At 43.8% G+C, this 144,179-nt stretch overlaps 1 protein-coding gene across 1 annotated transcript; it reads left to right on the forward strand.

Moving 5' to 3' along the window:
- Positions 1-9,186: 9,186 nt before the first annotated feature.
- Positions 9,187-70,611, forward strand: GDA (guanine deaminase). Its single transcript, XM_088464043.1, has 14 exons — positions 9,187-9,294; positions 16,983-17,071; positions 31,525-31,696; positions 34,014-34,101; positions 40,617-40,722; positions 46,242-46,269; positions 47,352-47,459; positions 53,676-53,783; positions 56,639-56,736; positions 60,370-60,437; positions 60,868-61,113; positions 63,197-63,315; positions 67,599-67,626; positions 70,396-70,611. The coding sequence occupies exons 1-14, from the start codon at positions 9,187-9,189 to the stop codon at positions 70,464-70,466; spliced, it is 1,437 nt and encodes a 478-aa protein (XP_088320169.1). The 3' UTR covers positions 70,467-70,611.
- The last annotated feature ends 73,568 nt before the right edge of the window (positions 70,612-144,179 follow it).

Consider the following 144,179-nt stretch of genomic DNA (forward strand, 5'->3'; position numbering starts at 1 on the left):
TACAAGATTGTTGTAGTATATCTGGAAGATATAATATTTTTTTCTTCTGACATTCAAAGTCATTGGTGCCATGTGAAAGAAGTGCTTCAAAGACTTCATCAAAATCAATTATATTGCAAAATGGAGAAATGCACCTTTGAAACCACATCCATGCCATTCTTGGAACATATTAAATCTGTTACTAGTTTGGCCATGGATCCTGAGAAAGTACATGCCATTCTGAATTGGCCACAGCCATCTACTCTACGAGCAATACAAAGTTTCTTGGGTTTTGCTAATTACAACCAAAAATTTATTCGTGGATACTCCACGGTCGATGCTCCTATCACAGCATTAACAAAAAAAGGGGCTAAACCTGCTAAATGCCCTGAAGAGGCTCAATTTGCCTGTTTGAGGATAGGAGCTTTTATTTCAGCTCCTATCCTCAAACAGCCTAAGATTGACAATCCTTTTCTTTTGGAGGTAGATGCATCATCTGTAGGAGTAGGAGCACTTCTTTCACAGAAATCCTCTGATCACCTATAGCATCTTTGTGGATTTTTTTCTCTCAAATTCTTTCCTGCTGAAAGAAATTATGCCATCGGTTACCAAGAACTGCTTGCCTTAAAATTCGCTTTAGAAGAGTGGAAACATCTTTTAGAAGTAGCTCGGTACCCAGTGACTGTTCTTACTGACCACAAACATCTATTGTATTTGAAGTCAGTGCAATGTATGAATCCTCGGCAGGACATATGGGCACTGTTTTTTTCTTGTTTTGACTTACGAGTCACATTCCGTCTAGGAAATGAAAACTGTAAGGCTGATGCTCTATCACGGTCTATGTTGGAGGAAGAATCTTCCGAATCTACAGAGCCACAGCCCATTCTCAATCCTATGAGTATTGCAATCAGTAAACTAGAGGATACTCCTCCTTTAGGAAAAACTTTTGTGGCTGAGAATCTGAGGAAAAAGTTGTTACATTGTGCTCATTGCTCAAAGTTTGCTTGACATGTTAGGGTACGTAAAACCTACTCTTTTATTCTAGAAGTTATTGGTGACCCTCACTTCTTGAAGATGTTCAACAATCGTATCAGCTTGTGCCATATGCGCTGAACATAGAAGCCCTAGACTGGGTTCAGCTGGGGAACTTCTGCCTCTACCAGTGCCTTACAAACCTTGGACTCATGTCTCTAAGGATTTTATTACTGATCTACCTAGCTCTGATGGTTTCACTACTATTTGGGTGCTAGTGAATATATTTTCTAAAATAGCACATTTTATTCCACTTCATGGTCTTCTATCTGCTCCAGTTCTTGCACAGGTGTTTGACAAAGAGATTTTCTACATGGATGTCCTGAGTATATCGTGTCAGAAAGAGGTGTGCAATTTGTGGCCAAATTCTGGCGGTCAAAGTCTTCAAGTCAAAACAATTTCTCATCTGCAAACAGTTTAATGGGCAAATGGAGAGAATTAATCAGGATTTAGAGACTTTTCTGTGAATGTTTATTTCTTCTTCACAGGATGACTGGGTCCAATTGCTACCTTGGGCTGAATTTGACCATAATCAACACTATCAAGAATCTTAATTTTCTACTACGTTTTACACAGTTTTTGGTCTGCATCATAGAGTACCATTATTCACACCACTTCCAGCAGATACAGTTCCTGCCTCAGGACAATTTGTCTGAAATTTTGCGGATAATTGACATCGTGTGAGAGAGGCTTTACTCAAATCTTCCAAACGTTACAAGATTCAAACTGATAAGAAGTGCAGTATCATTCCCAGCATGAAAGTTGGGGATAAGGTCTGGTTATCTACATGTAATCTCCATCTAATAGTAACCACCATGAAGTTTGCACCTAGATTCATTGGTCCATTTCTCATCATTCAAGTCATCAATCCTGTTTCCTACAAACTACATTTACCTGCATACCTCAAAACACCAAATTCATTTCATGTCTCTCTACTCAAGCTTTTAACTGTAAATTGATTTTATTCTCCAAGATCAAATTTTACTGCAGTTCAGATGGAACAAGGTGAAGAGTATGAGGTAAAAGAGATTGTTGATTCCCGTTTCAGGAAAAATAATACTATAAAATGATACTATTTGGTGGATTGGAAAGGATATGGACCAGAGGAAAGGCCTTGGATTAAAGCTTCTGACGTTCTTGCACCAGATCTGATCAAAACGTTTCACTTCAAATATCCTGCTAAGCCCTTTCCTAAGTGTCTGGTGGCTCCTCGTGAAAGGGGGGGAACTGTCATGCATCGGAGTCTTAGCATCAGACATTCCTTTAGTTCAATAAATAACTTACAGATATAACCCAATATCTATAGATCAGGTGCAAAGTAACAATTAGTTATTTAATTGATTGGTTAATTTAGTGTGATCTACAAAGCAGCTCCCAAAATAAATGTTATTTTTTTAAATAAAATGTAATTATACATTTATGCAACATACACTACACAATTTAAAAACATTGAAACCAATTAATATGGTATAGCAACAAATGTCCACTCCAATTTGGTACTCCAGTCTAATGGACCACTTTAAATGCAGACACAGCAGGTAATCCAATCCATAAGGCACAAAAAAAAATGTTCAATATACCCGAATGTTGGTAACAGCTTAATCTCCCCACCGCACAAGCACCTTACCGTCTATGAAAGTTCAGTCCTCAGCTCCAGCCAGAGTTGTACGGTAAGAGGGCTTAGTCTCAGTGCGTTACACTCCCCAGTGATGTATATGCAGCTAGCCAGCATAGTGGAAGCGCAACGTCCGTGGGAGCAACACGTAATAGGCTGGTAGTATGCTGGAAGAAGCAGTTCAGATAAATATGTCCAGGTTTGCAATAATGTTATCAGAACCACTGCTGTCGCTGGAGTAGTTGATTTGGAGGGATACAAGCCTGCAGAGAAATTCTTTAGTTCCTGTGATATGATCGGGGTAGGGGGTCCCTCTCCTGGGGTAGATGGACACCTCTTTACACACAGCAGCCAGGAAACAGCACTCCAGTCGTGGGTTTTCATGCAAGCTGGTCGGCACCTGTTTTTATTGTGCAACACCAATAGTCAAATAAACCAAACATAAAATAAATCCTAGCCCGGCCGGGCACTGACTAGACAGGTAATTTCCTCTCTACAAGTGGCAAGGCCTACTGCCTCACCACAAACACAGCACTTTCAACAGGTCCCAGTGTCTCTGAACAAACCTCAGTGTCTGTTCTCCCCAGGGTATGTGAGACACTGCATCAAAACTCTTACACAGCTATATTGAGCCACTTCCAGGTGTAATTCCTAATTAGCCTGCTCTCAGGTTGAAAGGCCTAACACCTGAAACGGCCCTGTGGTTTAAGCCCTCCCTTCTCTCTCACATCCACACCCCCAGGACCCATTCTCCGGCTTTTACCAAAAGCCGACGCTCAGTTCTGTTTCTAAAACAGACTTTTCCTGGGGGTTAAAATACATATTACACTAATCTGGGACACATATACACGCCATCCCTAACTACTCCAGTGCTTCTATCACATATTACCCCCCTTTGTTTCAACTTGTGGGCGGAACAACTGCAGCCCCCAAACAATGGACACGTGAGAAAGCATCTGCATTGGCCAGCTGGCTTCCTGGCCTGTGTTCTACTGTGAACTTGAAATTTTGTAATGCCAAGAACCAGCTTGTTATTAATCTGTGGCTTTATTAAACCTCTGCCAATGGTGTAACCAAGATACTTTACTTCTTCCATCCCTACGCAACATTTCTTTGGGTTGGCTGTCAATCCTGCCCTATAGATGGAGTCCAACACTGCTTGTACTCTGGGAAAATGAGACTGCCAATCAGGACTATGAATGACTACATCACCTAGACAAGCAGCAGCATACCAACTATGGGGTCTTATAATTCTGTCTATCATCCTTTGGAAGGTAGCCGGTGCCCCACGTAACCCAAAGGGCAACATCTTGTATTGAAACAACCCTTCTGGTGTCGAAAAAGCTGTCTTTTCTTTGGCATTCTCAGTTAACGGCACTTGCCAATACTCTTTGGTTAAGTCTAGAGTGGTTAAATACCTGGCTGTTCCTAGCTTTTCAATTAGTTCATCCACCCTTGGCATTGGGTAGGCATTGAACACACTGTTCAATTTTCGGAAATCGTTGCTGAAACATACACTCCCATCAGGCTTTGGAATAAGCACAATGGGACTTGACCACTCACTTTGCAATTTTTCAATTACACCCAGTTCCAACATTTTTTAAATTTCTTTAGACACTGATTCTCTTTGGGCTTCTGGTAACCTATAGGGCTTTAGGTTAATCTTAACCCCTGGGTCAGTGATTATGTCATGTGCCCGGTACACCTGAGAACAAAACCCTATTTCTGATAAGAAATTCCTTAACTTCCTGCTGTTGAATGGTCAACAGGCTTTTAGCTATTCTTACTTCAGGAAAAAAGGCCCTAGGTTTACTGGAGGGGTCGGGACGGCTGACAGAGCTGCTCTATCCTTCCAAGGCTTGATATGATTTACATGGAATAACTGTTCTGGCTTTCTTTTCCTAGGCTCAATGACAGTTTTATAGGGACCGGACTGCCCCTCCCATGTCTCTTTGGCAATGTCAGGTAATCCCCTTGGATGTCTTCCGTACAAAAAATCTTGGTGTACTGCCATGTGAGGATATGACAACGGACTATCAGGGTCTATGGATTTACCATCAATCACTTTTACATTTCCCCTGGCTTTTACCAGAGTAGGGTAATTTAACTGCTCCACGGCAAAGATCTATATTCTGACCTCAAGATCAGACAGACGATCAACTGGCTTAACAACACTTCCCACCTCAGTATTCTCTGGTTCACCAATCACGCTAGAAAAAGGGAACTTCTCAGACTCGGAAGAAACTTCCCCTGCTACTGCATCACCAACCTTCTCAAATGGTCGGGGTTATTTACTTCGGTAACAAATCTGCTTTCTCACAACTTCCAGAAGTGAGCAAAGTCTCCCCCCAACATTATATCATACCTCAAGCCATGCACCAAACCCACAGAGATTATAGCGGAACCACACTGTGTTTCTATTTTCACTTCCGCATTAACATAATACCGAGTATCCCCATGTATGCAGGTCACACCAACAGCTCTTCCCTTGCGCTTTAAGGGGTTCACCAGTTCAGCTTTCATAAGTGTAACCAGGCTGCCAGAATCTGTAACAGAGCCGCTGCTTGATTGCCTTCTACAGTAACCTTACACATTTGCTTATCTGTCTCAGTCTGTCGATCAGCAGTACAGGCAGGCTGTGCAAAGAAAGACATTCTGCGAGGGACATAAGTAGTATCACATTGCATAGGTTCAGAGGTGAGTGGACAATTAGCAGCAATATGGCCCAATTCACTACATTGAAAACATTGTATCATATTATTATCAAGTCTCTAATGGTGTAAGAACCTCCCTGGCCTGGCTGGCCTATCTCCAGGTTCCAAACCCACAGCCTTAAGTTCATTCCACCACCCAGCACCCTTCTCCTCTGGAACAGTCTTACCAGTAGTCACGGGAGATCGCCGTTGCACAATCGGGGCCCAGTGGGACACACTCAACAGTTCCTCAGCTACCATATACCTCTCAACCAGTTCAACCAACTGATCTGCTGTTTTATGGTCTGCATGGCTCACCCACTTGCTCAGAGTGGTAGGTAACGATCGCAGATACCGGTCCATCATGACTCCACGATCTGTGGTCCCGTCAGCGTCTCGGGCTGTACCCATTTTGTGGTTAGATGGATGAGGTCATGCATCTGGGAGCGTGGAGGCTTTTCCATTTGGAACTCCCAGCGGTGGACTCATTGGGTATGAACAAATGTGGTAACTCCCAAGCGAGTTAGGATCTCTCATTTTAGCTTTACATAGTCCTTTGCATCAGCAGGGCACAAATCATAGTAGGCCTTTTGTCATTCTCCAGACAGGAAGGGTGCCACAAGACTTGCCCACTGTTCTTTAGGCCAACTTCCTTTTTCAGCGGTTCTTTCAAAGGCCGTAAGATACGCTTCCACATCATCACTCTCGGTCATCTTTTGCAGAAAATGACTGGCACGTATGGAGCGAGTGTAGCTTGGAAGACCAGTGGAAGCATCTCCAGACCGGACTACTAGCTGTTTTACCATGTCTTTTAAGGCCTGGCGGGTTTCCTCTATGAAGACTTGTTGTTGCCTCAAGGCGGCCTCCATGGCGACTTGTTGTTGCCTCAGGGTTTCCTCTATGGCGACTTGCTGTTGCCTTTGGGCTTTCTGCTGAATTTTGTTAGTTTCCTGCTGAGTTTTGTTAGTTTCCTGCTGAGCTGCCGTAGCCTGCAGCAAGGCCTTAACAACGTCCTCCATGTTGTCTTTAGGTGTAGGTTTGTAGCAAAACCTGGCTTCTCTAAGCATCTGTTGATGCCACCTTCATGGACTTCACAGACTACGAGTTGATATCCAACAGAACAAATTGGTGTCTGTCACTTTAAATTTTAAATGTAGAACTTTTCTTTTTGCTGCAATTTTCATTGTGCGTTGCCCGCATTCTCCACCAATTGTGATATGATCAGGGTAGGGGGTCCCTCCTCTCCTGTGGTAGATGGACACCTCCTTACACACAGCAGCCAGGAAAAAGCACTCCAGTCATGGGTTTTTGTACAAGCTGGTCGGCACCTGTTTTTATTGTGCAACACCAATAGTCAAATAAACCAAACATAAAATAAATCCTAGCCCGGCTGGGCACTGACCAGACAGGTATTTTCCTCTCTACAAGTGGCAAGGCCACCACAAACACAGCACTTTCAACAGGTCCCAGTGTCTCTGAACAAACCTCAGTATCTATTCTCCCCAGGGTGTGTGAGACACGGCATCAAAACTCTTACACAGCTATATTGAGCCACTTCCAGATGTAATCCCTAATTAGTGCAATAAATTTTGCAATCAATAGAGGTTATGGTGGGTAGGCCCATAACCTTGGCCATTATTATGCTAAAAACCTCTATTGATTGCAACATTTTATTGCATTTATATATTATCATTCATTTGGAGTTGTGCACCTGAGATTTGTCTGTTTCTGTGCCTGCAATTAGTCTCATCAGGTAGCACCTCCCATTATATATATTCAGGGTGTGCAGTCCAGGAACCTTTCCTATATACTCCATTTAACCACTTGCCTGGCACAGTCGTATCAGATACGACCATACCAGGCTGGGCTTTCCCTGACATGGTCGTATCTGATACGACCAGTCATAAAAGCTCACTAGGCGGCTGCTGGAAGATGATCTTCTAGCAGCCGCCAATCTCAGAGGGACCTCCCGGTCCCTCTGCACTCTTACGTGTGCCCGGCGCCCGCACCTCCTTCACCTGGCGGCTGCAGAGAAGAAAGAGCAGCCACCGGGAATATAACAATCAACAGCGCGCTGTTGGCGCTGTCATCTCCCCCCTCCCGCCTCTTCAAGCGGCAGTCCGGTGGGACACGCCCGGCGGCTGCAGATGTCAGAGCAGCCACTGGGAAACAGTATACCAGCAGAGCGCCTTTGGCGCTGTCATCGTCCTCTACCCCCCGCCATGCAAGCACCGACAGCGCTGTGCTGGTATGTATTTTCCCGGCAGCTGCTCTAACCTCTGCAGCTGCCAGGAAAATAAAGAACAGCACAGTGCTGTCAGCGCTGCCATCTGCTACTTCCCCTGCCCTGCTGGCGGGGGCCCGGCAGAACCCACAGATGCAGATGTCAGAGCAGCCGCCGGAAGAATACATACCGGAGGCGCTGAGTTGGTCCTCCTCCCCCAGCCCTCAAGCGCCGACAGCGCTGTGCTGGTATGTATTTTCCCGGCAGCTGCTCTGACCTCTGCAGTGGCCGGGAAAATAAAGAACAGCACAGTGCTGTCATCTGCTACCGCCCTCTGCCCTGCAAGCCCGGCGGCACCCACACCCCCTGCAAGCTCCACCCCCCACAGTATACCCTGCCTCAACATATATATGTGTATATATATATATAGATATGTATATATATATACACACACACACATATATATATATCTATACTATATATATATAGCTACATATATATACACATATATATATATATATATGTGTATATGTATATATATATATGTATATATATATGTATGTGTATATGTGTGTATCTATATATCAGAAGTGGCTCTAGGCACGGGCAAGCCGGGCCATAGAGCCCAGAGCGCCACTGTATCCAGCGGGCGCAAGAAACGGATTTTACCAAAAGTCGACACTCAGATCTGTTTGTAAAACAGACTTTTCCTGGGGTTAAAATGCATATTACAGGAATCTGGGACACATATACGTGCCATCCCTAACTTCTCCTGTGCTCCTATCACACCCTTAACATGTTTCTCTGTTATATTGTGTAACGGTTTCCTCAGAAGGAATTCAGCCTTAATATTCAGCCTCTGGACCTCCCCGTGGTTACAATAGAAACCCCCGCAGCTGGCGTGGCTGAATCGAGTCATCATGACCCCCGACCCCTGCTTCACAATGCTGGTAATCTCGGGGCCGATCCTGTGAAACATGGGACCTTAGTAAATTTTCTAATTTCTTGTAGAAAAAGACAGGATTCTCTGTAAATTTATCTCTTACTTTTATAACAAATTATAGGATTTGATTTATGGAATTTCTTATCAATTTCCAGTATTTAAGGTAGAGCCATATGCTTCATTCTTGCTTTATAAAAGTTCATGAAAGGGAAGAATATCTGTCGTAAAAATTAAAAGACAATTTAAATAGTACATATTTCATGGATTTCACACATCACATTTTTCTATAATTTCACAAGCAATTCTGAAGGCTTATGTAAAGTACCAGAATTATTTATTGTGTAGGACCAAGCATTATATCATGTTTCACAGGTGCCAAATAACACTGGGAGAAAATAAGCTGGTGATTGAACTGTATGAATTAGTTTCTGATTGGTAATATTTTAGCTGAGCTGCCATGGCTAACACACACTGAGGAAGGTTCCTAAGTAGCTGGTAGTGATTTGAGAATAAAAGGGGAATCATAATGGACACTGTATGGAGATTTCATTGGTGCAGAGGTGGAAACTCAGCCTCCTCCTTATATGAGTGCTGATACAGCAAGGTTACTGTATTAATACGCAATAGACTGTTCTGCATGCTGCAGAGCTGTGCCTTTCCTGCATATACAGTACACACCTGCTGCTACATCTGAGCTGCTATGGCTACAGTGCAACATGTCTTCAGGGGCACTTTTGTACATTCAACTCACAGATGTCCCCTGCAGGTGCTAGAGAACCACATCCTGGGTACAGACAGTGCAGGGAAAGTAAGTTTACCTGTTATTGTCCTTGTTTATTCACCTAGATATGATATTCTCTATATTGTATGTACTATATTTGGAATTGTACATTTATTAAAATATTGATATTTGATCTATATATGATATGGAATGTGTATGCATATACTTATATACGATAATGTATTTTTATTATATACAACAATAAAAAATAACTGAGTCAAATTTTACATTTACAATTAAGTATTATCATGACTGAATAAAGAGATTTAATGCCGTGAGTGGGAATATTTAATTAACGTAATGAGGTTACGCTTCTGTTCATTTTGTGTGTGGTAAGTGTCACATTTGATTTCTTAAAGGAATGTTAACATTAGTTAAATGAAATGTGCAGCATTTAGGCAGTAGTGTACAATCCTGTTATATTTCATTCTTTATTGAGATGTCATTTGACATTGTGCATTGCGGGTACAGTCATATACTGAGCAATGTAAGCATTGTAGCACAATCTCTATTTTATTGAGCTCTATTTGGATTGTAAAAAACTAAATCTGTTACACATATAAATATTATACATAATGTGTAAGTGATTCAATTCAAAACTGTACAGTAGTGTCTAATATTAATGCTGTCCCCTGAAGGGGAAATTAGAGTGAACATATGTTACTGGATTATGTATAATTATCTGTATAATCAACATTTTAGCTGTTATAATTAAATTATTTCAGAAAAATATTAAAATGTTCCTAATGTATCTGCTGTGTCATACCTCATGTCTATTATATATGGCAAATTGTTATACTGTGGCAGTAGTATCAGGAGATTTATAGGATAAATGACATCTATAGTTATTATTGCATCATTAAAATGCATACATACAGCCTAAGATTATTTTTCCCATCTATGCTTTGGAACCTGCATTAAAAAGATATACACATCAATGCTTAATTTTAAGGAATGTTTAATGTACTTCTAAAATGACATGCAATGCACATGCAGGGTGGAGTACCCAGAAACCTCCACGACTAGCGTTCAGACCTTCTGGTCGCCGAGGTGCGGTGCCCGCACTGAACGGCGTTCACTGAACATCATTCAGTGCAGGACCCCGACCTATTTTTGAACATGCCGAACCTGACGACTGTCGTCAGATTGATGGGCATGTTCAGTAGATATTCGGGGTTGGCAAGGACCCAGCATGCACGCGCATCGCTGGTCCTTGCCGGCTATTCATTACACGTCTTTCTGTACGATGCGACTAAAACCTCCTGGTTTTGGTCGGATCGTGCAAAAAAAAGTCGTGTAATGGATAGGCCCCTTTAGACAGAGATGCCTCTGACATTCTAATGATGTATTGGGGGCAGAGCAGGCAAGCTCAATTGATGGGCTGCTACTCTCATCCAGGTATTATGTGAACCTTCAGATACATTCTCTGAGGTCTATTTACTAAGCCTTGAATGGCGATATAGTGAATGGAGATAAAGTACCAACCAGCCGCCTCCTCTTGTCATTTTTCAGACACAGCCTGTGACGGCATATAGGAGCTGATTGGCTGGTACTTTATCTCTGTTTACTTTATCTCCCATCCAAGGCTTAATAAATAGACCCCTCTGTATTTAAAGCACACATTCTCAGCATGCCATACCTAAGTACCCAGAAACCCACCTTGGTGGGACAATATTATTTCTAATGGGGGGCATCCACTAGACGATAAAGTTGAACGATTTAACGATAATGATAAAATCTTTCGATAATCGTTCAAACATCATTTGAACATCGTTTGCAAATCGTGCAGTACAGGTTGAGTCTCCCATATCCAAAATGCTTGGGACCAGGGGTATTTTGGATAACGGAATATTCCGTATTTTGGAATATTTGCATATCATAATGAAATATCTTGGGAATGGGACCCAAATATTCACACAGAATGTATGTATGTGTTATATACACCTTATACACACAGCCTGCAGGTAATTTTATACAATATTTTCAATAATTTTGTGGCTCAAGCAAAGTTTGTGTACATACATGAAATTCATTTATGTTTCATATACACCTTACACACACACAGCCTGAAGGTAATTTTATACAATATTTTTAATAATTTGTGCCTTAGACAAAGTTTGTGTACATTGAACCATCAAAAATCAAAGGTTTCATTATCTCAGTCATGCCACAATTATTCCGTATTTCGGAATATTTGGATATGGGAGACTCAACCTGTAATTGTTTCTAACGATGTACGATGCGCGCTCCCGCTGGTCGTTTGAACGTCTCCTCCATCGACTGAACATGCAGGTCAATTTCACTTGATTGCTTACAAATCATTTACACATCGTTCACGCTGAACGATCAAACGATGAACCACTGTCTGCCCACTATAGCTGAAAGCTCTCAATCACAGATTAAAACAACATAGTTTATTGTTAGATCTTTTGCAAATCGTTTGCAGATCTTTTGCAAATCTTTTGCAAATTGTTCAGAGTGGAAGATCATATTTCAAGGGAAACTTCAAGGGAAAATCGTTAAGAGGTTGGACAGGGATAAAATCGTCTAGTGAATGCCCCCCATAAGACAGAGAGGTCTCTGATATTCTTCTGCTGTATTGGAGGGAGGGGCTGCGAAGCAGACAGGCTCAGTTGATTGGCTCCTGCACCTATCCAAGGTAGGCCGTCAGTTACATTCACTGTACTTAATACACAGAATTCTCAGCATGCCATACCCAGGACTAGAACTCACCTCTTATACTGCAGTCAGACACCTAACACATGGAGCTATTTGCTTCCGCATAGTAAGCCTTGTAATTCTAACTATATGAAGCTAAGTGTAATTGTCAGATGAAACCTTTGCAGCTGAGCAGATCTATGTAGTGTGTGACTGCATGTGGTGTCACCAAGCGGCAAACATTACACACTCCCCTGTGTCAGGAGAGGCTGGGGGCTGCCCAGCAGCTCCTGGAGCGCTGGATAAGCCCCCAGTGTAATGTGAACGGGGAAGTGACTAATGATCAGGGCCGGCTCCAGGGGTCGGAGCACCCTGTGCCGGCTCTCTACAGTGCGCCCCAACATCGCGTGCGGGGTGTGTGGCCTAATTACCATAGGCCACACTCCCTGAGGCGGGTCAGCATGGCACGCCTCCAACATCAGGCTGGGGGAAGCCTCACAAGCTGGGCTTCCCCCAGCCCTCTCCCGTCACTGAATGTATGCCGTGCGCATGCGCACAGCATCCATTCAGACTCCAGGGCTCAGCACCGCCACACAGCTGCAGCGGTGCGGGTCCCCAACCTCCCGATTTGACCACCCATGGGCCACTTCGGGGTGCGCCCTCTATGGGTGGTGCCCCTGTTCGACCGCACTGGTCGAACATTCCTAGAGCCGGCCCTGCTCACGGTCATGGCCCCCCAAACTACACAGAACAGGGAGCTATCGCACGCGCCTTTGCGCAAGGGGTTCAAAGTGCCCACCAGTGACGCCATTGACTGTATGTAACTATAATGGGGATGTAGTTAGTGTTATTACAACCAGAGAATGCCAACATGTTAATAATGTTATTTAAATCATTTTAACAGTGTTAGCTTTAATACTTTAACCATGATCATCATGTTTAAAGTTATAATGCCTACACGGTTAAAATGTTGTAACTAGCATTACAACTGTGTTGCCACTATGTCGTAAGCTTTCTTCTGACATATTGACTATTGACAAAATAATCAATAATAAATCAAGATGTATCAGGAGGATTCAAGCTTCTAGAGAAGTAATCTACACAGAAAACTGTTACAGTTTGTTCTGTTCACAAAAACAGTTTTTCTGGGAGCAAAGTGCAATAAAACTTGAAGCTATTTCTACCTATTTTGTTATTCCAGGCAAATCATCAGTCCAAATTCTTCACACATTAATTAATGATTTCTAGGTGAAAAACTGTTACAGGAAAAGATGTTCATGTTTGTACCGGTCGCTTGACTGAGTCATATATATATATACTGTAGCCCATATATATAAGACTCTGGTAATACTTGTTCATTTGCTATTTACCAAGAAAAGCAGTCAACTATTACGTCATCTTTCCTTCTTTCCCATAGTAATTGTGGATTGTCACATTTACTATAGGAATCAACCTACAAGATAATGTATGGGATAATGGCATATATGTTCTTGACAATAGAATCAATGTTAAAGTCTTGGTATAAATAATTGCAGGCATAGTGGATGGACTTCAGTGCAAGGGGTCTCTTAATTCAAACACATTTTATTTTGTCTTACATTTGCCTAAGCTCACAGAGTATTCTCTGGGCCTATATAAAATGCTACTCTTGAGCGTACTTGCCTACTTTCCCGGAATATCTGGGAGACTCACAATTCTTGGTGACCTATCATGTTCTCCGGGAACTGGGAAAGCCAACAGTGTAGTTGGCTTGATTTTCATAATGGCGGTCCTACCCCCAAGTGCCACAAATTGCTTCATTGTACAGCTGGGAGGGGGACAGCAATGATGTAATTATTAGTGCCATGCTCTCCACATCTCCCACCTGGACCTCCTATGCCAGGGGTCACAGAGGGAACCAATTAAAAGTCAGCATAAACCATGGAATGCATGCTGTGTGAACACTGTGATTAATTAATTAGTAGTGATATGTTGAAAAATGGCAATAATAAATGCTGTGTTCAGCAGACTCATTTGACCAGCATTGATCAATTTAGAATATGGTATAGCCCTTGATTTGTCAAGGATAATATATCAACAGCCTAGCTGAGAGGGAGTTCTCTGTGCTTTCCTGTTCCTGTGAATTCGCTGTCTGCCAGTCTGCCTGTCAGCTCCTAGCTCCCACTGGACTACCCCGCTTCCTCCATCACCCTTGCCCATACCTGAGTGCCTGAGCCTGCTGACATCCTGCGCTTCAGTTCACTACCTGCAAACCTGGCTTGTTTATTTTCAGTTCACTATCTGCAAACCTGGCTTGATTATTTTCAGTTTCACTACCTGCACACCTGGACAGCTCTAATTGTTTCTACTTGGACATTAACCCTTTTGCTCCCACCACAGAACTCTTGTGCACATTTATATATTCCTGGACTTTTATTTACTGCCACATTATATGTCTACTCAAGCACTTATTAAAGATCCTAGTTTTATTTTCAAATCTGCTTCTGTGATCGCTCCTGCTACCACCCCGGGTCCACAAACAACCCAGAACATAACAAATAAACTGCAGAGTTGCTATGGAGATGATGGAAACACATGAAATAATGTGGGGTACACACTGGTGCGACGGACAGACTGACCAATTTTGATAAGCATGTGCACTTTCCAACCAGCCACACCATATGTCTGGCCAGGCGAACCAGCTGTAATTTTCATCGGTTCCTGTGGCCAGCATATGGGTCGGTCGGTTGCGTGTACACACAATCTGATGTGAACAACATATCTTTCTGATATATCGCATCCACCATGCTGCAAGGATATGAAATAAAAGAAAAATGAATACAAAAAAAGGTAAAGAATATTCTAAATTGGAAAAGTAAGCACTCTTTTATGAGGGGTTTGGTTATTGGGACGTAACTGGGAATATCGTAGGAAATGTAACTGGAAGATCTCTAAGTGCCTTTTTGATCATGGACCTCTTTTCTGTTCCTCTAAGTCAGGCAACACCATTATGCACTGGTTATAACATAGAATCTATTCATGTTATAGTATTCTAAAATATTGTCTCTGTAATGTAGGATTCTTGCAATTAAAGTTCATCAGGAAGCTCCTGTCACCATTATAGCAGACTGAAATGAGAACAGCTCCATGCAATATCATTTTATCACACAATTTCCGAGAAATTCGTTTGTGTTATTCCCTTCAACATTCTTAGGCTCCCACTCAAATCTGAGGTTGTTTTATCTCAGCCAAACCTCCATACATATAGTTTTTGCTATTAGAAAAAGACTGGAGAGGTTTGGATGACTACTTGATCTTTGATTGAGTTGTATTTTCCAGATTTAAATATGATGTACTCATCCATATGCACCCTTAATTTTTTTAAATCCTCGAGAACATTTTTTTGGTTAGCCTTGTCTTTGAAGAAGAAATTGCTTGAAGAGGACAGTCAAGTACAATATTTCTAGCTGCTGCTGAGTTGTAACTGGATTTTCCCATTGCTAATTTTTTATTTTATTTGAACAAGAAAAATAATGCCTTTCGGCCACCACCCCCTTTTGGTGTTTCAGATGTTCTGTTCAACTTAGAACAGCATAAGAAGATTTCCCACTTATATATTAATATTGTTGAGGGTGTAGTGGGCAACTCTAAGAAAAATGACAATTTTCACACAACAGTGAGATGAATCACATAGTCTCTGTGTTAGGTGCGTTGCTGTATATCAGCACCTTCACTCATGGTAGACTATATTAATTCATGTATACTATCTTTCTGCATTCTTTTCACACAATTGAATATACATTATCTGCTTGATAAAATATACATTTTAAATTAAAGGAAAATTAATGTAAGACCCCGCAAAGCTACTAAATACATCTATCAGTGCTCAACATTAACAAACAACATTCTTGTATATCCACACAGTGTATTTTCTATTTTATTACACTTATTAACATGGATACATATGGGAATGAAAATATAATGCAACTATGTAGGTATATGTATGTTTATATATGTAGGTTTATTTACATACTATAGACAACATACAGCAACAATTGGAGAATTTATTGCTACATACAGTATATCAAGTCAATTGTAACAATATATCATAGTTACTATAAAACAGCTGCATAACTCAGCAGAAAAACTAGTCATTAAATTCTAACTATTAACTAGCCTGTAAGATCTATATTTATTATTTAATTATTTTGCAGATCACCAAGGTTATATTGGTTATATAAACAGTTGCTACACTTTATTCACACTCACATTACCGCTGTGTATCTATTTATACTATAGAGGCACACCTGTACCATATCAGAGATATCTAAAGACGCACCAATCAATATTTCAGCTCATATGTGCACGCACATTAAGATGCACTGATGTACACCAGGGAAGGGCTTTGTAGCTGCAAGGCCATAACTAGGGTAGTGCGACCAGTGCCATGGCACAGGGCACCGCAGGGCAGGGGGTGCTGTTTGGTTCTGTTAATTTACCTGTTTATTATCATTCTCACTTGTAGCTTCCTCTTCTTTTATCCCCAGTATCTCCTGGCCTCCCCTATCTCTTCCCTGGCTCTTCCCCATGAGGCAATGTCCCTATTTAAAAAATGGGGGGGTGCCAATGTTCTCTCTGGCACAGGGCACCAAAAAGTCTAGTTACAGCTCTGTGTAGCTGCATTTACATAAAGTGCAGACAGGTGACCACCAATAGATGCAGCCACCTCTAAATCAGGCCCTATATGCTTTCTAACACAAAATTCACTGTGTGTATAGTGCAGTGTAGGATACTCTATTTACTGTATTTCAATATACTGCCCATTATTGTGTTCTAGATGCAACTAGCTGATATCAATATAAGGATAACTTGTTTTTAATATGTGTTACATGTTGTTTTGCACCGTTATTATATAACTTTACGTTTTGTATACTTAGCCGTGTTAAACGGTGGAGCTGCAGCCGCACGGTAGGTCCCACGGCTAACTGAATCCCCCCTTTATGTGCTGTGTCATGACAAATTATTTTCAGTGAATTTGCATTATGTACTTATGTCCTTATACAAATCTCATTTTCTAGATTCTGTTCTTTGAAGATGCTCAGAAACAAAAAAAGTTGGTTGAGAAGTGGGGATTTGATGAACGAAAGATTGAAGAACTTGGCAAAAAGTAAACATCTGTTTGTTAACAAAACCCTTTACTTGGCTATATTTGTTACAAATAATGGGTCTGATTCAGCAGTGATCGCAATTGCAACTACGTACGCAGATCAATCGATTGTTAGCCATTGCTCATGCACTGTACTGCGCGATCGTCGATCACGCATGCAGATAGGAATCCATAAGGGTGGTGACGGGGGCAGGGTCGGCAACAGAAATCACGGGGGCCCGATACACACTTTTATTTAGCTCCCCCCCGAGAGAGAGAGAGAGATACACTCGGGTGCAGGATGAATGATGCATGGTTATGAAGATTTTGCAAGGTTCATGTAACATGCGTTACTGTACTGTCCCTCCTCCATTACTTAGGAAAAATAATCCTTAATGCCCGAATATGACTGCCTCACCTCCATATTAGTCCTTTCAGAGAAAAGTGCTATATAATAACCTTCTTATTAGAACAGAGAATATCCCTTATGTTCCTGATCTGCTACTGATATTTCTCTGGGGAATGGATAATGAATCTACTATCTTTTAAAATATGTTTAGGCAACTGCCCTAAAACCTCAATTGGTGAATAACCATTTGCCCTCCAAGACCAGTGTCACAAAGCAAATACAGTACAATGTACCCTATCACATTACAATAAAGGAGGTAGAGGGAGAGAGAGAGAGAGAGAGAGAGAGAAATGAAAGAAAGAAAAAAAAACACCTTTCAGCCAGTCCTTGTGCAGGAGACGCTGTCTACTGCCTAGCCACGCACAGCCAGAGCCCTCGTGGACACAGGCCACCTCTCAACTAGTGTTTGCGCTGGGGCCGGTTACTAGAGTGTGACGTTAGGCCCCCGGCAACTGCAGTCTAGGAGAGGAGAAGAAGGTAAGAGAAGGGGAGGGGAGGGGAAAACAGTGGAGGAGACGAGAGGGGAGGAGGAGGGGAGGGTCACCTCCTCCTCCTTTGCTACGGCCCGCGGCACTGCGGCAGTGTACTGTATGAGTCAATCTAACTCAATACAATTAGGATTGTCTGTGGGGCCCCTCAGAGGCCCCAAGAACCTTGGAGCCCGGTACGGCTGTGCCCCTAGTCCCCCCCCCTGTCGCCGGGCCTGGACGGTGGAGTGGTTGCAGAACTGCAGACGTGCCTGTTCATTTGAATGCTGTTGCATGGGCGTGCGTAAATTAGCCACTGCGATTGCCTGCGCAGTTTGAGAGGCTTCTGCATGCTACAACACTTGCAATGTCTACAATTGGTCAGAGCTGCTGTAACTGTGCGTGATGAGCCGATGTGCTTTGATGTTGCCGATGTATATGCAGTATTACTGATGTGAGAAAGCAGTAGTGGGTGTCAGTGGTGTAACTAGGGCAGGGCGAGCGGGGTTCGTGCCCTGGGCGCCGTTGGACCAGCTGCGCGGGGGGGTGCCGCCGGCCACGGTACCGGCCCGCCCTAGATAGCCAGTGTAGCGCCGACCGCAATGAGAGACTTGCAGACCATTACTAGATGGGCCTTTCATGATTGGCAGATCTGTGTTTGCTGAAAATGAACTGCAAATCACTCAAAAGATCTGTAGTGTATGGGCGCAGATTGCTAGATTGGGAAATCCTAAAATCGGGCAATAAATCTTCAAATTGTTCAATTGTGGTTTTTAGATTGCTGATGTATGGGGGCTTTATGTGTGTGCTGACATCAGCAGACATTGAATTTATAAGTGCACACTCAGATTTTACCCTGCACGGAGAAATAATGTATTTTCACCTTTTGTATTGCATAATGGTTTTTCAAAGATCAAAGTTGGTCTTTTGTGTTGAGTTGCACCAAACTCAGGCACATTTCTGTGTCTGAGCAACAGGTTAGTTTGCTTACATGGTTAACCATTAATGGCCTAGCTTGTCCCTGACCATTAGTGTTCTGATGGCTCATTAAAACAAGAACATCCCTTTTCTCTGAGCATGACCAGTTGTAATATATATGTAGGTACCATTTAGAGTTTCTCGGCATGTTCAGTTATACAGTATTAATGTATGGAAGAAATTCCTGTTGAAGTAGCTCGGCTGCTGAATAGTAATATCCAGTGTTCTATTCTCTACTCCTGATTTGTTACTATCTCATCTCCTACTCTGTTGTGAGGACTTCTGACAGTCACATTCACTTATCAGTTCTTTACTAATTATCTCTACCTTGGACGTCTTGAATAGTTCTATAATTTCTTTGTGGTGACTTCCCTTTGTGTTCTCACAGGGATATATAGGATAAACATCCAATTGTACAAAGAAATGAATAAAATAACATACATAGGCCCTGATTCAGAGCCGGACGCTCTGACAGAGCGCTCGCTCTGAATCAGGGCCGTCCCTGCTCCTTTTTGGAGCGGCCTCCTGGCCGCTCGCATAGCTGTGGGTGACCACCCACAGCTATAGCGAGCGGCCAAAATGATGGTCGCGATGGTCAAGACCATCACGACCATCTGGCTTGCGACGAGACCCTGTGGTAGGGTCTCGCTGCCGCAAGCCCAGGAGTGCTTTTGGCTCTATCAGAGCCAAAAGCACTCCCACTGACATCACTAGTGATGTCAGTGGGGCCGGACCCAGACGGTAGGCGTTCCCATGGGAATGCCTCCGTCTGGGCAGCCATGCCCCCGGCACGCCCACCAAAGGGGGCGTGCTGTCAATCACCATCGACAGCATGTCCCCTTTGGTGCGAGACCCATAATGATGGCTTGGTCATCGTTATTCGAGTCTTGCGCAAGCGCACGACGGAGCCGACTCCGTCGTGCGCATGCACGCTTGGGCACCATCGACCCGCTTGCGAGCGGGTCAGAATCAGGCCCATAGTGCATAAATTTATTGACCCTCTTTGCTAGGGAAAGTGATGTGTGATTACAGAAATCCTCCCACTAAGAAAAAGGAGCAAAGTATCTAAACACTATTAAGTATTTTGGCAGGGTAAGGGTGCTGTCTCCTGGGGTAAACGGTTGCACTTGTCATGCAGCTGCTAAGTACTATTGCACCAGTCCAGGCCCTTGGTACAAGTAAACGTGCCCACACACATACCGATGTGCACACGATCAGCCGATGTGTACGATTTCCCTTGAAACTCTCCCCGGCAGCTCTGCGCACGATTTTCACACGATATGCACACAATTTGGTGTCCAATCTTCATACGATCTCTCCTGCAATCAGACTTTTCACCGTGTATTGTATCCTAGATTGTCAGATCTGCCCTACTGCAAGGCAGATCTGAAGATACGATGTGCGACCAGCAGGGACGCGCTTCGCATCATGATCGTGAGTGGGGACTCACGATTTACTCACGATTTTGGCATATTTTACGCGGTCTGTCGTTCCAATGCGTCGGAATCGGCCAGATCGGGTAAAATATCGCTATGTGTGTGGGCAGCTTTACTCCAGACAAGAGCCAGATTAAGGTGGGAAGGGGGATACAAGGGGTGAATACTCCTGGGCCCAGGCCCGGCGACAGGGAGAGACTAAGGGTACACCTGACCTGGGCCCTGAGGCTCAGAGGGCCCCGAAGTTTGGAGGGGTAAAATGGGTCTGCGGGGTCTAATTGTAATTTATAAACTGATGGGCGAGGAGCGCAAGTGGCCAGCAGCTGCCTGTCCTCTCTTCCCGATCACCTGTTACATCACATGGTCCGGGTGCATATGAATGATGTAGCAGTCATTACATTGCCGCTGGGTCCTTTGCCGCTTCTTCCTCTCAGCAGCCGAGATCCACCACAGAAAAGCAGACAGGCTGATGGTAAGCGGGATTTTCACATAGAACCTCCGGCCAGCATCAACAAGTAAGAGAGTGTCTCTCTCTCTCTCTCTCTCTCTCTCTCATAGTAGATTATAGGAGTACAATTTTTCACCGTTGTCAGTATTTTGTTTATTACATTTGCAGCTGTTTGACAGTTTATTTGGATTCAACTTGTTTGTGGCAGCAGTTTTCATTTATGATGCAGTGACCAGGTTTAACCTACTACCCCTGCTATGTTGCCCACTGGTGTAAGTTTATAATATCTGTATTCCTAGTCAAAGTTCCATCTTGTGACATCTTTGTGACTTAAAAATGACATGCATAACAAGTCTGTACTTTCCAACGCTGTGTGCAAATAATCCTTGTAACCATTTACCTTCCCTTCCTGTTCTGAAAAGTGCATAAGAACCTTGTTTGTAAGATTAACACCTGTATATATTTACAAAATAAAATGATATATTTTCTGCTCTGCTTTTAGAATATATATATATATATATATATATATAGAATTATATATATATATATATACGCACATGCACATACTCTCTCTCTCTCTTCCACCCCCCAGATGGCTGATAGATTATATATGTATATATCTTAATTGTGTTTTGGGGTTAATTGTATTTGACAGAGGAAAAGTTGCTTGGTCGGGGGGGACTCAGAGGTATTGTCACAATCCAGTGCAAGTGTTCCACTGTGGAGGATGGTGAGCCGGGGGGTTCAGATGATTAAGGAAAGGGACAGTAACTAAGTCTCCTAGTTGCGGCCAAACCCAGATTTGGCTAGACCTGCCCAGAGGCGCGGAGTCTAACTCACTTGGTGGTTTTCTCCAGTGACCCCTCCAATTGGGATTTAATTTTTGCCGCACCAAGTGAGCAGGTCGCGGCCCTCTGGACAGGTACCTGGGAATGGTAGAAGACCGAGACTATTTTAAATGCTAGAACACTGGAGATGAATGAATGCTTGAACTCTGGAGATGGATCTGAATGCTTGAACACGGGGGAAGAATCTGAATGCTAGAACACAGGCAGAGACTGGGAATAGTTAAATATCCAGGTGCTGATTTGCACAGAAAAACACAGAGAGATGTACGGCTGGGATCTTACTAGTGATTAGCAGGAAATCTGACACCTTGGTAGCACTACTGCAATAGAACTAGCAGAACATATACTGTGAGAGAGTTAAAGTCTCAGACTGAGGATTAGCATGGAAGCTACTACAAGAAATACTGGAACACTGTGAATAAGCTTAAGCAACACTCTGAAGGGAAATAACTCAGAGCAACACTGGTGAGTATCACAGTCACTGGAAGAGCGAAGTTGAACAGCAGTTTCCTGTTCCTGGAGTCAGACTAAAATACCCCTGGGTAGCTGGTCATTGGATCAGAGGATCAGCTGAGTGACCACAGGACTACAATTGGGAGAGACTAGTCAGGTGATATGGACCAACATGGCTGCGCCCATGCCGGCACCCCGGAAACCAGGACGCACGCACAGAAGCCCTAGCACACTCTGGGGAGAACACTCAGTTACCACTCAACTCCACTACCAGTGACTGGACACCTAAGCCCAAGGACGCCAGCACAGAGGTAAGTAGCGGCCAATCCCAGGCTGCATCCTGACAGGTATAAGTGTACCGGGCCCCAAGATTTCTGTTGCCGGCCCTGTCTGGGCCCCACCCTCTCAGGCCAGCCAGAGCTGCTCTGACCCAGCTCTGGCACTGCTGTATGGGGACAAGTCTGCTCATCTCCTGCCTCCACCACCAGCAGCAGTGCAGCTACAGGAGGCTCCAAAGTCTGCCCCTGCTGCAGGAGTGCAGGTACCTGTGCTGCTGATGTCTGGTCCAGGGGAAGAGACACACACATCAGGCTCAGCCAGAGGGCCTGTGCTTAAAAGAAGGGGAGGGCCCCCTTGTCTTAAGTGCCCCAGGTAGTACAAAATAAATAAAACATAAAAGTAAATCATGGCCTGTCCAGCTCTAACTAAACAAAATGACTCCTTCTAACAGAGTGGAAGGATCTATGGGCCTGATTCCGACCCGGTCGCAAGCGCTATGCGCTCGCAACCGGGTCGATGGTGGGCCAGTGCACATGCGCACAATGGCGCCAGCTCTGTCGTGCGCATGCGTGAGACCCGGATAGCGAGGGGCAATCCGTCGCTCCGGGTCTCGTACCAAAGGGGGCGTGCTGTCGATGTTGAGTGACAGCACGCCCCCTTTGGTGGGCAGGCCAGGGGAGTGGCTGCCCAAATGGAGGTGTTCCCATGTGAACGCCTCCGTTTGGGGGCGGCCCCACTGACATCACGAGTGATGTCAGTGGGAGAGATTTCGGCTCTGTGAGAGCCGAAATCTCTCTGGGGCTTGCGGAAACGAGACCCTACCACAAGGGTCTCGTCACAAGCCCGATGGTCGTGATGGTCTTGACCATCGCGACCATCTTCCTGGCCGCTCGCTATAGCTGTGGGTGGTCACCCACAGCTATGCGAGTGGTCAGGAGGCCGTTCTAAAAAAAAAGAACGGCCCTGATTCAGAGCGAGCGCTCTGTCAGCACTTACTTTCAGTAATCACAGAGTTTCTCAACAGTCCTCTGAGAGACTGACTACAGAGATTGACACACATCCTTTATCAGCCTCTCACAGGTGGTTTGGCAATCAAGGCTGCTAATCAGCTTCTGTCTACCAGACAGAAACTAAAAACTTGTGGCATATATATCTCCTCTTGATAACTTTTCCAGTATATGAAATAGAATCCTCCAATAAATTATATTTTCAGACATATAAGGAGAATGATACAAGTCTAGTGCAATGCCACCAATAAGCATTATAGTTATGTATTTGTAGATAAATTAAATACATAATTTTTGGGGGCAGTGGCCTGAGTGCTTAAGATGGCGGATGTTCTTTGCTGGAGTTCCACTTCGCCATCTTAATAGTCTGGTGCTGCCCCTCTACCTATCCAGAGAGACCCACTGTAATTTCACCCAGTGCCCGAGTGTGGAAGCTGTCTGCAGAACTTACCATCTGAGTATTGCCACATTCCTCCTCCAGGACCGGTGTTCCACTTGGGCCCACTGACACCATTTTGGTAGTCCCCGGCTGCTTCCTGAAGGGACCACTGGGCCTTCTATCACTGCCTGGGAAGCCGTTGAGAGTGGGAATACCCTGTTGAGCTTCTCCACTTGAGGACAGAGTTTCACTTGGTGTTGCCATTCTCTGTCCTCCAAAAGCCAGCTCTTCTACTGGGGTCTATTTCTGGTGTTGATGGGAGTACTCCTTGCTGGTGCTTGATTCGGTGAGCCAACTCAATTATATTGATTTTCCTGTTGTTATTGTATTGCTGATGGCTGCTTACACCACAAAAAGCCACTGTACTAACTGTGGGTCTGATTCAGAGCCGGACGCTATTTGCGGATGGTCATTCAGGAAAAGGGGGTGGCTATTCAAATGAACCGTTCGCTCTTTGCGGTCTGTTGACTCCTCCATGTCTGAACGAGCGAACAAAACATGCGGTCGTTTTTTGGAAAAATACGCCCCCTGGCCGCTCGCACCATAAGTCATGTCCGCTATTTAATAGATTAATCGAGTACATCGAACAGCGTATGAACTGCTCGCTATTCTTGTGGCTGGTTTTTCCTACCGCAATCTTGCGAGCAGTTCTGGCTATAAAATAACTAAGTGACGTGGTCGATGACGCTGCTGTTTTAATTATGCATACCCTAAAAACGCCCGTTTTGACCTTTAAGCACGCCTGCGTTCTGATTTCCACTCCCCGTTTTCAAGCACCTTCCCCTGTTACCACCCACATACGCCTCCTCCTGTCACTCAAAATAGCAGGCATTCGCTATATTGTGAAAAAACAATTTCTGGCCGCACTGACTGGTTCGCGCATGCGTATTACAATCCGTACGCATGCGCAGATGTGCTAACATCGCTCCGAACGAGCGAACGGCCGCTTATGAGCGGCTCTGAATGAGACCCTGTGACAGCTCATATGCTGTGAGAGGGATCAGCCTGCCAGGTTCCTACACATTTTACTGTCCAGGGGGGACCCTGCATCGCTTTACATCCCTGATCCACTACTACACTAATAGACCCCCTCCATACCTGGTGTCCACCCTTTTATTATAGTGGGAATGTAAACCCGGCTGACATGTCCTTCTTCTAACATTCCCTCCCTCTAGGTCTTGTTTTAGGGGCTGGCAGTGTGTACCTTGCTGCCTGGTCTTTGTTAAGCCACCATTATTGTCTGGAGCATAATTGCCTATTCTACTGCCTTTTCTGTGACCTTTGCAAGCCGATTTATCTCCTTTGTCAGTTCTGTTGTTCATGATGACCCCCAAGAAGGACTTAACAGAAGTCCGACAGCTCCTCTCTAGTTCTAATATACACCAATTTCTCCACCATGGAGACTCCCTCCACTTCGGAAAGCTCTAAGCCTCCAACTCCGGCGATGTGAAGGCATCCGATTCACAACCACATAAAGAAAAATCCCCTCCCTGTCTGGCGGCAGCTGAGGCCAGCAACTCTGGAATTCTCCAATTCTTAAAGAAGCTTCCATTAAGTCAGATTTTCAAGATAAGGATTTTCGCTTGGAGGAAATTTTGGTTCTTGCTTAGACCTCCCTCAATTTGCTGTCACCCATGTTACTGGACATGTTATGACCCTGGAGGATGGCACAGAGGGGAGAGGGTCTCCGCCACCTGGTGGACTACCAATCTGCTGATCTTCGTTCTGTTCAAATCCGTCACAATTACTTACGAGTAAGGGGACTCCTAGAGGATCTTCTACAGTAAGGCATTGTTATCTTAATAAAAATCTTCAATGAGATACTTTCTAACAAACTCAAAAAACAGAATTATCACAGGCTAATAAAGAAAGTGATTCTTTTTGGGTGTACTCTTTTTGCATAATATGTATACATATGTTAGGTTTTAGGTATTTAAAACAAATATTCTCTTTCACTTTTATGAAAAATAGGGGTTATACAGACTCAAAAAAGTAGTTAGTCTGCCCAACACAAAGATACAGAATGCTAAAAGCAAAATGCACCAATAAATTCCACTAATGATCCAGATTGTGTTCAACAGCGCCCACTGTGCGCAAGGGCGGGTTATAGGAGGGGTGTATGGGGCTGTCACATTGGGGCCCCCACACATTGCTCCTACCCAGCCCACCCTGCATCCTCCATGGCCTGCCCGCTCCAGGCAGTATTGTAGCTCTCTAACTACAAAAGCCCTCCCACCTACTTACTTTCTAGTCCAGTGTTTTTCCCTCGGCTAGGCTGGTTGTGATCCACACTCTTTGCTTGCCTTGCTCCCTGCTCTCCCATCCCAGGCTGCTGCTGCTGCTCCGTGAACAGCCGGTGACAGTGCCTCCTGCAGAAGGAAGATGGAGGTTGAGTACATGATCCTCACCAATTGCGACTGCCAGGGTCCTGACAGGTAATGCCTGGTTCTTGGTCCTCTCCTGTGTGTGGGCACGCTCTGCCCTCCCCTTTCCCATTACAATGACAGTTGTTGTGATGCGGGGCTCCAGTCCACAACCTGGCAATGCAAAGTGGCATCTGGCAGCCCAGAGACCACCCTCCTGCTGGCCACACTGCCACCCAAAGTACCACCTGTAGTATATCAATATCTGTATTATTAGTACTCATGCAGGGGGAAGGTCTTTGTCAATTTTATTAGTGGGGGCCACCACTACCCTTAATCAGGCCCTGACTGTGCACTTTGCCCACATGGCTTGCCCTCAGGTGCCCCTCTGAAATCACCATTGGATTTTATGGACTTCTGTACTGCCCATAATATCCAGGCATTGTCTTTTCTGGGATGGTCGATCTTCTCTTCCCAGTTGGATGGTCCTACCTGTATTTGCTGCTTTGATATTTCCACAAATGTCATAGATTTTGCCTTCCTTTCGAGCCCTCATTGGGCTTCACTTTATTATGTTCCTTACTGTTACTTAGATATTTTTGCTGCATTTGCTCATTTTATATGTTCAGTTTCATGTTATAATGTTGTGATGGATACTTTTCAGTTTTTTGATAAGTTTGGGTTGGTTTGGATGCAGGTGGAGTGGTGGGATACACGAGCCAGCCCCCCCCCCCCCACCTCTGGTGACAGCTATTTAATTTCTACATGATTATTTAGTTTTGTTATCTGCATTATATTTAATCTATCTTTGCTATGTTGTCTTTATTTCATTTACATTATTTTTTCTTTCTCTTTCTCCTCTTCCCTTTATGCCTATGTATGTGTCTGTTTGGTGCACCTATGGACCTTTACCCCACACTACAGCTGTCCCCGTGAATTCCTCCCTCCTTAATCTATGCCCTCCCCACATGAGAGTCTGAAAATCCTTACTGTCAAATCAAAGGGACTGAACACTCCTGAGAAGCGTTTTCAATCTCTGCGCCTTTTTCACTCTGTATGAGCTGATATGTGTTTTGTCCAGCAGATGCAGTTTTTGCTCTGACCCTAAATACTCCAACTTATATTATTCCTCAGTTTTCTACAGCAACAACAGTGTAGCTAAATCTGAGTATAGCTATCCTTTTTGCAGGCTGGCTGCCTTTTTCAGAGGTGACCACTATGCAGCTCGGTAGTGGCGGGGGCTTATGGTCAATTGCAAAATATTTTATGTTTTTACTGTGATTTCTTTATATGTCCCTAATGATGGTGAACCTTCTTTGTTCTCTCAAGTATTAGACAATATTGCCTCCCTGCAGTCTGATTCTGGGTGGGGACCTCAACTAGCTGATGGTCCCTCTCCTAGATACTTCTAAAGGCCTTTCATGCACTTCCTTTCATATTCACCATTGGGTAAGTTGCTTATTTTTTTGATCATCAGCTAATTGATCCGTGGGGCCTTGCCCATCCATTAGATTGGGACTACACATTCTTCTCTATTACCCATCAACATTATAGTTTACTTGATTATTTTTTTTTATCCCACATAGATTCCTTTCTCTAGTTCAGGCTTCCTCTACTGGTCCAACAACATGGTTATACCATTCTCCAGTGTATGTCTACATTGTGGTCCTCCATCTCCTCCTTGCAGTTGGTCTGGTGACTCAATGAACCTATTTTTTAGGACTCCATTTGCAAGGATGAATTGGTGGCAGCTTTGGAAGGTTTACTTACTCTCCTTCCATGCTACAGAGAGCCCCACTTTGGCTTGCTGAAAAAACAATTAGACACTTGCCCTCTATCTCCTCTTCAATCTTCCTACTTCTCTAATTCACAATTCACAACTCCCAGTTTCCTCCCGCCATTTCGGGCAGTTCCTTTTCTTCATGGAATGGGGGGGACGGGCACTGTGGGTCACTAAGTTGATGGTTCAGGGCTCACTTGGCTTCTCAACCATTTTAAGTGATTGCTTGGACCTGCCTGCCTCAGCATTCAGCATTATATTAACGCTTTACCCCAGTCCTAACCCTTGCATGAAAAACTCCATTCGAAACATGGTGTTCCCATTAAAATTCATATGCGCCACTCAGTCTGCTGAACTTACCAATTGTTGGGCTACCCATTTTCACTACATTTTGGCATTGAGATTGCCAGTTCTTTCTGGAGGACATCCAATGGGAAAAACTATTTAAATTCACCCATATCAGTTTCCATAGTGCATCAGTTATAGAAACCCACTTTCCAGATAGTACAGCTGCTTCATGGTATTACATTCTATGACTCCCTATGTACCTGAAGTCATGTAATCACTGCTTTTTGGCAGCAAGTTGTCTCTATTCCCAGGAATCTTTGTGGCCCAGTTGTTCCGACAGATTTCAGGTTTGGGCTATTAAGTTGTACATACATTTCCAGCTCTAAATGCAAGAAATCTTTGCTGAGACATCTGAATAATGCTGCCAAGGCAGTAATTATAAAGCACTGGAAATCTCCCAGCACTCCATATATCAGGACTGGTTTCATTGTATCAACTTGTACCTGGACATGGAGGTTATCATCCTTGAAGCCCAAGATAGATATCCTGAATTTATCTCCACCTGGTTTTATTGGATGTACTTTAAAGAGTCTCTAGAATACGTAGGCATCTTTTCCCCTCCATTTCCTCTCCTTTTACATATTCCTCGTTGCTTTTCATTTTCATTCTTACTTGCTGCTCATCTTCTACTATGTACTTAAATGGTAAATTGTTCTATTTTCTCAGGCATTGCGGAACACCTGTATGGTGTCATGCCTTGTATTTTATATGTGTTGGTACTCAATAAAATCTGATTGCAAAATAAATTAAATACATCATTTTAATGCTTACTGGCAGTGTTGCACTGAGTTCGTAATCCCTATAAAAATTTCTAGATGTAATTATCGCATTTCACATTCATATGAATGCATCTACTGGAAGCTCTCAGAGGACTTCGTGTAGAACCATACATTGCTGTAGATAGCTAAAATAAATGATGGTTTCATTCAGGATTATTAGTGGTCATCAGTAAAATGGATTGATGAGCCTGAAGGTGATCTCTGTAGGTCAGAATAGAAACATAGAATTTGACGGTAGATAAAAACCACTTGGCCCATCTAGTCTGCCCCTTTTCATGTATCCTTTAGGCAACTTCAACCCTATTTACTCCTTGCGTTTCTCTTAAGGATTTCTTATGCCTATCCCAAGCGTGTTTAAATTGTTCCACCGTTTTAGCTCCAACCACATCTGATGGGAGGCTATTCCACTTATCTACTACCCTTGCTGTGAAGTAATTTTTCCTCAAATTTCCTCTGAGCCTACCTCCCTCCAGTTTCAGGGCATGTCCTCGTGTTCTTGTACATCTCATTCTTTGAAGAATGCTTCCCTCCTGTACCTTGTTAAAACCCTTCATGTATTTGAAAGTTTCTATAATGTCCACCCTTTCCCTTCTCTGTTCCAAACTATACATATTAAGATCTTTTATTCTTTCTAGGTAAGTTCTGTGCTGTAGGCCATACACCATTTTAGTTGCCCATCTTTGTACCATCTCTAATGTGGCTATATCCTTCTGGAGATATGGCCTCCAGAACTGAACACAGTATTCTAGATGAGGCTGTACCAATGACCTATACAGTGGCATTATCACTTCTTTTTTCCTGCTACTGATTCCTCTCCCTATGCAACCAAGCATCTGACTTGCCTTCCTCATTGCATTGCTTGCCTACCTTCAAGTCATCTGAAATGGTGACTCCTAAATCCCTCTCCTCCTCTGTAATATCCAATATAGAGTCCTTGATACTATATTTAGCCTTTAGGTTATTGGGACCCAAGTGCATGATTTTACATTTTTTGATATTATACTGTAGTTTCCATGTTCTTGCCCATTCCTCTAGTCTACCCAAATCCTCAGAATAGCCTCTATAATATCAGTCCTGATAGTAGCAGGTGTGAGTTAGGACATATTCATTAATTATCGTGTTTTCTTATTGTTGTTTATTGTTGCCATAAGAAATTAAGGTTCACTGGGATGTATTCAAAAAGACATAATTAATGTGATCAGTTTACTTTCTGGTTCGGGGGCCAGGTGTGATACTGCACATGTGCGGTCATCACACCCTACAGAGCTAATTCCTAGTAAATTGTGTGATGTGTAGCCTAAAGACCAGGCCAGAGCCAGGGTTAACCTGCAGGATGCAGGGTTAAGCTGCTTTTGGACTTTTATTTTCAGACTAGCTGCACCTTATATAGAGAGGGCTCAAGAAGTGAGCTAGTTGCCCTGTTTGGGCTAGGTGTTTTGTTATTTTGTTTCCTGTCTGTGTTGAAAGTAAAGCACCATTCCATTGTTTTACCTGAAAGCTGTGTGTGGACCCTCATTAAAGCACCTAAACACTGCACCAAACCACTCTCTACCAAGCCAATTAACCCCAAGACATCACAATATATATATATATATATATATATATATATATATGTACATACATGGCTGATGCACCAAAACAGCTGTCGGGGCTGGGAGCTATCATTATGCCTGAAACTTTAGCTACATGGCTTTGATAAGAATTATGTTGATACAATACAGCATGATGGCATCATGTGTCTTTGAATAAATGTTTTGATTTTTTTTTTTTGCTACTTGGAAGGTGTGCTGGTTTGCTTCTATTTGCTGAGAAGCAATTAGGAGTGTGCTGCTACATATATACTGTATATACAGTATATAAATACATATATATATATATATATATATATATATAGTGTAAAGGCAAATATACAGCACTTTGAGTCCTTTAGGAGAAAAGCACTATATAAATAACATTATTATTATTATTATTATTATTATTATTATTATTATTATTATTATTATTATTATTATTATTATTATAGGCAAATAGCATTATTATATTTGGTTGCCCCAGTAACCCATGTTTATATTTCTTGTACAGCTGTAGCATGTTAAATACAATTGTACATTGTATCTTATTGTTGCATTGGTATTATATTGCAAGATTATATTGCAAGATTTCTTCATTTCACAAGATGTTCAAGCTCATGTAAATTATTTTCATCCACAATGACACATTTGAAAACTACTGGGTAAAGCTTAGACGGGTTCTGGTCAATTTATACATTAAAAGGGAGAAGTTAGATATTTGCAGTACACTTGTATAGTTTGTACATTTATAGAGTAAAAAAAGATGACAGTACTCATGTCAGACACTTTTATGAAAGATGATGTGTACATTGAATAACAATGGGATGTTCATTTTACTTTATTAATAAAAATTTTGTTTATGTTTTCAGTGAATTTATTATGCCAGGAATGGTCGATACTCACATCCACGCACCCCAGTACTCATTTATAGGATCTGGAATGGAAAGACCTCTTTTGGAATGGTTGAAACATACTACATTTCCAATAGAAGATACATACTCAGATGAGGAAATTGCTAGGAACTTGTACAGTGCAGTTGTGGTATGTACAAGTGATTGTACCAACACAATATAGTATTAAGGGGTTTATTTACTAAGCTATGTTAGGAGACAGGGTGGAAAGTGATAAGGTGCCAGCCAATCAGCTCCCAACTGTCATTTTTCAAACACAGCCTGTGAGATGAAAGTTGGGAGCTGATTGGCTGGCACCTTATCACTTTCTTAGAACTTTTCACTCTGCCTCCTAACACTGCTTAGTAAATAGACCCCTTAGTATTGTTACTAAGTAGAATTACCACTGATTTTGAAACAACCAAACTTTTGTGCATTCTGCAACAAAATACATGAGTGTATTCCACACAGTTATCCATTTGTTTTTACCTTTATGCACTGAATATTCAAAAAAATAAAAAAATAAATTAATGTGTTGCTTTGGACAGACCATCTAATATAGGGCCTGATACAGGGTTGTACAGTATTTGCATCACTGCTGCGTCAATGGACACAGCAGAGATGCAAAAAGTGCTAATGCTACAGGAGGCATCTGAAACCTAAAGACGCCCACTGCTGGCATTGCAGATTCAAGTTCTGCAACTGAAGATGCAGCATTGGATCAACATTAAGCATCCATAAGCCATCTGAGTAAGTCTAAGGTCACTCAGAATGGCTGCTGGAGCTCCTCTGTTGGGGCCAGGAAGTATGGGTCAAAAGACACAGACCCTTGCCTTGACAAGCCTTCAAAATGGGGGCGACATGCTCCTGTTTTGTAAAATGGTCGCCATTGCCACCCATGTCCCGCATCCAAATGACCACAGCATGTCAATCATGCTGCAGCTTAGGGAGCTCTGAGAGCGATCTAGCAGACACTGATCGGCACATGCACAGTACGGGATGTAGTCGGGATAGCTACAATCGGGATGACAGCTCTCGAAATCCCGGCATCAGAATCCCCACTTCCAGCCAGAAGACCGGGGACAGAATCCCAACAGTTGTGGAGATGCCAACGCCGAAATCCTGACAACCAGCATCTCGATCGGAAGTATAGTGGGCCCATTAGGTGTTAGCCGCAGGGGGGGACTAGGTTTAGGCACCATGGGGAGAGTTAGGCTATGAGGGAGGTCAGGGTTAGGCTACGCACAGGTGGGGTTAAGTTTAGGCACCACTGGGGGGAATGTAGGGTTAGACACTAAAGGGGGAGGGTTAGGTTCAGGCACCAAGGGGGGAGAGTTAGCTTTATGCACTAACAGGGAGGGTTAGAGTTAGGTTGCAGGGTAGGGAGGGTTAGGGATAGAGGGCTAAAATGAGAGGGTTAGGATACTTACCTAACCCCTGTCAGGATACCGAGCATCAGGATGCCGCTGTCTGTATTTGAAAGCTGGAATCCGACTGATGGTATTTCATACCCAACCTGCGCAGTACAGATCCTGCACTTGCGCCAGTAGGCCACCATCAGAGTTGTATGCAAACCATTGAGTTTGCGTACAACTCTGAATCAGTCCTCTAGGATCAGACCTCCTGTCCTAAAGTATGGAGGAAGCTGGTTTGGATGAGTCCATGATGCTTATAGAGTGCAATGTTAAATGCATTTTCTTGTGTGCATAGGCTCACAGAATAACCCATTTTTATTCCATGGGTTGCTGAATACATAAGGGTTGTTGTTCTGCTACTTAAGCTTGAATGTGTCTACATGGGGGGAAACAAGTCGAGGGCATTCTAACTTGTGCTAATTACAGTAATATCTTTGTTCAATGTTATGTAAAGCTTGAAAAAGACACAAATACATGGGCAGCCATATAACTTGCAGGTGGTCTGGGGCAGGTGCCATTGCAGCTGCGATCTCTCACGGATCCCAATTGTGAAAATATGCTAATAACTCACTCTCCGTCCACTGACAGCTCTCACATCCGCCACTCACGCACAAAACTGGAAACATCTAACACAGATCAGGCTGCCATCAGCCTTCTTAGTAAATCTCAGCTGTAGCAGACATAGCGGGTCTCCAAACATCCACAGGGCTCCCCTACTGAGGAGAAGGAAGCAGTGGCTAATTTATGGACACCCAGTATTTAAATGTTACCTACGCACCTGTGTTTTTGTAGCCACCCCCTCCCCCAAATGTTGACTACCTGTCACCCAATTTGCGAGTGAATTATCTGTGTGAGCGTATTCCCATTTCAATCGCTGCATGTGCGCAGTGCAGCTTACTTGCAAACTGGCAAACTATCTCTAAATCTGCATAAATATAGGCATTGCAAAGGAAATGTATACATGTGATGTCAGCTTATCCTCCATGAAAATTAACTTTGTGAAATGAACAAATGTTCATTATTTATTTACTTATGTGTGTATTTATTTTTCAGAAAAGAACACTGAGAAATGGCACAACGACTGCTTGCTATTTTGCTACCATTCATACTGATGCTTCCATTGTGTTGGCTGAGATGGCAAGTAAGAACATTGTGACTTTTGCATAAATTATTTGTAAAGTGTAAGTACGCTCAGTAAACATGATCATCATCCTATATTATAATTCATTTATAAATTGCATATAGATAAAAAACATATATGTAAATGTTCCTCTATGCTTTATGTAATGCTGACAACCTACAGTAGAAGCAGTATAGTCTGTTTGAAATAGGCCACTATAGAAAATGTGAAACCCTGTATGGGCGACATTATGTTCTTGGATTTCCTTGACAATCTTGCTAGTGGTATGGGAACATCTGCAAGCAAAGTTCTCATATTTGACTTTCCTGACTATTGGATTGCAGCGTGGCGGCCAGCATTGTCCTGGTTAGGTCAGAGGCATGACAGCACTGGTTAAAGGGAAAAGGGTTTTCTTTTCAGGCTATATAACAGAAAGGATTGCTACAACAAAGGTAAGGCAGCCCTGGCCACCTATATATTTGTCACTTATACTGCTGATTTAATCCAATACCTTATATTTTGGTGATTTTCTTTGTATATATCTAATCTAAATATTAAACAGGAACTTTCCTAGTTCTGTGGTGGTAGTAATACAGCTGGTTACATAGCTCACCATATAGTACAGTTCCATTATTTTGCCTTTTCTTCCCGGAATCCCTTCAACTTCTCTCCTGTCAGTTGAGGTATGATAATCCTTTCACAATATATGGGGATGGGGCTAAAGACGAGATATTTATATGCCATCATTGGGTGCAGGGAATAATATTATTGGTAGTACAGCCATGTTTGAAATCTTAAATGAGAGGTAACCATAATCAACTCCTATTTTTGCACAGTCTGCACAGATGATAACATAAACCTATGATTTGCATGTATATTCCCTTGGGGTAAGTACAATTTTTGAGGTTAGTTACTATTATCCATGAATGTTTAATTACCACAGCTCTATTAGGGAGTGTTTGCCATAGAAATAACACCATTTTGTGTGACTGTAGCCTGTTTTTATGAATAGACAAAATACCAAATATATTTCCAGATAGTAGTAGTAGGGAGGTCAAAAAAAAAATTGCTTACCAGACTATTAGTCAGTTATTACTATAAACCATTTAAGCTTGAAGTCCAGATCTTTATATGTACCCTCTAGCACACAGGTTCTCAAACTCGGTCCTCGGGACCCCACACAGTGCATGTTTTCCAGGTCTCTTCACAGAATCAAAAGTGAAATAATTATAACCACATGTGGATCTTTTAAAATGTGTCAGTGAATAATGAATAAACCTGTGCACCTACTGGGTGACCTGGAAAACGTGACCTGTGTAGGGTCCTGAGGACCAAGTTTGAGAACCACTGTTCTAGGATTTCAATACACAGACATATATGCTCTAGTGCAACAGCTTTATTGAAGAGAGTTGTATTCATTAGTCGGATTACTTAGGGCAAAGGGAAGATGATGCTATAGTTCTAATGAGGCAATGGCTGTTGTCCCGCTTAAATTATTTGTTAAAAAGATCTCAAGATTCAAAAACAAACCTGTAAAATAAAATAACCATATAAGAAAGCAGAAACACATTTTTCCATGTATGTCAAATACCTGGGGGAAGCACATAGAGCTATTATCGCTTACTTACATATAATGACAATTTATGTCACGTATAATGAGTGATTTTTATCCAAGCACATTTCTCCATTCTGCACTGGAGCTTACAATCTAATTTCCATACCACGGACTCAAACACAAATCAAGGCAGTTTATCCTAAATTCACGTATCCACTAGACGATATGCTTCATGAGCGATATCGTCTAGTGTTTCCCCTGCAGTGATGGTCTCAATGATATCGTTCAGTGATGTCACCCTCCCTCAGTTTGCCCTGCAAGTACGGGCAATGAAAGATGTCGTCAAGGTCCAGCGGGAGTGCGCATCGTTTGTCGTAGATGGCATACCCACTGGACGATATTGCGGACAATGAACGATAACAATATCGTTATCGTTCAAATCATCCAATTTATCGTGTAGTGGATAAGCGGCTTAACAGTGTATCTGAACCATGTGAGGAAACTGGAGCATTCATAGGAACTCAGCAAAAGTTGCTTAACAGTCAGTGCCGGACCGCTCGTTACGCTGACTACGCAGCTGCGTAGAACGCCAGCCAGCAGAGGGCACTGAGGGTGGCAGTCTCCAACGCCACAGTCCTTCCCGCACCCCCACCCCCCGCCGTCGCCGTCACACTCCTACTTCACTTTCCCCCCTGGCTGCCGCAGGAAGGCTTCATTTGCCAGGCGCCCGCTGAGATTTAATTACTATCGGGCGCCTGGCTCTTTCCCGCAGCGTCAGCTGGAGCTCACTACTGAGCTCCTGCTTCCGGCTCCCCCCCCCACGGGCACTATGGGAGAAACACCATAGTTCCAAGGAGCGGCGGACGCCGGAGCTCACACCTGAGCTCCGGCATCCGGCTCTTCCCACGGGCACTATGGGAGAGACATCATGACGTCTCTCCCATAGTTCCGATGACCGGCGGAGGGGCACATTTTACAGGGGCATTACTACTGGGGGCATATTTTACAGGGAGCATTAATACTGGGGTCACTCTTACAGGGGGCATTATTACTGGGGGCACTTTTTCAGGGGGCATTACTACTGGGGGCAATTTTACAGGGGGCATTACTACTGGGGGCAATTTTACAGGGGCATTACTATTGGGGCATTATTACAGGGGCATTACTACTGCGGGCACTGATACAGGGGGCATTACTGTTTGGGGCTATACTACAGAGGGCATTACTACTGGGGGCACTAATACAGGGAACATTACTTTTGGGGGTACTACTACTGGGGGCACTACTGCAGGGGGCATTACTAATGGGGGCATTGCAGAAGGGGCACCACTATGGGGGGGCACTGAATAAGGGGTACCACTGCTGTGGACATTATGTGTAAGGGGCACTACTGCTGTAGGCATTGTGTAAGGAGCACTATTACTGTGGGCATTGTATTAAGGGCACTACTACTGTGGCCATTGTGTATAAGGGGCACTGATGTGGGCATTGTGTATAAGGGGCACTATTGTGTGTCAGAATGCTCGTGATTATGGCTTTCCTGCCATTTGTTGGGTGCATGCACCTTGGGCATCTGCAAAGTCCGCCAGGGGGTGCCAAAATGTATCTTCGCTTGCCAAAAATATTAGGCTCGGGCCGGCCCTGTTAAGAGTTAACCACTTTATGAAAACTGATTTTTATCTGTCCTCTGGATTATTTGAACACAGAGCTCAATGTGCAGGGGCACCATTAGGGAGGTCTCGTGTTGCCCCAAAACCCCCCTTCTCCAGGTGTTGAAAACAATAGTTTTCCTTTACAATCAGGCAGAAGCTACGAGATGCAGTCAGCAGAGAGGAGTGGTGAGACTAGTTCAGGAAGCCACAGAACAGACCAATCGTGTGCTGAGTGTCTCCTCTATGTTACCATGGGCAGAACTATGGGAGACAATGGAGGTGCCTGCCACCAGACTCCGGCATTGAAGGTGCAACTCCTCCATTGCCCACAATATATTCACCCCACTTAGGGCTGTAACTATGTACCCGGAGTGTACCGTCACGGCCACCCAATACATGGCAACTCTACCCAGCACCTGAGAAGCTACCATACACTAGTGGAGAGCTCAGTGTCAGACCATCAGCTGTCTATCTACAGCCTGTCCCTACTCATTGGTGTCAGTGTGACACGTTTGGCGCCCCCCTCACCCACAACTCCCTGTCTCACTCCTCCATGGCATGCCTATATTTTGGTGCAACTGCGGGTGTATCTGCTTGCAAAATGCTACATTACAGTGTCAGTGGCTGTGATGGGGTGGGCACCCAATTATAACTTGCCTCCGGGCGTCTGGGATGAACTTACGCCACTGTACCCAGCAAACATTTTAGAGAGGAGGAGAGTTTGTAGGTGCCTGATCCACAGGTGACATTTGTTGAGCACTGTAAGAGTGTCTGTTTGACCTGTCTGTGTGGCTGTCTGACCTGTGATCCAGTCTTCTAGCATTGTCAGTGTTACTGTCCCTCAGTACTGCCTTTGCTTCTGCTGGTGAACACACTAGGTAAACAAAAAAATGTAAAACAACAGTATTTTAGCTGCAGTCTAGTCATGGCATTGACCACTTGGTGGATGCAGCAAAAACTACTTTCTCTATGGTACATGTATCTTCAGGGCCGTAACTAGGCTAGTGCGGCCTGTGCCATGGCACAGGGCACCGCAGGGCAGGGGGCGCTGTTCAGCTCTGTCAATTTTCCTGTTTATTATCATTCTCACTTGTAGCTTCCTCTTCTTTTATCCCAAACATCTCCTGGCCTCCCCTATCTCTTCCCTGGCCCTTCCCCATGAGGCCATGGCCCTTTATAAGGTGCACTATCTTAAGTCCCCATTTAAAAAATTGGGGGGGGGGGAGGTGGCACCAATGTTCTCTCTGGCACAGGACACCAAAAACCCTAGTTACGGCTCTGTGTATCTTGCTGCATAGTCAGGGCTGGATTAAGGGGGTGGGGGTGACAGGGGCGGTCATCCCTGGGCCCCCACACATGGAGGGGCCCCCACTAGCAGCGGTGCAGCCGGTGGCTTGCACCCGCCACTAGTGTCGCGGTCCACACTACACAGTGACAAACACAGCCGCCAAGCACACAGACTCTCATTGGCTGTTGCATCAACGGAGGGAGCCGGCTGGAGCTCACTCATTAGCTCCGCCTTCCGGCTCCCCCCTGATGGGAGAGACGTCATGATGCTGACGTCTCTCCCATAGTGCAAGAGAAGAGCCGAGACTTGAAGCGGATAGTGGTGGTCATATCAGCTGGAATTCAGGTGAGTTATTATTATTATTTTTTTTTTGTGTGTGTGTGTGTAAGGGCACTGCATAGGGGGGCCGCTACAGGGATCACTGTATAGGGGGGCCGCTTCATGGGGGCACTGGGGGGTGCTACTAGTGTCAATGCATAGGAGGGACTACTACTGGAGGGCAATGCATAGGGGGGGCAACTACTGGGGGCACTGTATAGGGGGGACTACTACTGGGGGCAATGCATGGGGGGACTACTACTAGGGGCACTATATAAGGGGCACTGCATAGGGTGGACCACTACTGGATCTGGGGGCACTATATAAGGGGTACTACCTGGGGCACTGTATAGGGGGACCACTACTGGGGGCATTATTTAAGGGGCACTGCATAGGAGGACCACTACTGGGGCACTGCATAAGGGGCATTACTACAGGGGGCACTGCATAGTGGGGACTACTCAGTGGGCACTGCATAGGGGGGACCATTACTGGGGACATTGCATAAGGGGTACTACTACATTGGGCATTGCAAGAGGCCTTACTACTAGGGACAGAGGTGAATAAAAAGGAAAAAAAAAATCCTAGGGTGACAAGAAACGGTGGTATATAGGTGCCCCCACAAGTTTGTTGCCCAGGGCCCCCACAGACCTTAATCCGGTCCTGTGCATACTTACTGCAGTACTGAACTTCCCTGAAACATACACTGTGTGGTGGCTGCAGGTAACTTTTCTGCAGATAGAATGTTATTTCATAGTATGGAAAAAACCCTGAACATTTTACCCTTTTATATATATTACTAATCTCACTAGATAAGACTGCGTGAATAAGCCATACTTTGGACTCAACCATATGTGTGTGAAACAATGTAACAAAAACAAGCATCTGTATTAGGCTGATGGCAACGGTTTTTCTTTACTGTGTTGATGACTTTTGGCTTGGGTGTGAACAACAGGTGACCCAGGCTCTTGTAGCAGGATGTATCTTAAACAGAGAAATCATACTTGCCGGGAGGCTCCCGAAAATAGGCAAATCTCCCAGAGCCCACTTACTGTACAAACCCCACCCACCAATAGCCTCCGATTTACTGAGCGAAAGTGAACGTTCCGAAGGATCGATGACGTGATTCACCCTTAATCACGTCATCCTGCTTTACAATGCCTGTGATCTCGGCACTGTATAAAGGGGCTGGCCCATGATGACGCATTTTGCGCAGTCAGATAGTCTGTAAGTATGAAATAAATGCTATGCACAGCACACTGCTCCATATACATGGCCGTAGAAAGCTGCCCAGGGCCCGCGTTGAAGGAGGTGTGGCCTATTTGTGGGAAGCATGGCCACATCCCCTCACAAAGCTACGGGACACTGTGAACCCCCCAGCCTGGTGCAAATCCAGGGGGGGTTGCGATCAGTGTGATCGCTCCCCCCCTCACAGACAGAGAAGGCTGCTTTTACTGCTGCTCAACAGCAGTGAGCAATCTCCCACTGCAGCCCAGCACACAGCAGCATGCGCTGGGCTGCTGACAGGTAGAAGGGAGGGGGGAGCAGTGTCGGACCCGGGCCCCCGCCTGGTCCCTCCACCAAGCCCAAGCCCGGGTAATCAGTACCCGCCCCTCCTCCCTCTTGGCACCCCTGACTATAAATATTGCTATGCTGTGGCCAGCACGTCTATATACTAATTTAATAATTCTAATAAGCTACTTCTTTTGTTTTTGTCCCACAGGTCAGTATGGTCAGAGAGCATTTATTGGGAAAGTTTGCATGGATAGGAATGATACATATCCAAAGTATGTTGAAAGTACTGAAGAATCTATCAGGGAAACTAAAAGGTTGGTTAAAAGTATTGCTTATTTCATAGCAAAATCTGTATTTTCAGATGCATAAAGTGAATTACTACTCCTCTCTGTGTATCAGAATCAGGTCTCATGTACAGTACACTGAAGTGTATAGCTGCCTAATTTGAAGGCCAATGTGTTCAATCTAAGCACAGTTTTTTGCGTGTATTAGCTGAAAACTGGCAGCAATGCTTATCAGTCTTCTTACAATAATTCAGTTGTCGACTGGCAATGCCACGGAATCTAGTCGACTGATGTCTACCAGTCTAAATGTAATGCATAAGGTATAGAAATGATGACCAGCACCACATCACTGTGAATCTTCTTTAAAGGGATGTTCAACATTCAGATAACATTGTTTAGCTTTCTAGTCTCATAAATTCTTTCCTTCTGTACTTTTCGCCTATTTAATTATATTGAATGTTTTTTATATTAAGCTCTGATATGAAACAAGCATCTCTCTGGATGATCACGTTATCTAATGCAGAGAGCACAACAGAGCAGCATTTTATCCCAGGATAATCAAAATACTTAATTGTTATTTATTATATAATTACAGATTGAGTCTCCCATATCCAAAATGCTTGGGACCAGGGGTATTTTGGATATCGGAATATTCCGAATTTTGGAATATTTGCATATCATAACGAAATGTCTTGGGAAAGGGACCCGAATATACACACAGAATGCATTTATGTTCTATATACACCTTATACACACAGCCTGCAGGTAAATTTATACAATATTTTTAATAATTTTGTTCATCAAAAAAAGTTTGTGTACATACTTAATTAATTTATGTTTCATATACACCCTATACACAAAGCCTGAAGATTATTTTATACTGTATTTTAATAATTTTGTGCTTTAAACAAAGTTTGTGTACGTTGAACCATCTGAAAGCAAAGGTTTCACTATATCAGTCATGCTAAAATTATTCCGTATTTCGGAATATTTGGATATGGGAGACTCAACTTGCATATAGCTGTAATGCGCAGAAGTAAGTCAATAAACTTAGTGAAAGTTGCAGGAGAGCATCTAAAGCTGGGTACACACCTAAACAATTGTTGACCAGTTTTTTCAATTCCCTACCTGTTCATATGAAATCTTAAGAGTGCATACACGCACCTTCCATCATGTTTTCTCGGAAGACAACAGGTTGCACCGAAAGATTTGGTTTTATGTGTAATTTAATTTTCATCAGATTCGATGGTACAATATCGGACAAAAAGTGAAGTGTGGGTCTCATTCAGACCCGCTCGCGAGCGCTGTATGCTCGCAAGCGGGTCGATGGTGCCCAAGTGCGCATGAGCACAACGGAGGGAGCTCCGTCGTGCGCGAGACCTGGCGAGTGACGGGGTCTCGCACCAAAGGGGGCGTGCTGTCGATGGTGATTGCCAGCACGCCCCCTTTGGTGGGCGTGCCGGGGGCGTGGCTGCCCGGACGGAGGCGTTCCCATGGGAACACCTTCCGTCTGGGTCCGGCCCCACTGACATCACTAGTGATGTCAGTGGGAGTGATTTTGGCTCTGATAGAGCCAAAATCATTCCAGGGCTTGCGGCAACGAGACCCTACCGCAAGGGTCTCGTCGCAAGCCCGATGGTCACGATGGTCTTGACCATCGCGACCATCATCATGGACGCTCGCATAAGCTGTGGGTGGTAACCCACAGCTATGCGAGCGTTCAAGAGGCCGCCCCAATTTTAGGTAGGACGGCCCTGATTCAGAGCGAGCGCTCTGGTCAGAGCGTCCGCCTCTGAATCAGGCCCAGTGTATGCAGAATGTCGACCATTCTGTCTGCTGCTTCTGCCCATACTCCCCTAGCAGCAGCGCCGTCTTTGTGTCTTTTCAGCATATATTTTAGGCAGATGAGTTTCCTGGATCACAAGTTAGATTGTAAAGGTGTGTATGCATGAATCGCCACTTTGAACGGGACTTCCGAACGTAGCTGTAATCTGAAGTAAAATCGCATCGAAGGTATGATTGTACAAGTCTATACCCAGCTTAAGTGTAAATTACAGACATCTGAAGATGGACAACCTTCTAAGGACCTGATTCAGAGCCGGACGCTATTTGCGGACGCTCGTTCAGAAAAAGGGGCTGGCTATTTAAATTGAGCGCTCGCTCTTTGCGGTCTGTTGACGCCTCTATGTCTGAGTGAGCGTCCGAAACATGCGCTCGCTATTTTGTAAAGACGCCCCTTGGCCGCTCGCATCATACGTCATCTCCGCTATTTATTTGATTAATCGAGTACATCGAAAGGCGTATGAACTGCTCGCTATTCTTGTGGTAGCATTTTCCTACCGCAATCATGCGAACAGTTCAGGACAAGTGACGTGGTCGATGACGCTGCTTTGTTAATTATGCACTCCCATTAAACGCCCGTTTTGACCGTTTGGCACGCCTGCGTTCGGATCTCCACTCACTGTTTTCAAGCACCTTCCCCTGTTACCACCCACAAACACCTCATCCTGTCACTCAAATTAGCAGGCATTCGTTATTTTGCGAGCACACGATTTTCGACCGCACTGACTAGTTGGCACATGCGCATTACGACCCATACGCATGCGCAGATGTGCGAACATCGCTCGGAGCGAACGAGCGCCCGCTTACGAGCGGCTCTGAATCAGGCCCTAATTTCTTTCAAGTTGTTTTTACTTTCATTTTATTATTTTTTATTACGTATAATAAATGTAAGAGATGTGGCTTACTGTGCACAGTAACCATATCAAATATAAAAAAATTTTTTAGCAGCCTTATGTAAACAGCATAATGGAAGCCAATAACTGATTTCAGTTCAATATATGAATAGAATGTGATGTTCTTAATTCCGTTCATAAAAACTATATTCATTCAATAATAATAAAAAACACTGCACAAACCCACAACATGACCAGAATTAGGGGATGATTCTAAGTTGGGAGCAAAGCAAAACAATGTAGTAAATTTGCACTTTGGCAAAGCCATGTTGCACTATAGTAGCAGGGGAGCCTCAGCCAAGAGTGAGAGGCCTGTTAGAGGTACTTTGGGTAGGAAGAGAGAAGTCTAACTGCTACTGCAGCGGCATCTCATCCCAGCCCAGCACGGACACTGCTGTGTGCTGGGCTAGGGAAAGAGGCTTCTGCAGCAGCAGTCATACCTCTCTCTGCGTGGAGGAGCAATCGCACTTGCCCCTCCCCCCTCAATCTGCAACCGACACTTCCCCTGTGCAGGTGGGCTCTTTGCCATATGTGGGATAATTGTAAAAGCAGTCAGTATTTACCTAGCATTTATGTAAAAATAACCCCCCACACACACACACGCAGAGTGCAAAGTTTCTTTAGTTTTTTTGCTTTGCTCCCAAATCAGAAAGATTGGTCCCTAGGGTGAAGGTTTTGGACAGTACATACAATACCCATGCTAGGTGAGTCAGAGAGGTTCACTGAAAGATCAAAAAAAGAACTTCACTTGACAACATGCCAGGGTATACATATTAATTATTTACAGTTTAGAGTGTCAAAAATATATTTGTACTTTTCTCATTAACTAAAAAAACCCCAAAAACATATATATAAAACATGGCTGCATTGCAATCAGCTATGATATATGCTGTAAAGTTAATTAACTAACTGCAACAATTCAATATATATATTGAAATGCATACAAAAAAATGTTGCTAAGAAAATAAAAGATGCATCTGTATATCTTAACTCTGCATGAGGCCCAAAATGTGGAAGTAAAATGAAAATGATTATATTTAGTAACTACACTATGTATACAAAAGTGATGAGACACTAACTGCAAATAGATCAACAAGACTTTATTGACAGAACTTTTGTAGGTCCATCACATGCAGTGATCACTGCAGACACCCTTCTTAGCTAACTGTCCACAAGTTCCTGGACAACAGTAGGCGCAGGGGCGTCTTAAGAGAGAAGGGGACCTGTGTGCATTCCACATGCCGGGCCCCCTCCTCTCTCCCCAGCCGCCGACTGACGAGGCTGGCCAGCCACTACAGAGTCAGTAGACTATGGGCACTACAGTGTGCCCAGAGTCTACTGCGCATGCGCAGAATGCCGGAAAAATGGCCACACCGGCCATTTTCCGGTGTTCTGTGCAAGGCTGACACCCGACGCGGGACCACGGACAGGAGAGTTTTAGATAATATGGGTGCAGGGTGTTCGGTTCGAGGCCCCTCTGGACCCGAGGGCCTGTGTCCACCGCACACCCTGCACCCATTATAGATACGCCCCTGAGCAGGTGGTACTGTGACCAACTGTGACACTGAAGAAGGTCGAGTCGGCCTAGAACGCACCTGTCGCTCCAATTCGTCCCAGAGGTTCTTAGTGGGGTTAAGATTTGGACTCTGAGCTGGCCAGTCCATCCGGGTTACCGAATTTTCTGTATAGCAGTCCAGCATCGCCCTGGACACATGACAGGTGGCATTGTCATCCTGATAAAAATATTCATTGTTTCCATAGAACTGCAAGTGCATGGGCCTCCCTACAAAGTGTTCTTGTCAAAACCGCCACATTAGTGGCCATTACGAATTCATGTGCAATGGAACATATGGTATGCATTTCACTTGCGTGGGAGTGTGCAATCACTTTTGTCTACACAGTGTATATATATTAGGGATTTGCAGGCTTGGATAGGTTCGAGTATGCATGCTGAGTTCGGATTTTTCCCTCCAAAAAAAGGAATTCAGAAAGAGGCAAAACGTCATCTTGCATGGACGAACATCATCATTCCTGGACAAAAGTCCAGGAATGATGATGTTCGTCCATGCAAGATGACGTTTTGCCTCTTTCTGAGTTCCGTTTTTTTGGAGGGAAAAATCCGAACTCAGCGTGCAAACTCGAACCTATCGGAGCCTGCACATCTCTAATATATATCAGACAAATAAGAAGCAATTATGGGCCTGATGAGTTGTATGCTATGCCAATGTTTTCGCAAATGCAGCAATTTTTTTGCCACATGCGCCTGAGTGTGACTCTGCACATGCGTCAAGGTACATTACAGTAGTCGCACACTGCAAGTCTTTAATTGCAGTGTGTTGACAGTCAGGGAGCATTTGAGGGAGGCAACGGGGAGTGTCAGCTAAAAACGCAGACATGTCTCTACCGGTTCGGGAGCATGTCACATCCTGCGTCTGCGATTCCGTATGCAGGAAACATGGCTCTGACATCTGTGTTATGGCGCCCATTCTGAGTGACCATAGATTTAGTTGAGGAGTCAATGTTTGCATGATCTGCGTCCAGATGTGTGCGCAGTTGCGAAAAGCTGCAATGACTTAGGTGGGTGTGTCAGTAAATGTCTCGTGGCATTAGCAAATTTTCGCATACACACAGCTGTGAAAATCCCACCTGTGGCAGCAATAGTGTACATCTCTGAATCAGACCCTATGCTCTAATTTGCATATAACAAATATCTGGAACTTTTTTCTTTTTTTGTAGACAATTTTACATTGTTATTACTCATGTTAATAAACACTTAAATTGCACATCTATATAGTGTGTTATATTATTTTCTAGGTTCATTGAAGTCCTGAAAAATAGAAAAGTGAGTATACAAATTAAAAAATATTGAAATATTCCCAAAAAAACAACAACTGATTTGCTTCAAGATTTGAGTAATTTACAATGGCGCTGCACCACTATGCTACCTATTTAAAGTACCCCAGCACACAACGCCATTATGCTATACTGCGATCCCCCTGTCCTGTAGTTACTTTACTTTTGTCTCTGAACTATGCATCACTTGACTTCTTCCTTTTCCACTCCTGTCTCCACTGACCAGCAGTGTCTCATAACAAAATACATTACGGCCACAACATTGCAGGGAGCAGGCTAATTAATGGGTGGAGACTGGGATCTGACAGGCAGCATTGCCATGAATTACATAATATCCACTATACTACTGGGAGCCAGCCAATGAATATGTGTGGACTGGGGTCTGACCGGCAGTGCTGCTGCCGAGAGCTGGCCAGGGAACGGGTGCAGACTGCACATGCGATCAGAGAGGCACAATTGTTAATGTTTGCTGTACTGTTGGGGCTTGCTATGTGTGGAGGCCCCTGAGCAACCACCCTGTTAACCCTGCCTATAATCTGGCCCTGGATACACCCATTATGTGCACAGAGTAAAGCTCATAAAATGTGTACTGATCTTGTGTAGAGACAGTGACCTGCACACTAGGGTGATTATGTTAGAGAGGACAGGGCTTCGTGTGATGGGGCACAGTCATGATTTCAGAAGGGCACTGATGGAAAGCAGGAAGTCACAGACTCATAATTAGATAACAGAAGGCTCAGGATCCTCTAACAGAGTGGTGACAGGAGGCTCCTTGTGTAGGAAGATTTTGGTGTCAGATGCACCTATTTATGAAATGAAGATTGTACATTTAGCATGTTATGAATTCTGAAAATATTTAAATAAAATTTAAGTGATTGTTCTAGTTTTCTCATATCCTTTCTACCCAGCCTGTATATGATACAAAGAGGAATGAGTTATAAAAATGATATTCTCTTACGGGAGATGCCTTGCTGTGTTCTGCTTTCTCATATACATTTCCTCTGTATAGATTAATAGATTGTCATGACATATGTAACCATCTTAATAATGAAACATTTGTAACTTTCTTAGTATGACAGAATAAAACCCATTGTAACTCCTCGGTTTGGTATATCCTGTACTGAAAACTTATTGAAGGAACTTGGCAAATTTGCTGATGCCCACCAGCTACATATCCAGGTATGCTATAAATATGATGGACTTAGTAGCCCAGTAGCGTCACTAGGGGGGGTTTTGCGGGCCGCCCTGCATAAAACCATCCGAAGGGGTGACGCCAAAATAGCAGAGCTGCTCTGGTATTTTGGTGTCACGCCCTCAGATGGTGTCACTGAGCAGAGCTGAAGAGGTGATACTTATCTGTGCTGGAGGAGGCTGGGAGCTTCCCAGCAGCTCAGGAATGCTGAGCAAGCCCCCCAGTGTGACGAGGACAGGGTAATGACACATCAATGGGCGTGGGCGTGACCTCACTGTCACAAGATCACTCCTCTAGGTGTCATCACACCCAGTGACTCTTCTGGATGGACCCTATGATATGGTATACTTATTTAAATAAATGCTTTCTGGGCCTGATTCAGACCCGCTCGTGAGCGCTGAGTGCTCGCAAGCGGGTCGATGTTGCCCAAGTGCACATGCGCACGACGTGAGCATGCGTGAGACCCGAATAACGACGGCCAAGCCGTCATTAAGGGTCTCGCACCAAAGGGGGTGTGCTGTCGATGGTGATTGACAGCACGCCCCCTTTGGTGGGCATGCCGGGGGAATGGCTGCCCAGACATAGGCGTTCCCATGGGAAAACCTACCGTCTGGGGCCGGCCCCACTGACATCACTAGTGATGTCAGTGGGAGTGCTTTTGGCTCTGATAGAGCCAAAAGCACTCCAGGGCTTGCGGCAGCGAGACCCTACCGCAAGGGTCTCGTCGCAAGCCCGATGGTAGCGATGGTCTTGACTATCGCGACCATCATTTTGGCCGCTCACTATAGCTGTGGGTGGTCACCAACAGCTATGCGAGCGGCCAGGAGGCCGCTCCAAAAAGTAGGAGGGACGGCCCTGATTCAGAGCGAGCGCTCTGTCAGAGCGTCCGGCTCTGAATCAGGGCCTCTGTTCACACTTCATTATCAGTTAATTACATTTTTATGGTCATAATTTTAATATTTAAGGGATACATTGTGACAATTGCATAAGGAGCCAATAAACATCAACACTCTAAGGGGTTGATTCAATTAATAGTGCATTACTTGCTAGATGACGAATTTACGGTACCTCCAGACTCACAGATTTTAGTTTGAACCCCATACGGCTGTGTACAAAAATCCACAAGTCTGGGGTGAGATGGGGCTGAGGGAGCCAGGAGTGGATTTATGGGGGGGTGATCAGGGCGATCTCCCTGATTGATGTTCCACTGTGGGAACTAGGAGGTGGGAGCTGCTGTAATGTGACTACAACTAGGGTTGGACAGAGGAAGCCTGGCATTGAGTGTTTGCTGGACCTCGATGGTTATACTGTGCGCATGTGCAGAAGTAGCTGGTGCTTCACTCATGCACACATAAGCTGAGCTGCGGACATCACTTCCGGGTTTCCACAACTGAATTTATACAGTCAGCCATCGGATGGGTATCGGAAGCAGCAGCCGAAGGCTAGCAAACATTGCAAACCTGCTATTCGATGGAAAAAGTACTTTGATCGAACCGGGAACATTGATGGTTGCTAACCATCGGTTTCCGATGTCCATCTCTAACTACAATGCAGCCTGTAAGGTATTAGGAAGGGGACACTATGGGGCCTATGTACTAAGCAGTGATAAGTGACAGAGTGAAAAGTGAAACGTCTGTGATAAGTGTCAGCCAATCATCTCCCAACTGTCATTTTTTCAAACACAGCCTGTGAGATGACAGTTGGGAGCTGATTGGCTGGCACTTATCACAGACTTATCACTTTTCACTGCTTAGTACATAGACCCATAAATTTGTGTGCCCCAAACTGTGTGAGTGTGTATGTTTGGTGTGAGTGTGACTCTGCATGTGAGAGTCTGCTGTGAGTGTGTCTCTGCATATCTGAGAGTCTGAGACTAGAGTAGGAATGAGCGGTTCGGATTCTGTGGAATCCGAACCGCTCCGAACATCGGGGATCCGAGTCCACCCGAACGCTGTTTGGGTGTTCCCCGCCTGACTCGGATCCTCGCGAGGATCCGAACGTCATCCTCCTGACGTCAGATTCTCGTGAGAGGATCCAACGTCAGGGCTCCACAAGTGTAGGGCAGACCGCAGTGAGAGCGGTCTGCCTTACACACCAGCGGTGGCTGTGTGTTTGTTATAGCAGCCAATGAGAGTCAGACAGACTCTCATTGGCTGCTGCATCCACGGAGGAAGCCGGCTGAAGCTCACCCATGAGCTCTGCCTTCCGGCTCCCCCCGCTGCGGACGTCAGCGGTCGTGGCAAGAGCGGGGATTCAGGTACTTTTTTTTTCTTTGTGTGTGTATGTGTAAGGGGCTGCTACTGGGGGCACAGTATAGGGGGGCCGCTACGGGGGGCAATGCAGCATGGGAGGGACTACTAAGGGGGCAATGCAGCATAAAAGGGATTACTAAGGGGGAAATGCAGCATAAGGGGGACTACTAAGGGGGAAATGCAGCATAAGGGGGACTACTAAGGGGGCAATGCAGCATAAGGGGGACTACTAAGGGGGCAATGCAGCATAAAAGGGACTACTAAGGGGGAAATGCAGCATAAAGGGGACTGCTATGGGGGCAATGCAACATAGGGGGGACTACTACTGGGCCCCAATGCAGTATAAAGGGGACTACTACTGGGGGCAATGCAGCATAATGGGGACTACTACTGGGTGCAATGCAACATAGTGGAGACTACTACTGGGGACAATGGAGCATAATGGGGATTACTACTGGGGGCAATGCAGCATAGGGGGGACTACTACTGGGGACAATGCAGCATAAGGGGGACTACTGCTGGGAGCAATGCAGCATAATGGGGACTACTACTGGGGGCAATGCAACATAGGAGGGACTACTAGTGGGGGCAATGCAGCATAAAGGGGACTACTACTGGGGGCAATGCAGCATAGGGGGATTACTATCGGGGGCAATGCAGCATAAGGGGGACTACTACTGGGGGCAATGCAGCATAAGGGGGACTATTACTGGGGGCAATGCGGCATATGGGGGACTACTACTGGGGGCACTGCTTAGGGGGGACCACTACTGGGGGCACTATATGGGGCACTACTGTGAGGTGGTCTAAATTGACTGTAAATTACTAGAAATTTATGTTATTGAGGTTAATAATACTCTAGGAACAAAGAAAAGCCCAAATTATGTGATTTTAGCTTTTTTTGACAATTTTTGTAAAAAAATCCAAAGCCAGTCACGGCATGTTTGGCAAATCCAAATCCAAAGCCGGACAATGAATAAGAGCCAAATCCAAATCCAGCAAAAATGGCCCGGCACACATCCCTAGTTGAGAGTGTGATTCTGCATGTGCGAGAGTCTGTGGCGCAGTGTTAGCCCCAGGTCTGCTAGCTCCCTGTGCAAGAAATCTTGGAGGGCACCATAGCCAACTATGGGCCTGATTCAGAGCTGAACGCTCTGACCAGACCGCTCGCTCTGAATCAGTGCCCTCCTACCTGAAAATGGAGCGGCCTCCTGGCCGCTCGCATAGCTGTGGGTGACCACCCACAGCATATGCGAGTGGTCAAAAAGATGGTCGCGATGGTCTTTGACCATCGCGACCATCGGGCTTGCGACGAGACCCTGCGATAGGGTCTCACTGCCGCAAGCCCAGGAGTGATTTTGGCTCTATCAGAGCCAAAATCACTCCCACTGACATCACTAGTGATGTCAGTGGGGCCGGCTTCAGACGGTAGGCGTTCCCATGGGAACACCTCAGTCTGGCAGCCACGCCCCAGCACGCCCACCAAAGGGGGCGTGCTGTCAATCAACATCGACAGCACGCCCCCTTTGGTGCGAGACCCGGAACGACGGAGAGCCTGTCGCTATCCGAGTCTCGCGCATACGCAGTGGGGCAAAATCGACCCACTTGCAAGCGTCCTTTGCTCGCGAGCGGGTCTGAATGACCTCCTATATCCATAATTAATACTTTTATTATTTTTAAAAATAACACACTATGGCTCCCATAGGGAAAAAATAAAACACAATGGTCCCAAACAGGAAAAAAACACACATTAGTTGCTCCAGCCCCCTACAGAGCACTGACCTGTCAGTAGCACTGCAGTGGAGAATAGCTCCCAGTCCCCCTCGCCCTCAGTCACAGGTGGCACTGACACCAGAAGCAGCCTCAGTAACTAAGTCGCTGCATGCAGAGCACTGTGTGGGTGGAACGATGTGCGGTTGCATAGATCACTGCCCGGGCCACATCTGAACCACCTAGAAAAGCCTAGTGCTGCTCCGGACCTGAAGTTAGGACTGGTGGTGCTATTGGCAGCTGGCGATGCGGTTGCCACCAGTCTTGATCAGTCCGGGGCCCTGTCAGCGGCAGGGCTGCACCCCTTTCGGTGTGGTGCCCGCGTTTGGCCACTTATTAGGAATGGCCCTTGAGCTTACCCTGCTACTGTGAGTGTGACTCTCCATGTGTGAGAGCTGGCTATGAGTGCCTGATTCAGCTTTGGGAATAGAGGGCCTGATTCAGAGGCACTCGCAAAAAGCGAGTGCTCGCTCTGAATCAGGGCGGGCGCAGGTTTTTTTAATTGCGGCCCCTTGGCCCCTCGCATAGCTGTGGGTTACCACCCACAGCTATTGCGAGTGGCCATGATGATGGTCGCGATGGTCAAGACCATCGCGACCATCGGGCTTGCGACAAGACCCTTGTGTTAGGGTCTCGTGGCCGCAAGCCCCAGAGAGCTTCTGGCTCTAATAGAGCCGGAAGCTCTCTCACTGACATCACTGGTGATGTCAGTGGGGCCGCCCACAAACGGCAGGTGTTCACATGGGAACGCCTCCGTTTGTGAAGCCACCCCCCGCCACGCCTACAAAACGGGGCGAGCTGTTGATCAACATCGACAGCCGCCCCTTTTGTAGTGAGTCCCGGAGCGAGCACTTTTTGCGCTCGCTCCGTGGCTTGTGCACGCCGCGCGTGCACACTGGGCCACCATCGACCCGCTTGCGAGCGGGTCTGAATCAGGCCCAGAGTGAGAAAAAGCATGTAACTGTGAACCAGGACAAACCATGGTGCAATGCAAGGGGTGCAAATACATACATTTTATTTTCCATGTAGGGTAAATACTGGCTGCTTTTGCATGTAGCCCACAAATATTGCACAGCTTTATTTTTAACTGCCATTTATATGTCAGTTTGGACACACCTCTCCCAAATCTAAATCTCTCTGCACATTTTACATCTGCCCCACCTGCAATGCAGCATGGTTTCACCAAGATGATCACTCTATTCCCAAAGCTGAATCAGGCCCTGAGTGCTGTATCTAGAGACAGATTAAGGTGCGGAAGTAGGTTCAGCAGAAGAAGAAGGTTCCTCCACTGCGTGTTGCAATGAAATGGCTTTAAAGGCACCCTTTGGCATGATGTAGCCAGGCCCCTGTTTTTGCCCTTTGCTCCCCTTCACTTAAAAACCTGTCTGTACAATTGGGTATAACAGATTTGGTAACTAGAAACTCTACAGAAGATATTAGAGTATATGTGTATTTTAATTATACTCCCATAGTATAGTTTGCAAGATAATATTTATATGACTGATTTGGAATGAAAGCAGTAAAGAAGCACTTGGAGATGTTTTGTTCAAAAAAGTTGGCTATGTCCTCATGACAGGAGATTTGTTAATTATAAGCTTGTCTGACTTATAATTATTCAGCAGAATAAAGCAGAATTCGAAATTAAATGTTGCTATTACCACCCAATAATTGTGTAACCTTTCTTTTCAGTTTAGATTTCTATAAAATGTCAAAAGCAGAGATGACATGTAAAATACATGACCACACTTTCAGCAGCAATAATGATAGAAAGAATGAATGAATGGTGACTGATTTGTATTCCACTATATAACCTAAAATGGCTGATCCAATAGCAAATTAAAATACTTGTACGTGGGCCATTTTGACCTGTTTGTATAGGAACTGAGCCCAATACTGTAGTTATTCTTAGTTGCAGCTCTAAAGTTTATGTATGTGGTTTATTAATGAGATCAATTATATTATTCTGTTGTTCACAGATTCAGTAGTGGTGGTGGTTTGGGGGGATGCAGCATACACATATAAACTACAGTACAGCATATGTAACCAATTATGAAAAACACACATACAAATACTCTGGAGCATAAATACTGTAGGCGTTATAAAGTGAAGATAATAACATGTCTGCTATTACAGACTCAGAATGTTTTTTGCTAATGACTATATTTCTAAATTTAATTTTAGAGCCACATCAGTGAGTCTCCTGCAGAAATTGAAGAGGTGTTAAGATTATTTCCTGGATACAAAAACTATACTGAAGTGTACAATAAAAATAAGCTTCTGACAAGCAAAGTGAGTTTTGATATTTTTCATTTTTCAAGTATTTAATTATTGGTTATTAATGAGGGCCTGATTCAGAGATAGACGGAATTGCAGAGCTGCACATAAGTGGCTGCGCAATTCTGTCCATCTCAAATACAAATGCAGCAGAAGGTGTCTTTAGGAAACAGACACCTCCATGGTGCATCTGCATGATCCCAGCACTGCGAACGAGATTGCAGCCTTGGATCACCATTGGAACAATCGTGACAATCAGTCACGATTGTTGTCTTTTCGGGCAGGCCGGAGTCTGACCGGGTCCTGTCGGCTTGCAAGGCCAGGAAGTCTGCGTCCATGGATGCAGACCCCGGCCTCAGCACCCCCAGAAAATAGGGATGACATGCCCCCATTACTGGGAATGCAGGCCGTCCCTGACCCCGCACCCCCCCCAAACGCTTTTATCTGTCAATCAGGCAGAGGCATGCGCAGAGTAAAAATACGTTGGAGATGTGCTCTAACCATCGGGCTAGCGAATATCTCTGAATCAGGCCCTGAGCTATCTTATCTAACTTTCAATATCCAGACGTCAACCTCCCCCTGACTCTTAACATAGTTCTGGGTTTGTTGATTACCGGTGAGCCTGTCAAGATAATTTTATTTTATTCCTTAGCTTGATGTGAGATGCACAATAACACAGCACTATTTTATGAGCATCACCAAATAGTCCATGGTAAGATGGTCTCCTCAACACTAGTATTACAAGGGTTTTCCAGATAAAAACTAAATATATTTTCCATCCAACCCTCCCTCATTTATGAAACCCAAACCTTATTTATTATTTGCTTATTTACAGCTACTTATCTTATGCAGATAGAGTGATGTGCGGAGAGTGCCCACCTCTAATCTTGCACTCAGCCTACATAGTCACAGATGTGACAGATCTATAGGCCAGAGATATCACACAGTACTCCTAGGGCCAACACTACCACTAGGCAAACTTGACACCAGGCTAGAAGGTGCACCGAAAACACTGAATGAGAGTCAGAAGAACACTTATTTAGGGGTAAATATATTAAGATGGGAGTTCTATTAAGAAGTGATGTTCCCCATAGCAACCAATCAGATTCTACTTCTCATTTATCTAGCACCTTCTAGAAGATAATACTTGGAATCTGATTGGTTGCTAATGGCAACATCACTTCTTAATAGAACTCCCATCTTAGTAAATGTACCCCTTAGGGGTCTATTTACTAAGCAGTGTTAGGAGACAGAGTGAAAAGTGATAAGGTGCCAGCCAATCAGCTCCCAACTGTCATTTTTCAAATAGAGCCTGTGAGATGGCAGTTGGGAGCTGACCTATTAGGCCTCCATTTAGTAATGAGTTTTATCACCAAAACAAGTGATAAATTTCACTGTGTATGATAACAGTTGACAGTTGGGAGCTGATTGGCTCAAGTAACATTATCATACACAGTGACATTTATCTCTTGTTTTGGTGGTAAAACTCGTTAGTAAATGAGGACCAGTGTCTTATCTTAGTGGTGCCCAGATGCTGAGCACTGGGCATTAAAATGGAGGATCAGCAGGTGCCAGCTTCTTACCTGTGAAGCTTGCTATTGCTGCTCCTCTATGTTTGTAGCAAGGATGGTCATTAATGGATGATGTTTCACAACCATGAATGCTTTCAATTCAATGGCATAACGGTAATGGTTACCAATACTGCTTGCTTAATGCCAAAGGCTGTATATAGTAACTATGTTTGGTGATGTTATACATCACAAGTAGAAACTCTAAGTCCACAGAATAACTCCTTTGCACAAGCACAAACTATTTCTCCTGGTTGTGCATGCGCATAACTGTACCATTAATGGCTCAGACCATTAAATGATTTTCCAATGATGGTTACATGTACCAATGATGGCAGAAAAATGTAAACAATTCGATATTGGTCTTCCGATATCTATCCCTAGTTTGTATTTGGCTGAGATTGTGGTGCTGCTCTATGATGTCACAGCCCAGTGCCACACTCCCAAAAGTAAAAAATACATCTCTGCTCCTATTTCACAGTATTTAGATGGTGGGATAACGCAGAGGTTGGGTGCACCAGCCTTGAGAACTCCGGTCTGTCTCACATACTGTGCTACTGTATATTTGATGTTACATTAAGCTGAAACTTAGCTCCATCATACATATACAGTACTAGTGATTACAGGATTATGGACAGATTCAATTAGCTGCCAGCAGCCTGTGAATTTTTCCATGAGCAGAATCTGCCTTCCGCGACCCTTTCCACAGCTAATTGAATAGTGTTAAACAAGCAGTATAATCTGGCATCTGCCATGTGGTGCAATGATCACACCTCTTATCTCATGCATGCTGCACTCACCTAAAGGTTTATGCAAGTGGTAGAGCTAATGTAGCACAATGTGTCATTTTTATTTCAGTTTGTCGAGCACCAAATGCGTTTCTTGCCTTATAGAAAGTCGTTTAATCTGTATGTGTCGTTTAATCTGTATGTGTATCACCGCCTCACAGTTTCTTCTGCCCTGCATCCATAATTCTGGGAATGTTGATAATGAATCCTTATATTACGCAATAGATATCAGACTTGTAATGATAAGTTTCCTGATTGGCAACATGAGGATAATAAGGGGTCTATTTACTAAGCAGTGTTAGGAGAGTGATCAGCTCCCAACTGTCATTTTTCAAACACAGCCTGTGAGATGGCAGTTGGGAGCTGATTGGCTGGCACCTTATCACTATCTTATCACTTTTCACTCTGTCTCCTAACACTGCTTAGTAAATAGACCCCATAGTTTGAAAACCACACTGGGTAATACTCACATGCATGTACTGGTTCAATCATTGTTGGTAAATCTGCATTTTAGACAGTAATGGCGCATGGCTGCTACCTCACAGACGAAGAGCTACACGTGTTTAAAGAAAAAGGAGCTGCAATATCTCATTGTCCTAATTCAAATATTTCGTAAGTTAATATTATAATGAGAATAAATGCTTCAAATGCACGTGAATAATATATAGTAAATATGTTTTATTTTTCATTATTTACTTAGTTTTGATCATGTAATGGTTAACCTGATATTATTATAAGTGTATAATTATTTTATATTTTTGTATGTTACATTTATCTATACTAATATAGCAAAAATGTTGTGTCTGTATGTTTGTTCCAAGTTGACGCAAAAACTACTGAACCGATTTTCATGAAAACTGCATCATTTTGTAGTGGAAACTCCTAGAAATAACCAGCACTTTGTTTCATCTCACTCTGGGCTCTATTTATTAATATTATTTTTACTAAAATAAAGTGAAAAAGGGTGTTTTCACACCCTTTTCACATTATTTTAGTATCACCTATAGTTATTACAGGGCAATTGAAGTAGAATTCATAAAATTCTACTCCAACCCCTAAATATCACTTATTTTTAGTAATCAGATCGCATTTCACATAATTGTAACTGAGAAATGTGATCCGACCAAAGTTACTAAAAATAAATTGTAAAAAACTATCAGGGAAAGCCCTGTGATAATAACGCCACCTGGAGGTGGCATTATCCAGGGTCTCCCCTGGTTACCGGCCTCCTGCCCTGCTCTAACAGGGAGAGCAGAGCCGAGGAGTCGTTCCCAGTAATCAGCTATATGGTCTAAACAGACCGCAAGCTGATTACTGTAAAAAAAAAATAATTATTTACCTGACTCCAGGGACATCTGGCATCCGGTGATTACTCCCCTCCGGTCAGCTGGTCTCCCATAGTGCACTGCTGCCCGGTCATCAGGTGATCGGGTCCCAGTGCAGTATAGGAGATCACCTGACTGGAGGCATGGAGAACATCACCAGAGGCCCGGAGCATGCAGGTAAGTGTAATCAAGGGAGGGTGGTCACGGGGGTCCGCGATCATGAGGGGCGGAGCTTAGCGCCGGGGGGTAGCAGCGGCGGCCAGTCGGCGCATGCGCGGACACTTAGTCACTGTATTTTTTGCAAAAATACCGTGATAAGGCTCCGAAGGGGATTCTCAGGGACAGAGCTTTATCGCAAGCTCTGTCCCTGCAAGTGATTTGTAGTAAATCCCTGTGATATTGCCTGAATTCGCAATACGAATTCAGTCGATAATATCACACTACAATCTGCATTCAATATGCAGATTGTAGTAAATAGAGCCCTCTGTCCCATTAAAGCTCAGCAATAACAAAAAGAAAATGAGCTGACATCATCAATGCAAGAGACGGGTGTGGCACCATGCGCGTGGTCGGCAAGGGGTGGGGGGAGAGGTGCTTTGGTCCACGTTCACTTGAATATTATAGGCTACATAGAAAGCTGTGCACAGGGCACACAGTGACTTGGTGTGAGTGGTGGGTGAAGGCACTGCTGCCAGCAGTCTATATAGTGCTGCTAATCACATGGACCACTCCCACGACAGGGCCTTTATGCAAAGCAATACAACTAGAACACCTCAAATGAAAAAAAAATTGGCATAAAGGTGTCTATCCACTAGACGATTAAAATGAGCGATTGAACGATAACGATATCGTTCGATAATCATTTGATAATCGTTTGAAAATTGTTTTAAAAATTGGTCTTTTAGACATCTATCATCGTGATAATGTCAGGTTCCGCATGTTTGCAGATGATTGATTGTGCCTACACAGAACGACTGCTCGTTCAGTGTAGGCACATCAAAGACTGACAAACGACTGCACAATTACAATGTCGTTATCGTGCAGCCTTTTGCCTGTCTGTCAGGGGTCAGGGAACTTTTTTACCTTTTACCCCAAAATATATTTAGATATGCTGACGTTACCCCCTTGATTTGAAAGGAAGGAAATCCTATAGTAGTGCCCCTATAGAATGCCACTGCAGTAGTGCCCCCATATTTATGCCCCTGTAGCAGTGCCCCCATATAATGCCCTGGTAGTAGTGCCCCCATAGCTATGCCCCTGTAGCAGTGCCCCCATAGTTATGCCCCTGTAGTAGTGCCCTCATAGTTATGCCCCTGTAGCAGTGCCCCCATAGTTATGCCCCTGTAGTAGTGCCCTCATAGTTATGCCCCTGTAGCAGTGCCCCCAGTTATGCCCCTGTAGCAGTGCCCTCATAGTTATACCCCTGTAGCAGTGCCCCCATAGTTATGCCCCTGTAGCAGTGCCCTCATAGTTATGCCCCTGTAGCAGTGCCACCATAGTTATGCCCCTGTAGCAGTGCCCTCATAGTTATGCCCATGTAGTAGTGCCCTCATAGTTATGCCTCTGTAGCAGTGCCCCCATAGTTATGCCCCTGTAGCATTGCCCCCATAGCTATGCTCCTGTAGCAGTGCCCCCATAGTTATGCCCCTGTAGCAGTGCCCCCATAGTTATGCCCCTGTAGCAGTGCCCCCATAGTTATGCCCCTGTATCAGTGCCCCCATTTATGCCCCTGTAGCAGTGCCCTCATAGTTATGCCCCTGTAGCAGTGCCCCCATAGTTATGCCCCTGTAGTAGTGCCCTCATAGTTATGCCCCTGTAGCACTGCCCCCATAGTTATACCCCTGTAGCAGTGCCCCCATAGTTATGCCCTTGTAGCAGTGCCCCCATTTATGCCCCTGTAGCAGTGCCCTCAATTATGCCCCTGTAGCAGTGCCCCCATAGTTATGCCCCTGTAGCAGTGCCCCCATTTATGCCCCTGTAGCAGTGCCCTCATAGTTATGCCCCTGTAGCAGTGCCCCCATAGTTATGCCCCTGTAGCAGAGCCTTCATAGTTATGCCCCTGTATCAGTGCCCCCATAGTTATGCTCCTGTAGTGCCGCTTGTACAAAAAAAAACACTTACCTTAATCCTCGCTCCTGCATTGGCCGCCGTCCTGTCCGCCCGGCTGCTCCTCGGAACTATGGGAGAGACGTCATGACGTCTCTCCCATAGTGCACATGGGGAGAACCAGAAGGTGAAGTTCAGAAGAGAACTCCAGCCTCTGGCTAACGCAGCGCTGCAGGGAAGGAGCCGGGTGCTCACTGGTAATAACATCTCAGCAGGCGTCCGGCTTAGAGCCTCCCTGCGGCGCCAGGCTGGAGGTCACTGGCGCCGGATGCAGCGGCGCAACCAGTTTACGTGCACCTCCATCCCTGCATCCATTACCCCCAGGAATGTCAGTTTTACCCCATATGGGGTAATTTACCACTGTTCCCCGACCACTGTTCTAGTGGATAGGCACCTTAAGGGATTTCATTGTTGGCGAAGCCACGGGCAACAGCTAGTTTATTATGTATTTTTATCTTTTGACATAACCTAAAGCTCAACATGCTGCATTGATCCTGTTACTTAATGAAGGGCAACACGGGTGAGTTAAATTATGGGAAAATAAACATTGTGTGTTAAAGATTTTGAACTATAAAAAAGGATAGTCCTGGGAAAATCAAGACACATGACAGCTCTAGGCTAAAACAAACAGCTGCTAGACAAAGCAGAAGCACAGATTATTTCAGCACAGTTACTTACTGCATGTCTAAGCCAACAAATAACCCATGCAATTTTCTATTAGTTAACAATAGCACAGTACAGTGGTAGGAAATTGTGAGAAAAAGACTTCTATAAATAACTAGGTTCATATATCCATTCTGTTAAATACTTGCAGACTGTGCAGTGGTCACCTTGATGTCCAAAATGTATTAAAGCTCAACATTAAGCTGGGACTCGGGACTGGTAAGTTATGTATATTATGTGATGTAGTGGAGGGGAGAGGGGTGGGAAATACTGCAGAGTTAAAACTGCATAAAACTAATAGGTAGATTCTGAAAATGGTGTTGCCGAAAGCAACGGAGTAGATTGTAGCTATCATTTCTCTAATGCATCCTAGGAAATTATGGAAGCTTTAGTAAATCTACCCCTAACTGTAAAGTGTTATGGTATATATGAAGAACAGTACTTGTAGCTAAGCATTCGTGAAATGTGTAAAAAAAGATGAAATTTGGTGAAGGAAACCTTGATGAAATTTTTAAATATTGCTGTTTGTAACAGTATTTCCCTAATTTTTTTAGACATATATGTTTAACTTTGTATCTGTTGATCTATAACTGTATGTTACTTCTTCTGGATATCTGTACAATACTAGTTTTGTTGAATGGATTCATAGATGTTGCTGGAGGATATTCCATATCCTTACTTGACGCTATCCGGAAAGCTATAGAAACTTCAAAAATTCTCTCCATGGAAAAAAAAAAAAGCCAGAGCAACAAAGTAGACACCAAAGAGGCTGGGAAAACGGCACAAAATAAAGAAAGCACTCATACTAAAAATGCCACAGTGGAAATGGATCCCAACGCTAAAGTATTAGGTTATAAGGATGCATTTCGGCTTGCAACTCTTGGAGGAAGTGAAGGTCAGTACACCTGAGCAGACCTAGTTGCCAAAACATGAAATTTTAATAACTTTAAGATAACTGAAATTTTATGAATCTCCAACATGGTTTGCACAATTATCATCTAGTAGTGGTAATTTTCCTTTATAATTCTCCTTAGCCAGCTCTTAGTGGTGACCAGTAACCTGAAAAACAAACTGTGGATTTTACTACAAAACAACGGCTATCACAAAAAAAAATCAGTTTTTCTAAGCTCCCAAACATTTTGTACATGTATTTCAGAATGTTACCATTCTGGATTATTGGACCCGTTCTACGAGCCCCTTCCATGCCTCTTCCAGATTGACAGGCAGAAGCATTTAAGGGGCGATGATGGTGCGGTGACGGCCGGCGTTACCAAAAATGGGGGCATGTCCACCCCATTTTCCGGGAGTGGCAAGGCCAGGTGCTGCGTCAACGGACGAGTCATCTGAGGCATGCAACTTTGCAATTCCATCCTAAACTGAATCACCCACATAATGCTTTATGGTTTATCAATTTGGCTTTACATAGTGTCCTGCATTTTTGTAGTGCTTTCCTGACCTTCTAAAAAGCATGCAATCCATTTAACTGTCCATTTAGGTTGATCATCATAACTTACTTATTTAAAAAATGGACTTGGTCTACAGAACTGGTTTTATGCATACTTGTCAACTTTTGGATTAGCACTGCGGTGGGGGTGTCCTAGGCATGACAGAATGAATGCATCTTCGTAGCCCTGCCCTCACTACAATGGCGCGATTACTAACACTGTGAAGCAGGGGATGGGGCCACGATGACACGATTCAACACAAATTGTGTCATCTGTAGTGTTTCCTTTTGACTATGGCCTTCTATACCTGCGGCTTTGTGTCTGTGACCGTAGCCTCGTTCAGTGACACACACTCCCATAATACGCCCATTAAACAGACCATGTTTGTGGGCACTACCAGCCATCTCCCATCACTTTTCCACAACATTTATCATACTGTGCATCTCTATCGCAACAGCAGCCTTTGTATGTACACTCTGTGAAATAACAACATAACCTATGGTTCTGAGGGAAACACACATGTAAGCTATAAAGTAACAAAAACATTCTAGTCCAGATTTCACTCAAATCAATGGTCTTTAAAAATTGTCTAGACAGTCAGTCCAGGATCTCTCGTGTAAACGTAGCATCTCATACCGATCCCCAAGTCCTGTGTTCTTTCAGTGATATTCATATTTATTTCCATCAGTTTTAAATATTTTGGATTATTATCATAATGGCAACCAAGCTGTCCTGCAATACAATACTACATCTCAGTTGGTACACTTTTGTGAATGTACTCAGCTTATCCACACTATAAGTGTAGTATGAAAATGGAAAAATGGAATACATCCATCTACAAATAAGGCCCAGTATTAGTCAGGTGTCACTTTAATGATGGACTAGTATATACAGGGGGGGGGGGGGGGGCAGGTGCTAATTAGTCAGGCCTGGGCTTGCAGGAGGGGCCTGGCGGGGGGCCATGTCCTGCACCGCTCCCCCCCCCTCTTACACCACAGCAGCCAAGCACGCTGCTGTGTGCTGGACTACACTGGGAGACTGCTCACGGCTGCTAAGATGCAGCCACAGCAGTTTCCTATGCCTGTGGGGGGAGCGATCAAGCTGATTGCGTCCCCACTGGTTATGCGCTGGGCTGTGGGGGCTCACTGTGCCCCCATCGCCAGCATGAAGTGGTGCTGCAAAACTTTTCTTTTTGTACCTAAGGGGGCGTGGCCACGCCTCCCGCGATTAGGCCATGCCCCCTTTTACCCAGGTCCAGTGCGGCTCTTGGCGGGCCTGAGTTTATATTCTCATTTTGTGTTGGGTGAAAGTAATCAAATACTCTTTGTACTGAGTCTGAGAGCATATTATTTATTGTGGTTTGATTAATTTTGTATAGTACTGCAATACTGCATTGTGGCTTACAGGCATATCTATGTGATACTTGTATATAATGGATTGAACTACATTGTGCAAAACAGCAATAAAGTAGTTATCTCTTTGTTTTGAAATTGTGAGAGATAAAATGCTATTTATCTTCATATTTCTTCATAGCTTTGAGTATTGATCACATAACTGGAAACTTTGAAGTTAACAAGGAATTTGATGCATTGCTAATCAACCCTGAAGCCAAAGACAGTCCGTTTGAAGTATTTTCTCATATCTCTAAAGAGGTACCATTGAAATATTAGCTATTATTCTTTCATTTGTGAATTGGGCTTCAATTGTATTTTTAAACACAACCAAAATACTCTTGTTTTGAACTTTACTTAAGCCATACCATCTATCATTTGTTGATCTAATAGAGCAGGAAGTCCACTACTGATGTCATCACTAGCGATGTCAGTAGGGCCGCCTACAAATGCCAGGCGTTCCTTAGGGAACACCTGCGTTTGTGCAGCCACCCCCCCTCCCCTCCTACAAAACGGGGCTAACTGTCACTCGCCATCGACAGCCACCCCGTCTTGTAGCGAGACCCGTAGCGACTGAGCTGCCGTCGATGGATGGGTCTCGCGCACACCGGAGGCGGCGCGTGCACAGTGGGGGACTATTTACCTGCTTGCGAGCGCTGTGCGCTTGCAAGCGGGTCTGAATCAGGCCCATAGACCATCGAATCAACTTTTGCCATAGATATCAATAAGCTCTGGAAATTTACTAGGGATTCATATTTGTTTTAACGGCCGAAATATAGTGCAAATCGGCCCAAAAGACACAAAAAAGAACCCAAATAGAAATCTCAAATAGTACACCTTTTTCCAGTCGAGTTTCACATCTTAACTGACACAGATGCATCCACAGATCAGGGAGATTCGTGATACATGCATCTGTGTGTAAAAAAATAAGCACAGAAGCACGGACGGATCAGTGAGGATCACAGTGTTGCTGTGTTTAAAAAAATTAAAACCTGTGTAAAAATATAAAAAAAAAAACATGGCCTCCTCCCCAAAAGAACAACCTGCACCAGGCTTTGGACACCCAGTACTGGTTATGCTAAATACAGGGGTCACTTAACTTGATCCGGTCCTGGTTCTGGAAATACATAGGGTTCCCCTGTAAATTCCAGAACCAGCACCAAACTTTTTCTAGGGGGGGGGGGGGGGGTAATGCCACAGCCAGGGGAACAATTTCACCCCAGTCAAAGCACTACCCCTGACTGCTAGTTGGCCCAGCCTGGGGATCCATGGGGAGCTGGAGACCCCCCAATAAAGGGGTCCCCCTCTCCAGGGCACCCCTGGCCTAGGATGATAGCCTGGGGCTATCCCCGCCACCCCTGGCCGATGGGTGCCAGGTTGATTATGTTGTGTGGTGCAATTGATAGTAGTAAATATATTGTCTTTTGCTGTGGAACTACAAGTCCCAGCAAGCCTCCTCCATATGCTGGTATTTGGAGAACCACAAATACCAGCATGCAAGGCATTAGGGGCCCGCTGGTACCTGTAGTTCCACAGTAAAAGAAATATAACTGTGACTGTAAAAGTTTAATAATACATACATGTACACTCACACTCACTATCTCACTTACTCACCTATGTATCCCTGAAGTCCATCAGGTCCACTTGTCCAGTAGAAATCCATAGGGTACCTGTAACAAAAAAATCATACTCACCTCCTCCTATGCATGGATCACATCCTCGCCTGTTAATAGTCCTTCATCAACGGATCACAGTAATCGAGTGGGACAGTTAGTAATCAGAAGCTGCTTCAGGTACCTTGGGCCATGGTCATGTAGAGCTTTGAAAGTTAGTAAGCCAAACTTGAAATTAATTCACCATCTGACAGGCAGCCAGAGAAGGGAGTAGCGAATGGGTGTTATGTGGCTGGAACAGGGCTGGTTGGTTAACAGCCTGGCAGCTGCGTTTTATACCATCTGCAAGCGGTGCAATTCTTTTGCTGGGAGACTAAGGTAGAGGACGTTGCAGTAGTCTAGGTGTGATAATATAAATACATGTATGACTTTAGGCAGATCTTCTGAGGGAATAAAGTGCTTGATTCTGGCTATGTTCCTCAGATGAAAGAATGAGGATTTGATTGTGGCTGATACCTGATGTCAAGCCACTATCCAGGACAACACCAAAATTCTGCACATGTTCAGTGTTTTGTAATGCTGATCCACCAAGAGTAAGTCCTGTTGGTTGGCTATGCTATAGCCCTGTCCTGTGACCTATCATAAGCACCTCTGTTTTATCAGGGTTCAGTCGCAGCCAACTGGCACTCATCCACTCCTGAAGCTCAGCTAGGCAGCCATTTAGGGTTGTTATGGGGTCCTTTGTACCTGGAGCAAAGGAGAGGTACAGTTGTGTATCATATACATAGCAGTGGTAGACCAGGCCATAATGTCTGATTATTTATCCCAATGGTAGCATGTATACTGCAAAAAGCATGGGAGATAGTATAGAACCCTGTGGGATACCAAATGGAAGTGGCACAGGTGATGAAGAGTTTACTCCAGAAGTAAATCTCTGTGACCTGCCGGTTAGAAATTATTTAAACCAGCTAAGGACTGCGCCATCCAGTCCACATAAATTTTCCAGGCGCTCAATTAGAATCCCGTGGTCAAATGCTCCTAAGAGATAAAGAAGGATTAAGATTGAACAATCACCTCTGTCTCTTGCCATCAGAAGATCATTAAGCACACATACCAGGGCTGTTTCAGTGCTATGTCTTCTCCTGAATCCTGACTGGAATGGATCATAAATATCATGGGTAGACAGGTGGGTTTATGTATTATTAAACTTTTACAGTCACAGTTATATTTCTTTTACTGTGGAACTACAGGTACCAGCGGGCCCCTGATGCCTCAAATGCTGGTACTTGTGGTTCTCCATGTACCAGCATGCGGGGGAGGCTTGCTGGGACCTGTAGTTCCACAACAAAAGACAATATTTTTACTACTATCAATTGCACCACACTACATAATCAACCCGCCACCCATCGGCCAGGGGTGCTGGGGATAGCCCCAGGCTATCATCCTAGGGCAGGGGTGCCCTGGAGAGGGGGAACCCTTTTTGGGGGGTTGCCCAGCTCCCCATGGATCCCCGGCCTGGGCTGACTAGCAGTCAGGGGTAATGGATTGGCTGGGGGACCCGGTGAAAGGGTTCCCCTGGCTGTGGTAAACTCCCCGCCCTGCTACAAAAAGTACAGTGCTGGTTCTTAATTTACAAGGGAACCCCACGCATTTTTTACCCCTGTATTTCCAGAATCAGTACCGGATCAGAGCCCAGTTCTGGTTAGGCTAAATACAGGAGACCCCTACGTCTTTTGTCCCGTTTTTTGGCAACCATGGCTGGTTCTGAATAGCCTAGTGCTGGTTGTGCTTAATACAGGTGATCCCTATGTCATTTGACCCTTGTAATTAGCACAACCAGTACTGGGTCTCCAAAGCCCGCTGCTGGTTGTTATTTTGTGGTGAGGGCCACACCGTTTCTTTTTAAATTTTACACAGGTTTTAATTTTTTTAAACACAGAAGCACAGATGGATCTCACTGATCAGTCCATGCTTCTGTTATTTTTTTGCACACAGATGCATGTATTCCGGATCTCCCTGATCTGTGCATGCATCTGTTCGTTCCAGTTAGCCAAAACCGAATGCTAAATAGAAATTAATAATACGAATGATATAGAACGATTTTACCATTGAACAACACGAATGACAGCAACTCAGCAGCTTAGTAAATTCAGTAACCTGGTCGAAAAATTAAACACATGAATATGGACGATGTCATCCGAGATTGATCTCAGATGACATAGACTGGAAATTGGCAGCTTAGTAAATTTACCCCTAAGTGTAAGTTTCCAGTTGTCCAGAAACCCCCACTATAGTAGAATCACCACCTTCACCTCAAGTATGCAGATGCCATAAATTTACATCAACCGGTTCTCCTGTTGTCCAGCTTTCCCAGTCTTGTCATAGGCCTGCAAGAAGAAGGCATGAGCTATACAGCCTATTACTGTTGTACACAGTCTCTTACATCTACTCTGGTGGCCCCACCATCCAAAGGTTACACCCTTCCTTCACACCACACATTGCTTATTATAATAAAGAAAGCAGTGCATGAATATTTAGTTTAAAGAGCATGAATCACACCACAGGTATTTGACTTACATGTTTTCCCCAGCCCAAATATATATTGTCCCTAAATCTCTATCTCTTCTTTGTGTTTGTTTCTCCAATATTGTTCGTGTACTTCTCTCCCTATTATATTTGTGTTAAATATTTATTTTTAAGTTTAAGAAATAGATTACATTTAAAAATATATATATATAAAAAGTTATTGTACACACCCATGTAGAAATCTTTCATTGATCCCTGCTTTGTAAATACATGTTCAAAATGGGGAGAGTCATATACAAGTACATTCGTATCTTTGCTTTTTCTGAGCAAGATAATTGAATGTACTTATAGTATTGAATTGATGTATACATCATTTATTCAGCATTGTTTTTGTTTTATTATTAGGAAATGATACAGAGGTTCCTTTATCTAGGTATGTATTACATCACTTTTGTATTAGCAATATAATAATGCATGTATCAGTTTACGTACAAGTTAGAAGCAATGTACACAATAGGTATGGGTTTAGTTCAGTTTTTCTAAGACACAGAAATAGGAATAGAGTAATAAGTAAGGAAAGACAAGCAGTAATAACAGTAAAAAAATGTATTTTGTAATCTGCTATAAGGAATGTGGTAAATGTTATACAGAGCTGGACCTGGAGACACACAACCTTTGCTGCCCTTTACCATTCATCACACACTGGCCATGCCTCTTGTACATGGACCATACCATAGTCTAGCTGGTCCTATCACAGAGCTGAACATGTTTCTAATTGCCTACAGCTATTTATCTTTTCCAAAATGTTTGACATATATGCTATGCAAGGATAAAGCCAGTAGGCACTCATATCCAACAGTAATATAATATTACATTGATAAATATGATAATGAGGATATTATTCAACTTCTTACATTTCCTTATTAATCCTGATGATGGTGATGAACATATCCTACCGGCACCATACTTGTTATATAAGTGAGTGAGGCAAGCAGTAGGGATAATATTACTGCCACTTTTTACCACCTACTGGCCTCGATTTACATTTTGTTTTACTTCAAAAGACCACACTGTTTTATCTTCTCGCATACTACACTCTACTACATGTCCATAGGGCTCATTAAGTTACTCTGACCACAAAGTTAAAAGAGCTGGGTTTCTGTTTCCGAAAGTGAGTACACTGTACTAGAACTAAAGAGCCGCTTTGGCATACAGACCAAGTGCAGCCACATACTATAGAGCATGTGAACGAATGACTGTATTCTACCAGTAACTTAAAGTATACATAATAAAAAAAAAAAATATGAATCCCAACTCCTGGCACTAATGCTGAAAATATGTAACATGGGTTCAGGCCTATGTGGCAGCACCCTGAGTCCGTGCCTGTAAATTATAGGGTAAAACTAAGATAGCATGACACTCTATAGTAATTCACACACTACTAGCCATCAGGGCACACAAGAATTTCCCAATCAGATAGGAATAATGACACATTGGTATTCAACATACAGAGCAGTTTTTTATCTACCATAATGTTGTCTATTTCAATACAAAAAAATGCTGAATGTGGTATTAGCTATCTAGAAGCAATTGCTGATTTGGTTACTGACAGGCAGGGCCGTAACTATGGCAGTGCGACCTGTGCCACCGCACAGGGCACCGCAGGGCAGGGGGTGCTGTTTGGGCCCGTCAATTTTCTGTTTATTATCATTCTCACTTATAGCTTCCTCTTCTTTTATCCCCAGCATCTCCTGGCCTCCCCTATCTCTTCCCTGGACCTTCCCCATGAGGCTATGGCCCTTTTTCAGATGTGCGTCTTATGTCCCTATTTGGAAAATAGGGGAGGGGGGCGCCAATGCTCTTTCTGACACAGGGCACCAAAAAGTCTAGTTGTGGCTCTGCTGACAGGGCTAGTAATATCTGCTTTATTTGGTTTATTGGTTCATCGAGCTGGTTCTATACAGAGGGCTGATCCTTGGGAGATGGCAATAAAGAGGTCCTGATTTAAAAATGCTTTCAATGTTGGGTCACCCCCTCACATTAAAATTTGTCTACTACAGAAAGTTACTTTCACCAAACATTTTTAAATAACTGGGTTTTGCTGGCTTAGAAAGTGACAACTGGGACCAAAAAACAGCTTTGGCATACAAATTACACCAGTCAATATTGACGCTTACTCTATATATCATATTTGTGGTATGTACACATACATAGCCGGCACTTTTTCTGTTTGCTTCCTTCTGTATTGTGGATTGGAATGAGTAATCAGGAACGGCTCAGTAATTATGAGACTTTCTGGCTATGTTCATTTTCTTAATTAATAAATAATTATGCTAACAGATCATGCCAAAACTGGGGCATGTTGAATGTTGTATAACCTAATTTCCCAACTGAGTATATTGATTGTGTCCAACCATTCTCCATGATCTCATGGTAATTGCAGAAACTGGATGTCCAGATATAAAATTATATTATTATTGAATGTGACCAGTAATAAACCTTAATACTATACAGTATACACAATAGAGGTTGTAGGGACATATATATTAGAATAACCATGTGCAGATATAATTATATTAAATGTACATATAAACACCGGTAACTACCTGTATCAATGGAACTTTACAAGGCCATATTTGTAGTCTGTTAACATTTGAACTAACCTCAGATTTTTGTGACCACATTATTTTACCTAGTTTTTTTTTTAATTGATAATAAGATTTGCAATTATTATTTGTTTTCTACTAACTCATGTGTTTATTATAAAGAAAACTTTTGAAGTGTGAGCTTGTTTTCAGCATTATGATTGAATTATTTTTCCAAAAGTTTCAACATTCTTGTAAGGTAAAGAGCTGACAGTAGTGGTTTCCTATAACGTCCTGCTATAAAAAAGTGGAAGGGAAGATCGTTTGAAAGCTCCGATTACAGGCCTTATAAACCCGTTCAATATGATTCTTGCTGAAATCTCCAGCTCACAAATTAAATTGTCAGAAATAATTTTTATATTGACTTAATTTTCCACAAGACAACATAAAAGTTAATAGTAAATTGTTTGCAAATCATTGATGTATTAATTGGGGAACATTAATTACAATTTTATTTTAAACTATAATGTCCTTATGATATGAAGTGGGAATTATTTTATCAATTATATTTATTATTTTTATAGTTAACTATCCACATAAATTTTTGTTTGTTGCAGGTGATGACAGGAACATCAAAGCTGTTTATGTGGCAGGAAGATGTGTGGTTCCCTTCCCTAATAATGCTTAGAATCTCATTGATTACTATTTCACTTCAATGTATTATGTGAGATATATTTGAGGATGTTTGTGTTTATAAGAAAATAAGTAGTTCCACATCAAAGTATATTCAGATACGCAATTAAGGGTACATGTTGAAAAGGGAGTAGTTTGAAATCTAGACTTTTATTATATATTTTAACTGAAATTTACACTTTGTGCTTAAAATAATTAATTACAGTTCAAGTAAATTAATTGCAATGAGATAATAAAGACAAATCATTTATTTAAATTTTTCAAATATGAGAAAGAAGTATACACTAGATATTTTTATATGTCTATATAGTTCTCCAAAGTTGCAGCATATTGAGTATTTTGCGCAAGTTTGCTTATATATACACAGTAGATAAAAATGTAACCTCGAGCCATATATATTGTGAAAAGAATGGGTCTCTTTATTTTGGGTGGGAACGAAATCATGTCTCTGAGTCAGTTTATGAACTAAAATTCAGTTGATTCTTAAATAATGCACTACTTTTAAATCCATTCCTATTTTTGAAAGTATGTTATTGATCGTACATATGTACAATAATATGATATGTTTGTTTTGTACATAATAATAATAAAATTTGGTAGATTCTTTGTTTAGTTGTTTGTATTAATCAATCAGATTACAAAAAAGTAGCAATTTAACTACCCACTCTAAATTACATGATTATTTATGGTTTGGCTATTGACCAAAAGGTTAAAGACCTCAGGGTTAATTAAACACTTGCTCCAACTAGAAGTCTATTTAACTTACTACTGTATAAGGATGGTCTGTATAGCCAAACATAGGAATAAAAAACATTTGGATTATTTTTACAGTGTATCTTTTTCAATTCACATGTATTTTATATACTTTAATAGCGTTCGAAAAGATCCAAATTAAACAGGAATTTTACAATGCATTTCTATATATTTTAAAATGTTTCACATTATAAAATTTATTTAAGTGATCAAACCCAGAAAATAAAGTTAAATAAAATAAATTAATGATTTGATTGAAGATTATTTTGCATTGCTACTTAATAATACTGATACTCTGTGTGCCATGAGGCCATGCCCTCTACCTCATGAGGCTGCGTGCCTGTGGCGCACAAGTATATCCGACTTTGGGGTTGAATGTTGGGGGCTGCTTGTGTTTTAGCCTGTAAAAAAAACGGGTTAAAAGTTTTTAAAAAAAAATTACATAGGGCCCCCCCTAAAGCTTAACCAGCCCCGGACTTTCCAGCCGTCCTGGTTCTTAAAATTACAGGGAACAAAATGTGTAGGGTTCCAGAGTAATTTAAGAACCAGCACCAGGCAGCAGGGCCAGACCTGGTTTTAAATATAGGGAGAAAAAAAATTGCGTGAGGTTCCCCTTATATTTAAAACCAGCTCTGGACCCTTCATAGCGGGGGACTGATGTCACAGCCAGGGGTGCCCTTTCACTGAGACCCCAGCCGCAACATCAGCCCCGACCGCTAGTCAGCCCAGGCCAGGGAGTTGGAGATCACCCCCAATAAAGGGGTCCCCCTCTCCAGGGCACCCCTGTCCTAGGCTGATAGCCCAGGGCTATCCCCGCCACCCCTGGGTGGTGGGTTGATAGTGTAGGTGTAGTGTTAAAAATAGATTTAACAACATTGTCGTTAAGAACTGCAGGTCCCAGCAAGCCTCCCCAGCATGCTGGTACTTGGAGAACCACAAGTACCAGCATGCGGGGCATTAAGGGGCCGCTGTTACGTGTAGTTCACCTTTAAAGAAATGTGTAAAAAACACAAGACACACACTCCGTGAAAATAAAGATTTATTACATCCATACATACACACATACTCACCTGCTCCCAGATGTTCACGTTCCGATCTCAACATAAAGTATCTTATAGAATTACCTGAAAAAAAGATCCAATACTCACCTTTTGTCCCACGATGTTCTCCGCAGTAATCCAATAAGGGCCCTGGACACACTCTAACAACACGCTACAGCATATTGTTACAGTACGATAATGACAGTTCAGGGTGAATGAGCTATCATTAGTACCGGGCCGCGAGCCAATCAGCGGCGGCTTAACATTAGTGGCCGCTCATTGGCTGTGACCCACGTGGAGGAGCCGCTCATTGGCTAAGTCCACGTGGGTCCCAGCCAATGAGCCCTGCTGCCTGGTGCTGGTTCTTAAATTACTGTGGAACCCTACACATTTTGTTCCCTGTAAATTTAAGAACCAGGCTGGCTGGCTGGCAAGTCCAGGGCTGGTTAGTCTTTTGGGGAGGGGCCCTATGTCATTTTTTTTTTTTACTTTTAAACTTTTTTTCTATTTACAGCCAGAAACATACATGGATCACAGTGATCTGTGTATGTTTCTGCCAAACTCGCAGATCACAGGCAGGTGATTTTTTTTCACGAGTTTTTACAGGAGAGTTTTCCCATCTCATGAGAGTTTAGAAACTCTCTGCTTGGTAAATTCCCGAATCCTATCTTCACTAGTGAAAAGGTTCTCAAGTTTTGCCGATGGTGAATTGAAGAGAGTTTGCTAACTCTCCAGTATTTTCCCACAGCAAACTCTCCCAAACTCGACTCTTAGTAATTTACCCTTAAGAGTGAAGTGGATATCCTGGTATGCTGAATAGTGGCTGAGAGGGATATCCAGTAATGCTGTGATGATGGCTGAAAGGAGAATCTGGTAATGCTGTGATGATGGCTGAAAGGGGAATCCGGTAATGCTGTGATGACGGCTGAAAGGAGAATCCGGTAATGCTGAGATGAGGGCTGCGCAGGAATGGGTTAACTCAGGAGACAGGTTCAGGCAGGAGTGGGTCTGGTGGAAGGTGCAGCCTGATCCCAGCGGAGTGCAAGGCAAGGCAGGGCGGTGCAGGCTTTGCAGGAAGCCGGAGGCTGAAAAGGAGCTAGGGCAAACACCGGAGCACAAGTTTAAGGTTCAGGAGTGCAGAGAACTCTCTCACAGCCGACACTGTGAAAACGTTGCACTGGTAACTACAGGGCGCTCCAAATACCCTTAAGTACCCAGTAACAGAGCGTGATAGGCCAAAGAGAGCAGGTGACCCACAGATGATTGGCCTACTATGTCACATGGCCAAAGACAACATGGTGGGGCCCAGACAGCCGTGACACGGAGATACCACTAGACTTACCCTTGCCAGGATGGCTCAATGCTGGCAGACCTCTGCGTACACGCAATCCCAGTCTCCACACGCCAACTCCCCCGCCAGAAGGACCGCACACAGAGCCCTCACCGGTAAGTACCGCAAACCTCCATGCCGCGAAACCTGGGTCGTGACAACTAGTTTCATCACTGATTGTATTACGTATTAATAGTGTAGCAATTTACAATATATTTGGCAAAGGATAAAAGATACGTACTGTGGATGAAGGCAAGTTGCATTAGTCAATCATTTAAGAAATTATTTGGTCCTGAAAAACTCACAGATCTTTGCTCTACAATAGTAAAACTATGACACTATCACAAATCACTATAATTTTATATTTCTTGTACACTTATCCTAAATAAACTTGACCATTCAGACAATTTAGCATCACCCGTCCCTATCATTTTAATAAATGGAGATGTTAAGATTCAGACTTGTGCCACTTAGTGCTTCTCCACGCGAGCATTGAAAAATAACATTAGTGAAAGAATTCACATAATCTTATACTTTGTCCTAACTTTTAACAGAGCTTTAAGTGTGTGTTCATTAATACATCTCAAACCTTTTTAGCATTGGATACTACTATGTAGTTAATGAGCACCAGTATTATGTTAATATATAAAAATATAATAACGTACATGAAACATTAAATGTCATGGTTGGGGTTGGGCACGGGTACCCGGCAGTCGGAATACTGCCAGTCACAATACAGACAGGAGCTTCCCGACAGAGTCCTAATACCTACAGGTAAGTACCCCTACCCTAAACCATCCCTCTAATCCTAACTCACCTTTCCCGCAGCCAAACCCTCCCTCTCGACAGCCTAACCCTAAACCTCCCCCGCAGCCTCACTAACCCTCTCCATAGTGCCTAACCCTAACCCCAAGACTTATACTTACCTTTGGGATACTGGCGGCCGGGATTGTGGAGCTGGTGCTACTTCAGTGGAATAGTTTGTGATAATCAGACAGTAATAGTTAGCAAACCTAAGATATATTTGCATTGCCTTGAGACTAGTTGGCTGAGGCCAATAAAAATTGCTTTCAATTTCTCTAGGTCCATCTGTAGACCTGATCTTAATACAATATAAGCTAGAAAATCTAGCTGTGTTTCTTCAAACAGATTTTTAAAAAAAATAAAAATAAATTAATTCCCTGTAAATGGGAGAGTACCCCAGCAACATGTTTCCTATAGAAAGATACACAAATCTTTTTAGAAAGTGATGATGTCATCCAAGTGACTGTCGCACATCAGGGCATGGTTCTCCGTTACTGGGTCCAGCAGTGTCACTTTACTGACGTGTGTTCCCGCTGGCCATCTGAAATCCCCGAGACCAGGGATCACTCATCCATAAATGTGAAGTACCTGCTGTTCTGCATCATGGGCGCTGCCATCTTGGACAGTATCACATGATCCAATATGACAAACCAGTCTCCAGCATTCACAGATCTGTATGTATATGTGTGTGTATATGTATATACAGTCAGGTGCATAAATATTGGGACATTGACAGAATTTTCATATTTTGGCCTCTATTCACCACCACAATGGCTTTGAAATTAAACAAACAAGATTTGCTTTAACTGCAGACTTTCAGATTTAATTTGAGGGTAATTACATCCAAATCAGGTGAACGGTGTAGGAATTACAACGGTTTCTATATGTGCCTCCCACTTTTTAAGGGGCCAAAAGTAATGGGACAAACTAAACAATCCTAAATCAAACTTTCACTTTTTAATACTTTGTTGCAAATCCTTTGCAGGCAATTACAGCCTGAAGTCTGGAACGCATAGACATCACCAGACGCTGGGTTTCATCCCTGGTGATGCTCTGCCAGGCCTCTACTGCAAATGTCTTCAGTTCCTGCTTGTTCTTGGGGCATTTTCCCTTCAGTTTTGTCTTCATCAAGTGAAATGCATGCTCAATCAGATTCAGGTCAGGGGATTGACTTGCCCATTGCATAACATTCCACTTTTTAGCCTTAAAAAACTCTTTTGGTTGCTTTTGCAGTATGCTTTGGGTCATTGTCCATCTGCACTGTGAAGCACCATCCAATGAGTTCTGAAGCATTTGACTGAATATGAGCATATAATATTGCCTGAAACACTTCAGAATTCATTCTGCTGCTTTTGTCAGCAGTCACATCATCAATAAATACAAGGGAACCAGTTTCATTGGCAGCCATACATGCCCACACCATGACACTACCACCACCATGCTTCTCTGATGAGGTGGTATGTTTTGGATCATGAGCAGTTCCTTTCCTTCTCCATACTCTTCTCTTCCCATCACTCTGGTACAGGTTGATCTTTGTCTCATCTGTCCATAGGATGTTGTTCCAGAACTGTAATGGCATTTTTAGATGTTGTTTGGCAAACTCTAATCTGGTCTTCCTGTTTTTGAGGCTCACCAATGGTTTACATCTTGTGGTGAACCCTCTATATTCACTCTTGTGAAGTCTTCTCTTGATTGTTGACTTTGACACCTATAAACCTACCTCCTGGAGAGTGTTCTTGATTTGGCCAACTGTTGTGAAGGGGTTTTTATTCACCAGGGAAATAATTCTTCTGTCATCCACCACAGTTGTTTTCCGTGGTTTTCCGGGTCTTTTGGTGTTGCTGAGCTCTCCGGTGCGTTCTTTCTTTTTAAGAATGTTTCAAACAGTTGATTTGGCCACACCTAATGTTTTTGCTATCTCTCTAATGGGTTTGTTTTGATTTTTCAGCCTAATGATGGCTTGCTTCACTGATAGTGACAGCTCTTTGGATCTCATATTGAGAGTCGACAGCAACTGATTCCAAATGCAAATGTCACACCTAGAATCAACTCCAGACCTTTTACCTGCTTAATTGATAATGAAATAACGAGGGAATAGTCCACACCTGTCCATGAAATAGCTTTTGAGTTGATAGTCCCATTACTTTTGGCCCCTTAAAAAGTGGGAGGCACATATAGAAACCGTTGTAATTCCTTTCCTACACCGTTCACCTGATTTGGATGTAATTACCCTCAAATTAAATCTGAAAGTCTGCAGTTAAAGCACATCTTGTTTGTTTCATTTCACAGCCATTGTGGTGGTAAATAGGGGCCAAAATATGAAAATTCTGTCAATGACCCAATATTTATGCACCAGATTGTATGTGTGTATATATATATATATGTGTGTGTGTATACTGTATATATATATACATATATATACACAGTATATATATATATATATATATATATATACACACATATAGATAATGTGTGTGTATATATATATATATATATATATATACATATTATCTATCTATCTAGATATATGCATTGAGCTATTGCTTAAATACTGACAAACTTGATAAGCTGGGCACATGTACAGAAATCACACTGGTATGAGATTTGTCTAAAGTCAAATGCAATAAAAATGCAAATATTACAGGAAAAAATTGCAAAGGCTATGGTTTATCGCATTTTCATTTATACCAACTCAACATTGATACATATTGAGAAAAAAAATTGAATTCAGAGATTAGATAAAAGGCTTTAAAAGTCTGAAATTTACAGGTCCCTTTTGCGAATAATGATACATATGCCCCGAGTAACATATTTCCAATAATAAATCAGTAGGTCCTGCACACACACTCACATTTGTATAGTGTAAGTATTTGTAACTGTAGCAGAGAATTTTATGTGACTTTTGCTCTCTGGACTCTAGAAGTAAAGAAATAAAAGGTGACTATTAGGTCAATGCCATTGATTTACCTGGGAGGTTAAACTTTAAAGACACAGGGCATAAAGGTGTGTATTTAGAAGATGAGTTTATGACTAAAATTTCCATGGGGCAATGTAAAAAGTGCTTCATTATCCTAATGTACAAAAAGAAAAAAAGTGATTAAACAGTATTATTACAATGGAATGTATAAGTACACATTATTATTAACAATGGGATGTATAAGTACACATTATTTTACAATGGGATGTATAAGTATACAAATTATTATTAACAATGGGATGTATAAGTGCACATTATTATAAACAATGGGATGTATAAGTAAGTACACATTATTATTACAATGGGATGTATAAGTACACATTATTATTACAATGGGATGTATAAGTAAGTACACATTATTATTACAATGGGATGTATAAGTATACATTATTATTACAATGGGATGTAGTTTAAATCCCGGCGGTTGGGATGCCGGCGCTCGCAACGTTGGCGCCGGAATCCCAACACCAGTCAGAATCCCAGTGCCAGCATCCCGATGGCAAGTAGTGGGGTTAGGGGGAGGGTTAGGGTTAGGGGTTAGATTTAGGCACAAAGAGGGAGGATTTGGTTTAGGCTGCAAGGAGGGTTAGGTTTAGTGGTAGGGTTAGGATATTTACCAATAGGTGTCAGTATCCTAACCCTGTCAGGATGCCAGTGTTGGAATCCTGAGCGCCGACATCCCATACCCAACCCTCAACAATAACTAATGACATTATAAGTGATTGTTATTTCACACAAATCACACTGTACAACACATTGACTGCACAAATAACATTTCCCATTGTTTTTTTTGTTGTTGTTGTTTAACTTCACATATACATTTAGATAGAGGGCTCTATAAAAATGTCCATCCTGACACCTTGTTTTATGTTCACTTACTTGTAGCTTAATGTTGCTCTGATTCACTAAACAGCTGCAGATGTCCCTGGTGAAGACTATAACATGGCTACTTCTTTCATGCTAATAACAAGAAATCCCTCACATTTCATTTCATCCTGATACTTTCTTTGGCAGGCAATACTGAATTAGCACCCTGATCAGCACCACGGACTAAGATCTAAAACTACATAAAAAGCTGTCTGTTGTCCATGAAAAGATTTGTAGTTTCCCGCCAAAATTAGATGAAGGGGAGACTTTCTCAACAAGCCCAAAACCAGAAACTTGGTTGAGTCCCAAAACAGGTGATGCATCTATTGCCATTCCTAAATATTCTTCATATATGAAAGACAGGTCAAAGGGAGGTGGATACATTTTATTTTATTTTATTTCCAGTGTTTCTTATATTTTGTTGCTTTAAATAATCCATCTAGAATGCAGCCATTTAGTGCACTATAGTGGTTAAAAAATACCCATAAAATCATTGTCACGTTTAGCATCCTGGAGCCCCCTACTTAGGGGCTGGAAGTTGTGGTCCCTGGTCAATGAAGGAGTCAGGAGCGAGGGTCCTGGATGTTTAGTCTCCTCGTCCACAAGCATCGGATGTTGGCGAGACCTGACCTAGGGTGCGGAGTCTAACCTGCCGGGAGGTGTTCACCAGTGACCCCTCCAAGCGGGATATGGGTTTCAGCTGCACCTGGCAAGCAGGTCGCGGTCCCCAGGTCAGGGATCCGATGCGAGTGGGAATAGAGAAAGAGACACCATTGTGGCCCATTGGAAATATAATCTCTGTACCACTAGTACGGAGAAGCACAATAGAGATGTTTCCTGAAGAGGTGCTGTGGCAGACCAGAGAAAGGAATATCCACTGAACAGTATGTTCTGCAGCTAACACTGGAGAATGAGGATATGCTGCCGACTGGAGGAGAAGGAGGATCTGTACTTGTACACCACTGTGCGTACTGAGTACACAGGCAAAAGGTATTCTGGTGCACTGCTGCACCAAAAGGTGGCACTTAGAGTTGTACACACACAAAGACAAGGATATGGCCCTTTGTAAAAAGCAAACAGGCAAAGATGTTCTATCACACTGCTTCCCAAGGATAAATCACTTTGTAAATAGCAAACAGGCAAAGATGTTCTATCACACTGCTGCACAAGGATATGGCACTTTGTAAATAATCACCAGGCTCAGTACATAGGAGATGTACAGAGCATATACTGGAAATACCACTGGGAAGAGTCTCTGGAAGATTCCATGTGAAGCCTGGACAAAGCAAACAGCAAACAGCATCGAAGTTGATCAGGAAATTTCCTGTTCACCTGGAGTCCTGTTTATACCCCCAGGCAGCTGTCCATTGGATGAGCAAGTCAGCTGAGAACTAACACAGCTCCACTGGATTATCGCACTTCTGCACATGCATCAAAAAATGCATGCGCGAACCAATCACTGCGTCCCGGAATCGTGCACTCATAGTACACAGACTGGATGCTACTTTGAGTGACAGAATGTTCCGTTTGTGGGTGATAACAGGGGAAGGTTCTTGTGAACGGGGAGTGGTGCTACGAACTCAGGCATGTCTGAGTGTCAAAACTGAGTTTTATGGGTGTGCATAATTAGCAAAGAAGCGTCATTGTACACGTCATTTGGTTGTATTTCAGCCTGCAGTGATCGCAGTGCTTGCGGCGGGGTAGGGTCTACCTCAAGCGCTGCATGCAGCTCCGATGGCTCTCGATGGTTCTGATTAATCATACACTTCCTGGAGATGACGTGTGTTAAGAGAGAAAAGTGGGTGTCTTTATACCAGCGTGGGTTCGCTCTGCCGTCACTCTCTAAGACATAGAGGACGTCCTTAAACCAGACAGTGCGATCGCGGAATTTGCGTACCCCGCCCCTTTTGGCTGCGAGAGAGTGCAGCTTAGTGACCGGTTCTGAATCGGGCCTTCAATTTGAGGAGAAACCTTAATGGAATCTACTGAAAATGGTATCTCATCATGATCAGGGTCATAATTAGAATCTGTATTATAATTTAACATCCAAATCGAACTCTTGTTTTTTGAATGAAGAATTTCCTGAGGTTCACTATTAGAAGTGGAAGCAGAGGATCCAGTGCATATCGTAGGCACCAAAGGACCAGAGGGGTGAAAAGAACTAAGATGAACATAATCCACCATTATGGGCATAATCTCATTCTTGATGTTTTGATCAGCCCGAGGTTGAATTTGCTTAGAACTGATGTGAGATGGAGACAAGGAAGTGACCTTCTCCTTAGATGCTTGTACATCCTTACTATGCAGATTCTTTGACGCTTTTTTATTCTAGGGCCGAGACGAAATGGAGGACTGAGAAATAGCTGAAATCTTGGTGGAATCAGTAGGATGTCAGGGAAGAATTTCCCTTCACTGTGGAGCATGTCCAAAGGTAGACTCATAGGAGCAAACCTTTTAACTACAGCTATACTGAAAGCCTCCAAACTCAGAAGTATAGCATCTCTGGATTCCATGAATGTTGTAGCCCCTATTAAAGCCTCTCCTCTGAAGCTTGTAAGAAGAAATTTGACAATGTTAGTAGGAGTGATACCACATGATGGCTCACCTTTAATAATGGTATCAAAATGCTTCAGTAATACAAAATATTGCATCAGATCTCCATCAAAGAGACCGAACACAGGAACATTGGATTTGTTCTGGGTCATGGCAACTTGTAATGCATGTTCAAGAGTGGGTAAACGGAAGTCTCTCACTGGGATAGATAGGTCACTTAGAACTTTCTCTTGAGGTGCCACACAGAACACCCCCTCCTGGGGCATGAAACTTGAAACTCCACTCTGAGGTGCCACTTCAGATAACTCCTCTTGGAATTAAAAAATTGAGATCCCCTCCTGGGGTATGAAACTAGAATCGAAGACCCATTCTTGGGGTGTGTAACTCAAAACTTACTTTTGGTGAGAGAGCCTTGAGAACCCCTTCTGGGGTATGAAACTTGAAATCCTCTTCTGGGATATAACAACAGAAAATATGAGATATGGTAAGAACTTACCTTTGTTATTTCAATTTCTACGAAGTCCATAGGGTTCCACAGGATACCTTGGGGTATAGGTGATGATGTCAGGCATCGGGCACCATAGAGTTACGTTTTCAGCCTCCCAGGATGCACTAGGGTCCCCATCCTATACCCCGCCCCCGAGCCAAGGCATCTCAGTTACGTACCAAGCCATAGGCCGGAGGAGGAGAAGGAAGAGAGAGAAAAAAGATCTGGAAACACACAAGAATCACATTCTCACAAGAGGGAGATGGAAAAACCGGTGACCAGAGCAAAGCCCATCTGCAGCACAGGTGTGACAGGGCGGGAGTCCTGTGGAACCCTATGGACTTCATAGAAATAGAGATAACAAAGGTAAGTTCTTACCATATCTCATATTTTCTACTTCAGGGTCCATAGGGTATCCACAGGATACCTTGGGGATGTCCCAAAGCAGTATCCTTCAAGGGTGGGGACGCTCCTATGCTGAAAGGAGAATCCGCCACCTGAAGGAAGCATCCTGAGAGGCAAAGGTGTCAGACGCATAATACCTCACAAAGGTATTCACAGAGGACCACGTGGCAGCCTTGCAGATCTGGACTGCAGAGGCACCACGTCTAGCTGCCCACAAAGGACCCACAGACCTAGTGGAATGAGCCCTCACAGAGGATGAAACCGGAAGGCCTTCAAGAAGATAAGCTTCTGAAATTGCCATATGGATCCAACCTGCCAAAGTTTGCTTTGAAGCAGGCCAACCCTTTTTTCGGAAGCCATAGAGGACAAACAAGGCGTCCGACTTCCTAAACGAAGAAGTGCGGTCAACATAAATCCTTAAGGCCCACACAACGTCCAAAGTGGCCTCACCCACTGAAAGGTCAGGTGAGTTAAAAGCCGGCACAACGATTTCCTCGTTGATATGAAAACGGGAAACAACTTTGGGAAGAAAATCAGGACGAGTGCCCAGCACCGCCCTGTTCCCATGAAAAATCAAGAAAGGGGGTCTACAAGAGAGAGCCCCTAAATCAGAAACACGTCTGGCCGAAGCGATGGCCAGAAGGAAAATTGTTTTAGCTGTCAGCCATTTAAGATCCACTGAGCTCAGTGGTTCAAACGGCGGTCCCTGGAGAGCCCTCAGGACCACAGCCAAATCCCAAGGCGCCACCGGTGGAACAAATGGCAGCTGAATTCGAAGAACACCTTGCATAAAGGTGTGCACATCAGGGATTGTAGAAATCCTATGATGGAACCAGACAGACAGGGCTGAAACCTGCACCTTCAAAGAAGCAAGGCGAAGCCCATGGTCTAGTCCCGCCTGTAGGAAGGCCAGCACTCTAGACAGACGGAACTCCCGAGGTGCATAACCTCTCGGTCGACACCACTGGAAGAATGTATGCAACACACGATGGTATATTCTTGCAGAAGACGGTTTCCGAGCTCTTAGCATAGTTCGTACTACAGAGCTGGAAAACCCCCTGGACCTTAACATGGCTGTCTCAACAGCCACGCCGTCAAAGACAGCCGAGTTAGGTCCGGGTGAAGACAAGGACCCTGTGACAGTAGGTCCGGTCGTAGCGGCAACCGCAGAGGAATGTCCACGGACAGACCCTGAAGGTCTGAGAACCAGTGCCGTCTGGGCCATGCGGGAGCTATCAACAGGAGCGTCCCTCCTTCCTGTTTGAATTTCCGGATTACCCATGGAAGAAGGGAAAACAGAGGAAAGAGATAAGCAAACCGGAACGTCCACTGGACGGACAGAGCATCCACCAGAGACGCCTTTTCGTCTCTTGTGCGAGACCCGTACACTGGCAACTTGTTGTTGTGCCGTGACACCATGAGGTAGATCTCTGGAAGACCCCACCTGTTCACCAGAAGTTGAAAGACGTCCTGGTGCAGAGACCATTCCCCCGGATGAACATCCTGGTGACTAAGAAAGTTGGCCTCCCAGTTGAGGACTCCCGGGATGAATACCGCTGATATGGCTGGAGATTGCGCTCCGCCCAGATCAGGATGCGGGACACCTCTACGAGTGCCGCCCAACTTCGGGTTCCTCCTTGCCGATTTATGTAGGCCACGGTGGTGGCGTTATCCGACTGGACCTGCACGGGATGACCCTGGAGAACCCGATGGGCCTGCTGGAGAGCATTGAAAACGGCGCGGAGTTCCAAGATGTTTATCGGAAGCTCCTTTTCTGCCTAAGTCCATCTGCCCTGGAACAAGCGTGGACCCCTGACCGCTCCCCAGCCCCAAAGACTGGCGTCCGTCGTCAATAGGACCCAGTTCGCCACCCAAAACGGACTACCCTTGTTGAGATGGGTCGTCTGCAACCACCAGGCTAGGGAGAGGCGAACCTCTGGAGTGAGCACCATCGTCTGGGACTTTAGACTCTGAAGCAGTCCATTCCATTTGGACAGGATCAATTGCTGCAGAGGTCTGGAGTGAAACTGGGTATATTCCACCATGTCGAATACGGACACCATGGAGCCCAGTAACCTCATTGCCGAGTAAAGAGACACACGGCGACTCTGCAGACAACTGCACACCCTCAACTGCAAGGCAGAGATCTTTTCCCCGTCACAAAGATCCTCTGCTGACTGGAGTCCAACCAGGCTCCGAGGTGCAGAATCCTCTGAGACGGGATCAGGGTGGACTTTTGCCAGTTTATTAACCAGCCGTGTCGTTGCAGCACTGCAATCGTCAGATCCAAATGGTGTAGAAGGAGCTCCGGAGATCCTGCTACCAAAAGAAGGTCGTCTAAGTACGTCAACATGCGGACTCACTGCAGCCACAGGGAAGCCGCCATGACCGCCATCACCTTGGTGAACACACGTGGTGCTGTCGCCAGGCCAAAAGGTAACGCCCGGAACTGGAAGTGATCGTTGCGGACTGCAAACCTGAGGAACTGTTGATGGCATGAAAGAATAGGGACATGCAGGTAAGCGTTCTGTATGTCCAACGACACCATGTAATCCCCAGGTTCCAGCACTAGAATGATGGACCGTAGGGTCTCCATCCGAAACCTTGGCACCCGCAAGGACTTGTTGAGTGCTTTGAGGTTGAGGATCAGACGGTACGACCCATTGGGTTTCTGCACCAAAAACAGATTGGAACAGAAACCCAGGCCCCTCTGGGAGAAAGGAACAGGCACTATAACGCCAGCCTGGAGCATAGTGTGCAAACCTTCCACAGTTCCATGGCTTTGTTCCGGTCTCATGGAAGACCCGTGGTGAAGAATCAGGATGGGGGTCTGTGCCGAAAAGAGAGGGCATACCCGTGAGAAACCACCTTGTGAACCCAACTGTCTGTCGTGGTTACCGACCAACACTGGGCTAACCGGAGCAGGCGGCCTCCCACTTTAGGATCCCCCAAAGGGAGGCCCAGACCGTCAGGCCGCAGGTATGTCATCGGACTTAGGGGCCGGACGTCTGGCACTCCAGGCCTGCTTCCGGGGCTTGGTCGATTTCTTGGGGCCAGCCTGTCGGGGCAAAGGACTGCGCTTTAGGCCTACCCTGGGCCCTGTAAGGCCGAAAGGACGACGTACCTGAACTGGAAGGAACTGCAGCAGACGGGAGACATGCCGATTTGGCTGCCGCCAGCGTGGCTACAATTTTGGACTAGATCCGGACTAAATAGGATTTCTCCATTAAATGGCAAAGCTTCCAAACCCTTTTTGGAATCAGCGTCCGCCTTCCAAGATTGCAACCATAAGGTGCGACGAGCTGCCACAGCTGCTGAAGAAACCCGAGAAGTCAGGGTACTGATATCTAAAGCCGCTTCGTTAATGTAAGTGGCCGAATCCTGGAGATTGCCTATCAACTCGGTCTGTTCAGCCGAACAGTCGGAATCGAAGGATGCCTCCAAACTATCAGCCCAGCGCTCCATAGCTCTGGCTACCCAACAAATGGCCATAGGCGGCCTGGCTGCCCCCCCCCCGCGAGGGAATAAACGGACTTCAGACAGATTTCCACCTTACGGTCCATGGCATCCTTTAAGGAGGACATGGAGGGCATGGGCAACTTGGCACTTCGGACTAGGCGTGTCACATGAGAATCCACCTGTGGTGGGGATTCCCACTTAGCAAAATAATTGTCCGCAAATGGATAAGCCACTGCTAAACGTTTTTGAGGCTGATACCGTCTGCCAGGATGTTTCCACACTTCCTCTAAGTGGTCCACCAATTGACCCGAAAGAGGAAACACTGTGGCATCACCCTTAACATCTTTGAAAAAGGCATATTTGGATTTTGATACCGGAGGTTCATCATCCTCAATAACTAAAGCTGTGCTGACTGCATGGATAAGGCCAGGTATATAAACCTTAGACTTAGCGTCCGACTCTTTAGTACGGAGAGGTTCTTGGTCCGACAGATCCAGAATCTCCCCATCATCGGTCGTCCCCTCGTCATCCTCATAAGGAGTGGACAGAGACGCCACCGGCCGCTTGTGAGGCCGCAACACAGACTCCCCTTGTAACAAGTCTGACAAATGCTGCACAGAACTTGTCAGAGAATTAACCCACGCAGGCTCCTGAGAAACCTGAGGAGGGGAAATAGGGAGACTGTGGGGTACCATCAATTGTCTCGGGAACCCCTGCATGGGTGACGACACCACTGACTGCTGGGACTATCCCATTTGCAGGAATGCAGGTTGCGGAGCTAACTGGCCCACTAGGGTTGTAAGCGCTTTAGCGAAACAAGCCCAGGGCGGTTCCTGTACCGGAGCCGTGACAGTAATTGGCCGTGTCAATAAAAAACACTGCCGACATAGCCCCTCCGCGCTACTCTCCCCCTCCGCTATAGGTACCTTACATGTAGTACACAGAAGCTGGAGAGGAAAATCACTTTCAGACATGATGGCAAGTATGTGACCCCTCTCACTGATATGCGTTAGTATAGTGAGAGAACCGCCCTGCATTCACTGCACCGCAAGGGCTTTAGAAGAAGAAGAGCAGGGACAGTGAAAAGGCTGACAGTAGAATGTGAAAGTACAGGCAGCAGACGCTAGCAGCAGTCACATACAATGCAAAGAAATCAATCCCTGCACTATCAGCGCTAATACTCAACTACGCAGACACAGGGCCTGGTAGGACTCAGCGCTGCATACACAGACCTGTTCCAATGGAGGAGAGGTATGTCGGGGGACCCAGACCACGATGCCACCGATCAGCAGCTTCCAGAAGCGTTCACCATGCTTCCATAAAGATGGCCACCGAGGAGCAGAGAGGAGGCCGGCCTGGGGGAGGAGCGCTGCCACAGGGCCAATCGGCAGGTGCACAGAGGGCTGTGTGCAACGGGGGATTTGCCGGCTGTGTACAGGGAAGGCGCGCTCCCCTGGCATGCAATTAACCCCTGGGATGCCGCAGCACTACCGCTCAGCTGCGGTTCGCTGTCCCAGGGGGTAGTGGAAGCGCAGGTCCAAAACCTGGCTCCATGCTGCCGCCAGTCCCCAGGGAACCCCCTGCCTAGGGACTCCGGACCCACTGTGGGACCCCGCTGCTTACCTGCTGTCCCCCTTAAATCCGGCCATGGTCCCAAACATCTGGGGTCACCGCTAGCTGTGACCCCAGAAGCCTACAAGCATACCCGGATCAGTACCGGCGTTCTGGTACCGGCGGGGGTGTGGGGAAGACAGCATGGACGTCAAGAATGACTGTCCATGCTGTACCTCCAGATGTGCAGCCACAGCTGCCTTGTAGAAACTTCAGGGGCTATCCTTAGCCCCCCTCTAAACAGGTGCATCCGACTCCAAGCTGGGCACCAATGAAACTGAGATGCCTTGGCTCGGGGGCGGGGTATAGGAGGGGGACCCTAGTGCATCCTGGGAGGCTGAAAACTTAACTCTATGGTGCCCGATGCCTGACATCATCACCTATACCCCAAGGTATCCTGTGGATACCCAATGGACCCTGAAGTAGAAAGCATTTTTTTGGATGAAAAACTTGACACCTCTTCCTGAGGTATGAAATTTGAAACACCCTCTTGGAAAGAGAGACTTGAGACCCCCTCCTGGGGTATCGGACTTGGAACCCCTTCCTGGGGTATAACACTTGAAAACCCCTCCTGAGGTATGAAACTTGAAATGGAGACCTCATTCTGGGGCATTAAACTTGAAATGAAGGCCCCCTCCTGGGGCGTGACACTCGAAATTAAGGACCCCTCCTGGCACATGAAACTCAAAATGAAGGCCCCCTTCTGGGGCCTGAAACTCAAAATGAAAACCCCATCCTGGGATGCGAGACTTGAAACCCCATCTTGGGGTGTGAGACTTGAAACAAAAACCCCCTCCTGGGGCGAAGAACTTGAGACCCCCTTCTGGGGTATGAGACTTGAAGCTGCCTGTAGAGGTAAACAACTTATGACCCCTCCTGTGGTGTGAAACTTGTTACCTACTCTTGAAATGATAAACTAGAGTTCCCCTCCTGGGGTATGAGACTTGAAACCCCTTCTTATGGTAGGGAATTTGAGATACCCTCCAGGGGTACAAAACTTGAAACTCCCTCTTGGGTCAAAAAACTTGAAAGCCTCTCTTGGAGTGTGAAACTTGAAACTCTCTCTTGAGGAGAGGGACTTGAACCTTCCTGTTTGGGGATGAAAACTTATGACCTCCTCCTGGGATACAGACTTAAAACCCCCTCTTGGGGCAAGAAACTTGAGGGCCCCTCCTGGGGTGTGGCACTAGGAACCTTCTCATAGAGCTTGATACTCAAATCGGTAGATATAAGATCTGAATGTTCTTCATGAACCTGAGCTGCTCTAAGAACCAACATATTGGTACCCCTCAGAGGTATCTGACAAGAGTCCAGGACTGTCTCCATAGCACTTAGTTCCCAATAGGTATAGAACACTCGGACAAATTTCCAGAAATTGGTAATACAGATGCCCCTGCTGAAGTTGGTTAAACATATTTTTTAGAAAGTGATGGTACCAACATCTCTCTGGCTATGGATGGTTTGGACATTTCCCTTTGGATCCCAGATCTGGGGTAAGAGCGTCCGGTCACGGGACCCCAGTCGAAATGTTGAACCTTCCTTAGCATGGTAGATCTTAACCCTTTGCTTGGAAATTGGAACTGCAGACGGTAAATGAGAGGAACTAGAGGTAGGAACACTGGGCCTGATTCAGAGCCGGACGCAAGTGGCCGTTCGCTCGTCCGCCGTACCAGCGAAAAAATTTAAATTGAAGCGCTCGCTCGTATGTTCACTTGTAGCTAACCTTCCGCCCCATATTCTCCCAACCCCTCCTCTAGCTAGCGAGCGTTCAAAATAGCGAACGTCCGTCTCCTCTTTGGTTGCATTGAGCGCTCGCACAAGTCAATTCCGGAAGTGGCCCTGTCAGTTTTCGATTGCCTGCTATTTCATTCTGCAAACATTCTTGAATCGATTACTGGCAATCACTATATTAATTACCTTAATTGTTATTCACATGTTTACAATCGTGGTTTTTTTTTCACTGTCAATAAACTTTATTCTTGTTAGTGTGTGTCATTTCTTCCACAGAATACGTACGGTTTGACCAAGGAGATGGTTTTTCGAAATTAATAGTTTGTTAGAATGCTGGTTTTGTTTTGCGGTTTTTTTTTATAGGCATATTTAAATACTTTAATTTTGATATTTAAATTAGCTTACGCATGCCACTGCATCAAGCCTATCATAACTCACATTATATTTGTGAGGGTGTAGGTCACATGACTCATACAATAACCAATAAAATTGTTCCTGTTAATTTACAAAGTACATTAGCCAATCAAATTTTTTCTAGGACCTTTATTAAAAGTGTTGTGTGTTAAAAAAATCATTGCCATCATGAGAGCCACCGCTTTTTGTCATCGTGAACTCCTGGTCCTCACTGAAGTGATGGACCAGAGAATCACAAATTTCCCGCGCCCCATCACTAACCTCCGCAAGTGGCTGGCCTACGCGGAGGTGCGGCGCCGCCTGCATTCGATCGGCTACTGCAGAAATATCGGCCAACTTGAAAGAAGGTGGTACGATCGGAGGCGCAGATCCCCACGCCTGCTGGCCCGTTTGCATCTTCAAATACTTCATAGTAAGTGTTTCTGTGTATGGTTATTTTTTTATTTGTGTTTTTGTATTCTCATACCTGCGTGTGCATGTTTACAGTATAGCCCTGTTTGTTTTGGGAATCTCAGACTTGCGTGTGCATGTTTACAGTATAGCCGTGTTTGTTTTTGGATTCTCATACTTGCGTGTGCATGATTACAGTATAGCCGTGTTTGTTTTTGGATTCTCATACAAGCGTTTGCATGTTTACAGTATAGCCCTGTTTGTTTTTGGATTCTCATACTTGCGTGTGCATGTTTACAGTATAGCCCTGTTTTTTTTATTTGGACATACTTGTGTGTGCTTGTTTACAGTATAGCCCTGTTTGTGTACAAATTTTTGGGTTAAAATCAAAAGACTAAAAGGCAAATTGTAATTACTCATGTTTGTCGCCATCATTTAGGGGCAGAGCGGAGACTCACACGGCGCAGACGGGTGTCTCGACCCCTATCCCCCACTCCCACCCAAACATCCTCTGCCCACTCTGCCCCAAATTCCCCCTCCACCCCAGACCTTGCCGCCCGTCAGTCCCCTCCCTCTCCTCACATTAACATCCCTCCAACTTCCCCCTCCACTCCAACCCCCCCTCTATTTTCCTCACCCTCCACTTTATCCCACATTACCCCTCCTCCTTCCCTCAGCCACTGGCCCACCTCTGATGAGGCGGAATTCGGGGCTCCAGGCCCAGTCATCAATGTTCCCGTTATGTTTACCTTTTAAACTATGGTTTTTGGTGATGTTTCTGTTATTTTGGTTGATGTTGTCCTTTTGCCTGTGCAGTTCAAAATAGTAAAGTAGTTCCAAAGTTTTTTAAATATATCTTTGTGAAACAATGTCAAGGATGTTTTTCCCCACACATATGACACATGTCCAAACACTGACACTTGTGTATTTCTTGTTTACGCTACAAACAAATGTCTTAGTTTTTTTTTTTTTTTTAATTTGTTTAATGATTTTCTTTAGTCTTTTTGGGACCTTATTTGTTTTAAAGCTTTTCTTTTTGCATTCCTTTTGTTTTGGACATGTTTTGGTAACTGTTTTATTTTTTTGGTATAGTCTGAAATTTTTTGGTTGGTTGTTATAATCTAAATGAAATAGTAATCCGCACATTTTTTAAACCCACAGAGGAACAGAGGCGTAACGAGGCCATTGCTGCAGGATTAATGGAGATACGGGGGCATGTCATTGCCATGCTGGTGGCAATGGACCATCTTTTGGCCATCCTGTGCCAATAATTTTTTTCACTTTACCCAAAAAAAACCCCTAAAGATAAAGTTTATTTTGATTTATTTAAGTCTCATTCCTTGTCTGTAAATCTTAGATTGTTGAACCTTACATAAGTCTACTATTTGTCCCTGAGTTTTTAAGTAATGTACATTTGTTTGAAGAAAGCTCAAATAAGTATGTAAACTTGCACATTAAGCACATAACAATACCAATAGGTTTGTAGAATTAACCTTCAAAAGAGATAATTTTTTTTGGGGGGTAATGTAAAAAGTAAAGCTACCTACTTAGGCCTAGAATGTACAACATACTGATTCAGCATAATACATTTGTTTTGTTTTTTGAGCAACAAAGCAGGGTACTATAGATTACAAATTAAGAAATTACAGTATTAGGCATTAAGCAACTTTGCATTTTTTGAAACAGGTTACACTTGGTTGTAATTGATGATGGAAATGGTTGGGTAACGTAAAAAATAATTTTAATGCACACAAATAATAAACACCAAGTGAATTGACACAATAAATTTCAACATTGCAAACACACACACAAAAGTCCATAAATCACCCAAACCCACAAAAAAAAAAAATCAGGCCAACATGAATCCACAAATGAGGAGAAGAAATCCTTGTTCCCGAAGTTATATCCAATGTGTCCACATCAAGTCATTTTTGTGGATCAGGTAGTATGCATGGATTTGTATGGTCATTTTAGGGAATAAAAAACAAAAACAAAACAAGTTAAAAGTGTACATTAAAATATTACATGTCTACATTGTGTCAATTAAATAAATTTGTTGAAATAATTACCTAAAAAATCTTGCAACAACTTGATCGCGTATGGCCCCCCACATACTGACCTCAAACCAACCTCGGGGGGGCCGTCCTCAGGCAAGGCATCCTCTGGCTGCATTGGGACACCACTCCTTATGGCGATGTTGTGAAAAATCCCACACAGGACCACAATTTTGGAAACCATAGCCGGCAAATACATGAGGTCACCACCAGAGCGGTGGAGGCATCTGAATCGGCCTTTTAAAAGGCCGATCCACCACCTGCCTGGTGGCTGTAAGTGCGGAATTATACTGACTTTGTGGCCCTGGTGTGGGAACCAAATAAGGAGTGAGCAGCCAGGGCATGCAAGGGTAACCACTGTCTCCTGTGAAAAAATATAAAAAAAATCAGGACCATTGTGTACCAAGCTTTGCATTGGTTTCAACAGAAGGTGTCAACTTACCCAGAAGCCACGCATCACCAGCTTGTAGGTTGTTTAATTTGTGCCAAATCCCTGATTGCCGGATGACGAAGGAATCATGTGCACTGTTAAGGTTGTAATGAAATACCTCTGTATTGCATCAAAATATTCATTTGGTAAAGTGATTTTATGTGAATGCATTAAACTGTTTTCAGCTAATTATCCTCAGTGACCACAAAAGCTTTGGAATGGGTTAACCAAATAATAAGAAGTGATTTCAGCCCTATATTGGACTATGAGTTATAAGGACACGTTGGAAGTATGAGATATGGAGATGGTAATAGAAACTTATCCTGAAACTTTATTGATTATGGAACCTGATGAAAAGGACTAAATGATCATGCCACCCAGAATCAAGATGGACAATGGACCTGTTGACTAGAGACTGTGATGAACTATAATGAACCACTTTATACCCCTTAAAGTGAAGACTTGACATTTTCCCTGTCACGTATACCAGTAACCTCCCCCTGGACTTGCCCTATCTGCCCACTCCCATGAACGCCCCTTGCTATCCCATCACCTCCCTGTTAGTCCCCCTGATAACGGATTAACAAATCATGTTTATGTAATATGATGTATTGCAATGTAATTATGTACGCCTTTCTCATTAATCATTGTTAGTGGAGTGCATAAAATGTATTGTTACCTAATGAAATATAGGATATCTCACTGATAACTCAATGTGCATGGTCCACGTCCGTACGCACAATCTTGTAACTGGTCCAGCTGAATAAATCTACCTTTGTTTCACTACAAGCTGTCTTGATGAATAATTGATATTATCAGCACTGCCTGGGAATTTGGCATTCAGGGACAGGATCTGGAGGGAGGCATCACATACGACCATTACATTCATCGAGTGAAAGTGCTTTCGGTTGCTAAATATAGCCTCTAGCCTTGCTGGAGGCTGAAGTGGTATGTGAGTGCCATCCACAACCCCTATGATGTGTGGGAAGCCAGCAATTTGGTAAAAATTAGCCTTCACCACATTAAGGGAACCCATATCCAATGGCATTTTAATAAAATGATGGAGGTGTTTAAAAAGTGCCTCCATCACTGCCCTCAGGATCCTTGAAAAGGAGGATTGGGATATTCCTGCCACTATTCCGACGGTGGTTTGAAAGGATCCTGAGGCACAGAAATGTAACACCGACATTAATTGCGTAAGTGGTGGTATTGCTGTAGGACTGTCAATTTGCCGTTCAAGATCACTCTCTATTAATGAGAGAGTGTCTATGATGATTTGTGGCGGAAGACGGTATTACCTTAACACCTCATCATCTGGCATTCCAAAAAGGGTGACACGTGTTCTATATATCTGGGGCCTTGCACACCTACGAGACGAAGTTGCACGCCTGGGACGAAGTTGAGGTTGGTCGGGTTCTGGAACCATGGGCAATATAATACGACCAACATCAACCTGAAATGTTAAGCTAGGTAGTTATTGTTTTAGACAAATGCGTTCAGAAAAATATACTTATCTTTTCAAAGCAAACCAAAGATTCTTACAGGCCTGGGTCATGTCATGTGAAAAGAAACCTACATTACAAAAGACGAAAATATTTTTTAGATTAATTTTAAAAACTAGGAATTAAGCCAAATCTAGTTGTGGAAAATTTAGAGAAGGGAACACACATTAGTTCACAAAATAGTACGCTACATATAGAGTTAAGACATGATTTTACACTGAAAAGAACACAGATTAGTTCGCAAAATAGTACGCTACATATAGAGTTAAGACATGATTTTACACTGAAAAGAACACACATTACTTAACGAAACATATGCTAAGACCAACACATCGAATTTGTTAATTCTTAAAACCAAAAACAATTACAAAAACAGACAAATATCCCAAAGTTAGAAAAGGTTACTTGGTCACTGCCAAAATAACTGAAAAAAAAAAAAACATTTAAAAAATAAAATGTAAACTATTTATTATTCAATTTTTAGGGGAATTGTGGAAATACTTACTCAAAAATATAACTAAAAAGAGTAAAAAAAAAATGCAAAAATGCTAACGTAAAGAAACAAAGTAAGAAAAAACCAAACGTCAAAAAAATACAAACTACTCCTTCCAGAAACCAGCAAAGAACTAACAAACCACTACACCGAAAAACCTCCAACAATCCAAAAATGCCACCTCGAATGGAGTCACAGCAAGCCATAAATAGGCTTTATTTTCCCGCTCAAATTAAGGACGGACAATAGGAGCGCACAAGGAATGATGCGGCCGAATAATGCTGACGTATGTCTAAAAACGTCACTGACGACCTAAATCAGTCTGCTACATTGCGAAAACACAATGAGTACAGAGCAGCAAAGTACTAGCCAAGAGGCGCCATGTAAGTATTTACAAAATTATGTGAAAATGCCTATGTTTAACATTACATTTGGAAAAATTAAACTTTTTAATATTTTCTGCCATTTTAAAAAAAGGTGTGGAGGATGCCATGGAAGAGGCTGCTGGGCCTAGTAGGCAAACTAGGGCCAAAAAGAAAAGACAGCCACAATTCACAAGGAAGGAGATGGAGGTTTTGGTGCAAATGTGCAATGACAACCTGGCACAGGCACCAAGGAATATGGGTGCAACCCAGAGATGGAAACTGTGGGACGACATAGCCAGTGCTGTCAATGGTGTGGGTGAGTTTGAACGTTCAACCCGGGAGGTGAAACGCCGTAACGTCAAAACTACATTTGATTGAAAAATGGTTACAGGTCCAAATACTGCAGTAATAATGCCTGCTTTTTAACCAACAGATGGAGCGACTTCAAATATCGGCTTAAACAAAAAATGGCTGATAGGGCTAGGCATGCAGGGGGAACAGGTGGGGGTCCCACCCCTGTGTCACTTGAGCTCACAGATTTGGAGGAGCTGGCCCAGGGGTGTGTGCAGGATGAGGAGGTGTTTGGCGTGTCGAACATGGATACCGACATGCCAGACTTTGCGGCTCCTCATGTTGCCCCAGGTAAATGTTGTAATGTTAACAACTCAGAAATGTGTTTAGTAAAATATCTAGATTATAATTTGACTCTTCTCTTTTTTTCACAGAGACACAGGCGGATGAGTCTGCTCCAGAGGTGAGCTTTGGCCGCAGAATTTCTTCTGGCTCTGCAGGGGAGGAAGCAGTAGATCCAGCTGGGGACCCTGTGGAAGACAGTCCAGGGCATTCCCCCTCGCAGGCAGTGGCCCTCCTCACTGATCTCAATTTTAAATTGGATCAGCACACCGAGATTCTGCTGAGGATGGACGCCAATCTGCTACGGGTGGCGGACGCCTTGGAGCAAAGTGCTGCGGCCAACATGACCATTGCTAAGGCCCTGGCAGAAAATACTGGGGCCAACGTGCGAATAGCAAATGCCCTGGAGCAGCTCGTTCGCCAGCACATGTTGGAGCCGGCATCCCTTCCTGCCGGAACATCAGGACCCTCTACCTCTGGCACAACAACAGCCAGCCCTCCAAATGTGCCTAGCCCTAGTCCAGAGGCCACAACATCTGCCTCTGGCCAGGCCAGCCAAAGAACTTCCCGGACCCGTTCCAGCTCCCTCCAACCCCCGGCCAAACGGCCTAAAAGGCAATTACAGCACTGGCTAATTTCCCCACAAGCCATCTCTGTGTTTGCCCCATATTCCTGCATGCCAAAAACCTCCCTCTCCTTTCTTGTGAATTGTTTTTAGTTGTTTTATTTGTGTTCAAATGCCACTTATTTTGTTGGTGTGTGGCCAAAATGATTTTAAAATTTTGGTCCCTGAAAAAAAATATGTTTTTACTTTAAAAAAAACTTTAAAAAAATATAAAAAAAAAATTAGTAAACTTTGGAACCAAATTTGCTAAATTCTATTGTTGATTTATTGACAAACTGGTTAAGGTAATCCCTCTAACAAACTTACAAACAATACAACGGAAATAGAAACATTTAAGATTTTGAAAAAAAAACAAGGGTTAAAAACAAATTGGTTTCTTGATCAAAAAATAAAAATGATAAAAACCAAACATGCGTACAATATTGTTGGCCTAAAAAATAAACACTTACAAATATGTAAAAAGCACACAAAAAACACAAACATTTGTTAGCTAATTGATTGTATGCCCCAGAAATTAGCAGTAGTTCACCTGCGTTCGGTTTTTAGCTACTAAAAAAGGTCTATTTGCTAAACACCTTACAAGCTGTTTAGCAATTAAAAGTTAATTGTTTTTGTTGCCTCACTTGATTAATCGCAACACCATCGATGTGTCCAGGGAAGTACGAAGAGACCATCATCACTGCGGTAGACTATACCAGACCACAAGCTGAGCGAGCAGTCTTAATGGAAATTGGATCACACAGTGACGTGTACAAAATAGCGTCCACATTGGACGTTCGCACAAGATAATACATGTACGCCCAAAAAACTCCTTGCCACGCCTGCGTTTTCTCATCTCCACCCCCGTTACCACCAATAAACGGAACATTCTTTCAATCAAATGACATAGGTCACTTCCTGTTCGCTGTGTATATGAGCGAACGAAAAATGACCGCAATGATCCGGCCGCACATGCGCAATGAGATCCGGACGCATGCGTGGTTTAAAACAATCGAATGCGTACGAGCGAGCGGCTGATAGTGTCCGGCTCTGAATGAGGTCCGCTGGTGCGCAGACCTTTGGTATCCGTATTAGGCTGGCGAATGGTACAGTCTTTTAAAAAATGGTTAGCGTTCCCACAATACAAACACAGAAAAAACACCCTACGCTGCTGGTGTTCAGCCTCGGTAAATTTAGGACATGGGAAACTCTGATGTTTTATTTTATTCTGCGCAGAGGAGGATTTAGAAGAATTAGAGGTAACACCAAGAAATACAGGAATAAATTGAAAAAATGTTGTGAGGGAATCTTGTACTTGTTCCAGTAATCGCTGGAAGGAAGTCAGATGTCCGGAGTTAAAGATACTAGACAACTGGAGGGGTTTAATGCTAGTAAATTGGTTTGATAGTGACTGAATACTTTGTGCCAGTTGTAACTGTGCTGCTTCCTGAATTTTTATACGGGAGGCAAGATCTTGAATAGCCTCAACACCCAGAGAACCCCCGACTTCCATATTTGGCCTGATGAAACTGTCACGTTTGGCGTCATGGATTCCCCTACTTAGGGGCTGGAAGTTGTGGTCCCGGGTAAATAAAGGAGTCAGGAGCGAGGGGTCTGGATGTTCAGTCTCCTCGTCCACAAGCATCGGATGTTGGCGAGACCTGACCTAGGGTGTGGAGTCTAACCTGCCGGGAGGTGTTCACCAGTGACCCCTCCAAGCAGGATATGGGTTTCAGCTGCACCTGGCAAGCAGGTCGCGGTCCCTTGGTCAGGGATCCAATGCGAGTGGGAATAGAGAAAGACACACCGTTTTGGCCCATTGGAAATGTAATCTCTGTACCACTAGTACAGAGAAGCACAATAGAGATGTTTCCTGAAGAGGTGCTGTGGCAGACCAGAGAAAGGAAATCCACTGAATAGTACATTCTGCAGCTAACACTGGAGAATGAGGATATGCTGCTGACTCGAGGAGAAGGAGGATCTGTACTTGTACACCACTGTGCGTACCGAGTACACAGGCAAAAAGTATTCTGGTGCACTGCTGCACCAAAAGGTGGCACTTGGAGTTGTACACACACAAAGACAAGGACATGGCATTTTTAAATGGCAACAGGCAAAGATGTTCTATCACACTGCTGCACAAGGATATGGCACTTTGTAAATAGCAAACAGGCAAAGATGTTCTATCACACTGCTGCACAAGGATATGGCACTTTGTAAATAGCAAACAGGCAAATATGTTCTATCACACTGCTGCAAAAGGATATGGCACTTTCTAAATAATCATGGAATAATTATGGATAACACAGCAGCAGCCCTTTATGAAGCCCCAGCCACTGTATGGACAACACAGCAGCAGCCTGCAGCCCCAGCCCCCGACAGGACAACACAGTGACACAGCAACACATGCACAGACAGAGCAGCACGTCTGTTCTGTACAATTTCCACAGCCGGAGTGAAACTGGCGCCAATCACCGGGACCTTTATACAATCCAAAACCCGCGAGAATCCGACAGCGAGAGGATGACGCATTTTGCCTCGGTTTCGGATCCGAGTTAGGCAGGAAAACCCAAGCCAGACTCGGATCTCAGCTCGGATACATGAAGTTCGGGGGGGTCTGGTTCCTGGAGAACCGGACCAGCTCATCTCTAATTTATACCATATATTTAAATATTTATCAAAATGAAAATTTTATAGATATTATTGTATTGAAGTAACCAAGCACCAAATATCTGGGCCTTTTAAAGGAGTAGCATCGCTGCTTTCTGTCTCCCAGTACGCTAAAATATCTATTTACAGCTCTGGCTACACTACCAGTGTAAGATATACTGTGTAGCTTACACTATAAGGGGTAAATTTACTAAAGTGAGAGTTTTTTTAGAACTGAGGGCCTGATTCAGAGCCGAACGCTCTGGCCAGAGCGCTCGCTCTGAATCAGTGCCCTCCTACCTGAAAATGGAGCGGACTCCTGGCCGCTTGCATAGCTGTGGGTGACCACCCACAGCATATGTGAGCGGCCAAAAAGATGCTCGCGATGGTCAAGACCATCATGACCATCGGGCTTGCAACGAGACCCTGTGGTAGGGTCTCGCTACCGCAAGCCCAGGAGTGATTTTGGCTTCATCAGAGCCAAAATCACTCCCACTGACATCATTACTGATGTCAGTGGGGCCGGCTTCAGACGGTAGGCGTTCCCATGGGAACGCCTCCATCTGGCAGCCACGCCCCCGGCATGCCCACCAAAGGGGGCATGCTGTCAGTCACCATAGACAGCACGCCCCCTTTGGTGCGAAACCCCGAGCGACGTATTCCTCGTCGCTCGCCGGGTCTCGCGCATGCGCACGACGGAGCTCCCTCCATCGTGTACATGCGCAGTGGGGCAACATCGACCCGCTTGCGAGCGTCCTTTGCTCGCGAGCGGGTCTGAATGACCCCCAGAGTTTTAAAAGTGATGTTGCCCATAGCAACCAATCATATTATACTTAACATTTAACTAGCACCTTCTAGAATCTGATTGTTTGCTATGGGCAACATCACTTTTAAAACTCACTTCTAAAACCTCTCACTTTAGTAAATTTACCCCTAAGAGTATCTTACAATTTATATAAATCATGTCATACACACTTTGCGCCGAAGGCAATGCCTGCGACTCTGCATACTTAGCAAATTGCATATTTTGTTAACACAATTCTCATTTACATGCTCTGTGTACTGCATATGTCACTGGCATGTTATGTGTACTGTGTGGTGGTCACTGGGATATTTTGTGTATTACATATTTGTCGCTTAGATGCTCTATGTACTGCATTGTCTTCACTTGGATGCTTTGTGCTGGGTGGGGATAGAAGGAGCTCTGTTTCACAAGAGTACAGACTCTTCTCGAAATCTCAGTAGCTTGGAGCTATTCCACGGGTGAGCCGCTGACAGGTGCCAATGGGTTGCCTGTCATAGAAGATGGGCAATGCACTACTGGGGGCAGGGCCACATGCAACAGATGACCTCACAGTCCCATTGGGAATATTCCTTCATAGTTAAACGGCCAATCTGCCCCTGCTTTGATGAACAGGGGAGAGATTAACTAATAGCAAATGCATATTTTGTTAACGCAATTGTCACCTATATTTTTGGTGTCATTTGCATTCAGCTTTAAAGTTAAGCAGGGACTTAGAAAGCTACCACAGGCATGGGTACTGAGGGTGGTGTGGAGGGAGGGCTGGGCTGTATTTGCCAGGAGTGCCAGATGGGCCTGTGCAACATCAAACCCTGGCCGAGAAGATCTGCTCTGCCGGGGATACTGAAAGACAAGGGCATGTCGTGAGGTGAGGACCCATTTTGCAGATGGGCATGGACCTTTGGCACGCACACAAGGGGACTGCCAGGGCTGCTTAGCAACCCCAGTCCATCTCTGTGTGGGGGCATGGACAAATCTGGGGGACACAAGGCCATATCCCCTCAAAACAAAAGTAATGGGCGTTGGCAGTTGCTCAGGGGGACATTTGTCCCCTTCAGCAGCTGACCGGGCCGGTCACTCCCTTCTCTCGGTGCCGTTCCTGAAGTTGGGCAGCTTACGGCTAGTTACTCTGCTGCATGACTGCTAGCAAAGTGGGGAATCTATAATGTATGATAAAAAGTAAACTAAGGGTTAGCATATAGCTTATTCACTTGCTTGGCATGGTCGCATCTGATGCGACAATGCCAGGCTGTGCTTTCCCTGACATGGTCGCATCAGAGGGAATCAGTCAGAAATACCCACTTGGCGGCTTCTAGAAGATAATCTAGCAGCCGCCAGTCTCAGAGAGACCTCCTGGCACCTCTGCATCTTTGGATCCTTCCCCTGTGTGTGTCTGCCTGATCACTGCGATCGGGCAGATGGAACCCCTGCCCGGTGGGGACATTTAAACACACAGCAAGCTGTCCCCAGTGTATTCCCAGTGGCTGGAGTAATCAAAGCAGCGGGCTGGCCCCAATGTATGCTCCTCACTGCAGCTGCTGGGGAAAGGTGAACACAGTAGATACTCGTCCCCCCCCCCAAATATGTCCTTATCACCTTATCATAGACAAATATGTTTTTGAAAATATAGCAGAGAAAAAACGATTTTTCATATTATCTTTTTTTTAAAAAGATTTTTATTATTTTATTCTGTATTTTCATTTAAATTTTGGTATTATTGAAAGCTAATTTCATCGATAATTTTGATTATGGCAATTGTGTATTGAGCAAGACTATTGATACGAGACCTCCAATTAGGGATGGTATACTATACAGTATACCAAGGATTTTCATCGACCATCGATGGTTTGCAAACATCGATGATTTCACGAACACACAGGAATGCTGCCACTCCATCTTCATTTACACTCCCCTGAGACTGGGATCGGCTGCTGTCTCATGCTGCAGCCAAATCGAACTCCACAAACTGCTGGATGCGACAAACCCACACACTTGAGTGAAGGAGACGCTGTGACTTTTTGTAGATCACTCTCATTTTTTAATTTCTGATTAAGTTTAACATGGTTTTAACTTAAAATGCGGTCACCATTTATTCTTTTTTCTTTTTTCTCTACCTGGACGTTATACTTCTGCTACTTGCAAACCCTGCCAGCTGTAACCTACACAGTGCGCCCCAGATGGCTGCCTGGGATGGTTCACTCTTGGGCAGGATGAACAAACACGTGGATCTATTAATTCAGTGCATTTCATATTTCAAATATTTCAGTCACCTGTAAATCTCATGCCCGAACTGCAGCACTGTTTGCTGTATTTACTATTCCCTGATTTGTAAAATGTACTTCCACCCCACTGTATGATATACTAGTGTGCTATACCTCCACTGTATGATATACTAGTGTGCTATACATCCACTGTATGCTATACTGGTGTGCTATACCTCCACTGTATGATATACTGGTGTGCTATACATCCACTGTATGATATACTGGTGTGCTATACATCCACTGTATGATATACTGGTGTGCTATACATCCACTGAAGTGCATCCTCCATGGGCAGGATGTACTTTACGTGGATCTATTCACAAAGGGTATATCATACTGCCACACATGTCACTTTTCCCATATATGCCTTGGGTCCTTGCATGGTTCATCACCCACAGTGCAACCTTCGTAGTGCGCCCACCATGGCTGCCTCACCTGGTACACTCCTGGATGGGATGAAATATGCATGGACCTGACTATTATGGTGGGACCCTAGTCCTAGCATAAGGATGCTGCAACCACCCATCATGTCTTCTAGGCGTAACCTATTCCACCCAGGGTAATCCTACATAGTGCGCCCAAGACGGCTGCCTTATTTGTTACATTTGTGGGTGGAATATATAACCCATGGAAGTTATTTCCCAAAATGTCTGCACCAAACCTGCAATATGCTTATTGTGCTCTCTAGGTTTCAGTTGATTTTAATTATCTTAGTGTGGTTTTCTATTTTTTTGTAACACCAAATCCTTGTACAATGTACCATGTTTTCTGATGTCTGTAAAGCGACTTTGAGTCCTATGGGAGAAAAGCGCTATTCAAATAAAATTATTATTATTATTATTATTATTATTATTATTATTATTATTATTATTATCTATGGCCAATGGCAAGTGGTTTTACCATTGCTGTCGGGCACCGATGCTACACGATCGATGACAGCCCTCAATGTTAAGGAAACATTGGCGGCTGCAGTCTGTGCAAAACTCAACCATCGATAGCTAAACTATCAATGCTTTGCTAATAATGGTCTAAGGGCCTGATTCAGAGCAGGACGCTATTTGCGCCTGCTCGTTCAGAAAAAGGGGCAGACTATTTAAATTGGGCGCTCACTCTTTGCGGTCTGTTGACGTCTCTATGTCTGAGCGAGCGAATGAAACATGCGCTCGCTATTTTGCAAAGACGCCCCCTGGCCGCTCGCATCCTACATCATCTCCGCTATTTATTTGATTATCGAGTACATCGAAAGGCATCTGAACTGCTCACAGTGCTTGTGGTAGGATTTTCCTACCGCAATCATGCGAACAATTCAGGCTAAGAACAACCAAGTGACGTGGTCGATGACGCTGCTTTGTTAATTATGCACACTCTTAAAATGCCCGTTTTGGCCGTTTGGCACGCCTGCGTTCGGATCACCACTCACCGTTTTCAAGCACCTTCCCCTGTTACCACCCACAAACGCCTCATCCTGTCACTCAAATTAGCAGGCACTCGCTATTTTGCGAGCGCTCGATTTCCGACCGCAATGACTGGTTGGCGCATGCGCATTACAACCCATACGCATGCGCAGATGTGCGAACATCGCTCGGAGCGAACGAGCGCCCGCTTACGAGCAGCTCTGAATCAGGCCCTAAAACCATAGGCCATCAATGGTAAAGCTGTTCATGGCCATCACTACAGTATACCATAAAAATGAATATTTTTATGGTATACTGTGTTTAAAAAAAAATCTATATTTTTTTTATAAAATCGTGTTGGATTAGTATTAAATAGATGTTCTTGGATGAATTCAGTCATAAAAAACAACACATTTCTGCGTGTTTTTTGGAAAACATATTAGCCAGTTTAGTGGTTAATGCCTCCTGAATAAGCTGAGCCTTAGCATGTGCATAGAGGCCCTGATTCAGAGCCGGACGCACTGACAGAGCGCTCGCTCTGAATCAGGGCCGTCCCTCGGAATTTAAGAGCGGCCTCCTGGCCGCTCGCATAGCTGTGGGTGACAACCCACAGCTATAGCGAGCAGCCAAAATGATGGTCGCGATGGTCAAGACCATCGTGACCATCGGGCTTGCGATGAGACCCTTGTGGTAGGGTCTCATCTGCCGCAAGCCCTGGAGTGCTTTTGGCTCTATCAGAGCCAAAAGCACTCCCACTGACATCACTAGTGATGTCAGTGGGGCCAGCCCCAGACGGTAGGCGTTCCCATGGGAACGCCTCCGTCTGGGCTGCCACGCCCCTGGCACGCCCACCAAAGGGGGCGTGCTGTCAATCACCATCGACAGCACGCCCCCTTTGGTGTGAGACCCATAATGACGGCTTGGCAGGGTCTGAATCAGGCCCAGAGCCCACACTGCTCTCTCCCAGATATCTGGATCATAAAAAAGAATAGCAAAATCCCGCACCTGCAAAGCTTTTCCTGCAGGTGCTATTCTATTAGGTGCGTGTTTTTTTAAAAACACGCAACAGGAGATCTTTTTACACGCACCTCCTGAGTAAGCGTGATTTTTCCTAAAATCATTGATTTTAGGTAAAATCACCGGTTCTTACTCTGACACCCCCGCGGCACCCCCCCGAGGACTAATTAAGCAATTGGAAGTATCCAATTAGCTTAATTAGTCCTTAATTGCTTACCTCCTGCAGCGCTGCCTTCTTCATCCTGCATCGGGAGCCAGCTCTTTTGCAGCAGTGGTAAGTATGTCAGGGTGTGTGGTGTATGTAAGTGTGTATGTAAGGGTGTGTGGTGTATGTAAGAACTACATCTCCCAGCAGCCCTTGCCCCTCCCACCAGCCCCTGGAGCCTCCCAGGAGCCCCTGGGACTCCCAGCAGCCCCCTCTCCAGTAAGAAGAGAGAGGGGAGGCCACTGGGAGCCGCGGAGGCCACTGGAGAGCCCCGGACAGGTAAGTGAAGATTTTATTTTTATTTTTTTAAATTACGCGGTGCGGGGTTTCTAGAACTGAAAACCCTGCAACCGGTATTTTTGGAATTGAATACCGCGGGTATCAGAGCGCGCATACCCGTGGTATCTCTAAATTGGGTGCAAGGTTTTTACCTCTCTAAACCTCGCGCCCAATTGTATATGTCCCTTGGTGTCACAGTTCCGCCTTAAATACACTTTGCCACATTCCTTTCTGATACTGTCAGACTGATAGAAAAGACTATTATTACTTCATATGTCTTATGTACAGTTTGTTTCTAATGACATCATGTGGCCGCTATAAGTATTGCATCTACTTTCTTTTCATTATAGGTTAATGTAGTCATTACTTACATGAATGTGGTCTTGGTAAGATGTATTAAAAGTAGGTTCAGTTGTTTCATGCATAAAATTTATTTTAAAAGGTCATAGAAGGAATAGAAATGTCAGATTATATCTGGAACGACACGCTGTATCCCTTAGCATAGCATTGACTGCTGCAATTAATAATAATAATAATAATAATAATAATAATAATAATAAATCTAACCTGGTGTAATGTAGTTCTATGGTAAGGTCTTCCTGACCCTACCATTTATATGCATGGAATGAAAATGGGAAGAGGCATTTTGGATGTTCTCAAAGAGGCCTGGGAGTAACAGGGACCTAAAGAACCCAATGTAATCCAATTTGTATCCCAGTTGTATGACAGACTTGGCAAGATCACAAAAAAATCAGTCAGCCATAATTAAGACAAAGTTATTGTCCTGGTACCCACACAAGAGAGTAAAGTCGTCACTCATTGGCAACGGTCATATGAGGTGGTTGAGACTGTGGGGCTTAGTAATCATAAAGTTAAGCTGGAAGGGAGGAGGAAACCAATCTAGACATATCACGTCAACTTGTTGTTGGACCTTGATTTTACTGAGGAATCCAACTGCAACTGCAATAGCCCCATTATGTTACAAATTAGGCAGTATGGGAGTATTCGTTTCTGCAATGATTTTAGAAAACTAAGCAGGTTTTTTTTCACACTGGGGTGAAGAGCACCCCTAAAAGAGGCAGCAGCCCCTTGACAGACAGCAGCACATCACCCCTGCGCACCTATGTTGATGTTTTTTTTTTTCCACACTGGGGGTGAAGAGCACCCCTTATGGACAGAGCACCCCCTGGACAACACAGCATTACAGCCAGCCCCTATGGACAACAGCCAGCCTCTATGGACTACAGCCATCCAGCCCCTATGGACAGGGCAACAGCCAGCCCGCCCCTATATATGGACAACAGACAGCTAGCCCCTATGGATGGACAGGACAACCTCAGTCACAACAACAGCCAGCCCCTATATGGACAACAGCCAGCCCCATGGACATTAAGCAACACAACTGTAGCCAGCCCCTATGCACAGCACAGCTCCCAGCTCCCTCCCTCTTCACTCTCCACAGCCGGAATGAAAAATGGTGGCGATTGCGTGACCTTTATAGAATCCAAAACCCGCGAGAGTCCGACAGCGGGATGATGACGTTTTGCCTCGATTTCAGATCCGAGTCAGACAGAAAAACCCGAGCCGACTCGTATCTGACTCGGATCCCCTAAGTTCGGGTGGGTTCGGTTCTCAAAGAACCGAACCCACTCATCCCTAGTTATTTCAGTATAAAGTTCTGCCTTTAAGGCAACACAAGGCTCCTACCACCTTTCAGAGGGCCATGAATCGTCTCTTGAAACAGCACCAGGAGTATGTTAGTGACTCTTAAGAAGAATATTTCCATTTGCAAAATAAATCCATTCACACTTGCTGTATATGAAATCATTTATATGTTTTCCATTTATGTGCAAATAAAATGGATATTCCATGCTCAGTGTGTTTACCTAAATCCCACTTTCCCTCAACTATGCTACTCTTTATTCCTCTTATTTATACCATATATTTAAATAGTTATCAAAATGATAATGTTATAGATATTATTGTATTGAAGTAACCAAACACCAAATATCTGGGCCTTTTAAAGGAGTAGCATTGCTACTTTCTGTCTCCCAGTACGCTAACATATCTATTTACAGCTCTGGCTACACTAGCAGTGTAAGATATACGGTGTATCTTACACTATAAGAGTATCTTACAATTTACATAAATCATGTCATACACATTTTGTGCCCAAAGCAATGCCTGTGACTCTGCATACTTAGCAAATTGCACATTTTGTTAACGCAATTTTCACCTATATTTTTGGTGTAATTTGCATTCAGTTTTAAAGGTAGGCAGCCTTAGAGATCTGCAACAGGCTTGGGTACTGTGGGAGGTGTGGAGCCATCTGGCACTTCTGGCAAATGCCAGAGGGGCCGATGATCAGATGGGCCTGTCCGACGTCAAACCCTGGGCGAGTAGCTTCGCCTCCCTGCTCTGCTCTGCTGGGGATACTGAAAGACAGGGGCATGCCATGAGGTGAGGCCATGCCCATTTTGTGGGCGGGCACGCACTTTCGACGCACGCACAAGGGGACTGCCAGGGCTGCTTAGCAACCCCAGTCCGTCTCTGTGTGGGGGCGTGGACAAATCTGGGGGACACAAGGCCACACCCTCTCAAAACAAAAGGAATGGGTGTTGGCAGTTGCTCAGGGGGATATTTGTCCACTTCAGCAGCTGACCGGGCCAGGGTAAATACTACACGCTGACTCCTCCCTGAAGTTGGGCAGCAAACTGCTAGTTACTCTGCTGTATGACTGCTAGCAAAAAGGGGAACCTATAATGTATGATAAAAAGTAAGCTAAGGGTTAGCATATAGCTTAACCACTTGCTTGGCATGGTCGCATCTGATGCGACAATGCCAGGCTGTACTTTCCCTGACATGGTCGCATCAGAGAGGATCAGTCAGAAATGCCCACTTGGCAGCTTCCAGAAGATAATCTTCTAGCAGCCGCCAGTCTCAGAGAGACCTCCTGGCACCTCTGCACTTTGGATCCTTCCCCTGTGTGTGTCTGCCTGATCACTGCAATCGGGCAGTTCAATAGTACCCCCCACCCAGCAGGGACAATTAAACACACAGCGTGCTGTCCCCAGTGTATTCACGGTGGCTGGAGAACGAGCCAGCCGCCGGGTATATATAACCAAAGCAACGCGCTGGCCCCAATGTATGCTCCTCTCTGCAGCTGTTGGGGAAATGTGAACACAGCAGACCGTTCGCCCCCCTCTCCCCAAATGTGTCCATATCACCGTATCATAGACGAATATGTTTTTGAAAATCTAGCGGAGAAAAACGATTTTCCATTATTGTCTTTTTTCATAACTAGTTTTTTATTATTTTATTCTTTATTTTAATTTTGGTATTATTGAAAGCTAATTTCATGGATAATTTTGATAACGGCATTTGCGTATCGAGCAAGACTCATGTTGCGAGGCCTCAAATTAGGGTTGGTATACTATATACTATACAGTATACCAAGGATGTTCATCGACCATCGATGGTTTGCAAACATCTATGACCAATGGCAAGTGGTTTTGCCATTGCTGGTGGGCATCGATGTCACACAATCGATGACAGCCCTCAATAATAAGGAAACATTGGCAGCTGCGGTCTGTGCAAAACTTAACCATCGATAGCTAAACTATCAATGGTTTGCTAATGATGGTTTAAACCATAGGCCATCAATGGTAAAGCTGTTGATGGCCATCACTACAGTATACCATAAAAATGTATATTTTTATGGTATACTGTGTTTAAAAAAATATATATATTTTTTTTTATAAAATGTTGGATAAGTATTAAATAGATGTTCTTGGATGAATTCAGTCATAAAAAAACAACAAATTTCTGAGTATTTTTTGGAAAACATATTAGCCAGTTTAGTGGTTAATACCTCCTGAATAAGCTGAGCCTTAGCATGTGCATAGAGCCCACACTCTGGGCCTGATTCAGAGCTGAACACTGTGACCAGAGCGCTCGCTCTGAATCAGGGCCCTCCTCCCTCAACTTGGAGCGGCCTCATGGACGCTCGCATAGCTGTGGGTTACCACCCACAGCTATAGCGAGCGTCCATGATGATGGTCGCGATGGTCAAGACCATCGCGACCATCGGGCTTGCAACGAGACCCTGCGGTAGGGTCTCGGTAACCGCAAGCCCTGGAGTGATTTTGGCTCTATCAGAGCCAAAATCACTCCCACTGACATCACTACTGATGTCAGTGGGGCCGGACCCAGACGGTAGGCGCTCCCATGGGAACGCCTCCGTCTGGCAGCCACACCCCCGGCACGCCCACCAAAGGGGGCGTGCTGTCACTCACCATCGACAGCCCGCCCCCTTTGGTGTGACACCCATAACGACGGCTTGGCCATCGTTATTCGGGTCTCGCGCATGCGCACGACGGAGCTTCCTCCGTTGTGCGCATGCGCAATTCGGCACCATCTACCCGCTTGCGAGCGACCTGTGCTCGCGAGCGGGTTTGAATCAGCCCCTCTGCTCTCTCCCAGATATCTGGTTCATAAAAAAGCTTAGTGTTTTTAAACTTACATAGTGAAAAAGGAAAAAAAGGAGAAAACAAACTTAGGACCTCATTCAGACCGGCTCGCTAGTGCTGTGCACTCGCAAGCGGCCCGATGGTTTGCGAACGTGCATGTGCACGCTGCGTTCTGCGCGTGCGCGAACTACTCTGTGCGATCACAGCCCGCTCGCTTGCCCAGCAAAGACAGCCCAGTGAAATGAGTAACAGGAGAGGCCGTTTGTGGGTGGTAACAGGGGCAGGACACTAATAACGGGGGTGTGGAGGTACAAACGCAGGCGTGCCTCAGTGTTTTAACGCTGTTTTTAAGGCGTGCATAATTAACAGGCAGCGTCATAGTACACGTCACATTCCTGCTTTTTACACTGAAGTCATTGCAGTGCTTGCGGCAGGGTAAGGCAACCACAAGCGCTGCGATCGCTACCAATGGTGCTCGATGTACCAGTGTTTTAATACACTTCCTGGAGATGATGTGCGCTAGTGGGTGTCTCTACATGTGCTAATGGGTGTCTGCATACACAGAGCGATCGCTCGCACAGCCAAATTAGGTGTGCTTATGCCTTGGCGAGCAATCGCTTCCCATGTCATCACTTTGACAAATTTGCATACGCTGGATGCGAGCGGGTCTGAATCAGGGCCTTAGTGTCACCGTTCCGCCTTAAATACACTGATACTGTCACACTGATAGAAAGGACTATTATTACTTCATATATCTTATGTACAGTTTGTTTCTAATGACATCATGTGGCCGCTATAAGTATTGCATCTACTTTCTTTTCATTATAGGTTCATGTAGTTATTATTTACTTGAATGGTGCTCTTGGTAAGATGTATTAAAAGTAGGTTAAGTTGTTTCATGGATAAAATGACTTTAAAAAGGTCATAGAAGGAATAGAAATGTCAGATTATATCTGGAACATGTCACGCTGTATCCCTTAGCATAGCATTGACTGCTGCAATTAATAATAATAATAATAATACTAATAATAATAATAATAATAATAAATCTAACCTGGTGTAATGTAGTTCTATGGTAAGGTCTTCCTGACCCTACCATATATATGCATGGAATGAAAATGGCAAGAGGCATTTTGGATGTTCTCAAAGAGGGCTGGGAGCAACAGGGACCTAAAGAACCCAAAGCAATCCAATTTGTGTCCCAGTTGTATGACAGACTTGGCAAGATCACAAAAAAATCAGTCAGCCATAATTAAGACAAAGTTATTGTCCTGGTACCCACACAAGAGAGTAAACTCTTCACTCATTGGCAAGGGTCGTATGAGGTGGTTGAGGCTGTGGGGCTTATTAATCATAAAGTTAAGGAGGATGAAGGAGGAAACCAATCTAGACATATCATGTCAACTTGTTAAAACCATGGCGTTAATGAAGGCAGTGGTGCAGGAAACCAAAGTTCCTATAAGGGACGATCTGGAGCAGACACAGACTGAAGAAATGGTTCAGAGGGATTTTTATGTGTTTTCTGAGGTACCTGGATGTACCACCCTCATAGAACACTATATAATTACACCTTCAGGGGAAGTAGTGAGTGTAAGATTATACCGCATTCATGAAGCTAGGCGTGTAGCTGTTAGACAGGAAATTAAAATAATGTTGGACCTTGATATTACTGAGCAATCCAACTACAACTGGAATACCCCCATTATGTTAGAAATGAAGCAGTATGGGAGTATTCGTTTCTGCAATAATTTTAAAAAACTAAGCAAAGATTCCCTTTTTGACACATATCCGATGCACAGAATTGTTGGAAACCTTGGCCAACAGTCAATACCTTACCTCATTAGATCTGACCAAAGGTTACTGGCAGATTACCCTAATGCAATATGCCAAGGCAAAGCCTTTTCAACCCTGGATGAGTTAGTTCAGTATAAGGTTCTACCTTTAGGGCTACAGATGGCTCCTACCACCTTTCAGAGGGCCATGAATCGGCTCTTGAAAGAGCACCAGGAGTATGCAGCTGCATACCTAGACAATATAGTCATCCACTCCCAGGACTGGGAGTCACATCTACCCAAAGTTGAGGCAGTGTTAGCATCACTCAGGGTGGCGGTTTGACGTGGTAGGGCTAGGTGAAGTAAAACCCCAAGTGGACATATTGAAGGCTGCCAGAAACTTGCCTAAACTGGTGTGGAGACCCAGCTAAGAACTTTCTTGAGTCTAGTAGGGTACTATCGCTGGTTCATGGCGAATTTTGCCATTGAAGCTGCTCCTCTTTCCGAGCTCCTTAAAAAGGCTTGTCCATACAACTCGTAAAGGCTATATAACATATATAGCCACAAAAGAGTGCTAATGATCAAAGTAAAAAATACATTTTTTAATAAACATCAAAAATATCTTAAAATATCCACCATGTGTTGCTAACAATATCTCCCCTTTTTTTTTTTACCCTTACAGTACGGGGGTCGGGGGGACGGTGGGGAGCAGTTCAAGTGTGGCATTCCAACTCCACTATCTTTTCTATCCACACATACCACATTTGTATGAGCTACATAGATGTTTGTATCTCACAGATCTAATTAAGTTGCCTATCAGAAGGTAATCACTATTATTTAGAAGTGATAAAAAAAATAAAAAAAGATAAACGGTTTATTTATTGGCTACTGCATGTTTTGTTTGCTATTACAACATCTTTACTACCCCATGCTACTTTGAGAATCATTTCCATTTCTTGCTGAGAAGCTCTGTGCATCACCGAGGTTGAAGGCGCTAAGGGGAGGGTTATATAAAAAATAAACTTATTTGACACAGTTCTCCTACAGGGGGATAGATAATACAATAAGAGTCTGCAGGAGCAGGCTGCAGACAGGGTTACATTTCCTCTGGGTTTCTCTTGCAGCACACAAACACACAGGTGCACCACATGAGTGTAATTGATTTGTTGTTTTCTGTGGTTGGTTTGTAGCACTTGGGTGGAGGATAAAACACCATCTGTTCTTGGTAGCAGGGCAAACGATGTCAGCTAGTTGGCCGGTGGCTAGACAGCTGAATTGTGTCTAGCTAGCGCAAGGGTCATCTGGTGTAATTCTGACAAAGATCTGCTGTGCTATTTGCATAGTGAATAATAAAAAGTTTTCATATTTAAATTTTGGTCCCTCCTTTTCCCACTCTGTGGGTTTTCTTTATGGTAATTTATTTCGGCAATATAGTTTTTTAACACTATATTAGGAATGTCCTTTTATGTACGGTATTAAAAAATTAAAATATATTATTTAATATATGCATACTTATACTTTTTCTTTATTCCCCTTTTCTAATATGGCCATTTTTTTATATCAATGTGACGAGTGACACTGAAAGATGGCCACCGCATGTCCCAGCCGCTACTTCCACATTCCAATTACCGGAGATACATCACCGGAAGTCAGGATGCTGGTCATGTGCACTCCAGCAACTATGGGAAGTGCTGGACTACTATACTAGGACAGGAAGCACATCACAGGAAGTGACCTTCTGCGTTCCAAACTGGTACTGGAGAGTACTACATGCGCATTACCACTCCTAGGACACCAGAAATGGGGCGGAAATGATACGGCCACCATTGGGACAGGAGATCCATTATCTCTGCTATTTTTTATTATTTAATAACTGTCTTATGTAAAATATTTATGGCTGTTGTACATTTTTGAGTTAGCGACAATTGTTATGGATGCATAATACTATATACTGACTACGTGGAGAGGTACCAATGTTTGTAACTCAAGAAGTGAGGTCATGCTCATTAATTTTATTAGTAAACTGCTCATGGTATAAATAAAATGCCTGTCCCCAGCACCAATACCTCTTGATGAAGTCTGCATAGACAAAGTCTGGGCCATTTCCTAACTGATCTCTAATCTCCTGATATAAGATAAGGCTTGTGTGTGTTTTGTGCTAAATATTATCTGTTCTATCTGTATATGTCATTGGTTATCTTTTAACAAATTGTTACCCCCTGTTTTTAACATCTTTTACGGCCCACTTTTTTAAGTGTGTTTCCTTGATATTATATGGTGTGAGACCAGTTGGCGCTGATACCCTTATCCCTCCCTTCTTTTTACAATATACTGTGTATATATTTTATATATATATATATATATATATATATATATTTATATTAGTCCATGGTAGGTGGTTCTAACGATTCGGGTTTATTAGATCCATCATCAGAGAATATCAGTAAATATTATTGATTATCTTTACACATCTATACTTTACACTTCACTATCACTTTTTTTCCCTTTTTTGTGTGATGCCCTGGGGATGGTCCTTGGCTGGATTCGTTTGGGGTGCCCTGCTCCTCGCACATGAACCCCTTAATGTTAGGGACTCCGGTATAGAGGAGCCTTGACGCTGGCCCGACGCTTAATCATATATTTGCAAATGTATGCAACTAATACCTCTGAATTTCTATTATCATGTAGGGTTCAAGTATTGTTTGCTGATATTGTTGGAGTGTGCTGGAGGGAATACCTTTTTCTTCTGTGGTTCAGAGTAAACCCCGCCCTTTACAAGCACCTGTGCAATATCATTAAGCTGATGTGAGCGACCACTATATTTTCTAAATTTGCTACATAGTATAAGGAAAACATCCAAAGCACTATCAATTAGAGTGTTTTAGAGGAAAATATACTAAATGTGAATGAATGTTAAACTGTCAATTGAGTATGACAGAGATAATCAATACTGAAAATTAACTCAGAAAAAAAAAATTATTACCCAAATGAAGATATGCAAAAACATTTTTTAAAGAATCAAAGGAAACACTGAAAGTTCATCTGTACATTGAGGGCCTGATTCAGAGCCGCTCGTAAGCGGCCGCTCATTCGCTCCGAGCAATGTTCGCACAACTGCACATGCGTATGGGTCATAATGCGCATGTGCCAACCAGTCAGTGCGATTGGAAATCGAGCGCTCGCCAAATAGCGAGTGCCTGCTAATTTGAGTGACAGGATGAGGCGTTTGTGGGTGGTAACAGGGGAAGGTGCTTGAAAACGGGGAGTGGAGATCCGAACACAGGCATGCCAAATGGTCAAAACGGGCGTTTTAAGGGTGTGCATAATTAACAAAGCAGCGTCATCGACCACGTCACTTGGTTGTCTCTTAGCCTGAACTGTTCGCATGATTGCGGTACGATAAACCTACCACAAGCACTGCGAGCAGTTCAGATGCCTTTCGATGTACTCGATTAATCAAATAAATAGCGGAGATGACGTATGATGCGAGCGGCCAGGGGGCGTCTTTACAAAATAGCGAGCGCATGTTTCGTTCGCTCGCTCAGACATAGAGGTGTCAACAGACCGCAAAGAGTGAGCGCTCAATTTAAATAGCCGGCCCCTTTTTCTGACCGAGCGAGCGCAAATAGCGTCCGGCTCTGAATCAGGCCCTGAGTCCCTTAGTGGACATGGCATCAAGTTTATAAATCCAGTTGGTTTCAAACTGCAACAGTTTCTTTGCACAATCCCCTCCTCGTATGTTAGGAGGAATGTGATCTATTATTCTGTATCGTAAAGATGCAAGATTGTGTTTAGCTTCCAAGAAATGCTTGGCTACCGTCTGATCACTGTGCCCTTTTTCCAATGCACTTCTGATGGCACTTCAATGGAGTGCCATGCACTCCTTAAACATCCTTTCCATTTTGCCCATGTAGCTTTCGCTACATGGGCATGCAATCATATACACTACGAATTTTGTAGTGCATGTCACATAATGTGAGATGTTATATTTTCTTCCAGTTTGGGGATGGTTGATAGAGTTGCCGCTGATCATATAATTGCAAGTGGTGCAGTTGGGACATCTGAAACAGCCTGTCTTCTTTGTCCTCATGAAATGTCCTCCTGTATTGGTTACCAATGTGGTGACATATGATTTCACTAATAAACCTTTCAAATTACATCCTCTAGTATAGCAATGCATCACTGATTTGTTATATATCAAAGTTAATTCAGGGTAATTTTGGTAAAGCCAAAGCAACCAATAAATATTGGCCTATTATCAGTCGTTACCCTGTTTTAACTTCATTACATCACAAATCGGTGATGCATTGATATACAGTATTTAAGGTAAGACAGTACAATGCTATGTTTTTGTATCCTGATGAAAGAACATATAAAAGAGTTCTGAAATGTTGATTATCATATCCAACAAGCTCTAAGTTTGAGTTATTAAGTCGCTGAGAGTGCTGCCTACTCAGCAAATATATATATATCGCGGCAACATATATACCCAACCTCATAAATGACAATCTCACTCACCTGCGGAAAGGCGCGCACCTGCAGCCTTCTCCAAACAACCCGGAAGCGCGGCTCAATACACGTGCAACATGCCGTGTGTAAACATCCGGAACAGCCGGACGTCACATCAGGAAGTGACGTCACGGGTGTCATGACAACCAAATACAATAACAACCAGCATTGTTGAACAAACAGATGCATCAAATAATGCGCTGCAACAAAGAGGCACAGCTACATAAAAATAGAATGTAAACAATGCTCATCAGTGAGTTAGCCAATGAGTAGGGTATAGATGATGCCACAATAAACACATTATAGTATAGTACCAACAGACAAACAAACAAACACAATAGACAACATAGAACATGGATGTGGCATAACAAATGTACACATATACAAATAATGAATAATCTAAGAACAATCTAGAACCATATATCACCGCATAGGTTATTTTAAAGGAAGCAATTCAAGTATTGTCCCTCATTAAGCCCATTGGGTACAACAGTGTTTAAGCGGTCAATCCAATAGCATTCCTTCTGTAACAATGCCCTATTCCTATCACCCCCATGTCGCAAAGGGGGGATACGGTCAATTGGCATGCATTTAAATTCTCTCAGAGTGTGTCCAAGTGTTGCAAAATGTCTCGCTACCGGTGGTGTATTGAGATCCACAGAGACAAGGGCTTTTTTAATAGAGGACCGATGTATCGCGATCCTCTCCTTAAGTGCGCGAATGGTCTTTCCCACATAGAGAGAGTTACAGGGACATCTGATTAAATATTCCACAAATCAGCTATTGCAGTCAAGATGATGTCGGATTTCATGTTTGGTACCAGAATTGGGGTCAAAAAAATGATCACCCAAAATTAAAAATTGGCAATTGACACACCCATGGCATTTAAAGGCTCCATTTTTAGCAAGTAACCCATTTTTATTCCTTATTAGTCCTATATCCGACTTGGCAAGCACGTCTTTAAAGTTCTCACTTCTCTTATAGGAAAAAAACCTCTGTCGATGAATCTCTGTCCCATCTCCCACAATGCAGTGGATAAATCCTCAATATAAGAGGTAATGCGCACTACTAGCAACAACTGCGAGAATATATCTTCAATAGTAATAGTGGCTCAGATTAAAATATAATAAATCTTTATTAGTATCCATTAAAATGTAATGGTCAGGATAAAAAAATTCATAATATATTAAAAAAAGATATAGAGTAGATGTGTGAAAAGAATATGAAATGTGTTTTAAAATATTCCTTATACCACTGGTCTTATACCTATAGAAATTTCATTCTCACTATACATGGACATTTGGTTCTAGGCTTATTGTTGCAAAAATTTCCTCTCCATATGTAGTCTACAGAAATGACCTGTGACAGTCTGATTGAATGGTTGAATTTGGGTTAGATTTGTTAAAATACAATAATCTTTCTAAATAGTATTAAGTAATTAATTAATTACACTTATAGAGAATCAGTTTATACTTTTTTCTGCCAAACATATAGCACTGGCTGGTGTGACATAGGAAAAGTTCTATGTTGATATTTCTTTCCCCTTTGCAACTATGATAAATAAATGTTGCCAAAATCAGAGCTGCTTCTAGTATATTTGTAATTGCACTCCAGTCTGCTACAATGTAATTATCATAGAATTCTATAGGTATAGAAACTTGACTACTTGGTCAGATTAGTAAGGTTATGTCCGGTATATGAGGGAATGTAATAATCTTTAAATAAGAGGATATCTTATAATCACTGCCAGTTATGTTATAATGGCAAGTATGTCCTCTTATTATACTGGTCAACATGTTTTTTTCACAAGAAAACTGAATAGTGACTCTAGTGCAGTTTTAAATTCTGAAATCAAATATGTGATTAGAATTTTTCCATCAGGCATAGTGTGTTTGTGACAGTTACTTTTCTTTTTTCAGATTTTAATGTTCTTTATGGGCTGTCATAGACACACAGACAATGGCCTATTCTTATTCCTGGGCAGAAAAATGTGTTAAATGCCCCTTTAGTGGATCCTGAAAATGTGTAGTTACCTCCACTGCATATTAGACTAGGACTGAAGAAACAATTTATAAAAGCAATTAATAAAAACTCTGCTGCATTTATGCATTTGAAATCTAAATTTACAAAAGTAAATAATACAAAACTGAAAGAAGGAATTTTTATAGGGCCACAAAAAAAGATCAGTAATGGATTATGAACATTTTCCGGAACTGTTAAATCCACTGGAAAATGCAGCCTGCTTGTCATTCAAAAATATTTGTACTTGATTTCTTAGAAATCATAAAGCAGGAAACTATCGTGATATAGGGACATGTTCAATTGTGCGCAAGGTTTAGCGAGGTACAAAACCTTGCGCCCAATTTGGAATACCGTGGATATGCGCACTCCCGATACCTGCGGTATCCAATTTTAAAAAAGTGGTCACTGGCTTTTCAGCTCTGAAATCCCCGGTGGCCTCCCCTCTGTCTTCTCACTGGAGAGGGGGCTGCTGGGAGTCCCGGGGGCTGCTGGGAGATCTCCCAGCACCCATTCCGGGGGGCCACACAGACACTGGGGGGGCCACACAAACTAGGGGTCACACACACACTCATACATACATACATACACACACACACTCATACACACTTACAAACACTCACACACACTGACATACTCACCCTGCTGCAGAAGACCCGGCTTCCGACGCTGGATGAAGAAGACATCGCTTCGGAAGGTAAGTAATTAAGGACTAATTAAGCTAATTGGTAACTTCCAATTGCTTAGTTAGTCCTCGGGATACTGCTGGGGTGCCAGAGCAAGTCCTGTTGATTTTTCTTAAAATTAACGATTTTAGGAAAAATCACACTTGCTCTGGAGGTGCGTGAAAAAAAGAAAAAATACACAGCTATTTGAACAGTAAAAACTCACATCTGCTGGGAAAACCTCGCAGGTGTGGGTTTTTACTATTCTCTTACCCAATTGAATATGCCCCATAGTGAATGATCTAGTGAATTAATACAAAGCTATGGGATGCAACATGTCTTTAGAACTTCACTTCTTGGCCTCCCACCTAGACTACTTCCCAGAAAATCTGGGGGCTGTCAGTGATGAGCATGGTGACTGTTTCCATCAGCAGATTTCTACAATGGAAAAGAGGTACCAAGGCAAATGGAGTTCCAGTATGCTGGCTGCCTGGATCATGAAGAGAGACATCCCAAAAGCAAAATATGCCCCGAAAATCATCATCTACAACTTTTTAGGTCAGCCAGAATGAAGTGTATATTTATCATTTAGACTTCCGAAAGTACAAATTTAATAAAACTTTAAATGTATGTCACAAAAAACCCAGCTTTGATGGAAAGAATCTGAATGCATATCCGAAATTCAGCACAAAAATATAAATAGACTAAGTTTATTTAGTTCTTGTGAAAGCAAAAAAATATATATTTTTGTAGACCACTATTATTACTAACCACCAGGCTCCACCTCTATTGTACTATTGTTTTTTAGATTATTTAGTGCAGATAATAAGGTTTGAAGAGGCTGTTATTTCATTAACATCTTGTGTAATTCTGTATTTTTACAGTAATAAGAAATAATGTTAGTTCACACCACATCAATCATGTCAGCACAGTGGCAGGTGGCTGCTGTAGTGGAATCACAATAGTTCTTATTCTGTTAACTTGATATATTGTAATGTCTCCAATGCTTAGGCATTCATATGTAGAACTCTTATTGCAGGATTCACATTAGCGCTACAGTGTGATTATTCGATTAACCCAGCCGCTCCTACTGCTGCTATTGTCGGCTGTTCAAATGACAGAATCACCAATAGTAAAAGCTATAGTGTAGCTCATAAACAAGACAGTCACATCAGCATGCAATGTATGGCTGTCAAATTTCATTCAGCCGCTCCTGCTATTATATGTGTCTGCGGAGCATATTATAGTGCCTCCGGTCAAACACTAGTAATTCACGTCGAGAGCATGAACATAATAATGTGTAGTGATCAGTGCTGTTGATGAAAATGCCTGAAATTTGACAGTAAAACAGTAAAACATATGGAATGAAGAGGACCGGAATCAAGGGGTAGGTGAGTATGTTTTTTTTTACAGGTGTCATGGATGGTATTTGTGGTTCTCCAATAACCAGCATGTGGGGGGGGGGGCTTGCTGGTACCTCAAGCTCTACAGTAAAATACAATATTATCACATCTATGTTTTACACAATCAACCCAGAACTCAATGCCCTGTGGTGTCTGGGATAGCCTCGGGCTATCAGCCCAAGCCTGGGGTGCCCTGGAAAGGGGGAAACCCTTTATTTGGGGGGTTACCACCTCCCCAGGGATCCCCTGCTTGGGACGACTAGCGGTCAGGTGATGATGCTTTGGCCAGGGGACCCTCGGCTGTGATATTGCACCCCCACTAGAAAGAGTCTGGTGCTGGTTGTGGAAAATATGGGGGACCCCTACCCATTTTGGTACCCATATTTCCACAACTAGGCCCTGCTCACTGAGCCTGGTCCTGGTTGATGAAAATACAGGGGACCCTATGTCTTTTCCCTCCGTATTTTCTCAACCAGGACCGGCTGAGAAAAGCCTGTTGTTGGTTGTGCTTTTAGGGGGTCCCCACGTAATTTTTTGGGGGCTTTTTAACATTTTACTATTTTTTTTAACACAGAAGCCTTCACGGATCTCACTGATCTGTGAAGGTTTCTGTGGAACTCGGACCTTGTAATGAAAGTTGCATTACAAGGTCCGAGTTTTCATATGAAAAATACTCACATGGACTTACACAATGTAATAGCCTTGAACTCACATGTTCTCAGGCTATTACATTTGCCGAGTTGTGGGACAAACTCGTACCTTTAAATGTGCGAGAAGGAACGAGTTTGTCCTGCAGAAAAAACTCAGACCCTATTACATTTACCCGTAAGCCCCCCTCCTCATGTTTCCAGCTTTCTATGTCCAGCGCAGATATTCACCCATAAAGAGGGCTTCTTTGTGATTCCAGAGGAGGTTGACTTTTGCGCAGATTCGTCACCAGATTATGTATATTCACTGGATGGTTGATTTTCCTGGAAGTTTCTTATAGCATGATTTTTGAATCTAGGTCTCCGATTATCCTGATTTGATGATCCTGTTAGCCACAGGTATACATGCTGTTCTATAGAATCTTTTTTTACTTTTTCCAATTTTTCTTTCCTGATGGTGATCAAATCCTTCTTGTACACAGAATCCTGATGGCTTAATTTTTCCAGCCAATTATTTCCAGTATCTTGTGTAAATACATTTTAATGTACATTCTCAAATTCCTTTATTTTCTGTCTCAACACTACAAATTCATGTGGAACACAAGGGGATGGCAGACATGAGGATGACAGAGGCACCCTTAGAGGTGGCAAATAGAAATGCATGCATCTTGTACTGTGCATGGATCTTCTACTTCTCTTTGTGGACACTGCATTTAAGAGCAACTGTGCCACTGTCCTGTGTGGGAACTTCAAGTATCTGCTACTGTGCCACAACTGTGTGGGCACTGCATGTGCTACTGTGCCACTTTAGTTTTTAGGCACTGGCTACTGTGCCACTGCTCTGCTTGGGAGCTGTACATCTGATATGGTGTCACTGCCTTGCATGGGCACCGCACATTTGTGCTGCTGAGCCACTGCTCTCATGGGCAATGGGTGGACTACTGTGCCACTGCTCTGCATTGGCACTACTTAAGTGCTACTGCTCTGTACAGGAATTGCATGTGTGTTATTGTGACACTTCTGTGTATGGGCACTTGCATGTGTAATATGTGCCACTTTACTGTTGTACACTGCATGTGTGCCACTGCTCTGTGTGGTTACTGCATATGTGCCAATGTTTTGTGTTGGCAGTTTAAATTAGGTGTTGTTACAGTATGTACAGTGGAAAACAATGTGGTGTCTGGCCTGATTATTGGAGTACTTTAGGACTGTGTTACATTTCCTCTGGGTGATGAGGTCTACAGGCTATACATTTTATTTTCATGGGAACTGCCATTGCCAGACATCGGGACACTTCCAAACTACAAGCCACACACAGCAGACACGGACACTCACATGACAGGGCAGCCCGCACAGAGACATGGTCAATCACAGCACAGGGCGGCCTGCACGCAGACATGGCCACTCACAGGCAGGGGGGAAGCACAGGGCATGGCCTGTGCCAGCCAATGGTGGCCCAATCTGCCCTACATGCCCTACAAGAAGCAGTTGCAGTTTCAGCAGGACAACATTCACGGCCTGAATGTTGTCTGCTTTAAAATTGGTGCTCACCCCCTTCCCCTCTATCTACCAAGCACCCTACACCTAACCCTGCCCCTAACCCCCAATACTTACCTTCGGGATGCCGATGGTCAGTATTTAGACTGTCGGTATCCCATCAGCCAGGATGCTGACTACATCCCCAATGGTGTTTTCCTGTCAGTATACAGGAACAAAATAAACGACCTAGCCCCCATGCAGGGCACTATCTGACTTCTTGAACCCTGACTAACAGAGCAGCTAGTCTGCAAATGTAAAACAGTCTCAGTCTTTATGGTCTGGTCTCTCACAGATAAAGGCAACCGGCTCCTGGCCTCATGAAGGTATGGACTCTGGTCTCATGGTCTGCAGCTTGGCTGCTACAGCTTCTACTGCTACAGCTTCACACAAACAGTCTCAGAGATTTGTGGTCCTACCTACCCCATGCAGGTGAAAATATGGAACTGATAAAGGAACAGATGTGTAATAAATGGCAGGTGTATAATGGGAAGCGGTGGTAATGGAGGAATATAAACATATCACACAGCACTAGAGATTCTTTTTACGCTTCTCCTATAAGGAATGTAGAACATGAGTGACGTCATACTGTGATGTCATAATGGTACCTGTTTGCGGTTAATGCCTCTCTCACACACCTAGGACACTGACATAGCATTATCATTGCTATCATTAACATATTCACTATACATCTCTTGCACCCTGATATTTTCCTCATATACACACAGCCCACTGAGGGAAAGATGCCCGCGTGAGGTAAGTACAGTATTTGTCAAAGACCAAGATGCATCACTTGGATGTCCCTGCAGACTTGGAGCTTGACTACTCTAAAATATGACCTTCAGCTTGTTTACTTCTACCATTGGAGGTTCTAGATAAATATCACCATTTCTCAGCCATTTGGTTAAAATTGTAGCTTCTCAAAAGTGGATGCCCATCCTCTTCAGCAAATTGTGCAGCTTTGCGAGGAATTTGAATTGGGAAGTGTTAGGAGATGTGGACAGGAGCTATATTAATGACATTAGCCAATGTTAGCTATTATTATGGTGTGTTATATATTTCAATCTCACATGTTCATATTTGATTAAATTTGATGTTGCTCTGCATAGCCTCAGAGTGCCCAGAAGGACGAGCAATCCTTCATGCAAAGGGTCCTCAGAGGTTTCCTCCACATGGGAGTCTTTCCTCTCTTTGTGAGGCTCCGACAATCATGGTCCTCTAATAGGGCAAGCTTGTAAGAACCACCAGCCAATCAATAATTTCCTAATTTTATAATGCGGAGCAAAAAAACTCTTAATAAATGTATTTTAAATAGATTTTGCTCAACGTGTTTTTTGTTTCATGAATGAAAGCCCTCAGAAGGTGAAGAGGCTGTGCGGCCTAGCAAGGTCAGTGAGACCAGAGTGGGTAATGGAAAATAGTATAGTAGTTGGGAGGCTGAAAAGATGAAAGTTATGCCATATGCAGTACAGAACATGGGCACAGGCGTACAATTTGATGAGGACATATATGGAAAAATTATGAAAATGGATGGAAGCATTTGTATGTCCATTAAGAGATCCTTGAAAGGCAATAATAATTATATCATATACAGGTGATAAACTCTTAAGTATATTTGCTGCTACTGACTAGAACATGGTCTTACTTCATACTCACTGTTACATACTTTTCTACTCCTTTACAGTAATGCTAAAATGAGTTGAATGGAAAATACCAAGACAGGATCCAGTGACATTTTGCATCTGTTTACAAAGAAACAAAATCAAATATAATAAAAATAAAAGAAAATATAAAACAAAATTGTTATGTTAAATAAATTACACTCACAAAGCATTAAAGGCATTGTATTCATAGTTACATAAAATATTAGTATGAAGCTCACATGGATTACTGTCACCTCCGGAGTGATGTCATGACTTTGGTCTGTGGTAAGCATCCCAATGACAACACTTTGTGTTCAACTAGGGTCTAGATTTTAAAGGGACTCCTTCCATGTATTTGTTTTCTCATCTAAATGTTAAGGAATTAATGTTTTCAAATAATACTAATATATACCTTAATATAATTTCTAAGATGGTACTACTAAGGCTGCTTGCTTCTATTCTAAACTTCTATTTTTCTCCTTTCTTTCACCCAGAATCTCTTTACCCCCTCCGGGAGGGATCCTGCAAATATAATTAATACTTAGAGGTAAATTTACTAAGGTGAGAGTATTTAGAAGTGAAGATGTTGCCCATAGCAACCTACCAGATTCTAGCTATTATCTTCTAGAAGGTTAAGTAGAAGCTGATTGGTTGCTATGGGCCACATCTCCACTTCTAAATACTCTCACCTCAGTAAATTTACCCCTGATAATCTTCTTACTATATAGTAGCTTAGGGGCAAGGGTGGATTGGCTATATAACTCGGCAGGAAGATTCCTGATGGGCCGATGGGACTGTAGGGCCATCTGTTGCATATGGACCCGCCCCCAATAGTGCATCACCCTTCTTTTATGACTGGCAGCCAACAGGTGCCTGTCAGCAGCCCACCTATGGAGGAGCTCCGAGCTACTGAGATCGCAAGGAGAGGATGTCACCTTCAGTCACATCCTCCTTTATTTAACACACACATTTCAAAATACTGTCATACCCGGGACTCGAACCAATCACCTCTGAGTAATTATTGTGTATCACCACTGAATCCATTGGATTTACACAGCATTTGGCAATGACACCTGGATAACAGTGGTAAAAAGGGATCGCTACCCCTTCATCATTGAATGAGACTGATTAGATAAATTTTGCCCCTCCCCAGGAGGCCACGCCAATTGTTTTTTAGGGCTCTGGGGGGGACTTAGTAAGGTTAGCAATACTTACCTTAATTAACGATCGGGATCTTCACTCCTGCCGTGCTGCCGCTGACGGGATTAGAAACGCCGGTCATGCGGCCGGCGGTATTACATACTGATTCCCTCTGAGGCATGCACTATAGACCATTATGTAAGCTAATTTCCCTTTGTGCACTATGAGTAAGGTTCAGTCTAACAATTAGGACAGAATGATAATTATGTGTAGGGTAGGTGCAGGTAGCCAGGCTTTGTGAGACCATGGATAATATATGACGAGGTGGTATGTGGTGCTATGAGGTGGACATTAAAGGGGGGTGCTGTGAGAGTTGTACATTAAAAGGGTGCTGTGAGGGGTGGAAATTGAAGTGGGTGTAGGAGATGCTGTGAGATGATCATTGTATAATGCATCCTATATTTTATATCAGTCACTAGAATGGTCTCTGTTTGTCAGATAGGGCCGGTTGGTGATGTATTTGATTATAGTTCTTAGACATTGATTTTTCATCTATTTCATTACACATTTAAAACGCATCCCATTAGCTAAACCACGCCAGCAGATTTTTCTTTGTTTTTCCCATGTCCATTTTGCTGGTAGAAAATCTGTGGCCACTTGATTGCATTTGCCTCCCAGGCTAAAAGTTCCCAGCCAACCCCTATTAATAGAACTTACTACTCTCCACCCATGATTCTAATTAGGGCTGGAGTAAAGCTGGTAGGGGCCCCAGCACAACTAAGTTTTGACACTAAGGGGTATATTTACAAAGAATCGTGTCCGTCTGAGTTTGAAACACACTGTGCATTGCAGGGACATGTATGAGTTATTCCCATTCAAACACACAAATTTACAAAGAATAGAGAGTGGGTTCTCAGGATCAAAATTTGTCAGGGGGTTATAACTCTTATGGACTGTCCTGTATAAGAGTATTACAGTGAGTCCACAGATTGTGTCTCTGCTGAAGTGGAGAAAGGCAATAGTAAAGAATATAGAATCAATAAAAATATATACCAAAGTGAGAAAAACTCCATTTAATCTAAGTGTGTTCTAACAGTCAAAAAGTATTTGTCACGGCACTAGGGGTTTATTAATTTGGGTCAGGCCCTTGGGTTAGCTGTATGTGCTGGAGTGTGAGTTTAGCTGGATGGCATAATAATGCTATTTCTCATGCAAGCCACTAGTGGTGACAGAAGAATGATGCTTCAGAATGTATAGGACAGACAGGGGGCGACAAGAGGGGGGGAGAGGGGTACCAATTACCCTGGCTTGCTGGAGGGGCCCAGCGGTGGCCTGGCTCCGATGCTGTCCCCATTACCACCTACGTGTCAGCAGCCCAGCACAAGCTGCAGAGGGAGACTGCTCATTGCTGCAGAGCAGCAGCAGTCTTCCCTGCCTGTGGGGAAAGCGATCACACTGATTGCTTCCCCCCTGGATTTGCACTGGGCTGAGTGGTATTTTTGGTCTTAGGGGCATGGCCACGTCTCCTTTGCTCGGCCCCGGGCCGGCTCTTAGCGGCCCTGAGGACAGATATAGAGAACTGTTGCAGTCTAGCAGGATAGACTGTGGCTGTAGCAGTATGTGCAGTCGGATATATTAGAGCAGACAGCAATTACACTGGAACTGGGAGCACAACTGAAGCAGGCAGTAGGGAAAACTGTAACTGGAGGGTTGTGTAGAAGATTCTGGCGCTGATAATGCCAGCGGTCAGAATCCTAGCAGCGTAATCCCAATGGTGGATATCCAGATGCATAAAGATAAGTATTCTAACCCTACCCCATATTCAGCCTAACCCTCCCATAGCCTAACCCTAACGATCCTCTCCCACAGCCTAACACTAACCCTACCTTCTAAACATAATATTCACTGTCGGGATCACAGCATTTCGGATTCTGAAGCTGGGATTCTGACTGCAGTCGAGATTCCGGGATCAGGATTCTGCCTGCCGGCATTGTTTGCATCGGGATGGTGACTAAACATCACTACCAAATGGCTGAGCAGCTTCTCGTCTCAGCGCTTTGCTTGGAGAGATGGGTGTTAGGTGCAACGTGTTGTCATGAAATCATATTGTGCATATTGTGGGAGGCAGGGAGCCGGACACCGTCCCCGAGGTGGGCCAGTGTGCTTTAAATGTCAGGTATGATTTTAAGTCCCAATCTGACCCTGTTATGAGGTGCAGGATAGATATACAAGAGTAAAATATCAATAAAAAATTAATTTGTTGTTTAAAAACTTGTGTTGGACAAACCTCATGTTTGTTTGATGATTAATCTCTCAAATAATGGCGAGCTCAGTGGATAATTATGATGTTCTTTGTGCATATAGATAACCTACTTCTTTTCATGTCTACCACGAACTTGTTGTCATATTAGCATAACCTTTTCCTCATGACTATTCATGTGTTAGAGAAAGGCTACGCACATGGAGAATTGTCACATTCCAACAACCAGGGAACAGAGCACATTTATAATGATATATACATTCCTTGGTGGTAGCCACTAATAAGCTCAGAAAATTCTTGTGGCTAGTGTCCCTTCTCATCTATATACCAGATGCTTCTAAAATTAATCATAGGTTGAATAATACCACTTCAATACATAGTCAACCTTCTGATTTATCAGTTTCTGACAGTTTGTGATTTCTCATCAGGCTGGGCAAATATTTGTTTTAAAAGTGAAATGGAGGAAAAAGTCATATGGTCACAGATATAAATAAATACATCTTTGACACATTCCTAAGCATAGCACAATTAAAATAACCTATGAAAATATTGTCTTTGTACCAGTCACGGCCTCTCATATAAATTTAGAAAAAAAACAGACCCACCTCATCATCATGCGGCTGTTTCCTATAAATACCTTCTCCCACTGTCAGTACCATTTTACACTTGCAGCAATAACCCTGGTTATTCCATGTGAACGCGCAGCAACCCTGTGCAGTGTGAAAGGGCCAGGTTGAAATAAGCCAGGTCGAGTAACCCAGCATTTCAACCCTGGTCACAAGAAGGGTTGAACGCTCAAGGTGCAGTGTGAACAGGTAACCCGGGTCGATGTGACCCGGCTCTATTCACTGCATAGGAAGAGCCGGTGCTTGCAGATGAGATTATCTCCGAGCACTGGCTCATCACATGTTGCCAATGACGTTATTGAACAGGCATTAGTGCCAGGTTGGGCCACCAGTCTGTAAGGGGTCTCAGCCGGGTCGCACCCGGAATGTGCTCGTGAACAAAATCCTGGGTGCGACCCAGCACACATGTAAAAGAGTTCTAAGTCTCAGAGCAGTTTCATTTAATGTACTGACTGCAGGAAGCTTGCACTCTCGGTATTACCTGAGTAGATATGCTTATGTTCTCAGGTAATAACAAAAGGTTCTCTAGCTGACTTTGGGCCTGATTCAGAGACGTACGCAGGTGCCCCCCGCAGCTGCAAAAATGTATGCGCCAGCTATGCGAAAATATGGAAATCTTACAGCCGCTGGGATTTGTATTGAGACACCCACCGGTGGCTTCGCAAATTGAAGAGACTGCGTACAAAGATGCAGCTCAGCTACAGATCAGTTGATCAAACTTCTGAGTAACCCTATGTTCGCAATGAATGGCTGCAGGAACTGAGACACTGAAGTAATTTTTACTGCGTACAGGATAGCAGTCGCAGAAAGAGACACCTCGAAAAAGGTCACGACATGCCTGCGTGCCGAGTCGTCATCTCCCCGTTGCCACCCACAAACAGTCCCTGCCTGTCAATCACTTTACAAATAAATCCTCACTGTGTCTGACATTGGTAATGAAACTTGATGAATGCGCAGACCACCGCTAATCACTCAACCGCATCCATCCATCTCTGAGAGCCAGAAAAAAGGTATAAAAAAGGAAACAAAGCATTACATAAGATTAATTAACAAAAAAAACAACCACCTAGATCTGGCTATGAATCAGGGATCGTAGGAGGTGCGTTGCCTACAGACACTGGTCATGAGCCAGGGTACACAAAGAAAAGCATATCCACACAACCATGTTACACCAGAATGTATGCTAAACCTTGTAATACATAACACAATGTGGCTGACATGCAGACAAATGTGTAAAGCAGAGCAAACAATCATACTCTGGCTTATATTGCAGCTTCCATTTTGTCTTCACGTGTATTTGAATAAGGCAGAATGTAATGTAAGGAAGGGCCAAATACAATGTGGAGTGGAAGGAGCAGTATGAGCTTGGTGCTTGTTCTGTAAGTAGGGAAATGAATACTAACCCTTAAAAAGTCTCTATTGCCTCCACTTGGCTGATCACTGACAGTTCTAAAATATCTATTTTATCTACAATTCACCACTTGTGAGAACATACCAAATTTTCAATTCTTGATTAAAGATACTGTACAAACTCAAAATGTGCCCTAAAATGTTCATAAACCTGATGAAGTGGGGGATTTATCAAATATTGGAGAGAAATAAAGCACCAACCAATCAGATTCTAGCTGTCATGGCTAAAAAATGACAGAAGCTGATTGGTTGGTACTTGCTCTTTCTCTAATATTTGATTAATCTCCCCCTGTCTTTACAGTACAGTTACAATTAGTTTTGTTCACAGACTTGTTGATATGGTCATTAACAAATATTCACACTTCCATGATAAGAAAAGGTGTTAGAAAAGGAAGTTCTGCATGCCTTGGTGTAATTGTATGCAGTAACATACTACAGTTGTCTAATTATGGTTATAACATGTAGATAATTAGATATTATAAACATATATAAACTAAGTATACTTTAATTATACTGTTACTTATGTGAGGTTACAATGCTGTCATCGGCAGTGTAGGAAGATTACACTGTTTCAGAGCAGTCACTGTTCCTTTGGGTGAACCCTCACTGTAACTAGGCCAAGCCAGATCTCTGACCTGTTCACCTATGGCAGCTTTTCACATTCCAGCCTTTATTAGAACTCTCCCTCCATGTAGTGCACATAAATACCAACAAGCTGGCTCACAAATTTGAATTTGCAATAAAGCCACATAGGCCCAAAAGTTTACAATTACACATATTACTTAAAGTCTTCAAAAATGACATTAAAAGATTATACTAAATGGGTCACAGGTAATAAGTATTAAAGTACAATTGGCATATTTGCTTTATCCTCCCCCCAGGCTCTCCATGTATACTGGGACCCAGGGCCGGCCCAAGTCTGAATTTTTTATAGATTTTGGCGCCACTTGGTGAAATATACCCTCATATATCAGTATGTGAAATATCAGGAGTACATTTAATGATGTAACAACTACAAAAATTAATCTGTAGAGCAAAAGACCTACTTATGGCTATAATTCAATACTATACTCAGTGGCGTCACTAGGGTTGGTGTAACCCATACATGCCTACTTTCCCGGTTTGGCCGTGAGAGCCTCACGGAAATCAGGTGCGGCTTCCGACCTCCCGGAAAAGTAGGCACTTGTCCCTGTAATCCTCCCTCCATCCCGCTCGCCGGATATACTAGAAAATAAATATACCAGCAGCTGGGATGGGGGCTGATGATGTGATTCGTGCTAAAATGCGTCATCGTGGCCCCAGCAACACAATGCCGAGATTACAGGCATTATGTTGCCTGGGGCGGGGTCACAATGACGCAATCATGAGGTCACGCCCCCGGCCCACCCTCAAAACTGTGACACGCCCTGTAGTTAACCAAGCTGACTGCGTCTGCCGGGAGAGGCAGCCAGATAGTCGGCAAGCCTGGTGTAACCGAGTGCAGTAACTCATGTTGTCACCCCACATGGACTTTTTCCTGCATCAGACCATACAGAATCCTTAGTAATAATAACAATGGCCCAAAAGGGGAAAAAAGAGACACTGCGGGGGGCCCCACATGATAAAGAAAAAAAAACACACACATAGAGGGGTATTCAATATGGGAGCGAAAAGTCCGTGCTGGACTTTTCGCTCCACATCGGAGATTTTCCAGGGATAAAGTATCCCATTATTCAATATAAAAGCTACGAAAACGGGAACCTGCGAAGTGGGATCTGCGAAAAAATACGAAATTTTCCTGGAATAAATTGTAGGACCCCCCTGAAACTGTAAAAACATGGGGAATCACTATGGGTACCCCTGTTTTAGCCTGCAAATAAAAGTCGGGGATTTAAATAGCGGCTGCAGGTGTTTTTTTCCCGACATTGAAGAAGTGTTGCAGAAGAGCACTTAGGTTTTTCTTTTTCATTTTTTTTGTGGTCCCATCAAATTTGGGGTACATGAAAATGGGTACTAGCATATTTTTAAGTCCCTAAAGTCTTTATTTAAAAATTCTGCAAATATGCACCTGCCGCTAATAGCCTATTCTAGAAACACCTACCGCATACTTGCAGAATAGCCCTGAACCTATTTCCCTATTTTATAAACATATTTTTCCCATTTTTTTTTTTTCACCCCAAATTTAAAATAATTTTTTTGGGGTGTCCCTATTTTTTTTAAAAACTTTTTTTGACATTAAAATGACATTCCAAGGGGTGCAGGCTATTTTTTTTTAACTCTGCACCGCTAAACCCCAATTCTACACTTTTTTTCGCCACCTATTCAGTGGTGAAAAGTTATTCCCGTTTTTTTTTCAAAAACTTTTCACAGGTTCGAATTGAATACGGTGTAAAACCAAAACCAGCGAAAATGACGTCATCGGTGCGAAATTATCGCAAAAACTGACTTTTCGCTCCAAATCGAATTGACCTGTTACATGTACAGTAGGCCACAAAATGTAAAAAAAATCAAACATATAGGCACCCACAACAATAAAACACATAAGGTAAAAAATTTACTAAGCGGCGGGTTTTAAACCCTGGCAGTTTGGTGGTGGTTTGGCAGCGGTTTTGGTATCCACAGATTTACTAAGGCCAAAACCGCTGCAAAACTGCCGTCAAAACAATTTTAGAATAGAACATGGTTGTCATTTAGAACCCGCCGTCAAACCGCCGGAGTTTAGAACCCGACATTTAGTAAAATTTTGCCCATAGCCTCTGCATGAAAAAAAAAACGCATTAGCCTCCATGTGAAAAAAAAAAAAACACATAGCGCTTTGCAGAACAAAAAACACACACATAGGCCCCCACATGAAAATTATACACACACATAGGCCCCCACATGAAAATTATACACACACATTTGCCCCCACATGAAAATTATACACACACATAGGCCCCCACATGAAAATTATACACACACATAGGCCTCCACATGACAGCACTGGGTGATGACAGGGAGAGGGTGCCAGGGCGAGGGTGACAGCAGTGGGTGACAGGGAGAGGGTGACAGCACTGGGTGATGACAGGGAGAGGGTGCCAGGGTGAAGGTGACAGCAGTGGGTGACAGGGAGAGGGTGACAGCAGTGGGTGACAGGGAGAGGGTGACAGAGCGATGGGTGATGACAGGGAGAGGGTGACAGCACTGGGTGACAGGGAGAGGGTGACAGCAGTGGGTGATGGAAAGGGTGACAGGGAAAGGGTAATGAGAGGGAGAGGGTGACCTGACTGTATATACATAGACATATATATATATATATATATATATACACACACACACACATATATATATATACACACATATATATATATATATTATATACATACACATATATATATATATACACACACACACACATATATATATATATATATATATATATATATATATATATACAGTCAGGTGCAGAAATATTGGGACATTGACATAATTCTCATATTTTGGCCTCTATTCACCACCACAATGGCTTTGAAATGAAACAAACAAGATGTGCTTTAGCTGCAGACTTTCAGATTTAATTTGAGGGTAATTACATCCAAATCAGGTGAACGGTGTAGGAATTACAACGGTTTCTATATGTGCCTCCCACTTTTTAAGGGGCCAAAAGTAATGGGACAAACTAAACAATCCTAAATCTAACTTCCACTTTTTAATACTTTGTTGCTAATCCTTTGCAGGCAATTACAGCCTGAGGTCTGGAATGCATAGACATCACCAGACGCTGGGTTTCATCCCTGGTGATGCTCTGCCAGGCCTCTACTGTAAATGTCTTCAGTTCCTGCTTGTTCTTGGGGCATTTTCCCATCAGTTTTGTCTTCATCAAGTGAAATGCATGCTCAATCGGATTCAGGTCAGGGGATTGACTTGGCCATTGCATAACATTCCACTTTTTAGCCTTAAAAAACTCTTTGTTTGCTTTTGCAGTATGCTTCGGGTCATTGTCCATCTGCACTCTAAAGCGCCGTCCAATGAGTTCTGAAGCATTTGACTGAATATGATCATATAATATTGCCCGAAACACTTCAGAATTCATTCTGCTGCATTTGTCAGCAGTCACATCATCAATAAATACAAGGGAACCAGTTCCATTGGCAGCCATACATGCCCACGCCATGACACTACCACCACCATGCTTCACTGATAAGGTGGTATGTTTTGAATCATGAGCAGTTCCTTTCCTTCTCCATACTCTTCTCTTCCCATCACTCTGGTACAAGTTGATCTTTGTCTCATCTGTCCATAGGATGTTGTTCCAGAACTGTAATGGCTTTTTTAGATGTTGTTTGGCAAACTCTAATCTGGTCTTCCTGTTTTTGTGGCTCACCAATGGTTTACATCTTGTGGTGAACCCTCTATATTCACTCTTGTGAAGTCTTCTCTTGATTGTTGACTTTGACACATATACACCTACCTCCTGGAGAGTGTTCTTGATTTGGCCAACTGTTGTGAAGGGGTTTTGCTTCACCAGATAAATAATTCTTCTGTCATCCAGCACAGTTGTTTTCCGTGGTCTTCCAGGTCTTTTGGTGTTGCTGATCTCTCCGGTGCGTTCTTTCTTTTTAAAAATGTTCCAAACAGTTGATTTGGCCACACCTAATGTTTTTGCTATCTCTCTGATGGGTTGGTTTTGATTTTTCAGCCTAATGATGACTTGCTTCACTGATAGTGACAGCTCTTTGGATCTCATATTGAGAGTCGACAGCAACTGATTCCAAATGCAAATGTCACACCTAGAATCAACTCCAGACCTTTTACCTGCTTAATTGATAATGAAACAATGAGGGAATAGCCCACACCTGTCCATGAAATAGCTTTTGAGTTGATAGTCCCATTACTTTTGGCCCCTTAAAAAGTGGGAGGCACATATAGAAACCATTGTAATTCCTACACCGTTCACCTGATTTGGATGTAATTACCCTCAAATTAAATCTGAAAGTCTGCAGTTAAAGCACATCTTGTTTGTTTCATTTCAAAGCCATTGTGGTGGTGAATAGAGGCCAAAATATGAAAATTCTGTCAATGTCCCAATATTTATGCACCTGACTGTATATACACATACACAAAATCTTGCCTAGGGCACCAAATTGGCTAGGGCTGGCTCTGGGGGTCCAATGATACTTAGCATTGCCTCTAGGAATCCCTAGGTGCAGCCCCGCCTTTCACTTTCCAAACACATTTTTGCTAAAGGTCAATTTTACTTGATTACACATTGTTCTAATTCGATTAATATTGAAATATTTCAGGGGCTAAATCGCACATTTACAAAAAAGTCAATATAAAAAAAAATTCATAATCGTCTGTTAGTGTGATTTAGTCCCTGAAACACAACATTTAAAATCAATTAAAATCATCCTTTAGTAAATCTATCCCCCAAAATAACAGAGGTTTCCCCCTAAATAGTTTGCAGTTTGGCTTAAACTGCATGTTATTTAGAGGTTTGAAATCCAGACCCGTAGGAAGGGTGGTGCAGCCGCTGCCTCCGCACAGAGCGGAAGCCTCCAGGATCACCGGCCACACACTTCCCGGCTCACGAGGTCTGCAGGAAGAGACCTCCGCCAGTGGTGCGCGGTGCACCAAAAACAACGGCGGAAGATCCCGCCCTCTACTCCCCTGGAGAGAAAGGTATGTGCTCAGGGGGGAGGAGAGGGGCGGGGGTGGGAGCGAGAGGGGCGGCAGTGCACAGATCAATTTGAGATGCCCCCAGAAAAGATGGACTTTGATTAATTTATCCCATTACCAAACTTGTTTAGGATCATCCCTGGAGTCAGAAATCTATTTCTCTGTTGTATGATTTTGCTTTTCCAAGTAATTGTATTTAATTTACTGTCTCAGGGGCCTATTCATCATACCTAAAGTTTCTCAGGAGGTAATTAGGTTTAGAACTCACATGGAGTTCTACCTATTTACCGGAGGAATTCATCATTCCTCCTCCCTATAACTATGTATTTCGAAAGGCTGTCATCTTTGCGATATCCCCATACTAATGTATGGGGAGTGTGGAAATTAACGCAGGGGGACTTAGCAAGGAGAGATCAGTGATATCTCCTGTGCTAAATGTGTTTATGTATACTAAAATAATGTTAATTAAGGAAAATGTCCTTAAAAACGTATTTTAGTGTTGATGAACAGGCCCCTCAGTCTTGAAACATTGTGTTTAAATACTTCTTTCATAAATATACAGTATATGAAAATATCAGATGCTTCAACAACCCCTGTTTGAGAAGGAAGTCTGGCAGCTGGGGTGGAATGGCATTGAACAGACAAGTTCTGATAATATTAGAATCTAAAGACATTCATATCTACTAAAAGGAAAAATAATACCATATAGCTAGCAAATCATGATGCCCGAATTTGACAAAATGTCCTCAATGCTATCTGTATGCCCTTTTCCAGGAGGAGGTGACTAAAGGCTGGTCATGTATGGTACATTGATAAAGGATTGTGGCACCTTTTCTGAGCCATAAGAGGCTTTCAGAAGCAGAGAAAGCCCAGACAGGTTTTTGTATAACCTTACAAGACAGATAGGCAGTAGGCATATTGTGGGGAGATTGACCAGAATGAAAGATTATGAAGGCAAGTTGAACCTGCTTGGAAACAAACTTCTCAGCTTAGAGTATAAAATAAATATAACACCAGTTGAGTGACACCTCACACCTCACTGACTTACAGATTACCACCATAATATGAAGGTGAAGAAATGTGCAGGTTAGACATATATTGTGCATAATAATTTTTTACATTTTACTACCAGAAACACAATGTTTTTTCCAGATTCCAATCTGCACCCAGTAACTGGATTTGATCCTAACTTTGAATCAGCCCCATTAGGTGCAGACAATGAAGAAACAATTGAAATTGGGACACCAGGAGGAAAAGCCAATGTGGCCTGGATCACAGTCATAAGATGAGTGGCTTTGCAAGAAATGCATGAGTTGGTATTTTTGATTTCCTGCTTCTCAAGTCGCTTATATAGATTTTGGGCCGCATTCAATTAGGATCAAAAAATTCCGCTGCCGGACTTTTCGCTTTCATCTGAGGTTTTGCCAGCGAAAAACTTATTGCGCATGTCCTCGTGTATCCCTGTATTCAATTGCAAATGTGCGAAAATGGGACCCGCCGAAATCTAATTCGGCGAAAAGTACTGTCATATTTGGGGAAATCAGCCTGACATGTGGGTTCTCCTAAAGATGCTCTGACATGGGGGTTCACTATGGATACCCCCAAATAGCTCTGCAAAAGGTATTTGGGTTTTTTAAATTGTCTCGATAGGCACTATTTAGCGTCTTTGAGCAAGTGGTGAAGAATAGCATTTTGCTACTTTTTTTTTGGTGAAAAAAGTAGTCCCATCAAATTTGGGAAAATGAGTGCAAGCATATTTAAAAAATGCTAAAGGCAAGCATTAAAAAGCGCCAGCACCTTCAGCAAGCACCTGCAATCAAAAATACACCTCCCCCATACTTGCAGACCCCCCCAAAGGCTATTTCACTAGTTTTTGATTTTGTACCCCCACTTTGATTTTTATAAGTGTTTTTTTGGGGTGTCCTTTGTGTTTTTTTAGAGTTTTTTTTACGCAGTTAACGTCAAGGGGGATGTCCAAAGGGTGCAGGGTGGTTGCCGCAAATTTGCACCCCAATTCTGCACTTTTTTCCCGCCGGGATTTTCATAGGTGAATCTTTTCCGCTGGTTACAAGGCGCAAAGTTTTCACACCGGCGAAAAGTCGGACAAATTGATTACGCGGATAAGAGGAATCGGCAAAAATGACATCATCGGTGAAAAAGTTTAGCCGAGAACGGCTTTTCGCCTCTAATTGAATACTGCCCTATGTAATATTATAGTTAGTAGCAGAACATCAGCATTGTTAATTGTTTGACCAAATTGCCATGGATGTGAAACCACTGTACTTTTTGCAATTGGCACTGCATAGCTCTGAAGCAGAGTCTAATAAAAAAAGAAATAAAAAAAAGGAGAGTTACTTTGTTAACTCTTTCTTCGACGTCCATAGGGTCCACAGGGGAGACAATGGGGTGTAGAAGGTGGTTAGGACTGGGCAACAACAGCTAAAGCTTTACATGTCCCAGGAGGCAATTCAGTTTTGTCAACAAGCCCAAGGCAGAAGCAAGTTAGGAGAGAGCGAAGACTGGTACACTTCTCACACTCACACACAGCAGGGAAGGAAACCAGTGACCAAGAGAAGAAACCCATAAAAGTCAGGTGCGTCAGGGCGGGCGCCCTGTGGACCCTATGGACTTCAAAGAAAGAAAGTTAACAAAGCTAAGTCTACCATAACTCTCCTTTTCTTCTTCAGGTTTCCACATGAGAGACAATGGGGATGTCCCAAAGCAGTTGTTCAAGGGCGGGGACGCTCCTGAGCAGAGAGGAGAATCCGGCGTCCAAAGGAAACATCCTATGAGGCAAATGTATCAAAGGCATAGAACCTAAGAAAGGTGTGGACAGAAGACCATGTGGCCACCTTGCATAGTTGTTCGGCAGATGCGCCATGGCGAGCTGCCGACGAGGGTCCCACAGAGCGAGTAGAATAAACAGATACGGTATGCGGTACAGGAAGGCCAGCTTGCGTGTAAGCCTGTGATGTAGTCATGAGAAGCCATCTGGCCAGAGTCTGTTTGTTAGTTGGCCAGCCCTTCTTGTGGAATCCATATAGGACAAAGAGGGAATCAGTTATCCTGATGGAATTAGTATGGTCCACATCTAAGGAGGTCTCACCTGTCGAGAGGTCTGGTGATTGGAAGGCTGGAACTACAATTTCCTCATTAAGGTGCCAGGGCCGCCTTCAGGAACATTGGGGCCCGGTACTAGTGGATTATGCAGACCTCCCCCTCCCATAGCCAAGAAGGTGCAAAAGTGTAGAGTGCTGAGTGATTTAATAAATTAAAATTGTACTTACCTGCAATCCTTAGATCCAATTAAGTGGTGTTGAACTTGGTTGTACTTCTCTTCATCCATGCCTCTGCTGATCGCCAGCCAACAGCCATGGTTCTGTGAAGTAGATTCAGAAGATGAGGATGGAAAGACAAAGATTGGAGAAGTGGAAGATGATGGGGTAGAAAGGAGTGGCATAAGAGGAAAGTGAATGGTGAGGGCAGATAGGAGGTGGGAGAACAGATGGGATGGGGAGAAAGATGGGATAATACAGGCCTGGACAGCCTGTGACTTTCCAGCAGTTGTGAAACTACAAATCCTGGCATACTTTAACAGCTGATCAGTGGGAGGGTATGCTGGGACCTGTAGTTCCACAACAGTTGGAGAGCCACAAATTGGCCATGCCTGGAATGTGACACAGAGGAAGAAAGCAGGTGACAGGGGTCAGAGTTATACAAGAGGAGTGCACGCATAGGGAGGGAAGCAGGTCCACAGGCACACATGGGGAGTGTAGTGTCAGGCAGAGACACACATGAGGATAGAAGGGGGCAGAGGCACACATGTGAAAAAAGGGGCAATGGCACACATGGGATGTGGAGTGGGAGGCAGAGGCACTCATGGGGAGTGGAGGGGGTAGAGGCACTCATGGGGAGTGGAGGGGGTAGAGACACTCATGGAGATGTGAGGCAGAGTCACCCATGGGGTGGGGAGGGAAGGAGAGAGGAGAGGCAAAGGCACACATACTAAGCTACATACGGTAGAGAAAAATATAAAGTACAGGCAGGGGAGAGAGACAGGGACAGACATAAAGGTGGCAGGGAGAGAATAGCACTGCAGACACAAGAAGTGAGATCCCTGTACTTACTGTGCTGTGTCTGGAGCATTCTTCCTGGGCTGTGTGCAGTGTGCCACTGCCTGAACAGCTGACCTCCAGACACCAGCATGGCTCACAGATCTGCAGGGGAATCCAGCATCTTACAGTGCTAGCTCCTGTGCTGTTAGCGCTGGCTTGAGAGTTAATTAATAATTAATTATGGTTGTGAATTACCTCTAGAGAGAGTGCGAACATCAAGAGGTTGTCTAAGCATGGTAGTAGTCTGAACCCCTTAAAACGAAGGTGGCCCGCCATAGCTGCCATAATCTTGGTATAGACCTGCAGAGCTGTAGAAAGCCCAAAAGGCAGTGCTTGATATTGGAAATGTTGCTGTAGGACAGCAAACTAGTGATATCACTGATGAGAGGGCGCTATAGGTACATGCAGGCAAACGTCCTGAATGTCCAGAGACACCATAAAGTTCCCATGTTCCATAGCTAGGACAATAGAGTGGAGGATTTCCATACGAAACCGGAGTACCCTGATAAACTTGTTCAGAGATTGAGGATAGGCCAATGAGACCCATTGGGCTTATGAACCAAGAAAAGGGTAGAGTAGAGTAATAACCCTTCCCTCACTGGGACTGGAATTATTACCCCCGAGTGCAGCAAGGACTGAATGGCCATCTAGAGGAGCAGGCTTTCCTCGGGTTTGATGGAGGTCTTGTGTAAAAAAACGTCTGGGGAGGCCATCTCAGGAATGAGAGGGCATACCTGTGAGAGACCATGTACCCAGGCGTCTGTGGTGGTCTGATGCCAGAACTGGGTGAACTGAAGAAGTTGCCCTCCCAGGGGAGGCCCGCTCCATCAGGCTGAAGGCTTGTCCTCGGATCTGGCAGCTGGACATCTAGTAGCCTAGGCCTGCTTTGTGGCCTTTGTCGAAGCTGACTGCCATGGAAAGGACTGACCTTTAGCTTTTCCCTGGGGATGAAAGGACCTAAAGGATGACATCCGAGGCCTTGGTGTAGATGCTGAGGGCAGGATTGTCGTCTTGGAAGCTGCCAAGGTAGTTGCAATCTTGTCCAACTCTGGGCCAAACATGATCTCCCCAGTGTAAGGCAGTGATTCCAAGGCCTTCTTAGAGTCCGTGTCAGAATCGAAGCCAAATCATATGGCGGGCTACCATCTAAGTAGCAGATGCCTTGGAAGCTAGGAGACCAGTATCCAAAGCCGCTTTCCTAAATAGGATGCTGCATCTCTGATGTGCGAGATGAAGGACAGCTGTTCCAGAGAAGCAGAGGGAAATGTGTTCTCTAGAACATCTGCCCAGCTTTCAATGGCTTTGGCCACCCAGGCAGTAGCCATGGCTGGATGAGTAATAGCTCCTGTAAGTGAATACACAGATTTGAGGCAAGCTTCAATCCTTCTACACATTATCTCCTTTAGGGAGGATGCCGTAGGGATAGGTAAAGTAGAGCATTTAACTAGACGTGTAACATGGGAACTTACCGCTGGGGGAACTTCCCATTTAGCGCAATCAGCTGCTGGAATATGATAAAAACAAAACAGACATTTTGGCAGCTGAAACTTTTTACCTGGCGTATTCTATGCTTCACTCCTGACTTTAGAAAGCTGATCAGAGTGAGGAAATTCAACCAAAACCACCTTGTCACTTAAAGAGTGGTTCTTTTGCCTTCGGAATGGGCTCTGCATCTTCTATTTGACGAATTGAATTGACAGCCCTCACTATTGCAGGTACATTAAATTTAGACTGAAGCTCCTCCTCCCCCGAGGGGGACTCAGTGAGAAATCTGCATATTCTGCCTCCCCAGATGATACCTCAAAATCTGAATACTGTGTGGACTGTGAGAATAGCACAGCACACATAGGACCTCTGTCAGACCTGCTCGCAAGCGGGTCAATGGTGAGGCTCTGCACACGCACAGCGTCCGCAGTGCGCGCGCGCAAGCCCGGAGCGAGTGACAAATTCACTCGCTCCGGGGCTAGCTACAAAAGGGGCGGCTGTCAATGTTGATTGACAGCTCGCCCCATTTTGTAGGCGGGGAGGGGGGTGGCCGGACAAACGGAGGCGTTCCTGAAGGAACGCCTGCAGTTTGTAGGCGGCCCTACTGACATCAGCAGTGATGTCAGTAGGTAGCTTCCTGCTCTGTTAGAGCAGGAAGCTACCTGGGGCTTGTGGGAGACGAGACCTGACCCCAAGGGTCTCGTCGCAAGCCCCAATGGTTGCGACTGTCTCGAACATCACGACAATCACCTGGTCACTCGCTAAAGCTGTGGGTGGTCACCCACAACTTAGTGAGCGGCCAGGAGGCCGGCTTTTAAAGAAGCAGCAGCCGCCCTCACTCAGAGCGAGCGCTCGCATTTGCGAGCGGCTCTGAATGAGGTCCTTTTTACTGGGTAAGGCTCTCCCACTTTGCAACAGTTGTTGAAAGGCTGTAGAAGTAGCCGCTAGACTCTGCACTGAGGTAGAGAGCATGTCTATCCATGGATGAGGCATAGGAGTTACTGGTATCGCCAGGTATAGCTGTTGTAGCAATCCCATAGGGGGAGCTACCGCAGGGACTGCTAGACGGTCTGCAATCTTTGCCAACACCTGTGAAAGGAAGCCCAGGGGGGTTCCTGAGCTGGGGCTGGAGGGGCCGACTGGCCTGGTGTAGTATAACAAGATGCACATAGACCATCTTGAATCAAATCCTCCTGGGTTAATCCTGCTGAACAGAACCTGCAAGAGACCAGTATAGGAGTAGCAGCCTGTTTGTTACCCTTGCCTTTGCTAGACATAGCTGCAAGGACAGTATAACACACAATATGGCACTGTAGCAGCTTGCAACAAACACAGTATGTGACAGCCTTCACAAAAACAGGTAGATTTGAAGTACAGTGAACCCCCATACACCAGTATCTCAGGGTTATTGTGAAAGAAAGGGAAAGGTATAAGCTGACAGTAGAGAGAAAACGAACAGCAGAGCTAGCACAAGTCACATACAATGCAGAGTATAAAATATAACTGCAATGGGCACTAGATTCAACTACACAGACCGCAGTGGCTGGTAGGAAATAGCGCTATATAACCTGGCTCCTAGGAGAGGTATATATGAAGACACAGCCTTGAGGAAGGGATTGAAGTTCCTGAAACGCGTTGGAGAAAGGTTGACAGGATCATCTGACAAGTGAGAATTACCCAAAGGAGACCCCCTGATAAGGACTGTGGTGAGAGGTTATCCGGAAACCTGCCACCTTTAAAATCTACAGGCCCTTATTTAAGGGTAATTGTCTACTTAACCCAATAGAGGATATCTGTGTATATCAGCTAATTTTATATGTTCTGCAATTGTGAATATTAGTAATTGCATTGGATGTAAGGTGTGTCCTGGTGGATACACTGATCTCCATCTTTTAATAATTTTTTGGATCTAATTTTCATCAAAAGTTTTGAATAAATTTGTTATTAGACTGTATTACACTATATTTGGCTATTTTTATTTTCCATATTCACGAAAATACCATCCATTGAGATTTGACAACTGTTTACAATATCTACACATCAATGTGTTTGGGAAGTATTATAATTTCATAAGTTGAGCACTGTGCGCACATTAGTTGTCATATCTGTATATATATATATATATATATATATATATATATATATATATATATATAATGTATGGAGACTGGACCCAGTGTTCCTGGAGACCTGTGGCTGCTGAAGAAAATGGTTGCCGTTGGTCTCTGAGGGGGCGGAAGGTGAAGGAGGAGCAACTCAGAAGTGGCAAGACCGCAGTGAAGTGGCGCCTTGAGCTGTGGGAGGGGCCGCAGGGAGAGAGCTGACCTCCCCTATGCTGACATCAACCGCCGGTTCTCTGGCCTCTTATAACCTGCGCAAGTAAAGTTAGCCCTGGTGGTCTAGTGGAGTCCCGGACGGACCGGTGTCCACATCAGCACCACTGGTCTATCTCCGGAGACTGGAGGTAGGATTGCGTTAAAGACACAGATTTCCGCAAGCCGGAACCCGCCTTACCTGTTCCCCGGCTGCAGTCTGGGGTCCTCCCGTGGAGCCACGCTAGCTAGGCTCCCGATGCCCCGCTGAAAGTACAGAGCCGATGGCTGGAGTAGCGACGCCGCGGAGGGGTGATGGAGCAGCAGCACTAGCGTCCAGAGGGCTGTCTAGTACTGCTTGCTCTGTCAGTAAAAAAGTAAATAAAAGAAAGCCTAAAAGAAAGCTTGGGCTGCTTAAAATTGTTTGAATCAGCTCCTGTCGACACCAATGAAAAACTGAATTGCCTCAGGCTGTGGATGGGGTATTGGGGGGAGGGTCCTGAGCATCCTGGCACATGTAGAGCTTTAGTTGCTGTTGGTGCCCAGTCCTAACCACCTCCTACACCCCATTGTCTCCACTGTGGAGCCCTATGGACCCTGAAAAAGAAACACCTGATTTTCACCAGGAATCTCCTCCAAGTGAGTAATGTGCTTCACAGCAAGAAACCCAAAAGTTTTGGACCACATAACTAGCCTCAATAGCAACAGCTTCCTATACATGAAAACATAGGAATCTTGGCCAAACAGGCCATGTTTGAAGCAAGCAGAAATCACAAACAAATGTGTCATAAACAAGATGGGTTTTTACTCCTTAAAGGTCAGAAAGGGTACCAGAGAACAGTCTGATAAGAGCACCTATAGGCACATTCTTATACGTGTGTGTTCACTGACTGCAACTAAATGTGTAGAAGTATACATAACCTATTTGGGCACTGTTGTATAAAATGTGCATACTCTGGTGGAGAACAGGTTCCTCATATATTAACAAAAAACTAATGGCATTAACCCTGCATTGTAGGAAAATATTAGACCAGTTGCAATAACCAGAAACATATGGAATCTACATATGTATATATTGGCCCTTAACAGACATTGGGACCCTCAAAGGCACATCTTTGCAAATGACGGACGCTCTTCTGATGCTCAGCATGGTCAGAAAATGGATTTTCCTGTAAACACTGCAGCAAATGGGATTTGGCATAAACAGATATTCCAACAAAAAATATCTTAACATAGAACTTAAATGAGGCTACTCAATTATATTGTGCAACATCTAGCTGTCCCACTTTTGGACTTACAGTTTCTGGCATTTTTCCCTAAAGGATTGTTATGCCTTTGTTTGATATCATTATGCAAAAAAGCATTCACTATATGGAGTACGTTATTTTTTTTTATAATTCACAGACTTCACAGGGAAATATTTTACATGAATGTGGAGCTGTGATTTCATTTGTAATTTTAAGTGTCCATTGGACATATGAAATGTTGGTAGCTATACATTATTTACTAATAATTGAAATCAGTATACTATCAAGATGAGCACTTCTTGAGCAGATTACTATAGTTTTCAAGGGAAATATAATTTTAATGTATATGTTAGATTAGAGAAAAAAAAAAGCATAAAAACATATAGGAGCTTATTTAATTGGCCTCAAGATTTTTGCAGCAGAACTTTGCCCATTTTTTTTATTATAGCACGATGCACACACTATTCTATAAAAAAAAATTAAAAAAAAATTATTACACAAATTTTTTTAATAAACATTTTATTGTAAGACTGCAATAAACGTTACAATAGAACATCACGGTCAGAAAAATGACAACTAAAAAAGCAAAAATAAACTAAAAATAAAAGCCATGAAGAACGTAGTGTTACCAAATCAGAAACGAGGCATGGTAATATCTGCAAGTCAGAAGAAGCGCCTGTGAGGATTCTTAATTTGGGGGTGAAATAAGCACAATGCAATATTTTATAATGCATTTCGGCGTAGGATGCAGATATTAATTGTTTATTAAGTCTGACAGAAGATCTAAAAATAGTAGGCAAAGATATGGTAGGAAACATGGAGCGCCATTTGGCGACCCCAGCCGTTTCTAAGTCGAAATTTATTACATATCGAATGTGTGTAAAGCATGGAGGTGGAAAACGTCATAGTAGGGTAACGAGACAGCACATCTTTCAAACCGCTTCTCTCAGATACAGTGGAGAATCGAAGAATTAAAGCTGCGACATAGCTACGTACTTGGAAGTAGACAAATATTGGGATTTGAAGGCAAGGAAATCTTTCCAGTAATTAGTCGTAAGGATAAATAGTCATGGTGAATGAGTCCAATAATATATATATATGTGTATAGTGAAAAACTAACAAGCCTGTTACCAGGCTGCGAGAACCAAAACCTGGAGTGGCCGTGGGTGGAGCCCTCCCTCTCCTCTCACCCACAACCCCCAGGTCCCAAACCGGCTTTTCAAAAAGCCAAAACTCAAGCCTGCTACACTGCAGACTTTCTCCTGGGGGTTTAAAACACAAAAGACAGGAATCTGGGACAA

Source organism: Taudactylus pleione, unplaced genomic scaffold (genome assembly GCF_031769625.1).
Source record: "Taudactylus pleione unplaced genomic scaffold, aTauple2 ptg001573l, whole genome shotgun sequence".
In the NCBI taxonomy this organism is placed as follows: domain Eukaryota; kingdom Metazoa; phylum Chordata; class Amphibia; order Anura; family Myobatrachidae; genus Taudactylus; species Taudactylus pleione.

Excerpts from the sequence above, each read along its gene's own strand:
- GDA (XM_088464043.1), top strand. The coding sequence starts at position 9,187 with ATGGCTACAGTGCAACATGTCTTCAGGGGCACTTTTGTACATTCAACT. Across the intron at positions 17,072-31,524 it reads ATTGAAGAACTTGGCAAAAA|TGAATTTATTATGCCAGGAA; the intron begins GTAAACATCTGT and ends TTATGTTTTCAG. Across the intron at positions 47,460-53,675 it reads CCCACCAGCTACATATCCAG|AGCCACATCAGTGAGTCTCC; the intron begins GTATGCTATAAA and ends ATTTAATTTTAG.